Here is a 144,179-nt window from a genome sequence, read left to right on the forward strand (position 1 = left end):
CTTCTACGACACGCAGGAAATAGAAAATGAAGGGTAGATGTCTCGTACAGTGCAGAGTAGATGGCGAGAGCAAAGTTGGCGGCCGGTACCTGAAAATGAAGCTTTGCAGAATGGCAAAAGTGTGTGACCCCGATGTGAGTACGGAGTGAGCTAACCACCCCATTGCAGGCAGGGAGAGGTTTAAAGGGCTCAGTGACTTCGCACACCGCCTTACACAATCACGTACAGGCCCCTGAAGTAAATTAAAAATTTCGTCATAATCATCATAATCAGCCTGACCACGCCCACTGCAGGTCAAAGGCCTCTACTATGTCTCTCGTGGTTCCTGATCGTGGTTCCAACGGCGCTCCGCACTGACGTTTTGCAGGCATTCCACGACGAGCTTCCTTCCGGCCACCTCGGATTTTCTCGAACGATGGCACGAGTTCGTCACCGTTATTACTGGCCCAGGCTTTCTGCGGCTGTCAAGCCTTATGTGCGCAGTTGCCGCTGGCTCTCTCCAACCCATTGCTCCGGCGAGAATTCCATTCCACCAAGTCGGCATGGACTTACTGGGCCCATTTGCCAAATCATCATTGGGTCACCGGTATCGTGGGGTTGCCACCGACTACCTCACCCGGTATTGCGAGACGAAAGCCCTTCCCCGCGGCACTGCTGCTGAAATTGCTGACTTTTTCATCATCAGCAATCTCCTCTGCCATGGCGCCCCTTATGTTGTTTTAACTGACCGAGGCACAGCGCTCACGACCACGCTTACTCAGGACGTTATGCGGCTCAGTGGCACAAGTCATCTTAAGACCACAGCTTACCATCCTCAAACCAACGGCCTAACCGAGCGCCTCAATAAGTCTATCGCTGATATGATTTCAATGAACGTCGACGATGACCATAAGAACTGGGACGAAATACTTCCGTACGTCACGTTTGCCTACAATACTGTCCTCCAAGAGACGACGGGGTTCACGCCATTTCGTTTGGTGCACGGTCGTGAAGTCTTGGCTATTCTGGACACGATGTTGTTGCCCGATATTGCGCAGAGATTCACCTTTTCGGATTGAGTTAACAGTTCCATCCGTTACCGACGGCTGCCCGCAGGCTGGCTCGGTAACGAACCTGCGGGGGGGAAGAAATCGATGCTCACCGCTACAACCTTCGTCATCGCGAAGTCATTTTTCAGCCTGGCAATCAAGTCTGGGTTGGAGCCCTATCCGTCTGCGCGGTCGCTTTCAGAAGCTTTTGCAGCGTTATACTTCAGCGCGTACGAGGTATTCCGCAAACTCAGCGACGTTACGTACGAAGTGTCGCTCCTCAAGACGCCCGCCGACATCAGAAATTGTGCACGTCGTAAGACTCAAGCCTTTCCCGCGAGGACATCTCTGGCCACGTTCAGTGCCTGGCACCCTGTTATCGCCCACACGTGGCTCCCCCTCATTTTCAGGCATTTTCAGAGGGCAGGGGCAATGCCACACCTATTTTAGATACTCTACCGGCGCCCCCGTGCGGTCTGTCTTCGTCTTTTGTCGCGCGCAGGACTTCGTCCTCTTCTGCTCGGTTCTATCGTCGGTCGGCTGCGCTAGTGTGCTTGCCAAGTACTGCTCTGCCAGGGAGAACGTTCTACCGGTGTCCGGTGACAATATTGTTGCATTAGGCGGTGCATGCACTGATATGCGCATCAGGAAAGACGAAGACGTAGCTCGTGAGTTTTTGAAGAAGACGACGGTCGAGCAGTGTCGGCTGGTGCCTGCAGTAAACGCCTGTCGTTTGAAAGCCCTGTCTTTCGTGTCCGCCCTGTCGGCAATCCCAAGCGGAACTACCCCGTAACAATATGTACGAATGCATATATTTTCATGTACAATGTACATAGTCGCCACACTGTTTTCTTTCTTTCGTTGGGCTCCTATACACCAACTCCATACTGACAGGTTGTTCTTGGACACTGTAATAGACACTGATTGGTAGCTTAATTCACTGACTGAAAAAACACAGCTTTACATATTGCACCCTCTACTGACCACCGTCGCCATGCTCGAGGAACATTGTGATACATAGTGGTTTCATGTATTTTTTGTACTCAGAACAGAAGTTCGTTGCAATAAAGTTCCGTCTTTTGTGAATCGAATCCTGGAGAATCTAGAGTTTTGGGTAATAAAAACGATTTTCTCCGATTTGGGCTACTACCTTTGTATTTTTTCTTTCGGATAGCGCCTTACAGTGTACTTAAGATATTCTTCACTGTTCAGTATACTTCCTTGCGCTCTTACCAAAAATAAACACCTTCTTCTTACACGCATGGAATGAATGCAACTGATGGAATTCAAGGACAGCATCCAATTGCGCTAAGTACATCAGGTGGTAGTTCATGTGGTCTTTCTTATGTGCATTATCATGCGAGGCAGCAGGGCAAGACGATAAATTCGACGGTGTCATTAGGAATTTTCATTAAAGTGCTGGAGGACGATCCTATCATGCAAACCATCAGAAATACTTCTTTCTCCGCTAATCCTTTAGTCCGCAAGCCTATCCAAATAAAACCGCAAGCATAATCACAGTTGGCATAAAACACACTCGAACGCATTAACTGTTAACTTATCCGAAAAGGAATCTCTGCGTAAAATTGCACGCACATCTCCAAACAGCGAAAACGGTGTAAACAACAGAACACTGGCTTCCCGTGCTCACGATATGATAAAGTCCCGCATACAGGCCATTGTCAAAAAGGTGCAGTGTCTTTTTACCACTCTTATAATAATACAGTGATGACTATTAGTAAAGGTTTTTCCATGATACATTACTGAAAATTATTGACCTAATGATGCAAAACAATGGCTTCATGCCTGAACCATTATCAGCAAAGTAATTCCCTGCGACAATTCTTTTTTGAACAAAATACTCCACTCTTATTGGCAAATATTTTAAAGTAAAATAGTGGTCTGTAAAGGAATTCAATTTTAGCGGCCTCCGTAATTTTTCATTACTTTAAATTCTAACCGAAGCAACAGTGCACATTTATCTTTAAAAAAAAAGCCGTTGCATTATGATGCGCAGCATGGACTTAAGCACCGTGCTAAGCGAAAAACGTACTGTGTGCATTATGCGTTGAGCTGTTCCGGATGATGTTAAGCAGCCGTGTGCCGTTTTTGTCACCCATCAGGGGTGTTTCCTCGGTGCGTTTCACCGGCGAAGGTATTTCGTTTGATTTGACATTTTGCACTAAAATATTGTGGCGACACCCTTTCAATAATTGTGTCCTTTCACGGCACTGTGATCGCAGCAAGAGTAGAAATACCAGCCGGAGAACGCAAAGAGGAACAGAAAAGTAAGTACATTATATTAGAGGGAGACTGCTAATAAGTAAACATAACTTTTTACAGGACTTGAACGAAGACCGTGGCGTGCATGTGTAATTTACCTGTCTTTTTAAAAAATAATTTGGCACCACCGCTTTCGTTCACGTTTATTTGACGCTATTTGTATATTTTTCTCTCATAACTTTTGTGTTCGCTTTTAATTGACGCTGATAGTGAGTGTTTCAGGATGCAGTAGCAGCCTCCACACCTCAGAATTTGCCCTAAAAAGGACGGTAGACTTTATTTACTTTGCAAACCTTTTGCTCACATCACAATATTTATGTCCTGCGCTTTATATACATGATTCTCCAGTATTTTGTATCATTACCTGATCGATATTTCTAATTAGCAGCATATTTTTGACACTAACAAAAAATTCGTTTTTTCAACAACTCAAATGACGCCGTAAATATTCATGAGTCCACGAATTTGGATTCCCTGGAAGGTAATTTTAATATAGTGGAAAGCCCAAAATTCATTTTAAAAATTTGCTATGTCTGCACGGAATAGTCCAGCGCGGGATCCTCTGAAAGGCAGAAAGAACAAGCAGCGCCAAACCCGCCATTCTGGCGGCCGTAGCCACACATTCGATGGTGTTTCTAATCCTCCATTGCGCTCCACTCTCTCCTTCCATCACTGCATTTTCTTAAGCTTCATAATAATTTCCTACCCTAAAGGAACACAAGCTCTAAGTTACACATGTAGTCCGTATATATTCGCTTTTATTTTCCTGTAAGTTATCATTAATTTATATGACTAGTTAGTTTGATTTTTTGCCTACTGCTTCAGTATGCTGCGTGTTGGCGTAAACGCCATAATAAAAGAAAATTGTCACAATATCAATCATCGCGTGATTTGTTTGTAGTGAAGGAAACAGATTTTTTTATACCTCTGCTTGTTCTACATCCATGTCCTGTGTTCTGTTTCCCTCGTGCAGAGACCGCGATTGTGATGTTCAAGCAGTGAAAAGTTTTGAACATGACAATAGTTTCGCGAGAAGCTGTACTTGTTCTTTCCGATACGCATAAACCTTCATTCGTTTAAATGTCACGCCACTGTCAACCTCCCAGTCAGCCAAGAATGTTAACGGCGAAGACATCGCCAAACAAGTGAGATCGAGGGTTAGGCAACACACGCTCTTGGGGTGGTAGGCTGAAGCGCTCGATTCTCGAATCCGGCTTCGAACATTCGCAGCCTGTTATGGGCGTGATGCGATAACAACAGCTGATATGTCAATTGTACAATCTTCTTGCGAGAGTACTGAAATGTGCAAAAAAATTCAGGGGTACTGGCTCTCAAAGTGCTGCAAGGCGAAAGCGTTTCCTGGCGCACTGTTTGTAATTTAATTATTTTTTATTTGTCATACTTCGTTTTTGTTTATTTTTTATTTTTGCTCTTTTTCTTATGTTTATTGTTTTTAATTTTATTTACATATCTTATTTTTATTTTGTTTTTATTTTTGTTCAATTTCTTATTTTTATTTTTATTTTGCTTTCCTTCACTTTATTCCTTTTATTTTATTTATGAAACCCATGCATTCACTAGATGCGCCTTTATTCATGCTCGAACCTTCAGCCTTCGTGGCGGAGTGGTAGCGTCGCCGCTTCAAATGCCAAAGGCTCTGGTTCGATTCGCAGCCTCGGCGCAGTTTCTTTTCAAGCAGTGACGCCGAAAGGCGGACAAACCTGCCGACGCTTCTGTCGACACCACTGCCGATGCGTCGGTCGACACGGCTGCCAACGCGTCTGCTAAAGACAGTATGAGGCATTAAAGGCTTTCGCCTTAATATTTGCCGGTTTCGGAACTCTCTCTCAAAAGCGTTCTGGATTTGAATGTTTTTTGGTAGATAGTCTTTTTTTTGTTCGGACGAGGTGAAAAACTTTCCGATGTGAATGGTGGTCTTAATTTTGTTCAGCAGTACCAGTGAAAAAATATTTATGAAGGCTGATAGCCTAACTAGGATATATCGGTGCTTAGTGATAACTAAAGATAATTTTCCGAATAGTGACACGATTATTATCATTGTGCTCGAATATTGCATTTGGAGATGTTCAAGCCCCTGGTATTTTTTATTGTTCCGCAGTGTACTGCCCCGCCTCTATGGTCAGCTATGTGCTTGCCGGTACCGCGTTTCACCACCATCCGTGAAATATATGACGTCATTGTGTAACGAAATCATTAGGTTTGTGCAAAAAAAGAAATAACCGTGCTTCTCAGAACAGAAAACTGGGCGAGTTGGTGAAGGTTCAACGTTATGTACAGCGCGAAAAACTAAGACAGGGGAAGAAACACGCAAACAAACAAGCGCTGACTATCAACTGAAAATTTTATTAGGAAACTCGTGGATATAAAGGCTTCAACCCTGCACGCGCAGGCGCACAAAGCCTGAAACAACAAAACAACAAAAACAGCAAAACCGAAACAGCAAACCAAACCACACGTGTGCATTAGCCTCATTGCACTGCCGCAGTACTATCAATATATTCCAGTTCTACCTGGTGTAACGCCACCGAAGGTTTTGCAACGCATGGAATGCCCGATGTGGCGATCAGATACGCCTCTACTATTTCCCGGCACTTCTGATCCCTGTGCCTGAAAACAACGTCAGCACGCCCCAAGTCAGGAGTACACACGCTGTCATTTTCCTTACTGCAGTCACGGCAGTGCAGAGCGAGATTAGAAGAAGCGGCAGACGTCCCCAGCGACCTCTCGTGTTCTCTCAGGCGAACGTTGAGGCACCTTCCAGTCTGCCCATAATAAATTTTCCCACATGATACGGGTATTCTGTACACAACGCCCATGTTGCACGGCACGTATCTGTTGGCGTGTCTGGCAGCGCATGCTCCTGCAATGGGCCTCGACTCTTCCATCCTTTTCCTGACCGCGGCACAAATCTTGCCAACCTTATTTTCAGCAGTAAAAACCACTTGTACGCCAAACCTGCCTGCGACTTTCTTCAGACGATGGGAGACCCCATGCAGATATGGAATGGGAACAACCTTTCTGTGGTCGGAACTTTCCTGGGCTTTTTGGCAACCCCCTTTGGTCTTCACCAATAGCCTCTCCTGAGGACAACGATGAGGTTGCGTTTGTGAATGCCAGTGGTGTCGCTGTTGACAGTTTTCTTGAAATGCTTTCCTTTTATCTGGCTTCGACCTTCGTGAAGTGGGACGATCGGTGCTTCGTTCAACGGTCGGGGGTGTGTATAGTCTCCAGAGTTGCCCCAATCCTCAGCGACATATTCCTTGGGATGGTGGACAGGGCCCTCGAAGAAGATATCAAGCTTCTAGCAACCAAAGTGTTCCGGTATGTGGACGACTACCTGGTGTTCATTAGAGAAGGGAGTGACATGAGAACCTCGGTAGACGTGTTAAAGTTTTTTAAGGAAAAGGGACAAGGCTTGAAATGTACCTTTGAGTTGCCAGACAGTCGACATATACAGTTTCTAGACATCAATATGTTCTTTACGGAAGATCACGTGTGTTGGAAATATGCACCACGATCTCAGAAACCCCTTCTCAGCCAGGAGTCTGGTCATTCGAAGCTTGTTAAAGATGGCATAGCAATGTCATGCCTTGGGTCATCGTTGAAGAAGTCCTGCCCACACTTGGTAGAGGAAAGCTTCTACGCACAGGTTTCTAGGCTCAAAGAGGCTGGCTTTCCGGTACAGAGCCTCGCGCGTCTGGCGGAGAGGCTCTTGGTGAAGATCAAAGGGGGTTGCCAAAAAGCCCAGGAAAGTTCCGACCACAGAAAGGTTGTTCCCATTCCATATCTGCATGGGGTCTCCCATCGTCTGAAGAAAGTCGCAGGCAGGTTTGGCGTACAAGTGGTTTTTACTGCTGAAAATAAGGTTGGCAAGATTTGTGCCGCGGTCAGGAGAAGGATGGAAGAGTCGAGGCCCATTGCAGGAGCATGCGCTGTCAGACACGCCAACAGATACGTGCCGTGCAACATGGGCGTTGTGTACAGAATACCCGTATCATGTGGGGAAATTTATTATGGGCAGACTGGAAGGTGCCTCAACGTTCGCCTGAGAGAACACGAGAGGTCGCTGGGGACGTCTGCCGCTTCTTCTAATCTCGCTCTGCACTGCCGTGACTGCAGTAAGGAAAATGACAGCGTGTGTACTCCTGACTTGGGGCGTGCTGACGTTGTCTTCAGGCACAGGGATCAGAAGTGCCGGGAAATAGTAGAGGCGTATCTGATCGCCACATCGGGCATTCCATGCGTTGCAAAACCTTCGGTGGCGTTACACCAGGTAGAACTGGAATATATTGATAGTACTGCGGCAGTGCAATGAGGCTAATGCACACGTGTGGTTTGGTTTGCTGTTTCGGTTTTGCTGTTTTTGTTGTTTTGTTGTTTCAGGCTTTGTGCGCCTGCGCGTGCAGGGTTGAAGTCTTTATATCCACGAGTTTCCTAATAAAATTTTCAGTTGATAGTCAGCGCTTGTTTGTTTGCGTGTTTCTTCCCCTGTCTTAGTTTTTCGCGCTGTACATAATGTTGAACCTTCTCAGAACCTAAGTTTCTGACAAGAAAACTGGCAACTTATTGTCCACAAATATATGTTTCCAAAAACATCGAGTATTGAACATGCAAAGCTCGGAGGAGAGACGTGAACTGCAATGGAGTCGCTTATAAACACCGAATGAAATGGAAAATTTATGCCATAAAAGCGCCGATTTTTTAACTTGTCAAGGATGTGTGTATATATATATACATATATACACACACACACACACACACACACACATATATATATATATATATATATATATTGCGGGGCTCTGACGTCCGAAATTCACTCAGACTATGAACGACGCGGTAGTGAAGGGTTTCGGAATAATTTCGACCACTTGAGGTTCCTTAACGTCCACTGACATCACACCGTACACGGGCGTCAAGCATTTCACCTCGATCGAAGTTTGATGGTCGCAGCCGAGATCTCACCCGCGTCTTATGGGTTAGCAGCCGAGTGCCATAACCACTGAGCGGCCTCTGAGGGTTTTTCTTATCCCTTTTTTTGCGTTTAGTTAGCTTGACGTGCTACTTACACTGAAAGGTTTTCCATTCAAGTAATACTGCACCCAGCTGTAGCTTTGAACACGGTGTGCAGTAAGCAAACTAAATACCGCCTTAGTTTTTTTTTCCGGCTTTCAAGAGTTGACAGAAATTCTTACGTTTAACCTTTACACGAGTTTATAAGTTGATAATTTAGAGAAAGAATTCAAGTTTTACCTTTGGTCTAACAAAGGTATGTAGAGCATACCCAGTCGAGTTTCCCGTGGGAGGGATTTATATGAAACTCTTCACCTGGAATCGTTAATCACAGCGAAAGCTTTGGCTAACATTTCAAGACGTTACTTTGCTATGAAGTCGGGCCAGTATTTCAATAAACTATTATTGTGTTTTGTTTTTTCAGATTACGACGTTTCGCATGTACTGCAAAAGAGCATGCAATTATTGTCACGCAAATTGAAAAAAAAAAACCTGTTTTTCGGGAATATCAGGGAAGAAAACACAAAGAAATTTTATTCCGACTTGATTGAACTTTGCGTTTTCTTGCCATTCAACATAACTTGAAAGAATTAGAAAAACGGCGTCGGGTGATAGGAAAATATATCAAACCCTTTTGAAATACAATATTTTTCTTAGCACTTTCTGCGACCGAATCGAGAAGCATTCGGAGAGAGAAACGAACAGCCAACTTTACTTGGGCAGGAAACATTGTATAAATCTCGTACTGTGTTTTTCTTCACCTTTCACGACCACTATAGCATGTTCTATGGCATTGTACGTGTTAAGCTTTTGTTTGTATTTCTGCTTTACATAGTTGAACTCACGACTTAAAGGCATTCAATAAGCTAATTTATTTATAGCCGCCAGGAAAATAGAGCTCTTGCAATAGTGTTTAAACACCGCTATAGATCTCGCCGTGACTAAATCGACAAGAGATTTGTTCAATGAAATATTTCGTTCTCTCTAGATGCTATAGGCTCAACTTGAGAAAGCTAAACTAATTCTCTGCTTTATAGCACGAACCTGGGTATAAAATATTGTCACGTATCATTTTAGTGCCCGTTCGTTCGCGCTAAAGGCCGCAGGAAAGGGGTGTTATCATTTTTGTTTGTGACGCGAGAAGCGACCGAACTAATCTCGATTGATCACAGCCATGAAGAGCTGAATCGACGTTTTTCTAGATTACTGTAGATGATCTTTACGTGTTATCTCGAAGTTTCCTTGGTGGCTTTAAATTGAGCGATGCCGCGAGCGGCGGGAATTCGTAGTTCGACGACTGACGAGCAGGTTTGTTGCTTATGCTGCCGCCGAGTGATTCAGTTCATTTGCGGACGCAAGTCAGCCAAAATAAAGAGCTTTGTTTCCAAGCCTGGGGCGCTATGCTGGAAGGCCCGAGTTTGCTGAAACTCGGAATCTTCCCGAGCTCTGGCGACGCCCTCAGATGAGTACAATAACGGTAGCAAGATGAAATCCCACCCTCGTCACGCCTCCAACATTATTGGGTTATCTGGATATATTCCGTGCTTTATCATCACATCGTCGCCACCTTTTGGGCTTCTTGGGCGGTCTACAAAGAACGGGTCACGTGAGCCAACCGCCGGTGCACTTTTCATTTGTGTGTCGCTCCACCAAGTGCATTGCGTGTGCAATTAGACAAACGAGGTTAGTTGAATTTTATAATGCACTTAATATACTTTTATAAGCATTTTATAGTGTGCAAGATTTGGATTTAGAACGCTTTGGAGTGATTCATGCATTATTAATTTTTGCGAGGGAACGCTACCAACGCTACGGTCCCGTCATGAGCTGACTGCCAATGGCGACGAGGTAGATAGCGTAAACGGCGCGGCGTAGGGCGTCAACAAACAGTCACTGCATTACTTAGACATGAAACCAAAGGTCGCCAGTTTTCCTCGGGTTCTTACGTTTTTAAGGTGAGATTCGTAATGACGGTCTTTGAGAAGGCGTTTATAGACACATGTCTCAAGTGAGCCCGCGAAACTTTGAAATAGACCGCGAAAATTTAAACGCGTTAGTTCGTGCTTAGAAGCAAAGCCACGCCTCCACCGTGGGAAATTGCTGTAGTAGTAGCATGGCAGGAAGCAGCTCCACACCACCTCCGGCGAAAAAGGCTAGGTCGGGACGGCATGCTTCTGTTCGCTAGAAATTACAGCTGCTTCACTTTCTTGAGCAGCATCCCCGTTTAGCAAGACCGAGCAGCGACTTATCGTCATCTTTTACGGGGTGCGAAAGAGAGCGGTTGTGGCGAGAAGTTTCAGAGCTCCTCAATGAATTGGGGCCCGCAGTAAAAGATACAGCAGGTTGGCGACGGTTTTGATCACAACTCGTCGCACAAACTAAGAAAGACTTGAGCGTCGTGTCGGCCGCTACCAGGTAAGTTAGACTGCTGTTGTTATTTGTAAACAAAAAACGACAGTTTCTTTGCCATTCTGCGTTATGTGCGCAATGAAATTCACTTCATTCGTTGTACTCCTTAACTGTGCCATCATACAGTCGCGAGGCCGCGCTATCACATTTATTTTTAGCAACTTTTGTTCACTTTAAACGCACTGGAGTAAATGGGTAGGTAGATAGGAAGGAATAGTAGCAGTGGTGGTCGTGTAATAATTTTGCACGGGTAACTTTTCATCTGGGGATTGCTTTTGCATGACGTCCACTCATACGCGTTTTGTTCTCAATTTCAGTGCGGGTGGTGGAAAGCTGCCCAATATTGGGGGAAGGGTGCTTGCATTGGTTGACCTTGACTGTGTGGTGGGTTGCGGGCCTTCACTGCTCTTGAAGGACCCTACACTGGTGAGTGCAGAACAGTGTGTGCAGCAAATTTAATGTGAAGTGGTCTTGCCCAGTGCACAGTGGTTTTCTTTGCCAGGCATCTAGGCACTTTCATGAAGCAGCCAGTAAAGAGAAATCCAACTTTTGAATATCAGCGTAGACCAGTTCTGCCCGAATGAAATTAAAAAGGTAGTCAACATGCATCTTGAGAAGCTACTTTGTATCAGATGCTGGGAAACCTTGCTGCATATTTGAGGTTATACTCGATGGCATTCAATAAGGCACCTTTAGCATGGTGTGTGTGCCCATCACGCACACGTGAGGTTTTCTGTATCTCCTCTTTGGGTTTGCCCATTTATTTGGCCCCTATCCTGTTCAACCGCATTATTTGGGCCAGGCATTGCACTAAATTCCATCAATCTACAAGCATGAGACTGACGCTAAGTCGTGATTACAACGTAATGAAAATGGCTTGACGAGGACGACGTGATGGTTATGATGTGACAGCACCAGTGTGAGGGCAGCAGTGCAATGCTTGAAAGCATGGTGAGGACAGCATGCAAAGTAATGATTGGCTGTTGCCACTTGTCCTTGCCATTTCTGTCATTGTTGTCTTTCCTGAAACAAGAATGCTTTCCATCACGCAGGCTTCAGCTGAAGTTGTGTCGCCCCCTAACGGTTACATATGTGTAAGCTCACCATGCAGGCACAGTGCATAGAGAGCATAAACTCTTCCATTTTCACTGACCTACTAAATGGCATATATAGGGATGAGAAAGCAATTAACGCATCGCTGCACAGCTTGCACTCAACAGAAAAGTATGATCAAATAAGCGCTTTAACACACTTTAAACAGATTGCTACATTTGCTTTTCCTTATGCATCTTATGCACTTCTTTTCACAATGTTTTGCAGGAGCCACAGCCCTCGACCAGCCAGTCGAACACCCAAGCAGTCTCATTGCAGCACTCAATATCAGGCATGTCATGAGAGTTTTGTATGAAACTTGTGCGCAAGATTTGAGAGTCGGTCAATCACAACTCACTGCTCTCTGTTAATTGCCAGCTAGTAGACGCATTCACCTTGTTCTCTGTGATGCCGCTGCGCAGAAGAAAACGCTCCTTAACAAAGGCACGCTCGGCCGCAGTCATGGGGAAAGCGAGCCACCACTTATGCCCAGCCGCGTCAATAAGCGCGTCGGAGACGTCCCTAACACAGCGGCTCACAGTGGTTTGGTGGCGTCCAATAAAGCGGTCTGCGCCGACGCTCCCCTGGAAGCTCCCGGTCACGAAGAACCGGAGGGTGCAGAGGATTTGCTCTTCAACCGAAAGCGAATGAGGCCCCGTACGCACTCTCCGCAGGCGTGGGTCGTCGCCTAACTCTTTACACAAGCATCATACCGATGTTTTGGAGAGGCGAAAATATCGCTGGAATTCGTCCTCGGCCATGGCAGTAAACGGGTCCAGTCGGCCGTACTGACATTTGCCGTCAGAGGAAGCGATGACCCAGGCTGCTGCTGCTGCCGCCATGACAGTCCCGAGATGAATTCGGGGCACTTCACCGTTCACGAGTTTAGCTCCGAGTTCACCTGTCAATCAAAACCATTGGTCACGCCCCCGGCGTGCCGTACATAAATTATAGGCGTACGCGCTATGGGTGGGCCACTCCCAACATCCTTGCCGGCTACAGGTATGCTGCGCGGCTGTGCTGATTGCTGACAGACATCGACGATGTTGACCATCGAAATATAACCGGAAACACGGACGTCATCGCTGATTAATCTAAGCACCTCTGCGAAGGACACGAAAAGTGGCGACAGCCGCCGATTTCTTCGCTCGCATACCAAGATTGCACAACACTATAGCCCGTTGCAACCACGTAAGACACAGCACAACGCTGATGGCGCGTCACACCTGCTTGCAAGTCGTCAAACACGGAGCACGATGACGAAACGGTGCTTGGCCGTCCTTTCATCGGTGATAAAGCTCAGCATCAATGTGTCAAACAAATCCGGGATCGACAAACGGTCGCTGCTCTAGACCCAGTGCAATAAAGGGTTTGTAATTTCCAGCACGGAAGCACTGCGACGCATACTTCACAACCGTAACACCTTTCTTTGTTATAAGTCCGATTCCATCATTACAAACAGGATCCCACATCTGCCCGAACGATATTATTGCGATGTCACTGCGGTATACAACGGCGATCGACGTTAGTGACAAAACCAGTCCGCAAAACCTTGAAGTGCGCGACTTTAACAAATACTACTCAGATACGCGCGCCACCATCTTCACAGCTTTTAGTGAGCGTCTGATGACATAGAATGAGTTGTGTCGCTGGGTAGCACGCTCTTCGCATCCGCAGTGCCCTAAAGAGGCGTCACAGACAACAGGCATACGTAATGAATCATTGAATACAGCAAAGAGCAATTCTTTTCTCACACCGCATTACATCCGCTCGCACGGCCAATTTCTACCGCTGAGACTCGCCAAGAGCGTACTAAAAGCTATGGTTGGCCATAGCGGGGTGCGGCAGCGGCCGTAGCAGCGGAGAACTCCACCTGAGGTCGCTGCAGAGAGCAGCAATGACGCGGGGGGTACAGTGCAGTTCAATTTTTTGCTTTTGTGTATTATGCAAGCCAGAAGATGCATGGCTGTTATATTTTGATATACGACACAATAAAAAATATTATCACAATGGCCGAAAAATAAGACAGATTCAGCGTGTAGTAGTTGCCTAGTCTCTCCAGTCGAAGGCAGCGCTACCGGCGGCGTGTCAGCGCAGGAGCTCTCTCTTTTTCGGCACAGTGGGCTGCCGCTCTAGTTCGTATGCAAGCCACGCTGCAAGCTATGGCCTCACTATCGCCACTAGTGGCAGAAAAGGTCAAATCTTTGTTAATTGCCTAAAGCTGTGCTTTTCAACAACGCTTCACTGGATTCAGATTTCAAAATGCATTTGGAAATGAACAAAACGTTCATAATATTATCTGTTGCCTTTTAACGTATTCGAGAGAAAAGAAAGAGTTGCTATAAGAGTGCACCTAGTGCGCACTGTTCATCTTCGGAAATGGAGAGACAGATAGAGCCTGAAAGAGAAGACACGCCTTCGAAGCGCCCGAAAAGGCGTGTCAGACAGCTAGCGGCGAGTGTGCCGATAGATAGCAGAGAAGTCACGGTTTCACGATTGCTGATATGGCGCTGATAACTTCAGGTAGCGCTGCGGCCTGGTATTGCGCAGTGTATTGTGTTTGAAGAGTGAAACAGGCGCGCAGGGTGCGCTTGTATCGCTTTTAGGTGGCTTTATCTCTACATTTTATTGTCCGCTGCCTGCGCACGTTCCGCGCTATCTTCGTTCACTCACTGCCGTCATCGCAAACTCGGATGAAACTCGGGCGAGCGCCAAACTCGGGCCTTCCGGCATAGCGCCCCTGGTTGGTGTCTTCCTGACCGCTGGACTGCCGTCACTACAACGTAACATCAGGTGGAGGTGCTGGGTAGCCATCCATGTTCCGGACACCCCCTACAAGTCGTGACGCCAGCCCTATGAGTCATTCACCGCAGGACCTGAGTCCAGTCCACCGCGCAAGCCGACGTCTGCTAGGGGAAGCACCTGAGTTCGGGATTTTGCCGGACCCTACAAGGAAGCGAAAGCCAGTAGCAACGTCCACCATGAGCTTGCCCCAGACGATGACACCAGTCATTCTTCAGCATCCCCGGGCCATTCTTCGGCAGCCGACCCCGAAGAATGGCTAGAACAGTTCGACCGTGTGGCTATTTTTAACCAATGAGACGATGCCACGAAATTAAGGTACGTCTTCTTCGCCTTGGACGGACTAGCAAGAATCTGGTTTGAAAATGAGGAAGCTAGTCTCACGAACTGGGAAACCTTCAAGGAGCAGCTTCTGAAGACCTTCACAAACGTCGTGCGAAAGGAGAGAGCCCAGCAGCTGCTACAGTCTCGCATACAACACCCAAACGAGACCGTTGCAGTGTACACTGAGGATATGAAGCGTCTCTTCCGGCGTGCCGAAACTAACATGAAGGAAGAAGAGAAGGTGAAGTTGCTTATGCGAGGAGTTAAAGAGCAACTCTTTGCCGGCCTCGTCCGAAACCCACCGAAAACCATCGCGGAATTCGTAGAAGAGGCATCCACGATGGAAAGAACTGTTGATGCCCGAGCCCGCCAGTATGACCGCTAGCAGCGCGTTTTTTGAGCAAGCTGCCTGGACACCGCTAACAACAATGACCTGCGGGAGGTTATACGTCAAGTTGTGCGCGAAGAGCTCCGATGATTGCTGCCAACGGAAACGCAACCGCAGCTTACATCACTCACTGACGTCATCCGGGGCGAAATTCAACAGGCCTTGGGTGTGACGCCGACCACCACGCAGCCTGTGATGCCCCCAGCCATGACTTACGCCGCAGCAGTGCGCCGTCCTGCGCCTCGACGACGGGACCCAAACTCCAATCGCCCTCAGCAGCTGCGCTGGACCGCCGCCCTCTCGCCCCAACCCGCCCGTCCTACGAGCGTCGCACAGGGCCGAGGAAATGCGTCGAGTGGAAAACACCCGACAAGCGTCGCCCACTACGCTTTCACTGCGGCGAAGCCGGTCACATTCTCCGGTACTGCCAATACAGGAGAATGGGCACCCGAAGGTTTTCTTACGACGCCCCACGACCCCGACCCGGCCAGCGACCAGCCGAAATCGAGGAGTTTTTGCGTCGGGAAGGATGCTCATCGCCGAGCCGCCTATCACGTTCCCTGTCGCCATCTTCACCGCGCTTTGTATCTCGTAGCCGAGGTTACACGATGCGTGGACGCTGCCCAGCCCCCGTAGGTTAAACTGAATAAAGCAGCCTCTGGAGGTGAGGTTGCTTCTGAGCGCAAGATCAAAAATCCTCCATCGACGAAAACGCAAGACCATGCCTCAACTACGACGACAACACCGACGACGACGACAACGACGCGGCCAGAGTCGAAGCTTTTCCCACTGCGCAGAGAAGTAACGTTGGAGTACGACCCTCGCACCCTCACTGCACGACGAAGCCGATATTGTACACCCAAGACCACGTGTAATACGAAAACGCGAACAAGTGACCTTGAAGTTACGGTCGACGTTCACGCGGTTACTGCCTTGGTCGACACGGGAGCTGACTACTCCGTCATGAGCGGGCCACTCGCTGTCCGACTCAGGAAAGTGACAACAACTTGGGATGGCCCGCTGATCCGCACCGCAGGTGGTAACCTTATTACGCCGTCAGGACGCTGCACCGCGAGAGTTACAGTAAATGGGCGAACCTATGCTGCAACCTTCCTGGGCTTATAGAAATGCTCGCGAGATTTGATTTTGGGAATCGACTTCCTGAATGAACATCGGGCAATCGACCTTCGATCGAAGTCGATCAAGCTTTCCACGGACAAAGCCATATCTGCAGCGACGACAGCGAGATATCACGTCGCCTTAAACGTCCTCGACGAAGCATTGAGCGTGCCGCCCCGATCAAGTGTAGTCGCCTGCATAGGTACTGGAGACATCGAAACTGCTGAAGGTGTCGTCGAGGGGAACACCCAGTTACTCCTGGATCGAGGACTGGGCGTCGCAAGGGGAGTCGCCCAAATCCGGAATGGCCAAGCCCAAGTTCTCCTAATGAATTTCACCGAAGAACACCGGCACCTAAACAAAGGATACCATTGCTTTTCTCGACGGGCTGGCAGACATCGGAGACATATTTGCCCTCCCCGACCAACCCGTAGAACCATCTGACCAAGGCCAGCAACTCAAGTTTGATATCAACCCAGCATTACCCCGGAGCATAGAAGACCAAATACGCAGTCTTCTTCAAAGATACAGCGATTGCTTCTCATCGGCATCGAATGTGCGACGAACCCGGCTTGCCAATCACCGCATTGTCACAGACGAACACGCCCGACCACTCCGGCAGAGCCCTTACCACGTATCGCCGTTGGAAAGCCAAGCCATCCGCAAGCAAGTAGAGGAAATGCTACGTGTGGACGTCATCCAGCCATCGAGGAGCCCCTGGGCAGCACCAGTCGTTCTAGTGAAAAACAAAGACGACACCCTTCGCTTCTGCGTCGATTACCGCCACCTGAACAGCATTACGAAGAAGGATGTCTATTCCCTCCCTCGCATCGATGACACATTGAATCGGCTGTGCAACGCTAAGTACTTCTCATCGATGGACCTGAAGTGCGGCTACTCGCAAATTGAAGGCGACGAAAAAAATCGCGAGAAGGCTGCGTTCATCACGCCAGACGGACTCTTCGAGTTCAAGGTGATGCCTTTCGGCCTCTGCTCTGCCCCAGCGACGTTGCAGCGAGTAATGGATACGATGCTCGCAGGCTTGATGTGGCAAATTTGACTAGTCTACTCAGATGACGTTGTTGTCTTCTCCTCAAGCTTTGAAGACCATCTCAGAAGGCTTCGGACAGTGCCGGAAACAATCAAGTCTTCAGGACTAACACTAAAAGCAGAGAAGTGCCACTTCGCCTACGAGGAGCTGCTCTTCCTTGGTCACGTCGTAAGCAAGGATGGAGTCGCCCACACCCTCAGAACACGGCTGCGATCGCAGAGTTTCCGCAGCTTAATGACAAGAACGCTATACGCAGATTCCTTGGATTGTGTGCTTATTACTGGCGATTCGTCAAGAACTTTTCGCGCATCGCTGAACATTTGACCCAACTCACCAAGGCGGACGTGCCTTTTAAATTGGAAAGGCCGCAAGTGGAAGCTTTGAAAGAGCTGAAGCACTGCATACAGTCCCCTCCTGTGCTCGGGCACTTTGATGAAAACGCCGAAACCGAAATTCATACTGATGCAAGCAGTGTGGGCTTAGGAGCGGTCCTCGTTCAGAAAAATGGCTGTGGCTCAACTTGGTTAAGCCGGGAAATCGCGAAAGCAATACCCATGGCTACGCCCTCGCTCATATGATAGTCGTGCTGTTGTGTTGCTTGTGTGAAACTTGTTGTATACCTTGGTGCTGCTGTGGTGATCACTTGGCTATTCTATGTACTATCGGGGACAAAAGTGGTATACTCCTCGCGGCGGGAGCCGGAGCAACGGATGGATGGATGGATGGATGGATGGATGGATGGATGGATGGATGGATGGATGGATGGATGGATGGATGGATGGATGGATGGATGGATGGATGGATGGATGGATGGATGGATGGATGGATGGATGGATGGATGGATGGATGGATGGATGGATGGGTGGGTGGGTGGGTGGGTGGGTGGATGGGTGGGTGGGTGGATGGATGGATGGGTGGATGGATGGATGGATGGATGGATGGATGGATGGATGGATGGATGGATGGATGGATGGATGGATGGATGGATGGATGGATGGATGGATGGATGGATAGGAGCGCCCCCTTTGAAACGGGGTGGTGGCAATTGCCACCATGCTCAGCTTTTCTTTATTATTTTTTTTGTTTACTGTGTTGGCAATTCTCATTAAGATTCTCCATCACCTTTTCCTACGGTTTCCTACAATTCTAACCTTATGCCACATCTCTGCTTTTCAGCCACCAATCCTCCAATCGCTTTTTGCTGACTTCCACTGCAGATTTATTTACATGACCATTGTTATCTTTAAACCCTAGGGCCTCAGAAAGAGTGACTGTGCCCAACGTTTTTAGATCCCTTTCAGTTTGAAAGCTTCGGTGCGCGGATTGTCGCCTTTCCGTTTCCTTCCGTGCGGTGGCGCTCGCCACGCTGTTTGCCCGACCAGCGTGGCCCTTCGCGTCTACGCCATGGTCACCGCCGCCTGATTTGGAGCAGCCAGCAGATATCAGCATGGAAGATATCAGCTGTCCTGTGCCAGTTGTTGGCAGTGATGCTTATCTCACAGTATACAAAAGCTTCAAGCAAGGGTGCTTAAAGCATCCCACCAAAAAGATGCTAGAGTTTACCAACATTGTAAACAAAGCAATCCTGATTTCTTTGAAGGAAGGTCCCGTTTTTGAAAGGGACGCTTTTTGGGAGCTGCTAGACGAGCTTGAATTGCAAAACCTTGTTCGGCTTGGATGTGCAGAGCATATGGCCACTTTTACATGCCAAGTGCTGCATTTTGTCATAGTGACACGCATCCACTTCTAGGCGAGAGACGTGAACCGTCGGCTAGAGAACACAGAAATATTGTCATTGCAAATAAAAAAGCTCGCCTTCAAGTAGCCATTCCCTCCGTGCTTCCGACTTAGTGTGTCTGCATTTAATGCTTGTCTGTGTAAAATGAAATTAACATTCTAAAAATGAAAGTGCAGTACGCTGCTCCTGTCTGTGCTATCATTGCAAATAAAAAGCTCTTCTATAGTTATTCCCTCCCTGCATCCAGCTAAATGTGCCGCCGCGGTGGCTCAGCGGTTATGGTGCTCGGCTGCTGACCCAAAAGACGCGGGTTCGATCCCGGCAGCGGCGGCTAGAATTTCTTTGGAGGAGAAATTCTAGAGGCCCGTGTACTGTGCGATGTCAGTGCACGTTAAAGAACCCCAGGTGGTGGAAATTTCTGGAGCCCTCCACTACGGCGTCTCTCATAGCCTTAGTCGCTTTGGGCCGTTAAACCCCATAACCAAACCAAACAAAACCAGCTAAGTGTGTCTGCATTTATACTTGTGTTCTCTGGAATTGGAATTCTAAAGAACGTGCAAAATGCTGCTCGCATGTGCGGTGCTTCGTTGATAATATAGCGCGGAATTTCGTGACTGATCTAGAAGCGGAACATCGCTAGTTTTATCCTTTCATTAATGTTTCGTGCATTCTCCCGAAGAAATATTGATAGCTCTACTCCAACATACGCATATCATAAGCGCTAAACGTCGCAAACGTGATGCGATAAAGCGCAATGCAAACGATTGGTTTTTTGCGAACTGGCATCAGCCTGCTCTGTATCTCACCCTTACTAGCCAGGTGAAACATTTCTTTAACCATGAGGCTGAAGTTTCAACGTGACAGCTCCAAAAGTACAGCAAATTTGAGTTCGACGTGTTCGCTCCCAATGTTATCGCGGATGAGAACAGGCTGTCACAGCAACTGCCAAGCGCGAGCGCTCCGGCGCCTCCGGGCCGACAGCGACAGCAGCGCAGCGTGGTGAGTGGAAGCGGACGGGGGCCGCTTTCTCGGGCGCGGCGCGGGGGAGCTTGCAAACTGAAAGGGATCTAAAAACGTTGACTGTGCCTGCATCGACATCCGGATGGATACCATCACATTTGATTATGAGGTGTTCAATTGTTTCCACAGATCTACCACACACTGCACATGTGTCATCTTCTTCGTTAAATTTCTTTTTGTAGCGGCGCGTTCTAAGAAACCCTGAGCTAGCTTCAAAAAGTAGGGCACTGCCTCTTGAGTTATCATTATTGCAACGGAAAACTGCGTTGCAACGCCATCTACAGGCGCCATCTCGGACCCAGATAGCCAATCTGTGACCTTTATTATCAGCAGGCATGCCGCTTGGCTCGTTTCAATGTTTCAAAAATGTGCTGCTTCCACGACAAGTTAGCCACGCGTGCGCGGGCATTTTATCGCATCATGACGATGCGAGCGCCGGCTCTCAAGCCATATCTCGAACGCGCGTTGAAAAAAAGAAGACACAAAATGAAAAGAGGGCTACTGCTGCAGCGCCGCTCAGAATTTTGGCGAGCAAAAGCACGAAACATTGAAACGAGTCAAACGACATGCCTACTGATAATAAGGGTCACAAATTGGCTGTCTGGGTCCGAGATGCCGCCTGCAGAGTGCGTTGAAACGCAGTTTTCCGTTGCTCCGTCTCCGCTCGCGTGGAGTATACCACTTTTGTCCCCGATAGTACAACTAGTAGTGAAAGTATAATCGCTGCGCTGCGAGGATATACTTGGTTGCTGGTGATGTTAATGCAGACTGTGGAACTGCTGTTCCTGCACTGGCTACAACGGCACGCTTGGCCCTCATGGTAAGTGTCCTTTTAAATCCAAGTTGAAAGGCGAAAGCCTGAGTGCTGCATTCTGCTACGCGATTGTTCACTGCACATTTTGTTGGTACATTAATTAACTGCCAATTAATGACGCTTAAACTTCGCATTTAGGAGTGGAACGCGACAGCGTGTTGTAGCGCTGCCACGGAGTCCAAAGAACGCCACCACCTGTTCGGCGCGGTGCGTTGCCCTTCGAACGCAACGCTTTTTGGGGAAAGGGAATGGTCTGTAATTCTCTGTCATCTCGGTGGACACCTGAGCCGCACCGTACAGGAAGGGAGGAAGTGTGAGTGAAAGAAGAAAGAGGGGCCGTAATGAACGAAATTAAAATTGTATTTGAGGAAAGGAAATTACTCATTAACTGTCTCACATATCTCAGTAGACACTAGTCGAAAATTGTATTTGAGGAAAGCAAGTTGCGCAGTAACTGTCTCACATATTTCGGTGTACACCCGTCAAATTTCGCGCGTGGTGACGTCACGACAACTTGGGTCAATCTGAAACGCGGACAAATACGCCTTGCTCGTCGGTGAATTGGTTTTTGAGGAAAGGAAATGTATCTGTTTCTCATATCTCGGTGGACACCTAAACCTCGCCGTAACGGGAAGGGGGGAAGATTGGAGTGAACGAAGACACCGTATTCACTAGACGCACCTTTGTTCATTCCAAACCATCGAGCTGGCATGGCGGAGTGGTAGCGTGCTTGACTCGCACTCCGTAGACCGGGGTTCGATTCCCAAGCTCGGCAGATTTCTTACTGTGTTTTATTTATTTATCTGATCTGACTAGAAAGGTTTGACTAATTGGTTATGCAGGCAATTAATTAAACTCAGTCAAACTTACTTGGAGCATCACTAAACGATCCCTTTATTTGGTTGCATGGTTAGTAGCCAACGTGCAATTGGCCCCGTTTGAAATTCGCGCACTGTGACGTCACGACCGTTTCGACCAATTGAAAAGCGTGACATTTCTGTCGACAGCTCTTGCTTACAACGATGAGGCATTAAAGGCTTCCGCCTTAAAAGCGCGCTTCGATCGCTGAATTACGCACCCTGCGAGGGCTGGCTATCTGTTCTCGCTTCGGCGAGCGCGGCTTCGGCCGCTTATCTGTTTTTTGAGCAGCGTCCGCTCCGGCGGACGCAGTTGTTGCTGCGACGCGCGTCTTTTCTTTCCTTTTTCTCTTTCCTCTGATCTTTTAACTCTCCTCTATCTGCACGTGGCAGCGGTGGTGGCTTGGCTCGAGCCAGTAGCAGGCCCGTGCAATTTCCTTTTCATCCTTCTCTCAGTCACAACAACCACAACAACAACAAGGCCACGCCGTAGTGGCACCGCCGCGGCTTGCGACGGCGCAAGTCGGTCGCCCTTCTCCATGGCGTGACGTCACAAAGCACCTGTTGCGCTGCTGGCGGAGAGCGCAGACGTTAGGCGCCGGTGGTGGTGGCACCCCCGCGCCACGCCAAAGGCTGAAAGTGCAAGTAGTAAAGCTTTCGCTTTAAAAATGGCAGACAGGAGAAAGTTATCGCGTACGCTAGCCGTTCAATGTCGAAAGCCGAAGCCAACTATTCAACTACCGAGAAAGAATGTCTCGCCATTTTTTGGGCTAAATCCAAATTTCGCCCCTACCTATACAGACGACCATTCAAGGTTGTGAGCGATCACCATGCTTTGTGCTGGCTGGCCAATTTGAAAGATCCCTCCGGCCGCCTTGCTCGTTGGAGCCTGCGTCTTCAAGTATTCGACATAACTGTAGTCTACAAATCTGTCCGCAAGCATTCCTATAAAGACTGCTTATAGCGAGCCCCCGTAGACGCAGCACCGGAAGAGGAAGATGCTGTCTTAGGACCGGTAAGCGCCAGAATTTTCGCGCAGCAGCAGCGCTCGGATCATGACTTGCGAAGACTAGTTGATTATTTGAAAGGCAAGACCGCATCGCCTCCCCGAGGGTTCTAGCGCCAACTGGCGTCCTTTGTCTTTCAGAATAATGTCCTCCTGAAGATGAACTTTGCGCCCAACAGGACAGTGCATCTTCTTCTCGTGCCCAAAAATCTCAGGCAAGAAATTATACAGGCATGTCATGATGAGCCGACTGCAGGGCATCTCGGCATTGCTCGCACATTGCCGCGCATCCAGGAGAAGTACTATTGGCCGCGGCTAGCTGCCGACGTTTCCCATTACATGAAAACGTGCCGTGAGTGTCAGCGACGTAAAACGCCTCCGATTAGACCAGCCGCACTCCTGGGACCCCATACCACCTCCAACTAAGCCCTTCCAGCAAATAGGGATAGACCTCCTCGGCCCCTTTCCGACTTCATCATCAGGTAACAAGTGGATCATGGTGGGCACCGACTACATGACCCGCTACGCCGAAGTAAAAGCATTGCCTAATGGTACCGCAACATAAGTCGCAAAATTTTTGGTCGAACGAATTTTCCTGCGAAACGGCGCCCCCGAAGTGCTCATCACAGTCAGAAGAACGGCGTTCACAGCGGAGCTAACACAAGTCATCTTACACTACAGTCAGACAAGCCCTCGGAGGACAACTACCTATCATCCGCAAACCAACGGACTCACAGAGCGTCTGAACAAAACCATCGCAGACATGCTTTCCATGTACATCGACGACGAACACAAGACGTGGGACACCATTCTGCCCTACGTGATCTTCGCCTATAACACTGCCGTCCAGGAGACAACCAGGTCTACCCCATTCGAGCTTGTATACGGCAGGAAGCCCACGACAAAACCCGACGCAATGCTCCCGCACGTTTCAGACGAAGACAACCACGACGTCGCCGCGTACCTTCATCGCGCCGAGGAAGCCCGAAGACTTGCGCGACTTTGCATTAAAGACCAGCAGGACACCGACGCCTGACGCTACAATCTGCGCCGACGAGACACGCAGTACAAGCCAGGTGATCGTGTTTGGATATGGACACCAATGCGCCGCTATGGATTGAGTGAAAACTTGCTGCGACGCTACTTTGGCCCGTATAGGGTTGTCCGCCGCATTGGTGACCTAGACTATGAAGTCATCCCCGACGGCACGACAGCATCTCAGCGACGACTCACACGCCGGGAAGTCGGACATGTAGTACGCCTTAAGCCCTATTATGAAGGCTAAAGCACTCGAAGATTACATTCTCCGTGTTTATTTTTATTTTAAAGCATCGAGGCGATGCTTCTTTGAGAGGGGGGTAATGCCACGTATTATTTTAGTGTCCGTTCGTTCGCTATCAAGGCCGCAGGAAAGGGATGTTATCATTTTTGTTTGTGACGCGAGAAGCGACCGGACTAATCTCGATTGATCACGTTTTTCTAGATTTCTGTAGATGATCTTCACCTGTTATCTCGAAGTTTCCTTGGTGGCTTTAAATTGAGCGATGCCGTGAGTGGCGGGCATTCGTAGTTCGACGACTGACGAGCACGTTTGTGCTTACGCTGCCGCTGAGTGATCCAGTTCTTTTGCGGGCGCAAGTCAGCCCAAATAAAGAACTTTGTTTCCAAGACTGGTTGCTGTCTTCCTGACCGCTGGACTGCCGTCACTACAACGTGACAATATATCAAAGACCTAAATCTGCCCGTTATATGCTTGCCTGTTCCTAAAATTTTTTTACCCTTCCAAGACCCCATTGTTACGCATGTAATAGTCTTTTCCACTTCACAACCTTCCACTACGTCCTCTAAATGAATCTACTTCAAATCTCGTCGTCTCCTATGGTAACTATTCGCGACTATGACATCAAAGTGCAAAAATTCGCCATTTAACTGCTGATTATTTGTTAGATCTGAAGCACGTACAGTCTTTGTCAAAAATAAACAGCCAAACGGCGTTTTCTTCCAAGCCATGTAGCGCAGCTCTTCCAGCTCTTCCACGAACCAAGATTTCCTCTCTCCCGCAGCTCTTATAAGCACATCTGACAGCCCTAAGATTGGGAGGGCTGAGGACGCATGTTCCTGCCGCCTTCTTGAGATTAACGTTCCTGAGTATACAAGAGGAGCCGCGCTGTAGGGCTCAGAAACAGACCCCTTGGGCTGTATATTTTTGACAAAGACCGTACCTTAATCACATGTCAGTAAAAAAACGCGTCTGACTACTCTTAGCATAACAGTAAAATGTGATAGTGCTTTAGTAGTTAAAAATAGCAGACGTGCGAAGGCATGTGTTTATGCTGGTTGGCTGATCGTTTTTCTTTGCTGGGTCGTCCGCACGTCTGGCATTGATATTATTAAGGCGGAAGCCTTTAATGCCTCATCGTTGTAAGCTGAAGTTGTCGACAGAAGTGTCACGCTTTTCAATTGGTCGAAACGGTCGTGACGTCACAGTGCGCGAATTTCGAACGAGGCGAATTGTACTTTGGCTAGTAACCATGCAACCAATTACAAGGATCGTATAGTGATGCTCCAAGTAAGTGGGAATGAGTTAATCGCTTAATTACCTTATTATGCTGATTAGCCTAGGTAACCTTTCTAGTCAGGCGAGATAAATAAATAAAACCGAGTAGGAAACTGGTTGAGCTCGGGAATCGAACCCCGATCTCCGGAGAGCAAAACAAGCACGCTACCACTCCGCCATGCCAGCTCTATGGTTTGGAATGAACAAAGGCGCGTCTGGTGAATACGGTGTCTTCGTTCACTCCCATCTTCCTCCCTTCCCGTTACGGCGAGGTTCAGGTGTCCACCTAGGTATGCGAGACAGATACATTCCCTTTCCTCAAAAACCAATTTACCGACGAGCAAGGCGTAAACCGAACGGGCGATGGCGTTCTGAGGACTCCCTGGCAGCGTTGCAAGACGCTCTCGCGTTCCACTCTTAGAGGCGAAGCTTAACATCTTAACCACACATCAGTGACACAAGCAGTAACACTGCATTTAAGGCTTTCGCCTCACCGCACTTTAGGTCAACAAAGTGCCCCCTGAACTTTTTCGATTGTAGTGTTAGTTTCAGTAGTGTTTGTATTAGGACGCTGTAGCAGTATCAGTGGCCAGCGAAGCTGATCTCTTCGCGCCGCCACGGCTTCAAAACCCAGTCTCTACAATACTAGCTTCATTTCTGGTTGGTTTGGTTTGGTTTATGGGGTTTAACGTCCCAAAGCGACTAAGGCTATGAGAGACGCCGTAGTGGAGGGCTCCTGAAATTTCGACCATCTGGGCTTCTTTAACGTGCACTGACATCGCACAGTACACGGGCCTCTAGAATTTCTCCTGCAAAGAAATTCAACCGCCGCAGCCGGGATCGAACCCGCGTCTTTCGGGTCAGCAGCCGAACACCATAACCACTGAGCCACCGCGGCGGCTAGCTTCATTTCTATATTGGCTATTCCTATGCTAGGTTTGGCTAAGTTCGCACTCAAGGTCTAGCTGTCGACGCGGTTAGACCTGTTAGAACTCTTGAAGCCGCACTAAAAATATTGCGATTTAAAGGACACATAGACACCGTGATTCCTCACGACGAAGGCAATTGCTAATTCGGTGAGGCTAATACAGATGCTCACCTTATTTCAGCCGTCTTGACACTTGACGTCCCAATTCCGGAAATCACCAAGAAAGCTTAGAATATACAGCCAATCGCAACGCCTGGTAAAGCAAGAAGTTTAGCGAGTGTGTGCTATGACCAGTAAAGCACAATCAAGCACCGAGACACATGCATCACAATAATCAGCAAAAAGAAGGAAGCTGCGGAACGCGTCGTGAAAACAAATAAAGAAAGCTGCTGACTCTCAGGTCGTGAAGATTAGAACAAAGCACGAAATGTTTGTCAGTAGAGCTGTAGCACTCTGCCTCCTTCTGAGCGCGACCATGTGCTTGAAATCAGTTTCGTCTAAATTATGCCGCACCGAACTACCCACAACGCACTTGTGCAACGAACATTCAGGACGTGAAAAATCAGTCAGGGACAGCAGCTCTTGCGATGGCGCCACCAGCATTTAATGACGACGGTGTTTAAGATTACCTTGCCTCAAGACAAGCTGAAATTTGCCCTAATATATTGTCCGTTCCCAACATTTGCAGGACGTCTTCGGGTCGGTCGGGAGTGAAAACACGCACCCCAGTCCACAATCTATACGCCCCACAAAGCGGCATTCGTAACAACATACCTCGCGGGAAATGGATGCCACGATGTAAGAAAACGCGACCTCCTGAAGAAGTAGTCGTGTTTGTTACTACAGGTCTCCGTTTTCTCGTTTTCACTATTTCGGAAAAAAAATTTGTCTCTGTTCAGCCGCCTCTGACGTTCAGCCCTGTAGAAAACGATTTTTTCGATGCTGTGTTCAACCCTACCTGGAACGCCATACTTAAATCAGGTAGCGTCCCCATCATTAAATAAATTGGCGAAACCCGATGCTTGGATATATGAGTACACAGCAGTGTGCATTGAATTTTAGTGACATTCTGTTCCGATTTTATCGGAAATGTACCCTTTTTCAGATACCTGCCAGTGACAGTGGCCTAAAATCGTGACTGGTGATTTCACTTATTTATTATTATCTGCTTAAAGGTTCAAACAGGTGCTGTATGTATAAAAAAACACAGGGTGGCGAAAGTGACCAACACTTCGAACTGATTCCCCTCGACCACAGTGCGCGATCATTCCTATAACTTGTTTTCATCGTATAAATCCCACAGTAAAATTAGGTTTTCATACTAATAAATAAAGAAATAAACTACCTTTAACAAATATTACCGCGTCTTCTGCACTATATAAATATATGGGATTCAGAAAAAGTGGGAAGTGGTGAGAAAAAAAAGATTCACTTTATTTTCTCTTTTAAAGAAAACAATACAGGCTGTGAGCAAATCCAGCTTAACCGCTCCTCACGGAAGACCACAGCACGGTAAAAGAGCTTCCACGAGCACATGTGCACCAATATTCATCTCTTTCTTGACGGCATTGCAACGTAAAACGAGTCGCTAAATAACGTAGTAAAGACTCGCTCCAAAATTTTTGTAATTACGTGCAGTTATGAGATGGAATGGAAGCCGCCGCTGTGGCACAGTGGTTATGGCGGTCGGTTGATGGGTCGACAGACCAGGGTTTGATCCCGACGACAGAGGTAGAATTTCGATGAAGGCGAAATTTTACAGGTTATTATAGTACATATCTATTTTCATCCATTCTAAATATATATAAAATGTATATCTCCAGCAGCCACACTGCTTCTTTGTAGAGTAATAACATGCTTACATTTATTTTCATTTAGCATCCTGCACTCACATTTCCAACCACCATACAGGCCGCTCAAGGGTATTGCAATTCGTTTTAGTCACTGTTGCTCCTGGTTGTTTACGTTCTCGTGGAATCCAGCCTGTCACCCTAAGGGCCAGCAGTTCCCTGCTGAAAAAAGTTGTATGATGCAATAAACTCATACAGTTTGTCATAGAAATATCATAGATTATCATACAAATCGTACAAAATTATCATACCAACGTCATAAATTTCTGTAGAATCATACAGTCATAATAGAGATGTCTTAGAATATCATACGAATTCTATAATATTCTATGATGAAGCCTCTATGAGGTTATTGCATCATGGAACTTATTGCATCATAGAACCCACAAGTGGGTTCTGAGCAGTAGATTCGAAAAAAAACGTTTTCGAGATGACCTTTAGTCCAGAAAAATGCCTTTCTGGACGGTCAGGCCAAGCAGATCATTACAATCTGAAGAGTGTCGCTGGAAGAAATACCTGCTTTCTCGCTAGCAATGAAAGATGGAAGTTTTTTCGACAATTCACATGCTGAAGACTTTCGTCTCTCACAGTAAAGTTCTTGTACCTACGGTACCTTCTAGCCAGTTTTATTTCAAATAATTTTAAAATACATTAATGACAGCAAACTCTCATTGCATCTCCTCAATATATAGTAACCTTTCAAAGCCTGAATTTATCTTTTTCCGACCATCACTGTCATAAGAGCAATAAATGCAAGGGGTGCAGAAAATATTAATCAATACCAGAAGAGGGTGGAGATCTTTCCGACGTTTTTAATTTCTGCACTTGACAATTTCGTGTTCACTTTGTGCTTAGTCCAAGTAAATATCTATAGTGAACAGCGTTCCGGCTTTTTTTTCTCATTCCACATTGATTATGCTACACGCCTTTGCGTATAAGCTAACCATCGGTAATTGCAACATAGTAGTCAGAATTTCATATAGAAATTTGTGCCTGATCTATGAACATTTGCAAATGTCACTCTAGCTGTAAACAAGGAGACGTTTCTTTCTGGGGCATAGTGGGAATCGCCGCACAAAGAAGCAAAACATTTAATACATTAAACCTTATGGTGGTGTATCAGCGCTTGCAAATCTAGGCGGGGATGAGGAAGATGCTCAGAAGCATTTTGCAGTGCTGTTGATAAGAGAGAGCAACAAGCGATGGAAAGTTTCGGATTCAGATCAAATTTTTCTTGCTCGGAGCCAGCGCTATGCACCAGCATGTACACACGTTTTCGGCTGTGTTTCTGCAGCAGCAAGCCTACAAAAAGCCAACGGAGCTTAAACATTTTTCCGCTCCGTATTATAAAACTCGTGAATATCACGACACTCGCGCAAAAACTGAATGGAATTTTCCATTGTCATGTCATACGGGAGACCAGTTATGGTTTTATTTATCAAGAAGTGTTGAACATGTCAACCCACCAGCGCCTTTTGTCTCGTATGTGGCGAAAATACGGAGCAATAAGCACCGTTAAAACCACGCGCTTCTTTTAGGGTACGCCAGGATATGAACACCATTTTAACCGCACTTGAAATCCGAATAATTATAAGTTCATTTTTTATTAGCTCGGTAAATGGCTCAGCACAGCAGATATACAGACAAGGATGTCGAAGCAGTCATTTCTTTGTGACGATTTTATGATACTCCTAAATATTAAGTTTAAACTTCGTTTATTCGGGTGCATTGATGTGATGGTCGTTTTGAAGGGCTGAGTGCTCTTGCTTTAGCTACGGCGCCCGTGTTTAACAGCGGCACTTTTTTCTAATTTAGGCATTTTATTGTTTGTTAGCAAATGGGCACAGTTCTTTTACCAAGAAACGATCGCCATTAAAATGTAGATGAAAACGGCATTTGGCAGAGTGTTTGTAATTGCCATGGAAAAATTTGTTGAAGTACTGTATGGCAACCATCATTTTGCTCTTTGTATGAGTATTTGTAGATTCAGTTATTGAGAGGCGTTGAACTATTATATAACGTATTAGAACGTATAACTTCGCCATGCTGGCCATCAGCTGCGAAGCTAAGAAGGACGCCAAACGCAGTCCATTGTTAAGCGCAATTTTGGGCGTGTCTGCGTTCTTGCAAACACGCATTGTGTTATATTAAGTGTTATGGGTCTTTGTTTAGATCATTTTGTAACCAACCTCAACTGTCACTTACAGTGTTACTTGTATGTTCTTATTGCTGTGCATATTTTTGCTTGTTTATTCATTGCAACCCACTCCCCTCTGTAATGTTTATACCCTGAGGGTAATAATAAATAAATAATAAATAAATAAATAAATAAATAAATAAATAAATAAATAAATAAATAAATAAATAAATAAATAAATAAATAAATAAATAAATAAATAAATAAATAAATAAATAAATAAATAAATAAATAAATAAATAAATAAATAAACTAGCGCAAGCTCGAACAGTACGAGACGTTGCGGACTGTTGAGTACAAAGCAGGGATGGTGTTAAACGCCGGGCGCTGCTACAAAATGAGAACCGTTGTCGGTCTGGTCGTAAATAGCGCACCTAAGCACGAATTTTTTGGCAGTACTGGTGCTGCACTTGGCACTTTGTAAGCGACGCCGATTTCATGACATCGATCTCGTCCAAATTATGCCACACAGGCCGAGACCACCAAGGAGTTCTGCGACCGACCAACTTCAAGCGGGACAAGAGGCAGAGACGCCACCGCTTGCGATCACGCCCTCACGAGACTTAGGAGGGTAGATGTGTAGGCCAGTTGGTGAGACATGAAGGAGCTAGACACCGCAGCGGACACGGGACAGAGAAAGAACCCTGACCGCCCTGTGTCGTCTTCTTTCTCTGTCCCGTGTCCGCTGCGGTGTCTAGCTCATTCATGCCTCACGAGACAAATAGTGACATGTAAGGTTGCTCAGTGTGGAGGCAAAATGAACCTCTTCTGAATTCCATCTCCGTGCCCAGCATTCAAATAAAGTCCGCGACATAGTTTTGGCGTGCAACGTGCAACGAACACCGCTATACAGCGTGTTTCACCTAAGACTTTCTGCAAGTTTTAAAAATAAGCTATTTTTAAAAATTTTTAAAATCGCCTACATCGCGCTAAAATACATGCGGTTTGAGAAGCTTCCAGGCAAAGCAACCTCTCCAGTGAACCTAACTCGTCGAGATAGCCAAAATTTGTTGGGCCACAGCGCCGAGGATAATCGCGTTCTCAAAATTCTAAAAATGGATATGGACATTACTTACGGTGGGCTAAATGCCTCTCAATAATTAAGTAGCCCAACGGTAATAGTTTAAAAGCTAGTTATTAAATACTGGTTAACAAGCCCGCTAGTTAGCACGTCTTAGCTGAATTATGATTTACTACCCCACTGACAGTGCTATGCCAGAAAAAGCGCGCATCTAATTCAAATAGCTTATTTTTCAAAATTGCAGAAAGTCTTAGGTAAAACACCCTGTATATATGCAATGCTCGATGATATCGATGATATGCGATGTACATGAGTACTTTCAACCTTAGCGGGAGTCCCGCATTGCGAGCGATAAACAAAATGTAATCAGCCTAACGCAGTCTGTGCTTTACCCCAACAACACAATTTCCGCCGTGACGTTTCTCTTTACTGCGGAGCTTCAGTAAGGGCAAGGAGCCTCCTTTTGCGTACCTAAGCTGCATAGCATTCCGCCGGAAAAATGTTTCGACATTTTTCCGCTTCATGTTCGCTCTCTCCTTCGATGTCACGCTGAGCCCAACGTTCTTTGCTCTCCACGAACGATGTTCGCCGGAGCTGGCCACAAGATAGATTCACGGTTTAAGCATGAAATTGCACGGATTAGTTAGCATGAAGCATTTCAATAATGTTTTGGGCGGTAAAAGCATTGCACAAAGTCGCCTGCTCAATCCGCTGTTGCGCAAATGAAGTGGCGAGAGATATTATGTGCAATCTTTGAAAAACGCTGGTTCTCTTACATGACAAAAAGCACCGTTTTACTCCTTCTGGAATTCTTACCCCCGTATTCGCAAACTGGCCTCACCTTTACCTTAGTTTAACTCAAAGGGCGACTCTCAGAAAGGGTACTGAAAGTGAAAAGTGAGGGAAAGGTCAAGAAGCGTTTCAGAAATCCACCTTTCGGCTGCTTTAGGGAAAGCGCACATACCCGCAGAAGTGAAAGGTTTGGTTTCGTTTGGATTATCGGAGTTTAACAAGCTAAAGCAACTCAGGCTATGAGGGACGCCGCAGTGAAGGGCTCCGGATAATTTCGACCACCTGGGGTTCTTTAACGTGCACTGACATCGCTCAGTACACGGGCCTCTAGAACTTCGCCTTCATCGAAATTTATCCGCTGCAGCCGGGATCGAACCCGCGTCTTTCAGGCCAGCAGCCGAGACGCCGCAACCACTGAGCCACCGCGGCGGGCGGAAGTGAAAGTGAAAGGTATGGCGCGAGGCTAAAGAAAAATTAATGCTTCCCTCATCCGCGCATATACTGATAACTTGTTTCTATGCTGTAGAATGCAGTTAAGCATATAGTGGAGCTGTCACAATCATTGAATAGACAAACTTAACTAGCCTGGCTCAAATATGACGCACGTTTCCTCTTGGTCTAGCCATATTGATATGCAGCCTTCGCTACAAGCAGCTTTCTTGCGTCGACGTCGCTTTTTGTTTACTTTTGTGTGATTCGTGATGTGCTTTGCGCGTTTGCGCTTTTTATTTGTTGTTGTTTTGCGAGGAACGTCAAAAATTTATGTATTCTGAGAATCGGTGGCCAATATCGAGTCGCTGGTAGAAATGACAACTGCGATACAAGGAAATTTCCTCCCATAGCCGCTTTGCTTCGGCTGCCTGGTGTGGCTGGCCTGGCTTCTGTTAGATACTGTGCTGAAGTCATCGCGGAAATCGAGCATAGCTTTATTTTATTATGGGACGGGTTCATTATAGGGGTGACGTGAGTAGTGTTTTTATTACAGCGCTGGCCAGTTCCGTAGCGCCCCCGGCTGCGACATCGATGCGAAACCAGCTAGGCTTAGCGGCGACCAGGCCAGCCAGGGAACAGCGGAGTTCGTCGCTCGGCGCGCCCGCGGGCGGCGTCGCTGCCGAAAGCTCAGTTCTCGCGCAGGCATGCTGTCGTTGCTCATATATAGCAGGTAGCCTTTCTGATAGCACGGCTATTTTGTCTTTTCTAGTGCGAACGTGAAGTACAACAAGCCAGCAGTCCGTCCGGCCAGCCTGAATCCCGCGCGCTGGGGTCATAAAAATGAGCTAAAGATTGTTGTTGACGTAAATAAGAAACCCTGGGATAGGGAAATGTGAAAATATATAAATTTTCTGGGTCACTGGTTAATACCGAGATTCTGGTAAAAGTGACATCTGTGCAACGAGCAAATTTGTTGCGAGAGCTGCCTCGTAGCTGTCTCTGCCCGACGTTGGAGTCCGGCTCGCTTGGCGTCCGCCAGGTCCGCTGCCGAAGGCGTTGCGCAGATTGCCCATATTTTACTTTATCGTAAGGTGATGCTTTTAACAATAAAGGGATATGAAGATTGAGATTTTAATTTTGCGCAGGCGACTTCCGAAGCGCCGTCCGCTGCGGCATCTATGCGAAACAGGCTATAGGCCTAGCGGCGGCCAGTTCAGCCAGGCGCAATTTGTCGCTCGGCGGGCCCGCGGGCGGTGCGAAGCCGCAAGCTGAATACTTGAGCAGGCATGCTTTGTCGCTGCTCGAATGCAGCAGGCAGTCTTTCTAATAACAGGGCCGTTTTGTCTTTTCTGGTGCGAACTTAAAGTACACCAAGCCAAGCAGCGTTCAGGTACTGCTGCACGGTGGCAAAGCTTGAATCGGCTGTGGGCGCAGCTTGAGTCGAGCGGCGCATCATGCTTGCCGCTCGATGTGTCCCTGCTTGCAACGGGGCGGCAGTTCGGAAGCGGCGTGCGCGCCGGCGAAGTTTTCACACCCGTGTCTCATGCTTACGTTTGTGCCTCTTTTCGGCTTAGGGAAACTTGACCAGTACCGGAAACAATGTTGCTGCGATTATGGCAGATACGCTTGATCGGACCCGGGAGACCGTGGGCTAGGATACACTGACAAGGTAGCAATTGACAACTTGGAAGGCCCTCGCACCGTAAAAGCGAAGGGAGGCAAGCAGTCGCAGCAGCAGTAAAACAGCTGCAGAGACAATAGTTCCAGCACGGCAGGTTTCGAAAAGCGGTACCTCGCGAGAAACTCGTCGTCGAACAGTTCTATCGGGTTAAGGGGATTCCTGAGAACTCGCCGCTCCGGCTTCGCTGGATTTTTTCTATTTATTCCTTGAACTTGAGAAATCGGAAAAGCGGTCGCGTTTTTCGGTTGCCATGTTGAATTGACGAAAGATGCTGTTGAGGTAGACCAGTGGCCATCTTCGCGAACAAACCCTTTCCGAGACCGAAAGGGCGGCTAAAGGTGCAGTTTAAAGGTAAGGTTGGTTTCTGAAACACGGAAAGGAGCCGCAAAGGTAAAGACCTCGAAAGGAAAAGTAAAGGTTGGTTTGTGAATACGGTGGTTCCTATTCCAGAAAAAAATTCTCGCCGCTGCTCAGACGCCTCTGAAGTTCAACCTCAGAACAGGCCTCTGTGTATTAATTGTTTGTTTTTAAGCCACTATTGCCACTCTGTACTAAGTTTCCTCAATGGTTAAGTGAAGTGTGCAAAATATTTGTCTAAACTCGACGCTTGCATGCGTAAGTACAGGGCAGTTGGTGTATAAATCTCTAGTTAGCTACTGTTCAGAAACTATCGAAAATATATTTTGTTTCTGACACATCGCCGTTACAGGGGGCTAATAATATATATTGGTCATTTCACTTTATTATTGTGGAATTAAAACTTAACAGCTGCTGGATTTTAAAAAAAGGCATCCTCGTTATGAAGAATTGGAAGTGTTTCTCCTTCAACCAATAGCGCGATCTTTTCTGGAACATTTCGTAATATGGAGAGAGCCTATTGCTATGTACTTCGGAATTAATATAAGTATTAGCAAGATTTGTGTACCGCAAATATTTTAACGTAAAATTGTTTACTCAAATGAGATAACAACTACAAGTTCCAATCGTAGAGGAAGACGACAAAAAGCCATACTCATTTTATTTATTTTGTCGGACGTTGGAACGCGTATTTCACATTACAATGAAACATACCAGGAATGCAAGCTGCAACGCGCTCACGGCAGGGTAACAACTTCCACGGCAGGGTAAAACATCAAACACAAACAGATGTGCACTGGCATTCTTTTTCTCTCATGGTATTGCAAGGCAAAAACAACTGCCGAATAATATACTGGAGGAAGACTCGCGAATAGAAATTCATTTATTTTTCTTTGCATGTATGGGCATTTAGAAGACGCAATCAGACAAAAATACATTGCCGTCAGCCACTGCACTCTTTGAAATACTGAAGCGTGCCATTAACCTGCTATTAGATTCCTGAAGTCCGATTTGCGCCCACCTTGAGCTTTTTGACACTTTCATTATTTGCCATATTTAGTCTGTATCGCTCCTGCGGCGTTTACCTTTTAATGGTACCCAGACCGTTAGCCGAAGGGACCAGAGTTATGGTTTCTGTGCAGTGCAGTCAGGGACAAACGTTTTTGAGAAGATTCATCATCATCATCATTTATTAGACCCTTAAAGGCCCCTGGGAGGGGGTATTACATAAGGGGGGGGGGAGTAGTACATTCATCATGACTCACATTGGTGGGGAAAAAAAGAATTAAAAAAAAGAAGAAGAACAAACAAGAAAACACACACACAACAAAAGCATAAAGAGAAATAAAGTCACGAAAGGGAAATGAAACCATTTATACAGCAAGATAACACATCAGACGTTCTTTAAACCTTTCTGGAGCGCTTTCAATGACAACCGATTCTGGAAGCCGATTCCAGTCTTGAATAGCGGCTGGCAAAAAAGATTTGTTAAAGGCATTAGTTGATCCGTGTAAACGTTGGATGCTCATGGAGTTGAATAAACGGGATGACGTGCGCACAGGAGGGACTAGAGGGGACTCGCGTAGGTTAGGAAAATTGTGATATAATTTGTGCAATAAACATAAGCGAGAAACTTTGCGTCTAAGGGCTAGTGGGCTGATAGCGATGGATGACTTGATAGCGGTAATGCTGTGGTGAAAATCGTAATCTGAAGTAATGAAGCGTGCCGCACGATTCTGAATGGATTCAATGGTGTTAATTAAGTAAGCCTGGTGAGGAGACCAAATTGCTGATGCGTACTCAAGTTTAGTGCGAATGAATGTCTCGTATGCTAGTTTACGGATTGATTGAGGAGACAGTGAAAGTGACCTTCTAAAAAAACCCAGTGTTTTTGATGTATCAGCAACGAGTTGAGTGATGTGTTTTTCCCACGTCAGTTTGCTGCTGATTGTGACACCTAAGTACTTATATGATTCAACCTGCGAAAGGATAGTTGATTGAAGAGAATAAGGATACGTAATATTGGAATGCTTGCGTGAAACTTGCATAAATTTGCATTTAGTGATGTTCAGCTCCATCAACCATTCGGAACACCAATTATCTATTTTTTGTAGGTCATTTTGTAGGATAAGCTGGTCGTCGTGAGAGGAAATGCGACGATATAACACACAGTCGTCAGCGAAAAGACGAATGGACGAAGTTATGCCGGATGGGAGATCATTGATAAATATGAGAAAGAGCAGGGGCCCAAGCACAGAACCATGCGGCACGCCTGAAATCAAGGCGTGCCGCATTATTGTTATAGAATAATTTATTCTTGGGTTGTCAAGCAAAGTAGAGCAGTGAAGAATGTAGAAACCCCAAACATGCATGCTCAATCCGCTGGAGCAAATACCAGCTGACCATCCAGGGAGGCAACACAGAAAACATTTTTTGCAAAACCCCCAACCTGAAAGTTTTCATCCTTTACTGCAGGCTTTCTGCCCCTAATCACTTCCTCCACCTTCTGTAGGTATGAAACATTATATCCTACATATCTACAAAATTTTCACAGGTAATACAGTTTTTCATAGAACAGCCGCCTTCTATGTTCTCCTGATATATATACCTTACCGCCTAATTATCAGCTAATTCATTAGCATTACGCATATGCTACAAATTTGTCTTGACCATAACGATTAGAGTCAGCGGTGACTAATAATCACTGCCATAAGTTGGTTTATATATTTTGGCACTCTTTCTTTGAAGTTTAACTACTTGTAATTAGTGCAGATGTCTTGCCTTATAGTCCAAGTAAAATTTTCAACTCAGCAGGTACGTTCAGTTGTAACTTCATTCCGTATAGTTTATTTGTAATCTCTGCTTCTGTTCATTACGCTGCCTATTTATTGGTTACCCTCAATAAATACGCGAAAATGCAGTGTACCAAATTTCTGTTCATCGAGCAAGATTACCTCAACGACATTATATCTGCAAATAAGGGGACCTTTAGTGTTGACCCGAAGGCGGGTGCAGCATCGAATTTAGTCGGCACATTTTATGCACTAAATTTCTGATTATTGCTCTGTGCGCGGAATTCTAGGCGAGCGTTAGGAAAAATCTCGAAAAACAGTCTAGAATGTCACTTCTAAGAAAGAGTCGAAAAACAGTCTACAATGTCACTTCTAAGAAAGAGTCGAAAAACAGTCTGGAATGTAACTTCTAAGAAACAGAATGAGATTTCCTTAAAGATGGATAAAAAACTTTCCGATTATCCTCAAGTATTTAATGCACGGAGCGTGCGTCAGGCAGCAGCATGTACACGTGTTGACTGCTGCGGCTTGTGAAGGCTGCAACAAAACTGAACAAACACAACCTTCACGGCTGCTTGGGACGCGAGTTCTTGTAAACACGTTTTGTTGTAGCTGCATCTCGCTACTGAGTCGCCTGATATTGTTCTCTAAAGGAGGAGAATTTAGGCCTTTAACACTTTCATACAATAAAGGCGACTGGGCAGAGAAATGGAGGTATAATAAACATCTTCCAAAGAGATCACGTGCCGCTAACTTCTCAGGATTTTGTTACTTAATACGTAAGGCCAGTCTAGATTTTTATCATGAACAAGGAATGAACGTCAGTGATTACAATAATCACATTTCTGTTATGTACGGCAAAGTCAACAAGAAAAAACACCGTTATCATCACGTGCTTCACGTAGGTGGCGTAGTACAAGCATATTTGAAATTATTGTGTACGCAATTAGCCAAGCTGACACACAGATGGATACTTTGATTTGCTCTACAATTCACGCACGTTTAACCACTTGGCTTCACCTGTATTTTCGAGCATGTTTAGCTACCTGGCCCTGGCCTGTCTGCTTCGAACACGTTTAGGCACTTGGCTTGGCCGCCATGTTTCGAACTCATTCGGCCACCGGGCTTCCCAGCCTTATCAGCCAACACTATCACTAACGGTGCGGTCTTGTACGTTGAGCTCTCATATCAACTCGCTTTCGGCATACCCCTAAACAAGGGCAATCTGTTAGCACTCACGCCGCACACTTTTCGTTAACATGCAACTGTCGTGGCTCCATTTCTTCGCACCCCGTCAACGTAGCGTTGAACTCTTCAGCTAGGTATTTTCGACAACGGAAATGGTACAGTAAGTGCCTCATATAGCAATGGACACTTTACCCACATCACAGCTGGCTTGGGAGGAGTACGGCGAGGAAAGGAAAGAAATGACAATACAAAAATGCAAGTTCACTGCTCTTCGTATGACAGTAACAAACAGTGGGAACGATAGAGACACAAAAAACTGCGGCCCCTCGACACGAAAACAATTTCTCATTCCGTGAAGCGAAAACAGATTCTCACAGTTTTTATTTCTACCGCTATGATATTTTTTTTTATTTTCAGAGCATGGCGTGCCCTGTATAACGGCTCCATGCTTGACATCAGCTGCGAAGCTAAGAAGGCCGCCAAACAAAACCCATCGTTAAAGGCAATGTTGAGCTGTTCTGTGTGTTGTCAAATAAAGCGATGTTAAGCAGTACGGGGCGCTGCGGTCTGTTCACTACAAAACTGGAATCCTGATAAACGCAGGGGCCTGCTCCAAAATAAAAAATGGCCTGGCTTAGCTTATGGTTAAGCCAAGGATGCGAAGCATAGTTTTGCGGTCTGGCGAGCCACCCTCTCCCTGGCCGACATCTCGCTGCTCAACTGACTCAACGAGTGCGTCGCCTTTTGCGTGACGTCAGTATCTCCTAGCGGTAGGAGCGGGAGTTGGGCCGCCGGCGGAGGCTGCGCGTCCGCAAGCGAGCGCACGAGGCCCCAGCTTTCACAGCTGTTGTGACGTCATATCACGTGGTGCGCCGATGAAGGTCAAGTGGTAGCTACGCGGCCGTGCGCGGCGCAGCAAGGAAGAGCTCGGTTGTGCGAGTAATATGCTTCGCATAAAACTGTGTCTCTCTGGTACGCACCGCGGTGGCTCAGTGGTAAAGGTGCTCCTCTACCGAGCCGGAGTACCCCGGTTCGAGAGAAAGAGAGAAAGGAACAACTGTATCGATATAGAATGGTGGGATTTAGGCAGGTGTGGCTCGCCGGTGGGGGCGACTTGCTGGGCACATGAAACAAGTGCCAATTAGATGCTCTTGTCTGGCCTTCTGAGGAGTTGGTTCCATCTATCCTCAGAGGGAGCTGGCAGTAAGGTTCGAGGGGGCGGATTTCCCGTGCCACCCCAGAGGATGTGAGCCTGGGTGGCGATTTCTCCCTGATTACAATTTTGGCAGACGGGATCGTATTCCCCGTCTGTCATGAGTGAAAGTCTAGAATGGTTAATGAACCCGACCGCGGAGGCCGCGTTTCGATGGAGGCGAAACGCAAGAGGCGCCCGTGTGCTTTGCAATGTCAGTGCACGTTAAAGATCCGCAGGTGGTCGAAATTATTCCGGAGACCTCCACTTTGGCACCTAGCCCTTATTTTCTTCTTTCACTCCCACCTTTCTCTCTTCGCTTACGGCGCGGTTGAGGTGTTCACCGAGGTATGTGCGGCAGATACTGCGCCGTTTCCTTCCCTTAAAAACAAATGTGCCAAATTATCTGCCTACTCGCAAAAGGAGACCTAAGCACGCATTTTTTAGCAGTACCGGCGTTTCACATGCCGCATTTTAAGCGACTCCGTTTTCTTGACATCGATGCATGACATCGAGAGCATGCATACTGTACGCTTCGCACTGTTCAGTGCAAAACAGGGATGGAACAAAATGCGGGCCGCTGATACAAAATGAGAGCTAGTGTCTGTCTGTCGTAAAACGTTTACCTGAGCACGAATTTTTTAGCACATCGGTGTTTCATTTGACACTTCCCAAGCGACGCCGTTCCCTTGGCATCGATCTGGCCCAAATTATGCCACACAGGACCACACCACAAAGTAGTTCTGCGACCACCGAACTTCGAGAGAGAAATGAGCCAGAGGGCGCCACCGCTAGCGATCATGCCCTCACGAGTCAAATAGAGGCGTGTAATGTTACTGAGTGTGGAGGCAAAATGAACTTCGTTTCAGTTCCATCTCCGTGCCCAACATTTAAACTTTGGCGTGAAACGCGCAACGAGCATCGCTATATATATGCAGCAGGAACTATCGTTCTTTGTACCATACCACACGTCTATGCTAATTGCAGATCTCAATGCTCAATGCTTTGTATTATTGTGCATTGGTATCGGGTACCACGACACGTAAAAATCTTGAAAGAATACACATACTGCAAAAAAAATTGTTCAAGCACTTTTTAATGTACCGTATCATTCCCATACTTCAGAGCTATTTTCGAAAGCAAACATAATACGCGCGTTTAATCTTTATAACTATCAGTTAAGTCTAGCTTTCAAACGGAAGGTGAAAGAAAATCTCAAGTTTTTTGGTTGGTTGTGGTTTATGGGGTTTAACGTCCCAAAGCGACTAAGGCTATGAGAGACGCCGTAGTGGAGGCCTCCGGAAATTTCGACCACCTGGGGTTCTTTAACGTGCACTGACATCGCACAGTACACGGGCCTCTAGAATTTCTCCTCCAAAGAAATTCTAGCCGCCGCGGCCGGGATCGAACCCGCGTCTTTTGGGTCAGCAGCCGAGCACCATTCAAGTTTTTTCATGAATTATCAGATCTCAATAAAAACACACATTCCTAGACCACCCGCTACACAAAACCAAGGAAGGTGGTCACTGCGCGGGAAATTATTCCAGGCAAATAGTGTAGTAGACACTGCCAACCCTTTTAAATTCATTCCACAAATCAGGTATAGATTTGCATAAAATTTCTGTACGAACCCTACGCAAACATTTCGTTAACAATCCATGCTTACAATAACACCTTAAAGTGTTATCTTGCCTTTTGTTATTTACCTCTTGTGACTATCAAGTGCGCGTGCAGTAATGTTGAATATTATGCTTTCTGCGAGTTTTTTTTTTCTTGTTGTTGTTCTATCGCTCCTGCTTTGTAGGGAGGCTGCGGGATTCAGTCAAGTCGCTTGTTGTCAAGCGACTTTTATGCGCAGTCTCCCCCATCACTGATGGAAATAAACAAGTTATTATTATTAAGTTATTATGGAGCACACATAACCAAGCCTGCGTTGTTGAATACTCTCCACCTTGGCGGGCGTCGCGCATTGCAAGCGATAAACAAAATGAAATCAGTGTAACCCACCGTGGGCCGTGGATCACCCCGAGAACACAGTTTGCGCCGTAACATTTGAATTTGCTTTGAAAGTGCACACGGCTCGCTTCAGTAACGACACGCAGCCTCCTTTAGCGTACCGAAGCTGCACATAATTGTGCCGGAAGAATGTCGAAAAGCCCGCTTCATGCTCGCTCTCTGGTTCGACGTCACGTTGAGCATATGTTCTTTGCCCGCAACGAACGATGTGCGCCTGAGCTGGTCACAACATAGATTGACGGTTTAGGCATGAAATTCCACTGAGCAGCTAGTATGAAGTATTTCATTAATGTCTTGGGCAGTGAAAACATTACATAGGGTCGCCTGCTGAAGCCGCAGTCACACCAACGAAGTGGTAAATGATATTATGTGCAATGTTTGCAAAACGGGGTTCTCTTGAGTGCCAGAGAGATACGTTTTACATCTGCTCGAGATCTTATGATTCCAGAAAAAAATTCTCGGTGCTGTTGAGACGCCTCTGAACCTCGACCTCGTAACAGACCTCTGTTTATTGAATGTTTGTTTTAGCTAAATTTGGCACACTGTACCAATTTCTTCAGGCTTTAAGTAAAGTGCGCAAAATAATTGTCTAAACTCGACCCTAGCGTGCGTAAGTGCAGGGCAGTGGTCAACAAATCTCTAATAAATTACTGTGCACAATCAATCGAAAATATATACTGTTTCACGTACACGAATGCGACAATTGGGCTAACAATATTTATTGGTTATTCACTTTATTACTGTCGACTTAAAAATTAACAGCTGCTGGATTAAAAAAAGGTGGGCTCATTACGAATAATTGGACCTCTGTCTCCTTAAGCCCACAACGCGATTATTTCTGGAACACTTTCTATTGTGGAGAGTCAACAGTGCAAAAAAAAGCAATTTACATCTGAGTAATAATACAAATATCAACACGCTTTGTGTGCCTCAAATATTTTAACGTTCAAATGGTCACTTAGACGTGGCAATAATTACAATTTGGAAGTGTAGATAAAGACAACATATACTTTTTGTTTACTTTCCGGACGTTGGAACACATATTTCACATTACAGTGAAACATATTCAGTACCCAACCTTAACATTGCTGAGAGCAGTCCATGGCAGGGTAAAACATCCAGCACAAAAAGATGTGCACTGGCATTCTTTTACTCAGGCAAAAAGAAATGCTGAATAATATTGCCACGTCTCATTGTAGTGTTTGTTCGTTCGCGCTCAAGGCTGCAGGAAAGGGTTGTTATCATTTTTGTTCGTGACGCGAGAAGCGACCAGTCTAATCTCGATTGATCGCAGCCATGAAAGGCTGCATCTAGGTTTTTCCAGATTAGTGTAGATGATCTTGTCCTGCTATCTGGAAGTTTCCTTGCCGGCTTTAAATTGAGCGATGCCGCGAGCGGCGGACATTCATTCGTAGTTCGACGACCGACGAGCACGTTTGTTGCTTACGCCGCCGAGTGATTCAGTTATTTTGCGGGCGCAAGTCAGTCCAAATAAAGAGCTTCGTTTCCAAGACTGGCTGGTGTCTTCCTGACCACTGGACTGCCGTCACTACAACGTGACATCTGGTGGAGGTGCTGGGTAGCCTTCCATGTACTGGACACCCCCAGCAAGTCGCTACGCCAGCCCTTCGAGTCATTCACCAGAGGACTTGACTCCAGTCTACCACGCAGCCTCTTGGAGCCTCCAGCCATGACTTACGCAGCAGCAGTGCGCCGTCGTGCACCTCGACGACGGCACCTAAGCCCCTAGCGCCATTAGCCTGCTGCGCTGGAGCGCCGCCCTCTCGCCCCAACTCGCCCGTCCTACGAGCGTCGCACACGGCCTAGGAAATGCGACGAGTGGAGAACACCCGACCAGCGCCGCCAACTATGCTTCCACTGCGGAGAAGCCGGTGACATTCTCCGGTACTGCCCATACAGGAGAATGGGCATCCGAGGATTTTCTTACGACGTCCCACGACCCCGACCTGGCCTGCGACCAGCCGCAATCGAAGAGTTCTTGCGTCGGGAAGAATACTCATCGCCGAGCCACCTATCTCGTTCTCCGTCGCCATCGTCACCTCGCTAAGTATCTCCTAGCCGAGGCTACGCAGTGCGTGGACGCTTCCCCAGCCCCCGAAGGTTAAACTGAATAAAGCAGCCTCTGGAGGTGAGGTTGCTTCTGAGCGCAAGAACTAAGATCCATCGACGAAAACAGAAGACCATTCCCCCTACGACGACGACGAACCCTACGACGACGACGACCCCTACGACGACGACGACCCCTACGACGACGACGACCCCTACGACGACGACGACCCCTACGAAGACGACGACCCCTACGAAGACGACGACCCCTACGAAGACGACGACCCCTACGACGACTACGATCCCTACGACGATGACTACTACGACGACAAATACGACGACAAAAACTACGACAACACCGACAACACCGACGACAACACCGACGACGACGACGACACGGCCAGACTTGAAGCTTTTACCGCTGCCCTTGCACCAAGTTCTCGAAGCATTCTCCGTGTTCATTTTCATTTTAAAGCATCGAGACGATACTTCTTTGGAAAAGGGGGGGGGGGGGGTAATGCCACGTCTCATTGTAGTGTTTGTTCGTTCGCGCTCAAGGCTGCAGGAAAGGGCTGTTATCATTTTTGTTCGTGACGCGAGAAGCGACCAGTCTAATCTCGATTGATCGCAGCCATGAAAGGCTGCATCTAGGTTTTTCCAGATTACTGTAGATGATCTTGTCCTGCTATCTGGAAGTTTCCTTGCCGGCTTTAAATTGAGCGATGCCGCGAGCGGCGGACATTCATTCGTAGTTCGACGACCGACGAGCACGTTTGTTGCTTACGCCGCCGCCGAGTGATTCAGTTATTTTGCGGGCGCAAGTCAGCCCAAATAAAGAGCTTCGTTTCCAAGACTGGCTGGTGTCTTCCTGACCACTGGACTGCCGTCACTACAACGTGACAATATACTGGGGAAAGACTATCGACTAAAAATTCATTTCTTTTTCATTGCGTTTATGAGCACTTAGATGACGCAGTGAGTCAAAAAACATTGTCGTAAGCCCCACTGTCTTTGCAATATTGACGTCTGTCATTGACCTGCTATTAGCATCCTGCGGGCCGATTTGCGCCAACTTTGAGTGCTTGGACAGCCCCAATTTTTTTGCCATCTTTATTCTCTATTGCTCCTGCGTCGTTTACCGATTATTAATATCCAGACCGTTACCAGAGTTATGGTTTCTCTGCAGTGCAGTCAGGGACGAAGCTTTTGAGATGATGATTCTTGTAGAAAAATTTCTATTGCGCAAATCAGTGAAGTCTGTAGAAACACCACACATGCATGCTCAATCCGCTGAAGCAAATACCGGCTGGCTAGCCAGGCAGGCAACACAGCAAACACTTCTTCGAAAACCTCCATCATGACCACTTTTATTCTTTACTGTACGGTTCCTGCCCCTATTCACTTCCTCTACCTTCTGTAGATAAGAAACATTTTATCCTACATACATAATTTTTTTTCACGTATAATAGAGCTTTTCGTACAAAAGCAATCTCCAATCTTTTCCTGATATATAAACCTTACCGCCTAATTTCCAGGAATGCCTTCATTAGTATTTCGCATCTGCTACAAATTTGTCCTGACCAACACGATCCCAAAAAGCAGTGAATTCGGGGCCAGCGGTGACTAATTATCAATACCACAAGCTGGTTTCTACATTTTTGGAAATTTTTATTTCATGTTTTAAAAACTTCTAATTCGCCTAAATGCCTCGTCTTATAGCCCAAGTAAAATTTTTTAGCTGAGCAGGTTCGTTCAGTTGCAACTTCACTCCGTATAGTTTATTTGTAATCTCTGCTTCTATGTATTGCGCTGCCTATCTATTGGTAACGCTCCATAAATACGCAGAAATGCAGCGTGCAAAATTTTTGTCCATCGAGCAAGATTACCTGAACGGCATTATGTCTGTACAGAAGGGTGCCTTTACTCTTGCTCTCGCCGGCGGGAGCATCACGGAATTTAGTCAGAACATTTTATGCACTAAAGTTTCTGGTTATTGCTCTGCGCGCGGAGTTCTCGAAGAGGGTTAGAAAAATCTCGAAAAACATTCGAGAAAAACACTTCTAAGAAAAAGTCGAAAAACAGTCTAGAATGCCACTTCTAAGAAAGAGAATGAGATTTCCATAAATATGGATGGCAAATTTCCCATTAGCATCAAGTATATTTGCACGGAGCGTGTATCATGCAGCAGCATGTACACGCGTTGTCTGCTACGGCCCGACAGTGCCTGCAAGAAAACACAACAAACATAACCTCAGCGGTTGCTTTGCTCGGACTAGTAATAATAAACAACTCATCAATTAACGTTGAAGACATCTCTAGTCGGGACTATTCGATTTCAACTGTTTGAAAATGATAAATGTAGATTAGAGACATTCAGGATATATTTTTTCTCGTTTGAACCTAACTGACGCCACTCGATGGAGCTTAAGCATTTTCTGCTCGCGCACGCAAAGAATCCCGAACGAAATGCGCTGAAACACCGTACTGTGGGGGACAAATGTTTGCGGGACGCGAGTTCTTGTAAACACGTTTTGTTATCCATTCACCTCGCTGCCCAGTCGCCTAATATTGTTACCAGAGGGAGGCAAATTTAGGCCTTTAACACTTTCATACAATATCAGGCGATTGGGTAGCGAAACGGAGCTATAATAAACATCTTTCAAAGAACTCACGTCCCGCAAACCTGTGCCTGCGATAGTACTTCTCAGGATTTGGTTATTTAATACTTAAGACCACTCAAGATATTTATCATAAACAAGGGTTGAACGTCAGCGATTACATTAATAAAATTTCTGCTATATACGGCAAAGAAGAAAAATGCACCGTTATAATCACGTGATTCACGTAGGTGGCGCTAGTATATGCATGCCATTTATAAATAAGAATCATCCCCGAGTAGTATATACGTGCTCTCCATATTAACACGGTAGCAGATGCAGGAGAAGAAATAAACAAAATGATGTTCTGGAAGCCGTGCCCATTATTTACGAGTATTTCTAAATCCGCAGATTGAAGCTATCTTGATCGCGTGCGTTCAATTGTTGCTAATTTCTATATGCGACCTAATTTGCGTTAGCTATTAGGTTCCTCTTCAAGAAAACCACCTTTCTTTTTTTAACTCGCTCTTAATATTTTGAGCAAATCTACAGAGATCTTGTGAGAGATCAGTAATATAAACACTACATGTAGTCATTACCATGAAAAAAAGCGTGAATGGTGTGCGACAATCGCAATTTTATTCCTTGTATCTTTATCTGCCCTCCGTGACTAGGGGCAAACAAATGAATTTTATATATCATCTCGAGTCGGCTAAGATTGTCATACTGGAAACAAGTGTTTCAAAAGATTATGCCATACTAGAAACTGGTCCGGAGACTTGCACTACGGTATCTCTTCCTTCTTTTCTTCTTTCACTCCCACCTTCCTCCTTTCCCTTATGGCGCGGTTCAGGTGTTCACGGAGATATTTGAGTGAGATACTGCACCATTTCCTTTGCTCACAAACCAATTTCCCAATTTATCTGTCTGACCGCAAAAAGGGAACCTGAGCAGAAATTTTTTAGCAGTGCCGGCGTTTCACATACCACATTCTAAGCGACTCCGTTTTCTTGAAATCGATGTCGTCCAAGTATGCCACACAGGACCACACCACAAAGAAATTCTGCGACCGACCAACTTCAAGTGGGATAAGTGCCAGAGGCGTCACCTCTTGCGATCGCGGCCTGACGTGTCAGACAAAGGCGAGTAATGTTACTGTTGGTGGTGGAAAAGGTTTATTGCCAGAGATGTAAATAGTGCGGCGAAGCCCCCTGCATGGAACTTGTATGCCCCCTCAATGTGAGGAGGCACCCTTACAACGCGAAGGATAGCCCTGGAGCGCAATCCTTCTGTGAGAGCTGGAGATGATCCGGCGCTGGTCTTGAGTGGATGAGCTGGTCAGAAGATGGTTGGTTGGTTTATGGGGTTTAACGTCCCAAAGCGACTAAGGCTAGGAGAGACGCCGTAGTGGAGGGCTCCAGAAATTTCGACCACCTAGGGATCTTTAACGTGCACTGACATCGCACAGTACACGGGCCTCTAGAATTTCTCCTCCAAAGAAATTCAACCGCCGCGGCCGGGATCGAACCCGCGTCTTTCGGGTCAGCAGCCGAGCACTATAACCACTGAGCCAGCGCGGCGGCTCAGTGGTTATAGAAGAGACTCCCAGTTGGTGATGGGGGATGAGGGAAGGTGGAGCATGTGAGGAGGGTGTGTAAGAAGTCTCCTGGTTTGCCGCAAAGTTGGCATCATGACGGGAATTGGTCTGGGTATCGGGCATGCAGCAGTATTTGGTATGCAGAAGTCCGGGTTTGTAGTTGTCACCAATGTGCAGCCTGCGCTATGGTGAGGGATGGAGCTTGGGGTGCGTATTTCCTTCGTTTGTCTCGGTAGTACACAAGAATATCACGGAACGAGAGCTGGCGCTCCGAGGCCTGTAGAGGGGGCCCGACTCCTCCTGCCCTGTATGTGAGACCTCTAGCTAGGGAATGAGCCTCCTCGTTGCCAGGGAGGCCAGCATGTGCTGGCGTCTAAATGAGGGTGATGAGGCACCGGGGCGGCCAGAAGCGCAGTAAACTAGTAAACGAGCAGTTGTGCTGGATATGTAGCCCTTGGAATAATTTAAAATGGCAGATTTGGAATCAGAGATAATTTTTGTGGCAGATGTAGAAATGAGAGCAACCGCGATGGCTGCCTCTTCTGCCTCTGTGGTCGAATTGGTAATGATTGAGCCGGAGGTTAGATGCCTTGCATTATTGTCGACAACCACCAGGGTCATACAAGAGCAAGTCGTATATTCCGCTGCGTCCACGTAGATCACCTCACGCTCCCCGCTTTACTATTTGTACAGGGTCCGACCCCTTGCTACTCTCGGTCCCTGTCTCGCTCAGGGTGCATGCTCTTGGGGAGGGGAAACCTTGAGGTTGGAGCGGAGGTTACCAGAGAGGGGGACCACCTCAGTAGGCTCTGTAAATGGGGTCGGGCTTAACTGGGACAATAAACTACGACCAACCTCTGTGTTGGTTAGACGGGATATTTGTGTCGTAAAGGAAGGTGCCTTGAGCTCCTCAAAGGTGTGATATACACCGAGCTTGAGGAGTCGGTCGTTGGATGTGCTGGGGGGAGACGTAAAGCCATTCTCGTGCAACTAGGTAGGGGCGCATTTACCCGGTCTCTCTCCTCCTGTTCGAGGGGTAGGTATGGAAGGTCATAAGTGGTGCGGCTTATGATGTAAGCCTAGGTGAGGCGAGTCGTGTTTCGCTCGCGTAGGCCAGACCTACGGTTCGCTATGCGGCGAATCAGTTGAGTGGTCAGTTGAGTGTGTGTTTCAGGTGTCACGTTACTGAGTACGAAGGCAAAATTAACCTTGTCTCACTTACTTCTCCGTGCCCAGCATTCAAATAAAGTCCGCGTCGGAGCTGTGGCGTAAAAGGCGCAATGAGCATCGCTATATATATGCAGTAAAACGTATCGGTCTTTGTACCACACCACGCGTCTGTTTTAATTGCTTATCTAATTGCTATGGAGCACACATATCCACACCTGCGTATTTGAGTCCTTTCGACGTTGGCGGGCGTCACCAATTGCGAGCGATACACAAAATGGAATGAGTCTAACGCAGAGTGGGCTGTGCTTCGTGCCGGCAACACAATTTCCTCTGTGATAATTGCCTTTACTGCGCAGCTGTCGAAAGCGCGTGGTGTCGAAAGGCGTGGTGAACCATTAACAAGAGATGATTTCAATGGCCGCTGGCCTAGCGCGAGCGCTCCGTCTCGCGCCACTGCCAGCTTCGTCTTCGTCACAATATTTGCCGCTACTGCGCAGCTGTCGAAAGCGCTCACGGGGCGCTTCAGTAAGGGCACAGATCTTCGTTTATCGTACGGAAGCTGCATAACATTCTGCCGGAAAAATGACGAAAAGCCCGCTTCATGTTCCCTCTCTGACTCGACGTCACATTGAGCCTATGTTCTGTGTCCTCTAAGAACGATGTTGACCTGAGTTGGCCACAAGGTAGACACACGGTGGAAGCATGAAATTGCACTGGGTTGTTAACATGACGGATTTCATTAATGTCTTGAGAGGTAGAAGCATCGCATAGCGTCGCCTGCTCAAGCCGCTGTTGCGCAAATCAAGTGGTAATAGATATTATGTGCAATCTTTCAAAAACGGTGGTTCCCTTACATGCCAAAGAGCTCCGTTTTACTCCTTCTGGAATTCTTTCTATTCCAGAAAAAAATTTTCGACGCTGTTGAGACGCCCCTGAAGTTCAACCTCCTAAACCGCCTCTGTTTATCTAATGTTTCTTTTAAGCCACAACTGCCGCACTGTGCTCAGAGTCCTAAGTCGTTAAGTGAAGTGTGCAAAATAATTGTCTGAACTCGACGCCCACTTGCGTAGGTACAGGACAGCGGTGTATAAATCTCTAGTGAGCTGCTGTTTATAATCCAAAATGTATTCTGTTTCAGACGCATGGCCGTGACAATGGGCTAATAATCTTTATTGGTGATTTTTTGGGGGCTCTCAGGCAAACGAGATGAGTGAATTATGTAGAAACACCAAACATGCAAGGTGCATGCGTAGGCGCAAATACCGGCTGGAGAGCCAGTGAGGTACCACAGAACACATATTTTCGAAAATCCTCGCCCTGAACACTTTTCTCTCTTATTGTACACTTCCTGCCCATATTCACTTCCTTTACCTCCTTTAAATATGATATATTTTTTCTACGTATACACAAAATGTTCAGACATAATGAAGTTTTTCATACAAAATCCACCTTCTATCTTCTCCTGATATATAAACCTTACCGCCTAACAGACAGGAATGTCTTCATTAGTATTTCGCATCTGCTACAAATTTGTCCTGACCACCACGATCACAAAAACAATGAATCCGAGGCTCGGGGTGACTAATGACTACTGCCCTAAGTTGGTTTATATATTTTGAGCACTTTTTCTTTGAAGTTCTGACAACTTCTAATTCGCCCAAATGTCTCGCCTTGTACTCCAAGTAAAAGTTTGAACTCAGTAGGTTCGTTCAGTTGAAACTTCATTCCGTAGAGTTTATATGTAATCTCTGCTCCTATGCATTGCGCTGCCTATTTATTGGTAACGCTCAATGAATACGCAGCAATGCAGACTACCAAAGTTTTGTTCATCGAACAAGACTACCTGAACAGCTTTACATCTGTAATGAACGGGAACTTTGCTGTTGCACCCACAGGCGGGTGCTGCATGGAATTTAGTTGGCACATTTTATGCATTAAACTTTCTTGTTATTTCTCTGCGCATGCAATGCTAGGTGAGAGTTAGAAAATATCTCGAAAAATAATCTAGGATGCTACTTCTAAGAAAGAGAATGAGATTTACGTAAATATGGATGGAAAATTTCCTATTAGCATCAGGTATATTTTTTTGCACGTAGCGTTTGTCAGGCAACAGCATGTGTAGCCCTTTTCTCACTTAGAGGGACAATGGAATAGCGTCACCACCGTGTTTTGCGAAACGCTACTGCCGGCAGCTGGTGAGAACTGACGCTAAATTAGGATGAGCAATATGTCATGCAAGCTACTTTATCCGCGCATGTGCCTACAGCCATCCATTGTCTCCTGTTGTCGGCAGTAGCTCTTCTCGAAGTGCGGTCGTCAGGCGCTTATAGCTTCCCTGTAAGTGCAAAAGGGGATGTACATGTGTTGTCTGCTACGGCCCGACTCTGCCTGCGACTAAACACAACAAATATAACCCTAGCGGCTGCTTTGTTCGGACTCGTTATAATAAACATCCAATGAATTACCGTTGAAGACATCTCTAATCGTGACTAGTCGATTTAAACTGTTTGAAAATTATGAATGTAGATTCCAGAACGTCGGGATATATTTTTGTCTTTTAAACCATACTGACGCCAGATCATAATACTGTCGCACATCAAGAATTTCAAACCAAATGCTCTGAAACACCGCCTGCGGGGGAAAAGTGTTTGCGGGACCCGAGTTGTTGTAAACACGTTTTGTTGTAGCTCTATCTCGCTACGAAGTCGCCTGATATTGTTGCCTAAAGGATGTGTTTTTATGCCTTTAACATCCTCATATAATATAAGGCGTCTGGATAGCAAAATGGAGCCATAATAAACATCTTTAAAAGAACTTACGTCCCGCAAACTTTTGCCACCGATAGTACATCTCTGGGTGTTGTTATTTAATATGTAAGACCACTCAAGATTTTTGCCATAAACTAGCAATGAACGTCAGTGATTACATTAATGACGTTTCTCTTATATACGGCAAAGTCCAGAACAAAAAAGCACCGTTATAATGACGTGGTTCAAGTAGGGGGCGATAGTATCTGCAAACCATTTATAAATCAGAATCATCTCCATATTAACACGGTAGCAGATCCAGGAGAAGAAATAAATAAAAAATACTCCTCAAGCGATTGGTGGCCATTATTTATGAGAATTTCTAAATCTGCATGTTAAAATTTTCTTAATGGTGTGCGTACAACTGTTGTGGAATTCCATATGCGACATAAGTTGTATCACCTATTATGTTCGTCTTTAAAGAAGCCACCTTTCTGCTTTTAACACAGTCTTATTGTTTTGTGCGAATATTTATTGATCTTGTAAAAGCGGATCAGCAACGTAAACAACAGCATGTAGAAATTGCCATGAAAAAACAGTTCAAATGGTTAGCGGTAATCGTAGTTTTTTCTTCGTATGTACATATTTAGCTGCCGTCCGTGACTAGGAGCTACGGAAATGAATTTTATATAAGCTCTCGAGTATTATAAAAATTATGTCAACCGCGCGAACCACAAGGGATGACGAAGGGGACAAACGGAACGGTACCCTCCGTCTTGCCTGTTTCCTTGTTCGTCCCGTGTCGTTCGCGCGGTTACAAGATGCCTTTAAGAACAAGAGTGGCCGGGAGGGGGCAGCGACAGGCACGCCTGGTGGATCCGTACCTGCTTTCTCATCGCCAGTCAGTGTTTTAAGTGTACACATATTCGTTTATTTAGTTCTGTCAAAACTGCTAGGCTATAGAAAATATAACAATAAGTGCATCGTCTGTCTCAGCATCACTGAGGACCGCAAAAATCTTGTCCTGTAGTTTAAAACAGTTTCTCGATCCGTTCATATCGAGAGAGAGAGAGAGAAACAGAAAGACGGGAAGACAGGGATGCTAACCAGGCAGCGCGCAGGGGAACAAGGAGGAAAAAAAAGGAAAAAGAGCGAAATGAGTCTTTCCAGTGTCCATTGGCCACTATGACAAGGGGACAGAGGGCGCGCACTTAAAGCATAAAGTTTAGATATGAGATCACAACCACGAGTCTTTTAAAAACCTCACAGCGCTTTCACCGCTTTCGTTTGTGACGAAGGTTGTGTCCAGGGCCCCTGAGCCTTGAACTCTGTTAGAGGACGCGAGTCCAAGTGACGGAGAGTAGCAGCCTGGAAGGCGCGCTCTCGCTCGAAACGAGGGCAGTCACAGAGGAGGTGCCCGATCGTTTCATTGGAACCGCACTGCTCACATGCGGGACAGCCTGCCATTGCGATGAGATTGGAGTAGGCGTTTGTAAAAGTCACTTCCAACACAGGCGTCACAACAGCCTAGTGTCAAAGAGGGGGGGGAGGGGGTGGCGAGGCCAATTGGTATTTCAAGTTGAAGGAAAGGGTTGAAGTGATGCGAGCCGTGTATAAAACCTCCAGAGTTAAACCACAACTGTAGGGTCACGTTTCAGGCACGGAGTTGAAGGTGCCTTGCTGCATCAGCATTGGATAGTCATATGCGGACAATGTTCGTCACCTAAGGCGTTGCCAGAAATGCCACTAGGCAATGCCTTGTGGCATTTATCTGATTTCTTTGCGTCGCTGGAGTAGCAAGGCGCGAAAAAATCGTTCTCTCCATGACCTTTCCACGGCAACTCGGCAAGGCTGTTGGCCTGTACAATGTTAGCTCGAGTGGAGACATCTCTGGTTTTTAGTAGGGGTATCAGTCGACTCGATTTCCATTCGTGAAGAACAACACCGTCGAGCCAGGAGTAGTTATAACGTTTGAGGAGCTCTTCTTGCTCCACGTGGCCGAAGTGGCACAACGCGGCATATATGATTCCACCTGGCGCTGGTGAAGACAACCGCCGACATCCAGCAAGAGCAGCGCCGAGTATCTCACGAGAAAAAAGGACATCCATAGCTGACCCCCGTGAGGCAAGACTAACACGCCGGGAACTCGAAGCAGTCGTTACACTCACAAATATCTTGCTGATGTCCGTTGCTACCTCAAGCTGCTGTCGATGTTGATAGCACAAAAGGGACTAAGGGGAAGGAGTCCTTGTCGGTACCATGTAGGCAACCGATACGAGAGAAATGTTCCTTCTGCAACTGAGCGCCACTTCGGACCAGTCGGAGTCGCAAACAAGGTCGACCATCTGTAGGTCATATTTCGAATCTATGTTCACAGCGCATGACCGCTGCAGGTTTAGCGTCAAACGCGCAACGAGCATCGCTATAGTATATATGCAGCAAAACGTATCGGTCTTTCTACCACACCACGCGTCTGTCTTAGTTGCTTATCTCAATGCTATGGAGCACACATAACCAAACCTGCGTATTTGAGTCCTTTGCACGTTGGCGGGCGTCACGCATTGAGAGCGATACACAAAATGGAATGAGTCTAACAAAGAGTGGGCTATGCTCCGTCCCGGCAACACAATTTCCTCAGTGATATTGCAACGTGGCGGCCAGCCGAAGAATGAGGCGTGGTGAACCATGAACAAGAGATGATTTTAATGGCCGCTGGCCTAGCGCGAGCGCTCTGTCCCGCGCCACTGCCAGCTTCGTCTTCGTCACACTACCCGGGGCCTCCGAGCGATCGCCCCGTTCGGTGACGAACAGACGCGCGAAATGGCGATGGTCTTGAGTGGAGGGTTGAACAGTATATACAAGATGGTGCAGTGCTGGCCGCCACAGTGGATGACATGATCGAAGGATGAGTCCTGGTGCACGGAGCATCCGGGCCGGAGGGTGCCAGGGGCTGACGGCCGAGGTCCTTAGACGCACCGGACGGCAGGGGCAGCGGGGCGGTGTCGTCACGTGTGGGTCTCGCGTCGGTCGGGTCTCGCGTCGGTCGGGTCTCGTGTCGGTCGGGTCTCGGGTCGGTCGGGTCTTGGGTCGGTCGGGTCTTGGGTCGTCGTGTCTTGTGGTCCGGGCGGGGGACGGGGCTGGGGTGAGCGGCGAGGTCGGTTCAGGTCGGGCGGGCTGGGGCATGGCCGGGCGGCGCGGACCAGGCATTCAACACCGACGCCCACGGCAGGCGCAGGACACCGAAGCTCCGGGACCAGGATGGCGATGAAGGGTACCCAGCACCTCACACCAAATGTAACGTGCCGGCCAGCCGAAGAATGAGACGTGGTGAACCATGAACAAGGGATGATTTTAATGGCCGCTGGCTTAGCGCGAGCACCCCGTCCCGCGCCACTGCCAGCTTCGTCTTCGTCACAATATTTGCGGCTACAGCGCAGCTGTCGAAAGCGCAGACGGAGCGCTTCAGTAAGGGCACAGATCTTCGTTTAGCGTACGGAAGCTGCATAAAATTCTGCCGGAAAAAATGAAGAAAAGCCCGTTTCATGTTCGCTCTCTGGCTCGACGTCACATTGAGCATATGTTCTGTGCCCTCGAAGAACGATGTTCGCCTGAGTTGGCCACAAGGTAGACACACGGTGTATGCATGAAATTGCACTGAGTTGTTAACATGACGGATTTCATTATTCTCTTGAGAGGTAAAAGCATTGCATAGCGTCGCCTGCTCAAGCCGCTGTTGCGCAAATCAAGTGGTAATAGATATTATGTGCAATCTTTCAAAAACGGTGCTTCTCTTACATGCCAAAGAGCTCCGTTTTACTCCTTCTGGAAGTCTTTCTATTCCAGAAAAAAAATTTCTCCGCTGTTGAGACGCGTCTGAAGTTCAAGCTCCTCAACCGCCTCTGTTTATTTATTGTTTACTTCAAGCCACAACTGCCACACTGTGCTAAGAGTCCTCAGTCTGTAAGTGAAGAGTGCAAAATAATTGTCTGAACTCGACGCCCACTTTGGTAATTACAGGACAGCGGTGTATAAATCTCTAGTGAGCTACTGTTCATAATCTAATATATATTCTGTTTCAGACGCATGGCCGTGGCAATGGGCTAATAATTTTTATTGGTGATTTCATTTTATTATTGTCGGCTTAAAAGTTGATAGCTGCTGCTGGATTAAAAAAAAGGCGGCCTTATTACGAATAACTGAACCTGTGTCTCCCTCAACCCACAACGCAATCATTTCTGGAACACTTCCTATTATGGAGAGCCTACAGCACAAAACATAGCAATGTACATCTCACTACTGATATAAATATTAGCGAACTTGCGTCCTTGAATGTTTTTAATGTCCAATCGGTTACTGAAACGGGATAACAATTACAGTTCGCAGCTGTAGAGAGAGATGACAGAAAGCCATATTCTTTTTATTTATTTTTCAGACGTTGGGACACGTATTTCACATTACAATGAAATATACCAGGTATGCAAGCTCAACATTGCTCAGGACTGCCTACAGCAGGGTAAAACATATAACATGAACAGTTATGCACTGGCATTCTTTTTCTCTCACGGTATTGCCAGGGAAAAAGAACTGCCGAATAATATACTGCAGAAAGACGCGCGTCTAAAAATTCATTTGTTTTTTTTTTTGCATTTATAAGCATTTTGAAGACGCAATGAGACAAAAATACATTGACCTAAGCCACACTGCACTCTTTGCAGCATTGAGATCTATCATTAACCTGCTATTAGCTTACTGCAGTCCAATTTGCTTCAACCTAGAGCGCTAGGACGCTTCCTATAGTTACTTTGCCATCTTTATTCTCTTGCGCCCTGCGGCGTTTTCCTATTAATAATATCCCGACCGTTAGCCATAGGGACCACAGTTATGGTTTCGCTGCAGTGCCGTTAAAGGCGAAGTTTTTCGAGATGATTTTTACAGAAAACATTTTTGGGGGTGTCAGGCAAACGAGATGAGTGAATTATGTAGAAACACCAAACATACAAGGTGCGTGCGTTGGCGCAAATACCGGCTGGAGAGCCAGTGAGGTACCACAGAACACTTTAATTTCGAAAATCCTCACCCTGAACACTTTTCTCTTTTATTGTACGCTCCCTGTCCATATTCACTTCCTTTTCCTTCTTTAAATATGATATATTTTTTTCTACGTATACACAAAATTTTCAGACATAATGAAGTTTTTCATACAAAATCCACCTTCTATCTTCTCCTGATATATAAACCTTACCGCCTAACGGACAGGAATGTCTTCATTAGTATTTCGCATCTGCTACAAATTTGTCCTGACCATTACGATCACAAAAACAATGAATTCGAGGCTCGGGGTGACTAATGATTACTGCCATAAGTTGGTTTATATATTTTGAGCACTTTTTCTTTGAAGTTCTGACAACTTCTAATTCGCCCAAATGCCTTGTCTTATACTCCAAGTAAAATTTTGAACTGAGTAGGTTCATTCAGTTGAAACTTCCTTGAGTATAGTTTATATGTAATCTCTGCTTCAATGAATTGTGCTGCCTATTTTTTGGTAACGCTCAATGAATACGCAGCAATGCAGAGTACCAAAGTTTTGTTCATCGAACAAGACTACCTGAACAGCTTTTCATCTGTAATGAACGGCACATTTGCTGTTGCACCCGCAGGCGGGTGCTGCATGGAATTAAGTTGGCACATTTTATGCACTAAACTTTCTGGTTATTGCTCTGCGCATGCAATGCTAGGTGAGAGTTAGAAAATATCTCAAAAAAACAATCTAGAATGCCACTTCTAAGAAAGAGAATGAGATTTAGTTAAATATGGATGGAAAATTTTCTATTGGCATCAAGTATATTTTTTTGCACGGAGCGCTTGACAGGCAACAGCATGTGTAGCCCTTTTCACGCTTAGAGGGAAACTGGAATAGCGTCACCACCGTGTTTTGCGAAATGCTACTGCCGGCAGCCGGTGAGAACTGACGCTAAAGGAGGATGAGCAATATGTCAAGCAAGCTACTTTATCCGGGCATGTGCCTTGAGCCACCCATTGTCTCCTGTTGTCGGCAGTAGCTCTTCTCGAAGTGCGGTCGTTAGGCGCTTATAGTTTCCCTGTAAGTGCGAAAGGGGCTGTACATGTGTTGTCTGCTACGGCCCGACTCTGCCTGCGACTAAACACAACAAATGTAACCCTTGCGGCTGCTTTGTTCGGACTAGTTATAGTAAACATCCCATGAATTACCGTTGAAGACATCTCTAATTGTGACTAGTCAATTTAAACTGTTTGAAAATGATAAATGTAGATTCCAGAACGTTGGGATATATTTTTGTCTTTTAAACCATACTGACGCCAATCGATGGAGCTTAAGCATTTTTCTGCTCTCGATCATAATACTGTCGCACATCAAGAATTTCAAACGAAAGGCGCTGAAACACAGCACTGCGGGGGAAAAATGTTTGCGGGACGCGAGTTGTTGTAAACACGTTTTGTTGTAGCTCTATCTCGCTACGCATTCGCCTGATATTCTTGCCTAAAGGAGGAGTTTTTATGCCTTTAACATCCTCATGTAATATAAAGCGTCTGGATAGCAAAATGGAGCCATAATAAACATCTTTAAAAGAACTTACGTCCCGCAAACTTTGCCACCGATAGTACATCTCTGGGTGTTGTTATTTAATATGTAAGACCACTCAAGATTTTTTCCATAAACAAGCAATGAACGTCAGTGATTACATTAGTGACGTTTCTTTTATATACGGCAAAGTTCAGAGGAAAAAAGCACCGTTATAATGATGTGGTTCAAGTAGGGGGCGATAGTATCTGCAAACCATTTATAAATAAGAATCATCTCCGAATAGTCTATACGTGCTCTCCATTATAACACTGTAGCAGATGCAGGAGAATAAATAAACAAAAAAATGTTCCTCAAGCGATTGGTGGCCATTATTTATGAGTATTTCTAAATCTGAATGTTAAAATTTTCTTAATGGTGTGCGTACAACTGTTGTGGAATTCCATATGCGACATAAGTTGCATGACCTATTAGGTTCGTCTTTAAAGAAGCCACCTTTCTGCTTTTAACCCAGTCTTATTATTTGGTGCAAATATTTATTGATCTTATAAAAGCGGATCAGCAACGTAAACAACAGCATGTAGAAATTGCCATCAAAAAAAGTTCAAATGGTTCGCGGTAATCGTAAGTTTTTCTTCGTATGTACTATCGGGGAGAAAAGTGGTATACTCCACGCGGCGGGAGCCGGAGCCGCGGAAAACTGCGTTGCAACGCCATCTACAGGCGCAATCTCGGACCCAGAAAACCCATCTGTGACCTTTATTATCAGCAGGCATGTCGCTTGGCTCGTTTCTGTCTCAAAAATGCGCTGCTTCCACGACAAGTTAGCCACGCGCGCGCGGGCATTTGATCGCATCATGACGGTGCGAACGCCGGCTCAGAAGCCATATCTCGAACGCGCGTTGTTAAAAAGAAGACACAAAATGAAAAGACGGCCACCAGATTGCTGCTGCTGCGGCGCCGCTCGGCATTTTGGCGAGCAAAAGCACGAAACATTCAAACGAGTCAAAAAACATGCCTGCTGATAATACAGGTCACAGATTGGCTGTCTGGGTCCGAGATGCCGCCTGCAGATGGCGTTGAAACGCAGTTTTCCGTGCTCTGGCTCCGGTCGAGTGGAGTATACCACTTTTGTCCCCGATAGTACATATTGAGCTGCCGTCCGTGACTAGGGGCTAGGGAAATGAATTTTATATAAGCTCTCGAGTATTATAAAAATTATGTCAACCGCGCGAACCATAAGGGATGACGAAGGGAACAAACGGAACGGTACCCTCCATCTTGCCTGTTTCCTTGTTCGTCCCTTGTCGTTCTTGCGGTTACAAGATGCATTCAAGAACAAGAGCGGCTGGGAGGGGGCAGCGACAGGCATCCCTGGTGGATCCGTCCCTTCTTTCTCATCGCAAGTCAGTATTTTAAGTATACACATATTACTTTATTTAGTTCTGTCAAAACTGCTAGGCAATAGAAAATCAAACAAGAAGGCATCGTCTGTCTCAGCATCACTGAGTATCGCAACAATCTTATCCTGCAGTTTAAAATAATTTCTCGACCCGTTCATAGCGAGAGAGAGAGAAAGAAACAGAAATACGGGAAGGCAGGAATGCTAACCAGGCAGCGCCCAGAGGAACAAGGAGGAAAAAAAAGGAAAAAGAGCGAAATGAGTCTTTCCAGTGTGCATTGCCCACTATGACAAGGGGACAGAGGGCGCACACTTAAAGCATAAAGTTTAGAGATGAGATCTCAACCACGAGTCTTTTAAGAACCTCAGAGCGCTTTCACCGCTTTCGTTTGTGACGAAGGTTGTGTCCAGGGCCCCTGAGCCTTCAACTCTGTTAGAGGACGCGAGTCCAAGTGACGGAGAGTAGCAGCCTGGAAGGTTCGCTCACGCTCGAAACGAGGGCAGTCACAGAGGAGGTGCCCGATCGTTTCATTGCAACCGCACTGCTCACACGCTGGACAGCCTGCCATTGCGATGAGATTGGAGTAGACGTTTGTAAAAGCCACTTCCAACACAGGCGTCACAACAGCCTAGTGTCACAGGAGGGGGGGGGGGGTGGCGAGGCCAATTGGTATTTCAAGTTGAAGCCAAGGGTTGAAGTGATGCGAGCCGTGTATCCAACCTCCAGGGTTAGACCACGACTGTAGAGTCACCTTTCAGGCACGGAGTTGAAGGCGCCTTGCTGCATCAGCATTGGATGGTCATATGCGGACAATGTTCGTCACCTAAGGCGTTGCCAGAAATGCCACAAGGCAATGCCTTGTGGCATTTACCTGATTTCTTTGCGTCCCCAGAGTAGCAAGGCGCGAAAGAATCATTCTCTCCATGACCTTTCCGAGGCTACTCGGCAAGGCTGTTGGCCTGTACAATGTTAGCTCGAGTGGAGACAGCTCTGGTTTTTAGTAGGGACGTATCAGTCGACTCGATTTCCCTTCGTGAAGAACAACACCGTCGAGCCAGGAGAAGTTATAACATTTGAGGAGCTCTTCTTGCGCCACGTGGCCGAAGTGACACAACGCGGCTAATATGATTCCACCTGGCGCTGGTGAAGACAACTGCCGACATCCCGCAAGAGCAGCGCCGAGTATCTCACGAGAAAAAAAGGACATCCTTAGCTGACTCCCGTGAGGCAAGACTAACACGCCGGGAACTCGAAGCAGTCGTTACACGCACAAATATCTTGCTGATGTCCGTTGCTACCTCAAGCTGCTGTCGATGTTGTTACCACAAAAGGGACTAACGGGAAGGAGTCCTTGTCGGTACGTGTAGGCAGCCGATACGAGAGAAATGTTCTTTCTGCAACTGAGCTCCACTTCGGGCCAGTCGGAGTCGCAAACAAGGTCGACCGTCTGTAGGTCACAGTTCGGATATATGTTCACAGCGCATGACCGCTGCAGGTTTGGCTTCAAACGCGCAACGAGCATCGCTATATATATGCAGCAAAACGTATCGGTCTTTCTGCCACACCACGCGTCTGTCATAGTTGCTTATCTCAATGCTATGGAGCACACATAACCAAACCTGCGCATTTTTGTCCTTTGGACGTTGGCGGGCGTCACGCATTGAGAGCGATACACAGAATGGAATGCGTCTAACGGAGAGTGAGCTATGCTTCGTCCCGGCAACACAATTTCCTCTGTGATATTGTAACGTGGCGGCCAGCCGAAGAATGAGGCGTGGTGAACCATGAACAAGAGATGATTGTAATGGCCGCTGGCCTAGCGCGAGCGCTCCGTCCCGCGCCACTGCCAGCTTCGTCTTCGTCGCACTACCCGGGGCCTCCGAGCGATCCTCCCGATCGGTGACGAACAGACGCGCGAAATGGCGATGGTCTTGAGTGGAGGGTTGAACAGTATATACAAGATGGTGCAGTGCTGGCCGCCACAGTGGATGACATGATCGAAGGATGAGACCCGGTCCACAAAGCATCCGGGCCGGAGGGTGCCAGGAGCTGACGGCCGAGGTCCTTGGACGCACCGGAAGGCAGGGGCAGGGGGGGCGGCGTCTTCACGTGTGGGTCTCGGGTCGGTCGGGTCTCGATTCGGTCGGGTCTCGGGTCGGTCGGGTCTTGGTTCGTTCGGGTCTCAGGTCGGTCGGGTCTTCGGTCGTCGTGTCTTGTGGTCCGGGCGGGGGACGGGGCTGGGGTGAGCGGCGAGGTCGGTTCAAGTCGGGCGGGCTGGGGCATGGCCGGTCGGCGCGGACCAGGCACTCACGACCGACGCCCACGGCAGGAGCAGGACACCGAAGCTCCGGGACCAGGATGGCGATGAAGAGCACCCAGCACCTCACACCAAATGTAACGTGGCGGCCAGCCGAAGAATGAGGTGTGGTTAACCATGAAAAAGAGTTGATTTTAATGGCCGCTGGCCTAGCGCGAGCGCTCCGTCCCGCGCCACTGCCAGCTTCGTCTTCGTCACAATATTTGCCGCTACTGATTTCATAAATGTCTTCTGAAATAAAAGCATTGCATAGCGTCTCCTGCTCAAGCCGCTGTTGCGCAAACCAAGTAGTAATAGATATTCTGTGCAATCTTTCAAAAACGGTTGTTCTTTTACATGCCAAAGAGCTCCGTTTTACTCCTTCTGGAAGTCTTTCTATTCCAGAAAAAAATTCTCGCAGCTGTTGAGACGCCTCTGAAGTTCAACCTCCTAAACCGCCTCTGTTTATTTAATGTTTCTTTTTAGCCACAACTGTCACACTCTGCTAGGAGTCCTCAGTCGTTAAGTGAAGTGTGCAAAATAATCGTCTGAACTCGACGCCCACTTGCGTAAGTACAGGACAGCGGTGTATAAATCTCTAGTGAGCTACTGTTCATAATCTAAAATATATTTTGTTTCAGACGCATGGCCGTGACAATGGGCTAATAAATTTTATTGGTGATTTCACTTTATTATTGTCGGCCTAAAAGTTGATAGCTGCTGCTGGATTAAAAAAAAGGCGGCCTTATTACAAATAACTGGACCTTTGTCTCCCTCAACCCACAACGCAATCATTTCTGGAACACTTCGTATTATGGAGAGCCTACAGCACAAAACATAGCAATGTACATCTCACTAGTGATATAAATATTTGCGAACTTTGCGTCCCTGTATGTTTTTAATATCCAATCGGCTACATAAACGGGATAACAATTACAGTTCGCAGCTGTACAGAGATATGACAGAAATCCATATTCTCTTTATTTATTTTTCAGACGTTGGGCCACGTATTTCACATTAGAATGGAACATACCAGGTATCCAAGCTCAACGTTGCTCAGGACTGCCCACAGCAGGGTAAAACATATGACATGAACAGTTATGCACTGGCATTCTTTTTCTCTCACGGTATTGCAAAGGAAAAAGAACTGCCGAATAATATACTGGAGAAAGACGCGCATCTAAAAATTCATTTGTTTTTTTTTTTGCATTTATAAGAATTTTGAAGACGCAGTGAGACAAAAATACATTGACCTAAGCCACACTGCACTTTTTGCAACATTGAGATCTGTCATTAACCTGCTATTAGCTTCCTGCAGTCCAATTTGCCTCAACCTTGAGCGCTAGGACGCTTCCTATAGTTACTTTGCCATCTTTATTATCTTGCGCCCTGCGGCGTTTTCCTATCAATAATATCCCGACCGTTAGCCATAGGGACCACAGTTATGGTTTCGCTGCAGTGCCGTTAAAGGCGAAGTTTTTCGAGATGATTTTTACAGAAAACATTTTTGGGGGTGTCAGGCAAACGAGATGAGTGAATTATGTAGAAACACCAAACATACAAGGTGCGTGCGTTGGCGCAAATACCGGCTGGAGAGCCAGTGAGGTACCACAGAACACTTTAATTTCGAAAATCCTCACCCTGAACACTTTTCTCTTTTATTGTACGCTCCCTGTCCATATTCACTTCCTTTTCCTTCTTTAAATATGATATATTTTTTTCTACGTATACACAAAATTTTCAGACATAATGAAGTTTTTCATACAAAATCCACCTTCTATCTTCTCCTGATATATAAACCTTACCGCCTAACGGACAGGAATGTCTTCATTAGTATTTCGCATCTGCTACAAATTTGTCCTGACCATTACGATCACAAAAACAATGAATTCGAGGCTCGGGGTGACTAATGATTACTGCCATAAGTTGGTTTATATATTTTGAGCACTTTTTCTTTGAAGTTCTGACAACTTCTAATTCGCCCAAATGCCTTGTCTTATACTCCAAGTAAAATTTTGAACTGAGCAGGTTCGTTCAATGGAAACTTCATTCCGTACAGTTTATATGTAATCTCTGCTCCTATGCATTGCCCTGCCTATTTATTGGTAACGCTCAGTGAATGCGCAGCAATGCAGAGTACGAAAGTTTTGTTCATTGAACAAGACTACCTGAACAGCTTTACATCTGTAATGAACGGCACATTTGCTGTTGCACCCGCAGGCGGGTGCTGCATGGAATTTAGTTTGCACATTTTATGCACTAAACATTCAGGTTATTGCTCTGCGCGAGGAATGCTAGGTGATGGTTAGAAATACTCTCGAAAAACAATCTAGAATGGCACTTCTAAGAAAGAGAAGCAGATTTCTTTAAATGTGGATGGAAACATTCCTTGTAGCATCAAGTATTTTTTGCACGGAGTGTTTGTCAGGCAACAGCATGTGTAGCCCTTTTCACACTTAGGGGGACACTGGAATAGCGTCACCACTGTGTTTTGCGAAACGCTACTGCCGGCAGCCGGCGAGAACTGACGCTAAATTAGGATGAGCAATATGTCAAGCAAGCAAGCTACTTTATCCGATCATGTGCCTCGAGCCACCCATTGTCTCCGGTTGCCGGCAGTAGCTCTTCTCGAAGTGCGGTCGTCAGGCGCTTATAGTTTTCCTGTGAGTGTGAAAGTGGCTGTACATGTGTTGTGTGCTACGGCCCGACTCTGCATGCGACTAAACACAACAAATATAACCCTAGCTGCTGCTTTGTTCGGACTAGTTATAATAAACATCCCATGAATTACCGTTGAAGACATCTCTAATCGTGACTATTCGATTTAAACTGTGTGAAAATGATGAATGTAGTTTCCAGAACGTCGGGATATATTTTTGTCTTTTAAACCATACTGACGCCAATTGATGGAGCTTAAGCATTTTTCTGCTCTCGATTATATTACTGTCGCACGTCAAGAATTTCAAACGAAATGCGCTGAAACACCGCACTGCGGGGGAAAAATGTTTGCCGGACGCGAGTTGTTGTAAACACGTTTTGTTGTAGCTCTATCTCGCTACGCATTCGCCTGATATTCTTGCCTAAAGGAGGAGTTTTTATGTCTTTAACATCCTCATGTAATATAAAGCGTCTGAATAGCAAAATGGAGCCATAATAAACATCTTTAAAAGAACTTACGTCCCGCAAACTGTTGCCACCGATAGTACATCTCTGGGTGTTGTTATTTAATATGTAAGACCACTCAAGATTTTTGCCATAAACAAACAATGAACGTCAGTGATTACGTAAATGATTTTTCTGTTTTATACGCCAAAGTCCAGAAGTAAAAAGCACCGTTATAATGAAGTGGTTCAAGGAGGGGCGATAGTATCTGCAAACCATTTATAAATAAGAATAATCTCCGAATAGTCTATACGTGCTCTCTATATTAACATGGTAGCAGATGCACGAGGAAAAATAAACAAAAAATGTTCCAGACGCCGTTCGTGGCCATTATTTATGAGTATTTCCAAATCTGCATGTTAAAATTTTATTAATGGTATGTGTTCAACTTTTGATTTCTATATGCGACCTAAGTTTGCATGAGCTATTAGGTTCGTCTTTAACAAAGCCACCTTTCTGACTTTAACTCAGTCTTATTATTTTGCGCAAATGTTTGGGGATCATGTAAGAGCGGATCAGCAACAAGAAAAACTGCGTGCAGAAATTACCATGAAAAAAAAGTTGAAATGGTTCGCGGTAATCGTCATTTATTCTTTGTATGTGCATATGCAGCTGCCGTCCGTGACTACTAGCTACTGGCGGCACAACAGCGTAGTGTCATGGGATGGTGGGGGGGGGGGGGTGCAGGTCAGTAGGTATTTGAAGTTGAAGCAAGAGGGTTTAATGGGAGCTGTGTACCCAACCTCCAGGGTTAGACCACGACTGTACAGTCACGTTTCACGCGCGGAGTTTAAGGTGCCTTGCTTCATCAGCTTTGGATAGTGATATGCGGACAATACTGGTTGTGTCGTGAGCCGATCGAGCCGCATCGTCAGCTAAGGCGTTGCCAAAAATGCCACTATGGCCGGGTACCCACTGTAAGATGATTTCGTGATCCTGTTCGATTGCCTGGTGTTGCAGATGTCGTGCCTTCGCTACAAGTTGCTCATGGTCGCTATGGCTCAAGGCAGATTGAAGACATTATAGGGCACCTTTGGAATCACAGAAAACAACCCATTTTTGAGGTGACTGTTGAGAGGTGTACTTTACCGCCGCAAAAAGTGCGTCCATTTCAGTTCCTCTAGAGGTCTGATGCAAAATTTGTTTGTGAATTTTGGTCTACCTCGCAGGAACGACCCCGGCTCAACAAGAACTAGTATAGGTTACCGAGCCATCCCTATAGACGCAAGTATGGTCCCAATATTCATAGTGTAACATGAACAGTACCATGTTTTGATGGTTGGCGTTGATAAATCAAATTTCTTTGCTTCAACGAGGTAACAAGGAATGACAAAATTTTTCTCTCCATGACCTTTCCCACGCAACTCGCCAAGGTTGTTGGCCTGTACAATACGAGCTCTAGTGAGACATCTATGGTTTTTAGTAGGGGTATCAATCGACTCGATTTCCATTCGTGAAGAACAACACCGTCGAGCCAGTAGTAGTTTTAACGTTTGAGGAGCTCTTCTTGCGCCACGTGGCCGAAGTGCCATAACGCGGCATATATGATTCCACCTGGCACAGGTGAAGACCACCGCCGACATCCCGCAAGAGCAGCGCCGAGTATCTCACGAGAAAAAAAGGACACCCATAGCTGACTCCCGTGAGGCAAGACTAACATGCCGGGAACTCGAAGCAGTCGTTACACTCACAAATATCTTGGTGATGCCCGTAGCTACCTCAAGCTAATGTCGATGTTGATAGCACAAAAGGGACTAAGGGGCAGGAGTCCTTGTCAGTACCATGTAGCCAACCAATACGAGAGAAATGTTCCTTCTGCAACTGAGCGCCACTTCGGACCAGTCGGAGTCGCAAACAAGGTCATATGTAGGTCATAGTTCGGATCTATACTCACAGCGTATGGCCGCTGAAGGTTTGGCGTCAAACGCGCAACGAGCATCGCTATAGTATATATGCAGCAAAACGTATCGGTCTTTCTACCACACCACGCGTCTGTCTTAGTTGCTTATCTCAATGCTATGGAGCACACATAACCAAACCTGCGTATTTGAGTCCTTTGCACGTTGGCGGGCGTCACGCATTGAGAGCGATACACAAAATGGAATGTGTAATGGAGTGTGGGCTATGCTTCGTCCCGGCAACACGATTTCCTCGTTGATATTGTAACGTGGCGGCCAGCCGAAGAATGAGGCGTGGTGAACCATGAACAAGAGATGATTTTAATGGCCGCTGGCCTAGCGCGAGCGCTCCGTCCAGCGCCACTGCCAGCTTCATCTTCGTCACACTACCCGGGGCCTCCGAGCGATCGTCCCGATAGGTGACGAACAGACGCGCGAAATGGCGATGATCTTGAGTGGAGGGTTGAACAGTATATACAGGATGGTGCAGTGCTGGCCGCCACAGTGGATGAGATAATCGAAGGATGAGTCCCGGTCCACGAAGCATCCGGGCCGGAGGGTGCCAGGAGCTGACGGCCGAGGTCCTTGGACGCACCGGACGGCAGGGTCAGGGAGGCGGTGTCTTCACGTGTGGGTCTCGGGTCGGTCGGGTCTTGCGTCGGTCGGGTGTTGGGTCGTCGTGTCTTATGGTCCGGGCGGGGGACGGGGCTGGGGTGAGCGGCGAGGTCGATTCAGGGCGGCGGGGCTGGGGCATGGCCGGGCGGCGCGGACCAGCCACTCACGACCGACGCCCACGGCAGGCGCAGGACACCGAAGCTCCGGGACCACGATGGCGATGAAGGGTACCCAGCTCCTCACACCAAATGTAACGTGGCGGCCAGCCGAAGAATGAGGCGTGGTGAACCATGAACAAGAGATGATTTTCATGGCCGCTGGCCTAGCGGGAGCGCTCCGTCCCGCGCCACTGCCAGCTTCGTCTTCGTCACAATATTTTCCGTTACTGCGCAGCTGTCGAAAGCGCACACGGGGCGCTTCAGTAAGGGCACAGCTCTTCGTTTAGCGTACGGAAGCTGCATAACATTCTGCCGGAAATAATGACGAAAAGCCCGCGTCATGTTCGCTCTCTGGCTCGACGTCACATTGAGCCTATGTTCTGTGCCCTCGAAGAACGATGTTCACCTCAGTTGGCCACAAGGTATACACACGGTGTAAGCATGAAATTGCACTCAGTTGTTAACATAACGGATTTCATTAATGTCTTGAGAGGTAAAAGCATTGCATAGCGTCGCCAGCTCAAGCCGCTGTTTCGCAAATCAAGTGGTAATAGATATTATGTGCAATCTTTCAAAAACGGTGGTTCTCTTACATGCCAAAGAGCTCCGTTTTAGTCCTTCTAGAAGTCTTTCTATTCCAGAAAAAAATTCCCGTCGCTGTTGAGACGCCTCTGAAGTTCAGCCTCCTAAACCACCTTTGTTTATTTAATGTTTATTTTAAGCCACAACTGCCACACTGTGCTAAGAGTCCTCAGTCGTTAAGTGAAGTGTGCAAAATAATTGTCTGAACTAGACGCCCACTTGCGTAAGTACAGGACGGCGGTGTATAAATCTCTTGTGAGCTACTGTTCATAATCTAAAACATATTCTGTCTCACACGCATGCCCGTGACAATGGGCTATAATTTTATGCGAAGCATATTAACGTAGGTTTCGGGCCTTCGCGCGACGCCCGGCGGTGGGCACCATTGACCCCGAAGTGGGGTCACGTGACATGACGTCACGTGGTGACGTCACACCGGCTGCAGATGGGGCCTTATATCGCGCCGTCGGTCGCCTCCCGGTGGTGGCCGCCACGCTTCGGTTCGCGCCGTCGCGCGCGACGCGGCGGCGGCGCCACCATCGCTGCATCACGTGATATGTGACGTCACGCCAGGGATGAAGCGGCTACTTAGCCGCATCCACACTGAGGCAGCTTCTTAACATGCTTCGCATCCACTGGGCTTAACCTTGATAAGCCTCCAATTTTTATTGGTGATTTCACTTTATAATTGTCGGCCTAAAAGTTGATAGCTGCTGCTGGATTAAAAAAAAGGCGGCCTTATTACAAATAACTGGACCTGTGTGTCCCTCAACCCACAACGCAATCATTTCTGGAACACTTCCTATTACGGAGAGCCTACAGAACAAAAAAATAGCAATGTACATCTCACTACTGATATAATTATTAGCGAACTTTGCGTCCCTGAATATTTTTAATGTCCAATCGGTTACTGAAACGGGATAACAATTACAGTTCGCTGCTGTACACTCTAAGAAAAAAAGGTGTGATCTTAGTCTTTTTGAGGGGTAAAACACTTGTCGCTGAGCTGACACCTTTTTGGGGGTAAGGTTACGCTGTATCTTGGAGACTAAGTATTTATGCTCTCGCACATAGAGTAATGTTACGCTCTAATAGCCTAAACTTGCACTGACATAAGAAGAGTAACTTTAAACCAGTTAGGTATAACATTACGCCGTTCTAAAAGGGGTAAATGTTAGCCTGAGGAAAGCATAAACATATCCTAGCATGCAAGGTGCAAGTTTGCACCTTTAGCAGGTAAATTTATGCTACGTATAGAAGTGCAAAGTTACTTTGTCAAAGACTAAACTTATACCGTCATAAACAGAGCAAAGTTTGCACCCCTGTGGTGCAAGCTTATACCCTTACATGATGGATAAAGTTACCCTTCTAGTGGTACAAAGTAATGCCCTACTGCAAGGGGTATCTATGCACTACTCGGTGGTGTATTTATACTGTCCACACGAGAGCATTATTACCCTTCTGTAGCGTAAACCTGCCCACTGAATGCAGAACTAAAGTTGACCCATATGGTAGAAGCCCGAGTCTTTCTGGAAGTGCAGGCAGTGTCAAAATGTTGCGACGAATCTTTCATGTGAGATGGTCTGTGTCATTGTGTGTTCAGGTGCAGGTACTACTGCAGAATGTACACAAAGAATTCATAAACGAATGGGAGAAAGAAACATACCGTCATATTTATTTTGCCACATGCTACACCATATTACAGCAATGACCCTGGCAGTCTTCTTCATACAGGTGGAGGCAGTATGTACCATGTATTTGACCTGCACAGAGAAGAAAACATATAATGAATTTTGCAACCACAAAGCTCAGACGACGTGACCATGGGCTTAGTTAATTCAGGTCTAAAAGTGTAAACCACACAAAAGGCAGGGATAAATGGAAATGCATGAAAACAATGCCACAAGTGCAGGCTTCTGTTTATTATTGAGAACCAAAATCAGAAAAGATATGCAGGAAAAACAAAACATGTCCTAAATGGCAGCTACTTAATCACTCACATATGCTGACATTATCACAAGCACACTGGCTTCTCAGGAAAAATCCAGACTATTGTGCCCAGCTGCACGGTCAGGCTGTAGGCATTCCGGATGCCAGACTAAGAAGAGGGTCATATCGAGAAACAGAAAAACATGTGCATGAAATGGAAGCTACTAAAAGGTGATACTAAAATGAAATGCCGTTTAACAAACCCTTCCCTCCATTCTCGTGTTTTTATTTCTCCGTATCTAGAGTGGTTAAGGTTTCATGCAGCCCTTGCTATTAGCAACAATATGTCTCTGGTCTCTGATGCCATTATATGCTTTGTTGCCCATACAGTGAATTTTCTTCCTAAAAGGGAAGTGTAGGTGATTATCTGAGCATCAATGAGTGATACTTCCAACTGTAATTTTCCCTGCATATATTACCTGTGAATTCATTTCCCATTAGCAAACAGCAGGAAGCTTGTCCCTGTGATGGCATTTTTGGGTGCATTCCATTGTCACAGCTTTTCGATACAGTTTAAATACCTGGTGAAAGGCCTATGCACAAAGGCTATGCACTATAAATGTTAGTGTACCACTCCTGGAAAACAAAGAAAAGCTTTCGGCTAAATGTGAAATAATAGCAAGGGCAACTTACACATCTAAAGAATTGTCTCCATGCATGAGGTAACGTCATACCCAAAAAATTATTTGGACCACATTATAATACAGATACTTTTTATTCACGTTCATAGCCTGTTTCATACTACTACACCTCTACATTATGCCTGTGCAAGAAGCTTTGGTTATGGACTGGCCTTCACTGACAGACTACATTAACTACACAAGCAGCATAGAACAGTCTCCTTCTAAAGCACTATTTTTGCTTGAGGAAATTACAAATCTCGTCTTTTTATTTAGACAGTGCTGCTTCATCCAATGCTTGCAGCATATGCAGCAGCAGTAATTCTCATGAATTACATTTTGCTGGCACAATAGAATGTTACCTTTACACATCTTTTCAGATGCTTAGCATAATGAAATTGTAAACACTGACTGACAGCATTCAAGAATGGCTATTAAAACAGTTGCCTTCCATATCTGCTGTCACATGCAGGGAACGTGAGCTTAATTAAATTTTAAGTTCACTCTGATGTGAAATAAAACTAATATGGATTCATGTGAGTAGTTGGAAATTATTCACATCAGTGAACAGCACCTTCCTACTCAAAAAGAAAGTGTGAACAGTGCAAAGAAGATTAACAGCCTCACGTAGCTGCATATCACATTAAGCTTCACATGCATAAACGGTGCTAGTCATATTAGCTTGGTAGCATGCCACCCTGCCAAGCATTACCATAATTGTTTCATTTTTTTCTGACGTCAGCAACATGGATTGTAGGCAGCGCCTCTCAAACTAATTCAATATGAAATCTTTGCTGAAGTCCAGCCTACTTTTGCAGAAAAAAAACTGCATTTATACTTCATGCCATAAAAAGTGGTCACAATTAATCAAACCATTATTCAGAAATTCTTCCAGAACTAAGTCCTCGAAAACATTGAAAAGCTCTAAAATCTCTGTAATAGAATGGCTGCAGCTGTGCAACATAGCATACTATGTTCACGGATGGACATCAAGTGATGATGAACTTGCAACAATGTCCCAATTACATAAAAAACATACATACCACACACATCTAGTCCCGGCCACTTGTACGGTTTTGAAGAATCCAGGCTGAACTTCGGTGCTAGGAGTGACAATGGTTGTGCACCTTTGCATCCCTCCTTCTCCCAGGTGCACTGCAATAGAGGCGTCATTTATAGCGTTAGTGTAATGGTTAGTGATAACTTATATGTTCATTAAACCACGTAATGGCAGCACACATGCTCAAAAAACTACAGGAATATTTTGAAAATAACAAACCACTTTTTATTCCAAATTTTATCCATTACAGCACTTGCCACATATTTATAAGAGGCATAATTGATGCAATGCACTGGCACAGTAAGCCTACACAAACTTCCACAGCACAATGGCCTATTACCAGTGAATTGCCACTAAGTGCCTAACATAATTAACATATTTTCTAACAGCCACTGCAGAAAAAAGAAAGAACTATACTGCTACTGCTTACGAGATTGACAGTATTCATTACAGAATTTTTTTTTCGTTGACAGATTACAGCAGTGCAACCAAAATCCTTATTGTTCTAAACAGAAAAGCTTAGATACTAGCGTATTCTTCTATTCAACCTCTTAGAGCGACATCAAACCTAAAGTCTCCCTCTTTCACAAGAGAATACAAGAGCACAAAAAGAGGTGACATATACTGTACGCTTTTGTGAGCTAATGTTTGGCCACCAACTAACCCCGACCTTTTCACTAGTAAAAAGAACTAAACAAGTTCACTTTTCTCTATTAGTTCTCAGCCTGAGTCAAGAGCCAGTTACATATCAACTTAACACCATTAGCAAGCGCATCTTGCCATTCGAATGCAGTAAAACTGCTGGCATGATAAGTCACATTCTGGGTTAGCAAAAATATTGCAAGGTGTAAGCGAAAACGGCCGCATGCCAGGAAGCGCAGAGCACAAATGAGCTGCTAATTTCGTGCCTATGCATAAATAAATTTCACGTTTACTGTTTTATCGTTTGCTTGCTAGTCCGTGATAAAGAAAAAAAAATTGACGCCGTCCATTCGCAAAAAAAAAAAGCGGCCTGGCAGAAGGAGTTGCCTTGCAGCGCTAAAATTATAAAGGGATTATGGTCCAATAAGAATCACATATACAGTGCTGCAGTAGATGTGAGCACTGCGCGCAGTACGTGCCACAGAAGCGCGCACCCTAATTTACTCGCCCCTTTCTGAACGGAGACTGCGGCTTGGACTTACTGAATGGTCGTGAGCAGGGACAAATACTTGGCGTTGAAGAGACGACCGGCAATGTTCTTTCGCACGGCAGACGAAGGATCAGGGCCTGCAGCGAAAGAAAGCATGAGAAAGACGCCGGCAGATTGCGCCGCTGCGATCGTGTGTTGTACAGACAGATTGCGCCGCTGCGATCGTGTGTTGTACACGATAGGCTCCCTCCGGCCGCACGCGACCGGCTCAAAACAAGAAAATAGCAACAAGCAGCGGCTCGCGCACACAATCCATGATAAAAAAATCTGTACTGAACACACCATAACTTGATGGCAGGAAACAACCCGTATGACCAAACGAAAATGTCACTTACTTGTACGGTTGAAATTGGGCGCAAAGAATCCGTACGATGAGGGCGCCGCGACGATCTGGCGTGCGCTGTTTCTTTCAGACGTTGACTCATTCGCGAAGATGTCGCCCACTGCAGCGTCACACATCGATGAAGCTTGCACGATGAAGTAATCGCTGAACAGAACCTAAACGCACACAGGCCCGTACTACAAGATGAAAAGAGGAATGCGCGTCGCGACTTGCACGACGGCACCCAGGCGCGGTAAACAGCGGCTTCGTCTTCGACTCTACGCGAGCGGCCATTCCAAATAGACAGGCACGTGACCTGAAGAGAGAGAAGGGAGAAACCACGAGAAACTACAACCCATCGCCAGCCATCGCTTCCAAAGCTTGCTTCGCACCATAGAGGAATTACAGAGGAGGTTTTCCTTCCTCCATGCTTCGTGCCTGCCTTTCATTCCGCCGGACCCGCGCTTCCCCTCTTTTCCTTTTCTCCGCTGACTGAAAGAACGTCTGCGTTCCCAGTAGTGTCCCAAGGTCAAGCCGCCCGCACGCGGGCGGCAACCTTTGGTCGTTGCAATGTGCTGGTAGCTTATTATTTTTGCATGCGCCTCTCTGCCCTTGTGGCATGTATTTTTCCGCGCTTTCGGCGTGCGCACAACTCTTCTGTTATCGGAGACAACGAGCGCGGCGAGACTCGTCTTGTCATTCCTTGCAGTATCCCTTTGAAGCTTTTAATGCAGCCAGCTATTACGCAGTATGAATTACGCAGATGCTGCCGTAAATGTGTGGCGTATGCAACAGAATAGTTTTCAGAGCAGCTGCAGCTTAAAGTTACGAGCATCATTCGGAAGTTCTCGTCAGCTCTCATTTACTACCGCGTACAGAAGGCACTGCGAAATATATATCAATAAACTGCCCTTCCTGTACTTCTAAATCAGTCATAGAACCAGCTAAAAAAGCGATGTAAATGCTGCAGCATTATTGATTCAATGTCAGGCACAGTAACAGTTTTAAATACTGATATTGCCGCGTGATATTGCTGCGAGAAATTTCAACTTTCTTTTGTGCTTATGGGGCCGCACGTGTGAGGAGAATCCGAAGAAAGAAAAACCGCTCTGTTCAAAAATAGTTTAACTCAATCGAAATAGATACAGCTGTAGAAATATTGATTTAATAAAGCCGCATCGAGTGATCAGAAGCGTCAGGCAAACAAAGGGGATTCACAACATTTGAACATTTGAGGAAGATGGCGCAGAAGAGGGCTTCAAACGACAGTCGACAACTGCTGATGCAGCAGTCCTCACCTCTCATCGTTCCAGTGTTCGCGAAGTTCTCAAAATATTTTCAAAATGGGTCAGCAGAGCAGAAATGGAGCACTGCCAGCGCTATGCCAGCAAGCACTATTATACGCGCTTTCATTTTATTCAATATAGGCAGTTGCCACCGCTGGATTTATGCTTTTGTTAAAGATTGGTTCGTCAGTGCGATACAATGTGTCCTTTAGCTCAGTTTTATTTGTGCGTACAAGACAAAAGTCTCAGTCATCCGAAGCAACTTACGATGATGAAGGAAAACCTGCCAGTTTATACACCGTAGTTTCATTTATTTTCGAGCTTGGGTCTTCGGGCTGCGTCTATCTAGTGCAATGTACTGTTTAGTGCTTATCATTAGCCTCTAAAAGAAAGAGTTATTTCCTGACGCATGAACCATTCCATAAGAATTCACAATGCACTGCCTCAATATAAGCGCCTTGATTACTGTTTCCTCTGGCACCCGGTTTGTTGCGGAATTCGATGCTTCCATAGCGCTACAGTTCGAAAAAAAAAATTGGAGGCAGTCAACTTCATTTCTGAATATCAGTACTATACTTGACTGCATTAAAGCTGCGCGGAACAACCTAAAAGCTAAAAGTTACGCACACGTACACTGAGTTTAAGCTAATTTCTGCTCTTGTAGGCGTGCAGCACAATTTCATACGCAAGAGAAGTTCGAATAGACTTAAATCGCGTTGGTCACCTCGCTCCCTGTTTATCAATTTAAAATAAGCTGAAATTGAATTGCTTCTATGTGAAACACTTGTACGCGCCAAAACATGATCAGGAAATGCAGCTATCTCGAAAACTGATTACTATGGGCTTCGCTATCTTGTGCCGAGAGAAAGGATCCGTACACTTGTTGGAAAGGAAACGCAGAAATGTCTTTTACACTGCGTTGAGGAGTTTCCGAGCAGATGTACAAATGCTGGTGATCTCATAGTAGACCAGCAAAAGTGCGACTCTGAGGCCTGGCTCGTGTCTTGGTAAAAGTGCTCTAAACAAAAATGTACCTATATATATGGAATGGTCAGGCCACGTTCACAACTCAGTTCAGATGCAGAATTATTCCTTCCCTAGTTTCTTGCATTTTTGTTTTTCAGCGTTGTCAGTATTAGTGGTGAAGATCACGCGTTTATCAGTGAGTAGGGCTCTTTTTTGTTGTTGAAATGGAGCAGAAATATGAGAGTACAATTTATTCGGGATTTGCGTTACATTGCATCTTCAGCTAACATAAAATTACAGCGTCAACAATCTCGCTCGTTCGTCTGATTTTGATTTATTAACTTGTATGCATGTTAACCTGAACCCTTTCTGTTATTCGCCTGTTATTTGCTCAGGAACATGTGCCACAACGAGGGGTTATTCGAAAAGCAGTGCACGTTATTCGAAATTGTACGGAGGGAATTAACCGCCCTGGTACTTATCGTACGCTATTAGAAAATGAAGCGCGGACTAATAGAGCTTACGCTGGCTGTGAAGCAAAACTGTTCCTTTTAAAGCTTTTATTACCTCTTTAATAAAAGCTTAACCACAAGCCGAAATTATAAGTGCAATAATTTTCATGCCTCTGGTGTGTTGAAGCGCTAAACTGTTGATTTCGTTCAGAGCTGCGATTGGTCAGAGGAGTAACACAGCACCGATCATGCCGTCTGTCTTTGCTGACTTACTTCTTTTTTAAAATGATATCCAATCATGAGTATGAAAGCACATGCACCGAATATTAGTGAATATTTTGGTCGTTAGCAACCAAGAGCATGTTTGCATGCGTGATGGTTGTCGTGGCCGATCGCGGCCAATGCACCTTTTTTCAGTAACGTTCTGTGCATCCGCCAAGCCGCTTCGTCCGCCATTATTGCCGACCATGTCAGGCGGAGATGGGCAGAAGATCGCTGTACGTGTTCTTCGAAGAAATAGCTTCTGGTCCCTTGAAGAAGCGAGGAGGCGCGGTCAGTGTCGCCAGCGCGGGTGAAAGGATCAATGCAGTGGGGGAGCGTGAGCCAGCGTAGGTTTTAACTATTGTCCTCAAAATAACCCCGCCACCCCGCTTTCGGGAGAGGGCCATCTTCGAGAGGGAGGGGAGGCGGTGAGGGCTGCATACTTTGCTGTACAGCGTCTTCGCGCAGAGGGAACACAGCTGGTTTGAAGAGTAAAAAAGGGGGTAAGTTTTCTGAAAGAGACTAACGGCCTCCACCACCTCCACACGGGTGTAACGATGCACTCTGCAAAGTGCTTCTTTAGTCCATGCGCCTTCAGATAGCATAAGTCGTGAAGATGCACCCTTCTTACACCCTTTTTTCTTAGAGTGTAGAGAGAGATGACAGAAAGAAAAATATCATTGTACATCTCACTACTGATATAATTATTAGCGAACTTTGCGTCCCTGAATGTTTTTAATGTCCAATCGGTTACTGAAACGGGATAACAATTACAGTTCGCTGCTGTAGAGAGAGATGACAGAAAGCCATATTCTTTTTATTTATTTTTCAGACGTTGGGACACGTATTTCACATTACAATGAAACATACCAGGTATCCAAGCTCAACGTTGCTCAGGAGTGCCCACAGCAGGGTAAAACATATAACATGGACAGTTATGCACTGGCATTCTTTTTCTCTCACGGTATTGCATTTGAAAAAGAACTGCCGAATAATATACTGGAGAAAGACGCGCGGTTAAAAATTCATTTGTTTTTTTTTCATTTATAAGCATTTTGAAGACGCAATGAGACAAAAATACATTGACCTAAGCCACACTGCACTCTTTGCAACATTGAGATCTGTTATTAACCTGCTATTAGCTTCCTGCAGTTCAATTTGCTTCAACCTTGAGCGCTAGGACGCTTCCTATAGTTTTTTCCCATCTTTATTCTCTTGCGCCCTGCGGCGTTTTCCTATCAATAATATCCCAACCGTTACCCATAGGGACCACAGTTATGGTTCCGCTGCAGCGCCGTTAGAGGCGAAATTTTTCGAGATGATGATTTTTACAGAAAACTTTTTTTTGGGCTGTCAGGCAAACGAGATGAGTGAATTATGTAGAAACACCAAACATGCAAGGTGCATTCGTTGGCGCAAATACCGGCTGCAGAGCCAGTGAGGTACCACAGAACACATATTTTCGAAAATCCTCACCCTGAACACTTTTCTCTTTTATTGTACGCTTCCTGCCCATATTCGCTTCCTTTATCTTTATTAAATATGAAATATTTTTTCCTACATATGTACAAAATTTTCAGATATAATAAAATTTTTCATACAAAATCCACTTTCTATCTTCTTCTGACGTATAAACCTTACCGCCTAAATGATAGGAATGCCTTCATTAGTATTTCGCATCTGCTACAAATTTGTCCTGAACATCACGATCACAAAAACAATGAATTCGAGGCTCGCGGTGACTAATGATTACTGCCATAAGTTGGTTTGTATATTTTGAGCACTTTTCCTTTGAAGTTCTGACAACTTCTAATTCGCCCAAATGCCTTGCCTTATACTCCAAGCAAAATTTTGAACTGAGCAGGTTCGTTTCGTTGGAACTTCATTCCGTATAGTATATTTGTAATCTCTGCTCCTAAGCATTGCGGTGCCAATTTATTGGTAACGCTCAATGAATACGCAGAAATGCAGTGTACCAAATTTTTGTTCATCGAACAAGACTACCTGAACAGCATTATATCTGTAATGAAGGGGTCCTTTACAGCTGAACCCGCAGGCGGGGGCTGCATGGAATTTAGTTGGCGCATTTTATGCACTAAACTTTCTGGTTATTGCTCTGCGCGAGGAATGCTAGGCGAGAGTTAGAAAATATCTCGAAAAACAATCTAGAATGCCACTTCTAAGAAAGAGAATGAGTTTTACTTAAATATTTATGGAAAATTTCCTATTCGCATCAAGTATATTTTTTTACACGGAGCGTTTGTCAGGGAACAGTATGTGTCGCCCTTTTCACACTTAGAGGGACAGCGGAATAGCGTCACCACCGTGTTTTGCGAAACGCTACTGCCGGCAGCCGGTGAGAACTGACGGTAAAGGAGGATGAGCAGTATGTCAAGCAAGCTACTTTATCCGCGCATGTGCCTTAAGCCACCCGTTGTCTCCTGTTGTCGGCAGTAGCTCTTCTCGAAGTGCGGTCGTCAGGCTCTTATAGTTTCCCTGTAAGTGCGAAAGGGGCTGTACATGTGTTGTCTGCTACGGCCCGACTCTGCCTGCGACTAAACACAACAAATATAACTCTAGCGGCTGCTTTGTGCGGACTAGTCATAAGAAACATCCTATCAATTAACGTTTAAGACATGTCTAGTCGTGTCTATTCGATTTCTACTGTTTGAAAATGGTGAATGTAGGTTCTAGAAAGTCAGGATATATTTTTGTCTTTTAAACCATACTGACGCCAATCGATGGAGCTTAAACATTCTTCTGCTCTCTGATCATAATACTGTCGCACGTCGAGAATTCCAAACGAAATGCGCTGAAACACAGCACTGCGGGGGAGAAATTTTTGCTGGACGCGAGTTGTTGTAAACACGTTTTGTTGTAGCTCTATCTCGCTACGCAGTCGCCTGATATTGTTGCCTAAAGGAGGAGCTTTTATGCCTTTAACCCTTTCGGCCCTGGATTTTTTATTTCGGCCGTAGATTTTTTTGCTCCGCGTTTTTACAATGCCTAAGGCCCCATAACCACGCAGTAAAAATTTAAACCTTGTGGTGCGAGTGTTAATCGATTTATGGTGTCAAAATCGGACATCAGGGCTCAATGGGTGTAAAACGCTAGTGGGACCGTTTTGGTAACCGCAACTGACAAGAAAGAAATTTAACGAAAAAATTTCTTATTTTGCAGTGTGGAGACCTATAAAGAAGCTTTCTTTACTTTGTAAGGGATAGATAATCTCGAAGTTTCCACAAAAAACATCGCTCGCTCCTGTTTACCTTGCGTTTTGCATCATACCTCCGCCTTCTTTTTCCTGCCAGGTTTGTGTTTCAGCTTGTGTACATCACGTCACAGCTCACATGTTCAAAACTTGCGTAGCCTTCCTGGAAGGCGACTGTGGTCAAGGTAAAGGCTTTCCTCTAATCTGTAACGCCCTCCTCTATCGAGCTTCACGAAGCACTTCCGTAGCGCGCGGCGCGAAGGTCGGCAAATCTAAGTTCTAAGCTTGCGCGCGGCACACTGCATCTCGCTTGCGCTTGTTTTCAAACCAGCTGTTTGCTATAGAAGAATTCATAAAGTGGAACATAATCTCGTCGTGCCTGTGTCTTGACCGAATGCTATTCCGTACAGGTGACAGGAAATTCCCTCTCATTCCATAGGCTTATGAGTTCGGGATATCTCTCGGCCGGGGAGAAAGCAGAAGCTGATTATAAGCACACCAAATACTCTTTCTCATGAAAACACAGCCAAACACGCTGCATTGATCCGAGCGTCGAGGGCTCGCCACACGTGCTGCACGAGCGGCGGAGCGCGAGTTTCAGTGTAAATACCCCGGTCGCTTCTTGCAGCTCAGTGTCGATGCTCACAGCTCATAGGAGGAGGAGAGAGGTAAAAAAAAGGAATAAAAGCGCAAGGTCAGGCGTGCATTTCTTCTTGCTATTTCCGGTTGCTGTTCGCCGACATCCGCATGGTCATTTCCAGGCTCAATCCGAAACTTCACCATGTATGATAACAAAAATTTTCATTTTCCAATTCATCAGAATGCAAATTTTAAGATTTTGTCCATTTTCTGTAATGAACATTCATGTCAGCAGTCCAAAAAGGCCGTTAGTATAGGTGCATCTGCTAAAATACTAGCAGATTCTATTCTACAAACATGACCTATCATCACTGAATGGCCACCGCTGGCAACCGTTGAGCCCTGATGGTGTCAAAATCACACATGTCAAAAATGTGTTCAAACGCAGCGTCTACGCATTCAGTAATACTAACGACGGGAATGTGAGCTTGGATAGGCGTTTCACAAAACATATAAAAATCTGAGAGCAGAAGAACGAATGGTTAGTGAGATAAAAATGCACAAATTTGCAACACCTCGGCTTCTTCACTCCATGCCTCCCATGCTGCTACTTCTTCTTCCTTATACCGCAGCTCAATGGAAGTCCGTGAACCGCGATGTCGATAGCAGCAGGGATCCCCAAGGAACTATTGTATTAAAAATTGATAGTATTTTCTTCTGTTACTGAGGGGTGAGCGTAATATTTGTGCTGTGGTGTCAACTGACACCGCCAGGGCCGAAAGGGTTAAAACCTTCATATAATATCGAGCTATAATAAACATCTTTAAAAGAACTTACGTCCCGCAAACTTTTGCCAGCGATAGTGCATCTCTGGGTGTTGTTATTTAATATGTAGGAGCACTTAAGATTTTTGCCATAAACAAGCAATGAACGTCAGTGATTACATTAATAACATTTCTGTTAGATACGGCAAAATCAAGAAGAAAGAAGCACCGTTTTAATGACGTTCTTCTCGTAGGTGGCGCTAGTATATGCATACCATTTATAAATAAGAATAATCTCCGAATAGTCTATACGTGCTCTCTATATTAACATGGTAGCAGATGCACGAGAGGAAATAAACAAAAAATGTTCCAGACGTCATTCGTGGCCATTATTTATGAGTATTTCCAAATTTGCATGTTAGAAGTTTCTTAATGGTATGCGTTCAACTCTTGATTTCTATATGCGACCTAAGTTTGCATGAGCTATTAGGTTCGTCTTTAACAAAGTCCCCTTTGTGATTTTAACTCAGTCTTATTATTTTGTGCAAATGTTTGGGGATCATGAAAGAGCGGATCTGCAACGTGAAAAACTGCATGTAGAAATTACCATGAAAAAAAAGTTCAAATGGTTCGCGGTACTCGTAATTTATTCTTTGTATGTGTATATTCAGCTGCCGTCCGTGACCCCCAGCCACAGGCGGCACAATAGCGTAGTGTAAAGGTATGGGGTGGGGGGTGTGGAGGGGCGGGGGGGTGGGGGCAGGTCAATTGGTATTTGAAGTTGAAGCAAGAGGGTTTAATGAGAGCCGTGTACCCAACCTCCAGAGCTAGACCACGACAGTACAGTCACGTTTCACGCGCGGAGTTTAAGGTGCCTTGCTTCATCAGCTTTGGATAGTGATATGCGGACAAGGCACGACAAAAAGGCAAGGCACGACAAAATTATTCTCTCCATGACCTTTCCCACGCAACTCGCCAAGGCTGCTGGCCATTACAACGTGAGCTCGAGTGGAGACATCTATGCTTTTTAGTAGGGGTATCAGTCGACTCGATTTCCATTCGTGTCGAACAACACCGTTGAGCCAGGAGTGGCTATAGAGGAGCTCTTCTTGCGCCTCGTGGCCGGAGTGGCACAGCGCAGCATATATGATTCCACCTGGCGATAGTGAAGACAACCGCCGACATGCCGCAAGAGCAGCGCTGAGTTTCTTACGAGAACAAAGGAGATCCATAGCTGCCTGCCGTGCATGCCGGGAAATCGAAGCACTCGTTACACTCACAAATTTCTTGGAGATGTCCGTTGCTACCTCAAGCTGCTGTCGATCCTGATAGCACTAAAGGACCTAAGGGGCCGGAGTCCTTGTCGGTACGTGTAGGCAGCCGATACGAGAGAAATGTTCCTTCTGCAACAGAGCACCAGTTCGGACCAGTCGGGGTTGCAAACAAGGTCATCTGTAGGTCATAGTTCAGAACTATGTTCACAGTGCATGAGCGCTGCTGGGTGAGCAAATACGCGTTTAATGCCCTCTGCCCGCCAAGCCGACTCCTTGCCTTACCAGTCCCGCACTGCGCTAATGCAGGTACGGTACGAGGGCAACCACCGGTTTTACATGTGGGTCTGTCCATCGAAATCTGACGCAAGCCCGTTTTCGGCATGCCCACGCATTCCCAAAAGGACTGAAGAACTTAGTTTCGACATTTCTCAGCCCCACGGGGGTCCCACAGGGGCCCATCATCGTGGGCCACCTCAAAATGCACTGAGCGGGCACTATGTTGAATTCCAACAGGACATTTTATTCAGAAGAGGTAAACTAAAAGAAGGCTGCAATTTTCAATAAAACCACTAATTTGAGCATTCAAAAAGGTTTTGCGGCCTACTCCAACAACAGGCACTCTGCAAAGTTATTTCACACATTCACATTTTGTTAATGCCTGCGGAGTTTGCAGTTTTCCCTTCAAATTACACTTATCTGAAACACTAGAGGGAAGCGGTGGCACTCTAAGACCCTATCGGAGAATTGCGCAAGCTACCAGGGAGTGAAGAAATAGTCTTTAGTACTGTAGCATGCTGGGAGTCGTGCTGAAAATATGTGATGAGACAAGAAAATTTTCTAATGTTCTCTGCATAACTGACATGTTTCTAGCGGGAATTGTTCTGGACATGACGAATGAGCAAACATTTGCGAAGGAACCATGTTATGGGTGATTCATACTGGCTTCCCACTGCGCTATCTAAAACTATGCGGGAACACCTGTCTAGAAAACATGACGCTCTAAAAAAACGAAAACCCAAAAAAACTTCGGCAGTGCACACCTTCAAGAAACCTGTATAAATACCAGCGCTCCTACGAACACAACACTGCTCTCAGAGTACCGAGGCTACCACTTCTTACTCAAGAAGAATGAGAGGTTTCTTTGCAGCTCTACTTCTGGCACTGGCCGCTGCTAACGTTGCAGCCCATCCTTCAAAGACGGACCTGTTCAACGTGAGAAATTTATGTCCACCTATATGTCGTGCTTTTTTAATTGGTAACAATACTCAATGGAAGGCTCTTACCATAACTTAAGCGTGTAGAATGGTATTTTTATTATTGTCAGATAGTTATTGAGACATGCGCCAAGGAATTAAATTGCAGGATCGACATCAAGAACCTTAGACGTGGGGGCTTTAGCAGTGGTGATTATTCATGGTTCGTATGTGGCACGATGAAGAGGAAAAATTGTCGGCAGATTGGTACACATTGGTTAATGAAAGATTCAGATAGCGGTCAACGTTTATATATATATATATATATATATATATATATATATATATATATATATATATATATATATATATATATATATATATATATATATATATATATATATATATATAGTAAGAACGTAGACCAACGTTTGAAACGCTTGAAACAATTTATTGACGTTTCGACCGTGGCTTTCGTTTTTCCCGAATAAAAACGGCCACGCTAAGTCTATCCCGTTGGAAGTGCCTGGGTTGGACGATATTTGTGGAGCTCCACAACTTTCCCATTGACGCCTAAACGTCTCAAGCTATATCTAAAAGGTTAATTTATTTATCTCGACTAATTATTCAAACTGGGGGAGCGAAAAAATGGTACTGTAACTCTAGATAAACCTTAACAACATCCACGCGATTTCAGTTCTGAAAAACGCTTAGTTCTTTTGTAAATCTTGGTCCAAGTTAGCTAGGACACCCTATATATATATATATATATATATATATATATATATATATATATATATATATATATATATATAGTAGTTGCAGGAGGTCTTGTCGTTCAAAGGGCCAGGAAGACTTGTCGAAAAAGGGGTCACAACCTTGCAATTATCTTAATTTAATACCGACAGTTTCAGACGGAGGACCGTCCTTCCTCAGGGTATACACAAGAATAGGGTATACACAGGGTATACCCTGAGGAAGGACGGTCCTCCGTCCGAAACTGTCGGTATTAAATTAAGATAATTGCAAGGTTGTGACCCCTTCTTCTATATATATATATATATATATATATATATATATATATATATATATATATATATATATATATATATATATATATATATTACGACGTGTTGTCATGGAGAATATGAGAGAGCTTATCTCACATCTGAGCAGTTTGAGGGCCCCCGTTTTAGTTTTCCAGTAGTACTCTTTTTTCGTCGTCGTCTCCGTTCCAGTCCACTGCTCTAGATGCGCAGCGCCGCCTATGATCCTCTCCTCACGCGGCCCGTTTTCAAGCAGCTGTCGCATATAGACAGCGCTATATTGCTCCGCTACGCCCGCCACGCCCTCTTTTCTCTTTCCACACTAACCACGTTCAGGATGGCTACAACACTTCGTCTTCCTAGTCTCTCGCCATACCATCCTCAAATGGTAATCATACTTTGGTTCGAGATTTATCCGCTCCGGCTACACCCTCTCTCTTTCATAATAGCTTCATTCCGTAGGGTTACTCTTATGACTACCCTCTGATAACTCCTTCCCTAGTTCTCGTCATATCCTCCTCCTTCCGTTGTAACCCTTCTCGTCACTCCAATGTACCTACCATACGGGTGTTTTCCATGGCAACCGCCGACCGGCTGCTCCTATTTATGTTTTTATGGTCTCGCCATACCCTCTTCTATCCAGAGTAACCTTCCTCCAGTTGGAGATTCCTTCAATCTTGACACCCCGTCCCCTTTCCACGGTAACCACTTTCCTACTTGATCAGGCTAGTCGTAGAATTTTCAAATACATCAAGAGTCGTTAAACGAGCACAAGAGATAATACATTTCCCCTTATTTCAGGGGAAAATGCCTCCTAAATTAATCACTAGTAAAAATCATAAAATAAATGGAGAAAAATCATAATCATAAGAAAATAACTGATAGCACAGCATTATTTCGAGTGGCTGTGTTATCAAAAGAAGCACCTCGTTTTGCTCGCTAAAGTATCTTCATAAGGGCCCGGTTAAATCCGCCATTGTTAGGTACCAGACTGCGCGGTATTTTCTTTAGATATCTGCAAGTAATGAAAAGCAAGCCTTCCGGGTTCTCTTAGTTAGGACGAGGGGCGGGAAAAGCGTAAAAAAGTTTTCGAAATAATTTATCGACCAGTGCACATGTAGACTTACTTATGCGACGAGATGTGGCTTCTACAAGCGCAGCAGCAGCAGGCTATCTGTTCAGCTGTTATCGCTGACAGGTCCTAGTAACTCTCTCATTTCGAACTAATATTTCGATCACCGATTTCTTCAAAAATCCGAAGATACCATGGAACTTCCTTAGTACTGACATAGAACTCGAAGTAATGAAAGGGGGCCCAGCGATGAGTGCGCTGCTCGTAAGGACACCTCTATTCGAGGGTCTTTTTTCATTTTTTATCTTAAGAACAACTTGACGTTCTGGAAGCTGTATTGGTTCATATACAGCTTACATACCTATAATATACATACCTATAATATTGGATCCGCTAATCCCTCAAATTTCCGAGAATGCTGGTACCTGGGAGTATAAATTTATTCTGCCGCATTGGAACCGGGTTCCACAAAGGCGCTGAAGTCACCAACCTTTTCGGTAGATTTTTCTTCTTCTAGCCGTCAACACGTCTGCTTAAGCATTATCCACTTAGGCAAGTGTACAGTATGTGTTAAATGAGAAAGTCCTCCCAGGATTCACAAAGAAAACGGCGCCAAATACGGGGACATAAGAGAAACAGGCACGACAGGACCAGCGCTGGTCCTGTCGTGTATGTTTCTCTTTTGTCCCCGTATTTCGCAGGTTTTCTTTGTGAATCACGAACCAACTAGCCCAAACTAGAGTTTCCCTCCCAGTGGTCTGATTCTGAGGAAAAGAGGTATATTATTTATGCAGGCAGGAACGTATTCTTCTCGTAAGCATGGTACTGATCCCTGCTTGCAAGGGGCAAGAAGCTGCTGGTTTTTGGTTCTCTGCAGCAATAGTTGCCATTAGGTGAGAGGCGAGGTGGTAAAAAGAAGCAAAGCTTTTCGAAAGGCCTTCTGGAGCGTTGTTAGCATTTGTAGAAGCATTTTAATAGTTCACCAAGGCGCTACTGCGGTGTGTCCAATCCCAAGCAGGAAAGATATTCGGCCCAATATTGGACATCAATGGTTTCACTCTGGTCCTTGTAGGATCGGCCTTCGCCAATGCACTTCCAATATTGAGCCAATTAGTTGTGCTCCTGGTTGATGTAGCTGCTCACCTGGCATACCTGGAAAGAAAGCGATTAGGGAAATTTTCTCTGTCATGGTATTTTCTGACTGCAGTTCGAGATAGAAATTACATGTATTATTCATTACAATTACATTCATTACATTCATTAATATTCATTACATGTACTGAATATATATTTATTCGTTTTTTTTCTTGTTTGCTTTCTTTATTCTCGTTATGATCTCCGTGGTGAAAGTTTATCCTAATCTGTTCGGCCAGGTTACTCTGTTGTCAGTTTGTTTTATTTTATTGCATCTGGAACATTCCATGACGCACTTCTCAGCGTGACTAAGTGTCAGCACTCAAAACCCAGCATGCGCGAAGGCACAATAGCGCATTCTAGCCACACTATAAACTGATATATACCTATAAGGGAGTCAAAAAAGGGGTAAGCTGCCCCCAAGTGCACTCCCTTTTAGGGGAAGTGGATGCTGCCCAAGTTCCGGAGAAGAGCTTGATCGCTAAATATATTGAATAATTGCTGATGGTTGTTGGGGGATATTCCCGCCGAAGAGCATAGTAACTGGACCTGGTAAGCACTGCAAGGAGGATTTTGTACGCGAAATCGGATGTTTTGAGGTTACCAAGTAAAGGAGGTTGAATGTTCGGCTAAAATCTTTGTAACTGCAAGAATTTGGGATGTTTTGAAGGCGGAATCTATTACCGTTGCAAGCCATAAGTATTCGGCGTTTTCAGCTATTGAAATCTAGCCTGGAACTTGGGCCGCATACCATGCCCCTAATAGGGAGTACGCTTAAGGGAAGCTTATTCCCTTAATATCCCTATATATTTATTTATTTATTTATTCATTTTTTAGGCAATACAAGTATTGCCCACGAGGCAAGACAAAAGGAGACTATTGGTCTCCTGACTAGGTCTTGGCCTCGCCGGGCGCAGCAGAGGCAGTAGTACATAACATATCGCAATAATCATACATCCTAATCACGATCAGATCAGATGATTATATAATTCTACATGCAATATACATATGCACAAGCTGCGAGAAATAAATGGCACTTTGCTTAATAGCGACATGAAGAAACATAGGAATATTTAACAAAAACAAGACAAAAAAGAAAAACCAGAACATCAATGACACAATAAGGCACGTGCTCTTTGCCTAAACTGATGTACAGATGTAACATTTTTTGCAGTAGCTATTATATCTGGATAGGAATTGCAGAACTTTTAAATTTGATGTTCGATAGTTTGAGTACCATAATTTGTTCTTGGCCTTTCTGTCAGTAAGGTAGTATGGCGCAATTAATAACCGGTATCTCTATCAAGGTACTGACTACAAAACGCCGCAGAATTTGTTGATATCTCTTTATATATATACAGGCTCAGTTTCAAGTGATATGAATACATGAAAGATGGTAGATTGTGGCGGATCATAAGCTCAGAAGCACTAGCTTGTCCATTTGCTGGCTGAAATAAACGTGCAGCTTTCCGAATGAGCACACATGGGATCCTAGATCTAGTTATCTATGTTTCTAGTGCTCTATAGAATTAAAAAGCCACAAAGTCATGCCACAATGCGCTAGTCCTTCAGTTCGATACGAGTAGGGCAGCTCTCCTCTTTTTACCCGTCACACTCATTTTTGTTGACGAGTTTCTTCGACGCAGCAGAGGCGGGGGAGGTGTTCTAGCAGATCTCGCTTCTCAAAAGTATTTGATAAAGTTTGCCACTACTTTCTTCTTCATTACTTACGTCCCCTAAATAATGACACTAGCTCGTTCAAATGGATTGAATGATTTCTGATTAATCGTTCCCAATTTGTCGCTGCTAATCCTTACAATTATCCCTTTGTTAATGTACTTTCTGCTGTTCCACAGGGTTCGGTTTTCAGACCATTACTGTTCCTAATTTGTCAATGATCGTTGTTCTCATGTCTCATCTAATATACATTTATTTGCCGATGACTGTGTGATTTTTCGCGAGATTATAAGCGATAATGATATTAACATCCTACAGTGCGACTTTATGGCTATAGTTAATTGGCGCAGTCCCTGGATAATGGAACTAAACTTTAACAAATTCAAGGTCTTCCGTGTATCTCGTACTGCTAATCCGTCTCCCGTATTCTATTTGAATGACATTCCACTAGAAAGCGTCACTTCTTACATATACCTAGGCATTCACATTACATCTAACCTAACCATGAGGTGTCACATAGATTACATAATTAATAACGCTTACAAAACTTTAGGTTATCTGCGACATAATGTTTCTCGCGCACCATATTCTTTGAAATCAGTTGCTTATCATACGTCCGAATTTAGAGCACTCAAAAGCAATCTGGGATCCTAGACATGACTACTTAATTACTTCACAGGAGCGTGTTCAAATAACTCCGCTATTTTCATTCTTTTTAACTATAACCGAGGAGCTTACATAACAGAAATGAAAGCGAGTCTTAGTCTTCAGCCATTGGCTTCGGGACGAAACGTTTGTCGGCTAACCCTATTTCACAAGTTATATTATCACTCCAGCCTACAATAAATTATTTCATAGACCCTATTACTTCTCGTGGCGCATTGATCCTCCCCAACAAAGCTGCCATCCTCTTATGCAAGATAGTTTCTTTTCTGGGCTCGTTTGTTCCGTAGTTCTAAGGAATGGAACGATCTTCCTAATGAAATTGTATCTATTACTGACATAAAGAACCTAATCAAGTATTTGGCTGGGGATGTATAAACTCTGAGAATTCTGTTCTGCACTAATGTATTTTTGTCTTAGCGAACATTGTATACACAGGATTAATCTTTTATGTACCAGTTTATTCATTTTCCATTGTTCGCTCTATGTTTTCTGCCCACTCCCCTCTGCAATGACTGCAAAGACATGAGGGCAAAATAAAATAAATAAATAAATAAATAAATAAATAAATAAATAAATAAATAAATAAATAAAAGAGATCAAGGATTCGCTAACTCAACTAAAAAATTCAGCATGTTGACCGACACACTAAAACTTTACAAAAAGAATGCAGGCCAACATAGTGCAAATCTTTATCACGGCCCGTGCACGCCTACACGTCCGTGGACTGGTCAGCATATTCATTTCGTGATATTCGCAATCTTGAAACCATTCAGAAAAAAATAAAACCGATTCATATGCCAGAGGTATGAACGTCAGTTTTGCCTTCATGAGATGCTGGAGACTTATCACTCAGATCATTCATGCACAGACGCATCTGTGACAGCATCATAGCCCTTGACAATATAGCACATTCCAAAACCATGCGAGTATGTTTTTGCAGGCTAGTTGGTGCCTAAGCATTGTGGGTTTTTTGCGCAAAAGACACGACACAAAGAAACGAGGTAGACAGGACAAGCGCTTTCTGCGACATACCATAATCGCCGCACCGTGCTCGTTTATTTCCTCTACCGCGCGCAGTACCCGGCTCACTCAGCCGCCAAAAATAGCCCAACTGAACCAACACGGGAACTGTTTCAAACATTTTTTTTTCCTTCAACAACTGGGCAGTGAAATTAGTTAGCTCGAGCCATCTACCAGCAAATCAACTTGCTCACCAACTGTATAATCATGAGACCAGCTAAAATTTCTGCTTTTTATTTATTGTTTAGCGTTGCCGTGTATACCTTGTCAGTGGTGTGTGCTTGTATTTCTGCTTGCTTGCTATTCACCGTGCCCACGCTTAATTCTGTGCATTGGTAAATAAAATACGTAATCGCTCTCACCGGATTGCCGGACTAAAGTAGGAAACTAAGCGCAGTTCTTTGTTGGCATCCACGCTTTTCGACAGTTTGGTGCAAGATGTCTCCGCACGCCTTTAGTCAATCAGCAGACTTCAACAGAGCGAAGACATGGTGATTTTGTTTATGACAGGGAACACTAAGTACCTCACATACCACACAAATTCCAGTACAGTAATTTTGAGCTAATATCAAGATAGATCGTAATTTTGCATATGGATGTTTCGGGAGAGCTACACATAAAGTTCTCTAATGGGTTCAAGGTTTTTGATCTTTGTAAATATACTGTCCTAAACGCTTTATTCGAAAAAAACTTGATTACTAGATTTACTCAGAGTGTTCCATTTAGGCATAAAATACTCAGGTCGTGAGTTGTCCTCTGTCTACAGCAGAGTTAACTAGTGTACAACTCAAAATGGGGTTTTTATTCACTACGTTAACCTTTCCTTTCCAGGGATAGTTTCTTGGTGATGTTAATTTCTCAAAAAAAAAATTGCCTGCAACTCCGCATAATTTTTTCTCCAGCTAATAAATACCGAGGAGAAGATATGGATTTATCTGCGGAGTTCTGACCTCTTTTATTCCGAAGGAAGAAAACACACATGTGTTTACGCACTGAAACAATATCTCCAAGGTGATGAATACGAATTTTGGCAGTATTTTAAGGAAAATGGCACATGGTAAGTCTCTTCGCATGACACAATCAATGAGATGTGAGGTAAAAAGTCAGGAACTGTTGTTTCAAGAAAGAACAGCAATATAATGCTTGCAATTAGCTTGGTAAGCAATTTTTTAGTAATTTATTTCACCATGACACTGCAACATCAGCTCGTTAATTCCTCCATGAGGAATGTATCGCCATTTTGTAACCATTCCTCCACTTGAACGCTTCCATCGTCTTTTCGCGGCTTTGGCAATATTTACAAAGAAACAAACAGTTTATTGTAAATGCTACAAGACCACATTAAATATGGCATCGATGTAAAAACATGAGTGCTTATGCTTATGCCCGTGTGCCAAATCGCCTGCATGAAGATGACCGTTTCCAAAGGGCGTAGCGGCGGCGACATCCTTAAAAGGCACTACTACACATAATCCAAGTATGGCTGAGGTCTAACAGAATTTCTAAGCGCACAAAATGAAAGGAAATAACAGCCCTCGCAGCACTTTCTGCACAATTGTAGATGTTTCGTGTTTCTCTGTTATGCCTTCCGCGGTGTAAAATTCGTAATTTTCTCCTTGTTTTCCTTTTACCTGAGATAATGGCCTTTTTTATTTTTCGGTAGCTCACAAAAAGCCGAACGTAATGGCGAGAGATTTGCTGTCATCTACAAAAAAAGTTAGTTGTCAGATATGCACTAGATTGCACCGATTTAAGTGCCAAGCTATTGAGGCTGCACCTGTTAAAACACTTATCGGGCGATTTGGTAACCTCTTCCAAAATTAACCTTTTTTAGTGCACTTCCGGACATAGGAACCAAAAAACACTTTACTGTAGCCCCGCCGCGGTGGCTCAGTGGCTACGGCGCTCGGCTGCTGGCCCAAAAGACGCGTGTTCGATCCCAGCCGCGGCGGCCGAATTTCGCTGGAGGCGAAATTCTAGAGGTCCATGTACTGTGCGATGTCAGTGCACATTAAAGAACCCCATGTGGTCGAAATTTCTGGAGCCCTTCACTACAGCGTCCCTCATAGCCTGAGTGGCTTTGGGACGTTAAACCTCCATAAACCTGTAAACACTTTACTACACTCTTCACTGGTTTAAATAGTTTTATAAGGTTTAAGGTCCCAGAGGGGTTCAGGCTGTGAGGGACGCCGTAGTGAAAGGCTCCGTGAAATTTCTATCACCTTGGGTCCGTTAACGTGAACTGACATCCCACAGTACAAAGGCCTCTAAATTTCGCATCCATTGAAATGCGACGACTGCGGCCGATACCGAACCAGCGTCTTTCGGGTAAGTAGTACAGCTGCATAGCTCGACTGCAGCTTTGCTTGGCAAGGACTCAGATTTCTGAGCACGTTCATATCACGATGAGCATTTTGTCGCGGCAGCCATTCGTCAAAACGTACCCGACAAGGCTATCCCACATGTTATTCTCTAATGATATTGCTGCTCCATAGCACTTGTGCTTTCCTCCACAGTGTTCCTTATGTGAGCGGATCATTATTTACTAATGGGAATATGTGCTGTATTATTCCCCGATAAGAAGCACTGTGGCTCTTATAAGCATGCAGTTCTTTCTATGCACGGAAACTTCGGTAGCAGCATTTCTGGTAAATAAAATTGATGAACATGGATCGTTTCCAACATCGGTGACACTCTGATGCATACAGCCAAAGCTATACTTCACGACCAAAGCTGCGAGAGACAGGCCATCGCCGAAGCCTTGATATAACACTTGAATAAGTAAATACAATAAATACTGCCACGAATGGAACTTGAAGCCACGGCGTCGCAAACTGACCAGCTTCACTGGCCATTGCACGAGTGCGCTATGCCATCGCCGCAGCCGATCACACCTCTTGTTAAACCGTAAAACATATTGGATGTTGATGATGATGAGGAGGATGTCCTCAGGCTTAATGGCACATACCCATGGCGGCGGATTGCCCAGGGTGCATAGAGGACACATTCTGGAGCTGTGCTGTGCACATTGTCGTCTTCACCAACCGCCATCTGCGGCAGGAACAGATTACATCAGATCAGCTTAACGTCAATCAGCTTATTCTGAGTCTAATAGCGTGGCCAGGCCTGCCGCCCACTGAACAAAGCAAACCTATCAGCCAATCATGCTGAGCACATGCTTTCGCACTGTATTCGGTTTAACTACGTTAAAACCTTACCATCTTTTTATTTCCCTTTGCAAGTGATACAAAAAACTTCTTATTCCCTGGTCAAAGGTAGTCGTTCTAAAATGCTTTCTTCCATAATCACCAATATGAAGCAGTCCTTCAAATTTAGGTATTGGCTTGTTGAAAAATACCAACTGCACGCTGCTAACAAACCTTCCGCCATGAGTTCGTCAATAAATATGAAAGAGCATAAATAATCAGAAAAAACCACATTAATCACAGAACCTTCAACCGCGATAGCATTTATATTTAGTGCTACTGTATTGCATCGGCGAACTGCAAGACCTAATCCTGCTGTAATGCAGGCACAATCAGTACCTGTATGGACGACTCAGCCAAGGACCGATGCCGTACGACGAGCCAGTGCTAACTGTCAGCAGAGTAAGAGGTGAGAAATAAGAATTACAAGTTCTTCTTTCTTTCTTTGCAAAGCAGATAAAACCGTTGTCGCACTCTAGCGAAATCTGGAAAACTATTTTTTTTTTTAAGTAAACATCTTCACTGTGACAAGCTCTGTTCCCTGAGAGGACAAATTGACTCATAACGTTTATTGTGATATCACTATTGCAAAATTTTCCCCTACCGGGAAAGAGTGTATCTTTGACCCAAGTTATTGATGGTATAATTCATCGCTGTAAAGTGGCACGCTGGCTACTAGCCAGCCATGCTTCCTTTATGGAAATTCGGGGAACGAGAAATAAACACAAATAAATATAGAAACTGTAAATCAGTGAAAGTAACAGAGCAGTAAGAATTTGGCGTGAATTACAGCATACATTAATTATATTCTCATAAGTACGCGCTACCTTATAGACCTAGGTGTTTCTTTTATTTTTGGTTGTGCCCCTTTTAGTGTGACTCCCCTTTGGGTTCGCATGATAAACCTCGATGTAATTTTTCCGCTTTTAGAGCCTTTCTATAAAGTGTAGCGTTAGAGGCGGAAGCAAGTCGCTTGATATTAAAAAGGATACTGGTACCTTTTGGAATATTCCTGGCGGCAAACACAGGGACTAAAAATTCCAAAATGCAACGTAACTACAGTTAACACTACTGAATTACTAAACACTGAATGTGGTACCAGTTTCTTCCGTTGTCTGAGCCCATACTTTGATTGCCTCATGTTAATGTCTGCTGCAAATATCGTGGCACAATCCGTAGGCAGCTCCGCAGTCCGCCAAGGGGCCATCAATAAATATATTACAATTCCAACTAAATGTTTCATAAACGTGAGCAGACCTAACAAGTGGAGGATGACCAAATGATCAGTTATGCAATGGCTCTATTAACAATAAAAGAGCGTATTTTGTAAAACATAGAAAATAATATGTTCACATTTGCGGTTTCTGTTGATTTTAGCAAAGCATTTTACTGCCTGAACCACCAAATGATAATAAGTAAACTGCACTATTATGAAATTCGCGAAAAGTGCTTAAATTTGCTTGAAACATACGTTAAAAACAGAGCTCAGTTTGTGCACTTAAGCAACTGCAATTCAGTGATTCTACCAATTAGATATTGCGTCCCGCAGGCAATGTCCTTGGTCCGGTATTGTTCGACACCTATAAAAATGATATTGAAGACAGAAAAAGTTCAACAAATTTTATCATCTACAGCAAACACCTTCAGATCATTTGAAATACTTCGTGTTGAGGACATTTATGAATTCCGTCTATTGCAAACATTTTACTTTTCCTCCCTTACAACAATCAACCAACTAATATCATTAGCATCTCTGCAGCGCTGTGACCCTAACGTAGCCACAAGAAATAGAGATTTGTGGGAAAAACAAAGGTAACGAACATTATATAAATATCAAGCCCTGTCACATAACCTCCCATTTATAGTCAACAAAATTATACACACTTAAGGATTGAGTATAAGAGGTTAGAGATCTGTTTTTTCTTGTAATTCCTATGTTCCAGTAATACTGTTGTATTTTTACACTTTATTATGTTTTCTTTTTTCTTTCTTTCTTTGCTTGTACTTCATTTCTACTAATTGATTGTACAATGTTGCCACGTTCTTAAACTGTGTTTTCTGACATCTGTTGTTTCACTTATGTTGTTTACCTGCTATAACTTCAATGCTCAGGATCTTGTATCTTATCTATAATTATTGTTGCAAATTAGAGGTAACATGTCTGTTTTAAATATATTATGATGTCACTGATACTGATATGTAACGATCTTCTCGGCCTTAGTCAAGCTGCATGAGCGCCTTTAGCCAACAAGACCCTCAGGCACTTTCTGGAAAATAAACATTGAGTTGAATTCAAGAAAGAGTGGAAAAAGTAACGCACTTTGAAAACTAGTTCTAAACAAACAGCCTATATTTTTTTCAGGCCGGTAGCCTATTTGTTGACCACGTTTTTACCAATTTTCAGTCATTTCCCAGTTTATTCTTCATTTAGCTCAACCGGAGACATGCACACTGATTTTTTTATTAGATAATCTGCAAAACCTCGCTGTTTGCTTTCGTGTCACTGATTCCTCAAAACTTTTTTTTCAGCATAGATTGGGCAGACAAAGTTTTTGATTACAAAATCCTCAGATGAGTGAAAAAGCCTCGACTGTTGCGCTAACTAGAGAACACCAGTCTTTTGTGCCGACTTACAAACTGTTATAGGAAAACATACTTCGGTTGCCACATTAAGTATGAACTATGTTTCGACTGAGGACTGTTTTTAGCATACCTTTTCTCTTGCTAAGTGACATGGCTTTTCATTTTTAACTCTCCGGTGATAACACGCGCAGATAACAAAGTAAATCGCGGTGCTCAGTTGTCCGCTATAACAACCTAAATGTCGTACCGGGTAGTTCCGCGGCTGTGACACTTGGCTGCAAAGTGTAACATCACAAACTAGGGAGGATTTTGTTTGCGTCGTATATTTTATGAAGACAAAAAAAACGCAAGACTGTCATAATGACAATAGCTTGCTAGAAAAATGAACTCAAAACATGTTTACACATACCTTATGACAGAGTTGCTGCGGTGTCACCATCTTACCAGGTGTTAATTAAAACGGAACCATTTAACTGTTTGTCGAATGGAACAATAAACATGTCGCAAGCACAGTTGGCGCTCTTGACATCATGCCTTCTGAAAATATTACACTTACCTTTGTGTAGCCAATGTAGTTGTAAAAGTGTCCGCTCTCGTAGAGATGAACCTGGTAAATGCTAAGCAGCTGTCGTGAACGTTTTTTTTCCGAGAAGGCTTCTAAATTATTTCCTGGGCGAACAGCCCTTCTTCGCAGTACAGGTCATAATACAGTACAGCTCATAAGTTCGTTTATTGTAAACCAGTTTTTGGTGCTTTGTCATTCTAGATCAAAGTCTGGCATTAAATAAATAAATAGCGTTGATGGCGTACTTCTGCAGTTGAGCGGCCAGCAGGACTGATCTCTTAGCGCCTGCGTGGGTTCGAATAGCGTTAGGGCTGTGCGGCTTGTATTTTTTTTCTCTTCCTTTGAGGTCAAACTTTCAGGAGCAATCAACAGTGTGTATGTCTAAACGACACCGACAGGCTTTTTCTCCTATGATCCCTTTAATGACGGGCATTAGCGCAGAGCCGGCGGTGCTTTTCTCGGAACACACACTCCAAAGCTCTCTAGGAGACACTCCTGAGAATGTGTACAATAAAGATTTTTGCGCTTTGCACGCAGGACAAGGAGGGGTTCCACTCACACTCCGATACTGGGATGATCGCAGCAAGTGCGGTGTTATAACTTTTATATCTACAGAGGGTAAGTGACGAACATTCAAAATATGAAATTCTGCGGAGATAGTATGCCTCTAATTCAGCAGCAGAGAGCGAATAAAATTGATTTAGAGGAAAGGCCGAGAGGTCGGTCAGCAGTAACATCACCTTGGCTTGCTACTCTACAAAAAGGAAATCGGAATAGAAAGAAAGGCAGCGGTAGAGTGAGAATAATCAGATGTCCACGCACAAAGCGGCCGGCACTCGGCTGCTGCGTAGCATTTAATGCACAGCACACGCGCTTCCTTGAACACAGCTTTGCTGTAGTACGTATCGGCATGAAGTTTGCGAAGTGGTAGTGCTGAAGTTAATGTGCCGCTGTTCACGCTGGCTGTAGGTACACACATCTGGTTGCCCCGGTTTACACACACTTACGCTGATCTTTGGTCTGCGGTGTAAATTTCGTTGGATATGCATATCACTAAGGTATGCGTCAAAAATTGCAGTGTAGGATTTTTTCCTTAAAACTTCACAGCGTCATTCCTCGCGCACAACCTATTAGGCCGGCTATCTTAGGTGCCTAGAGAGCTAAGAAACTTTCCCAAAATAGTGATTAAGAATTCAGTCGTCAGACGGTATCTTCCAGTGTTCTCCTCACTTCAGTGCAGTGAGGGCACTTCCAAAGAACAGGACCAGTTTCCTCTGTGGAACCAACGAAGGCTTGCTGAAACTTCATTCTTTTCGGTCCAGCGTTCGGTTGAATGGAAGATGGAATCGTAAGCAGGCATCCCCATCTTTCAGCAGAATAGTATTTTGCTACCTTGGTGTAGAACGTTCCACATCTCGCTTATACAGTAGATGATATTGTAGGTAATAGATAGATAATACAAGAAATAATTCTCTTTCACCGAAAGTGACGACCTTTGCGTTCAAGCAATGAATTGTACCCTCCAAATCTTAATGAACTTGAAAACACTGCTAACACGCGGCTATTAAATCTTAGTGTATGGCTAAACTTAAATAGTCTTGAACTCAACGAGAAAAAAACTAAATTTATGCTTTTTTTGTGCAAAAAAACAAGCCAATAGATTACGATTATAAGCTTCGCTACGGCTCTTGCTACCTTGAACGTGTTAGCTCCCATTCCTTTCTAGGAGTTAAATTCCATGACAACCTAGGCTAGAGCGACCACATAGACCACACCCGTGTCAAGATAGCGAGAGCTATTGGTATGCTTTCCCGGCTTCGAGATCTTATACCTTGCTCGCTGAAAAGACAGTTGTATTTCTCTCTTATCCATTCTCGCATCAGTTATTGTCTTCTGATCTGGGGTACTTGTAACAAAACTGACTTAGAAAAAATATCAGCCCTGCTGTCGCGTGCAGCTCGGTTACTTTTACCTGCAGGAAACAACAGAAATGGTTGCTCGGCAAATACACAGTCTCGAATGATCCCTGTGAAAACCATGTATGAACTCAAAATATGTGTGTTTATTTATAACGAAATAAAAATTCAGGGGGCACTTTGACTGTCTAAAGTGGGTAGAGGCGGAAGCGTTTTCCGCACCACCTTAGCTGTTTCTGTGGCACCGGTGGCGTCACATATAATTGAGTACTAATTACTAAGTGATGACAAATCACTAATTAATGGTTAATTACTGATTAATGCCTGAATACTAACTAACCGTTAATTAATGACGCTTAAACTTCGCCTTTAGGAGTGGAACACGACAGCGCGTTGTAGCGCTGCCAGGGAGTCCACGGAACACCACCCGTTCAGCGCGATGCCTTGCCCTTTGAACGCAACGCTTTCTGAGGAAAGGAAATGGCGCAGTAATTCTCTGTCATCTCGGTGGACAACTGAACCGCACCGTAGAGGAAGGGAGGAAGTGGGAGTGAAAGAAGATAGATAAAGAGGAGCCCTAATGAAGAAAATGAAAATTGTGTTTGAGGAAAGGAAATTACGCAGTAACTGTCTCACAAAATTCAGGGGGCACTTTTTTGACCTAAAGTGTGGTCACTAATGCCCCTAAGAGTGGAACACGACAGCGTCTTGCAACGCTGCCAAGGAGTCCATAGAACGCCATCGCCCATTCGGTTCTACGCCTCACTCGTCAGTAAATTGTTTTTTGAGGAAAGGAAATGTATCTGTCTCTCATTTGTCGGTGGACACCTAAACCTCGCGGGAAGGGAATGGAGGAGGATGAGAGTGAGTGAAGACACCGTATTCACTAGACGCGCCTTTGTTCATTGCAAACTATCGAGCTGGCATGGCACAGCTGATCGTGCCGGTCCTGATACACCCAGGGACAGGAGCGGTGAATTTTTGTCTGTTGTTACGGAAGATGCAGGGCTCATTGATACCGGAAGTTCATGTCCTGGTTTCCGCTTATTCACACGCATTCAGGGCCATTCTCACGCTCGCCTAGATCGAATTTATGCATCTTTTTCACTTGTCTCCAGAGGATTGGTCTGTGAGACTGTACCAGTTTCGTTCTCTGATCACTGCATGGTGGTTGCTCGCCTCGGAGGCAGTGTTTGTTCAAAATTTAGGCCGAAATGGGCGCTTTGGAAGCTGAACTCTTCAGTAATTAATGATGAAGAGTTTGTAATTTGTGTCCGCTCGCAACTGGAATCCTGTCTCTCGAGCAAGATGCCGTTGTTCGCCGCTTGGGAAATGTTTAAGCAAGACGTGCGTGCTACAGCTATAGAAATTGGTTCCGTGCGGTCCTTTCACAGGAAACATCAGGAGCAGACACTCAGGAAAAATTTGTACAATCTGTATGAAATGGAATGCGAAGCACCTGGTTTATATACGGATGAATTAGCTAGTATCAAAAGTGAGTTACAACGATTTGATGCAGAACGTTACCGGGGTGCCCGTGTTCGATCTCGTACCAAGCGTGATCTGCAATGTGAGCACCCGACACGACAGGCTTTGCTTGATGAGCGCCGTCATGCGACTGCGAAGTTTATTTCGGGGATGATGTCCAATGGCAGACTAGTGTCCAGTACAAATGAGGTGATGACCGTATTTGTAGATTATTACACAGACTTGTTTAGTGCTTCACCTGATGTGCATAATTCGGAAATTTTGGCGTATTTCAGCACCTTAGTGAGCCCTTTATCAGAAGATGATTGTTCTGTTATTAGCGGCTCTTTCACGCAGGAAGAGGTGGAACATGCAATTGATCAGTTACCTGTCTCAAAAACGCCTGGTCCTGACGGCATTTCAAGCGAATTTTACAAGGCTTTTAAATCTATTCTCACTCCTGTCCTGCTGCGGGTCTTCACAGTGGGGCTGGATATAGGAGCCCTTCCTCAGTCTTTTACAAAAAGCCACACAGTCCTAATTCCGAAAACTACTGATGAAGGAAAACTGCGCTCCGTAGAAGGTTATCGGCCCATTACATTGGCAAATGTGGATTACAAAATTTTTGCTAAAGTCTTGTCAAATCGCCTGCAATTTGCAATGTCGGTACTCATTGGATCTCACCAGACTTGCGGTTTGAGAGGCCGCTCCATTCAAAGTAATGTGCACATTGCGCGGACAATACTTGAATTTTCCTCCAGCTGTCATGAGCAGCTTGCCCTCCTTCAGATTGACCTTGCGAAAGCATTTGACCGCGTTCGCCATTCATTTCTGTTTTCACTTCTAGAGCGAGCGAACGTGGGTTCTACTGTACTTAAAGGGGTGCAGCTTTGCTACAGCAACTGTTCAACACGATTGATCATTAATGGCCAGCTCTCGAACCCTGTGCCAATCCGCTCTTCTGTGAAGCAAGGCTGTCCGATGTCTCCTCTGCTTTTTGCTCTTTACCTGGAACCGCTTTGTTTGAGTGTTTTGCGTAACAGTAATATCCATGGGTTCCCTATTTTGGGTAATGAAGTCAAATTGCTGGCATATGCTGACGACCTTGCATTTTTCTGCGTTGACAAGCCCAGCATTGATAATGTGTTGTCCACAATAGATCAATTCGGCATCGTTTCTGGTGCTCAAATGAATCGCTCCAAAAGTTCTGGCCTATGGTTTGGTTCATGGGGCACAACTCCACCTCTGTACGCTGGCATAGAATGGTCTTGTGTGCCTCCTAAATATCTTGGCGTTCCACTTCATGCCTACAAATCCAGTGCCCATTACTGAAGAGAGCGAGTTCCGGCTGTTGAGCGTTATGCTCAGACATTTGTACCGCATCGCCTCTCAATTTTTGGTCGAGCCCAGGCTTGCAACACCTTTCTGGCAACAAGAATTTATTACGTACTCCAGGTCCTTCACTGCGCCAGACATTACATACAGCGTTTCCATCGTATATTTGCGACGTTTATTTGGTCCTCCAAATTTGAGCCCATGCGGCGTGATAACCTTTTCAGGCCTGTTTGCGCAGGAGGCCTGGGCCTAGAGCACCTGTATGTGAGACAGTTGGTTGCCCGTTTCTTCTTTTTTCGTGCTTGTTCCCTTCCGATTATTAGAGCATTCTTGCAGGTTAACTTCATGACTTTACTTCCGAACTTAGTAGTTTCTTCCAATTTTACTGAACGACCCCGTTTACTAGGCTTTATGCAGGAAGTTTATGCCTCCGTGCGTTTTTTGACAGTTCGGTTTTCAAATGAGTACTTATATTCTGTTTCGCGCAAAAATCTGTACAGGGATTTGATATCCATGCTCTTCCCGCCCCCACTGTATCGTTCCGTCTACGTTGGGCTCATGGGTCATGATGTTTTAAAGCGAGTGCGTAAAATGCCAATTTCTCCTTGCACCAAAACATTTTTCTATAAATTACACACTGAAACTCTACCTGTCAAGACGTGGCTCGATAAGAAAAACATTTTTGTGTCTTCTGTAAACTGTCGCTTGTGCAATGTGCCTGAAACAATTGAACATTGTTTTATAGACTGCAAAGACGCGATTTTGTTTTGGGATGTGTTGCAAAGGACGCTACAGAAAGATTTTCTCCTAAATTCCTACAGTGTGCGCTACCTTGTTGTTTCCCAACCTGACTCGAATCCTTGTGATATGATTCTTCTGATTGGACTTCATAGTCTTTGGAAAACACGCATGCAAGATCGCAACGTTGAACCTGTTGTTTCGCCCAGAATTCACTTTAGCCGAATGTTGCTGCAGGTAACGGACATTTACAAAAAATCGGACTTTGTACCGGATTGGTTTCCTCTCCTGATGCGCTGTATATCTTTACCAGCCTTTTAGTTATAATATGTTACTATTATGTTTCTGCCACCTAGCGCCTACCTAGGTGCTCTGTAAATAGTTGTTTTTGTGTGTGTATATGCACACACACATATGTATATATATGCTTTGTATACAAAACCATGTAAATAAATACCATGAAAGAAAAAAAAAAAAAAAGAGCTGGCATGGCGGAGTGAATAGCATGCTCGTCTCTCACGCCGAAGACCGGGGTTCGATTCCTGAGCTCGGCCAATTTCTTAATCGGTTTTATTTATTTATATGGCCTGACTAGTAAAGCTAATTAGGCTAATTGGGTAATTAAGCAATTAACTAAGCTCAGTCCCACTTAATTGCAGCATCACTATACGATCCCTTCAATCGGTTGCATGGTTACTAGCCAAAGCACAATTGGCCCCGTTTGAAATTCGCGCACTGTGACGTCACGACCGTTTCCACCAATTGAAAAGCGTGACATTTTCTGTCGACAACTGCTGCTTACAACGATGAGACATTAAAGGCTTCCGCCTTAAAAACAAAGTACATTAATTTTTTTAACACGTACCTAAAGAGACCTACTGGTTACAGCTTGCGTCAGACTTTTGTTGTGGTAAATAGGCCTCGTACTAACTACGGAACACAATCAATTGAGCACCAAATCATGTTGATGTGTAATTCTCATCCATTTGTAATAGATGCAGCTAAAAATAGTTCCACGCCCAGGGGTTTTAAACGCATCTGTTCGTCTTTCTTTTTGTTTAACATTGTGTCCTAGACGACAAATTGCTTACTTCTGGTACCGTTTGATGTAATATTATGTCGGTTCGAACAACCCTAATGTATTGCATTTCTGTACTATTTTGTATATGATTTATTTTGTATTATTAATTTATTATCTGTATATATTTACAAGAACTATGGCAAAGACAGCCTTTTTTGTGGTATAATGCAATACCGCTCCTGCTGCTGTACCCAGGCGAGGACAAGACCCAGTCAGGAGGTTTAGCACCTCCTTTTGTCTTGCCTCGTGGGCAATACCTGTATGTTGCCAGAAGGAGAAATAAACAAAACAAATACCATCACCGAGTGTTTATTACAGGCAAGGGTACTGTGCTGAAGAAGATACTAGTATGGTATCTCAGGAGGTGAAAAATATTGCCAAAATATTGACCCAGTCATATCAGAAGCCATAAAGGTGCGAAACTAAAGCGCGAAGTTAAGGAACAGCTGTTCGCTGGCCTCGTGCGCAACCCCCTAGTACTATAACGGAGTTTTGACGAAGGCGGTTACAATGGAGCAGATCCTTCAGCAGCGTTCCATCCTGTACGACAAGCCACGACGTGCCACTTCAGCTACGGATTTCTCGGCATTCAGAATCAACCCTGACCTCCTGCCGGACATTATCCGCTCCAATATGCGTGAAGGGCTCCAATACCTTTGCGGTTACAAATGACGTTCATCGCGAAACATACGTTGACACTATGAGACGCCCTGCCCCAGCTTCTGCGTCATTTATTCCCGACCATCACGTCCCGCTACCTTCCCTGCAGCCGGCGAGATACCTACCGAATGATCGACCACCTCTGCGTAAGGCGGACGTATGGCGTGGCCCCGACCGAAGGCGGTTGTGCTTCCAGTGTGGAGAGCCCGGTGATTCCTTCCGCCAGTGCCATTTCGCGAGCTGGGCCTGCAGGGCTTCCCCGTCGATGCACTTAGACCACCCTTTTTTCAATGACCCTGCGAAATGGAAGAATATGTGGCCCTGCAGCGCTCGACATCCTCAGAGCGACGGCAGTCAAGATTGCAGCCGGCGAGATACCTGCCGAATGATCGACCACCTCTGCATAAGGCGGACGTACGGTGTGGCCCTGACGGAAGGAGTTCGTGCTTCCAGTGTGGAGAGCCCGGCGATTCCTTCCGCCAATACCATTTCGCGAGCTGGGCCTGCAGGGCTTCCCCGTCGATGCACCTAGACCACCATTTTTTCAATGACCCTGCGAAATGGAAGAATATGTGGCCCTGCAGCGTTCGACATCCTCAGAGCGACGGCAGTCAAGATTGCTGTCACCTCGCCGACCATCGCCATCACCGGCAAGCCACCACTTCTCACGACAAGTGCAAGAACGGTGGCCGAGGCATAGCCGGGAAAACTAAAGACAGCGACCTCCGGGGACGGGGTCGCTGGAACTCGGCACACTAAAGTCTCCCCCACAGCGCGGACATATTCTGAAAAAAATTTGACGACATCGACGACCGCAGCATCTTAACCTGAAGACCGGTTTTCATTCGACATACCTGTGCTAATCGATGGTCACAGCATTATCGCGTTGCTGGACACCGGAGTCAATTTTTCACTTTTAAGGGGCAAATTGGCGGCCCTTCTAAAAACATTTACGGTCTGGTGCAGAGATCCGCACGGCTAGCGGACACATCGTCCCTCAGCCTGAACACTGTACAGCTCGGCTACAAATGCGCGAATCTACGTTCGTTATCACCTCCCTGATTCTGCGTGATTGTTTTCGTGACCTTATGCTCGGTGTTGACTTCCTCCGAAAGAATGGGCCCAGTATCAATCTCCTGCAGAGCACACTTACTTTTTCTACAGAAAAGCGTACTCCTGATGGTCCCGTATGCAGCTCCGCCATTGGAGTTTCCTCCAAGGGTGTTTTGATTCCGCTACGCGTCAGTGTTTTTGTGATCGTCGACTGCGATGGGCTTCGTGACGAAACAGTAGTCACCAAGGGTAATCGTTCACTGCTGCTGACGCGTGGCATTTGTTCGTCCCGAAGCCTCGCCCGCCTGTGCAATGGGAAGTCACAACAAATTATTACGAATGTTGTAAACGAGCCTTGGCAGCTCTTCCGCATCACATCGGTCGCGTATGCCGACCAGTTGGCAGAAGTTTCTGGATGATTTACGTGCGAAGGAGTGGGATTTCAGAACATGTCTCTTGATCGCATTGACATCAGCTCAGGGCTATCACAGGCTCAACAAAGAGGTCTACGTGCCTGACTATGTCAATGCGTAGACAGCTTCGCGTCTTCGAACTTTCCTCACAGATGACCATTAGGAAACACCACATCATCACCTGCGACAATGCCCGCCCCATACAATAACAGCCTTACCGTATTTCACCTGGGCAACGCGAGGCCATCCAAACGCAAGTGAAGGAGATAATCACGGTACTATTCGACCATCTCACAGCCCGTGGTCCTCGCCTGTCGTTCTAGTTAAGAAAGAGGGGACACTGCCTTTTCGCACACGTTACAGGAATTTCAACACCATAAGTAAAAAGGACGTGCACCGACTGGCCCGCATAGAAGGTTCGCTCGACAGACTTCGCCGCGCCAAATATTTTCGCTCGATAGATTTAAAACGCGTGCACTCACAGATAGAGGGACCGGGAAAAAGTGCCTTCCTCACCTCCGATGGCCTATATAAATTTAAGGTGTTGCCCTTCGGTATCTCTTCAACGCCGATGATGTTTCAGCGAATAGTGGATACTGTCCTCACTGGCCTCAAATGGCAAGCCTGTTTAGTTGACCTGGATGATATGGTAGTGTTCTTTGAAACCTTTGAGGAACATCTGGCACGCCTACGGACTGTATTAGATGCTCTGCGGTCGGCCAGTTTAACGCTAGAAACTGAAAAGTGTCACTTCGTACGAACACGCAAATTTCTCGGCCACGTTGTGAGCGCCTAAGGTGTCCAACTCGATCCCGACGAAACTGACGCAGGAGCCCAATTTTTGGTTCTTACTACAAAGAAAATCCTCAAGCGCTTCATTGGTCTGTGTTTCTATTACCGTCGCTTTATCGCCGACTCCTTCCATATTGCCGAACCCCTGAGGCATTTAAAACGCGAAGATACCCCGCTATTCTGGACTACCAAGCAGCAGCAGTCCTACACACAGCTACGGCGACGCCAGCACACAAGCCCTGTTCTTACTCACTTTGATGAGGACGCTGCAACCCAGATCCACATCGACGCCAGCGTCATCGGCCTGGGTGCTGTACTGGTCCAACACCGAGATGGCGAGGAAAGAGTGACTTCATTTGCGAGTCGCGTCCAGTCTCACGCCGAAATCAGTTACTCTACCTCGGAAAAAGAGTGCCTCGCGATTGTGTGGGAAGCGAAAAAATTGCGGCCTTACCTCTGCGGCTGCCATTTCAGCGTCAGGCCGCCTAGCAAGGTGGAACTAAGGCTTCCAGGAGTTTGATAATACGATTGCGAACAAATATAGACGTAAGCACGATGATGGCGAAATGCTCTCGCGCGCACCCGTCGAGCTAACTTGATGACACCACGCATGAGTAGAGTTAGAAATCTGGCCAATAGCGCTGTACACTCGTGCCCCGTTAGTACAAAAATTCATTTCTGCAGAAAATTTAATTCCAAGACAAAATGTTCTTAAACTTCGTCACTCATAAAAACGAAAATGCAAGGAAAACACCAAATTCAAGGCGGAATGAGGTGGGTGGTCGGCGCTTCCCTCCTTCAAGAGAAGGCTATGATAGCAGGGGTGGCAGAAAGTTAGGTGGGCGAATGAGATAGAGAAGTTTGCGGGAACACGGCGGCCGCAGCTGGCAAAGGACAGGCTGATGATAATAGACAGGGGCAATATTGTTCGTATAAGGAACAGGTGAACTACATTAAGTATGCTTTGTCACTCCCCATGGTTCGAAAAATCTGACGCTCTCTGCACGCTTCACTAGCCATTGAGGTAGGTTTCTATAACCAGATCTCGTCCCAGTTTTCTGGTTCCCTGTTATGGGCTCTAAATGCGCCGTTGCAAGTTCATCGTGCGATCTTAGGCCATTTCGACTAACAGATTAGAGAGGATTTTTTTTTATTTTGGGGTTTTGAGGAAACAAAATGGCGCAGCATCTGTGTCACATCACGGTGGGCACCTGAACCGCGCCGTAAGGAAAGTGAGGAAGATGAAAGCTAGAGGAAAGAGAGAACGAGGTGTTGTAGTGGAGGGCACCGGATTACATTTTAACAGCAGATTTTTAGATTTCTTCAAGTCAAGCATCGGCAAGCTCGGCCGATGCTTGAGGAAGTGGGAAGCGGTGATGGGTGGAGGTGATGGCCGAGTTACCGATGCAGTCTTTCTCTTTGCGTTTTGTAACTTGAAATTTCTCTCCGGCATTGAACCTTGCGAGCCATCCTGGACAGTAAAAGAAGTAGGTAACACTTTCATACAACGAAACAGAAGCACGAAGCGCTCGCGGCCTATTTTCGTAATTATCGTATAAAAACAAAGAGCATTAGTAAAAGGCCTTGCCTAAATGCTTCCATGACGCTACGCCTTTTTTGTAGCATCGCAGCATTGTCGATATCTCCACACAACGGGAAGAGGGCTGCTTTGAGATTATCGATGGCGCTAGGCGATTTCGAAGACTCGTTGAGTGCACTGGGGCGATGCCGATCCCATTTTCACTATTTCGGAGAATGAAAACTTGCAAAGGCTCACACCAAGAATGCGTTAAGTCTATCTTTGCTCGATTCACACAGATTCAGACACTCAGTGAGCCATGTACTCGCAGATCTGACGCTTCACACCACCGTCTATTTCCGGCAATTAGCGCTTAATGCTGGTCATTTCAGGACAACCCACGCACTTCGTATCACCCTTACAATATTAAAGAAGTTGCAAATGATTTTCAGTACATTCATGCGCAGCCTGCTAGTTGTGATGTGCGGCGCTACGGCTGTTCGGAAAAGCTCTCAGATAGTTTACTGACAACTTTGAAATGCATGCGATGTGAAGCTTTGACTATGCCAATGGTTTGATACTTTTCCCGGTGATGCATGTCGTGAGAGCTTATTGCTTCGTTGGTGCCGGAAGTGGCTTCAGCGGGGTATTCACGTCGTGCTCGTTGTCGGAGAGCCCCCGCGCTATGGCGTGAACAGGCGCTGGGTATACGCAGCCACGGCAGCACCTCTGAGCGCGCTTTCATACCTTCGAGTTGACCTCATCTACGTGCTCTCGGCCTTCTCGGTTGGCCTAATGTCCGAGCCCATCAGCATATCCTGAGAGGAATTTGGAGCCAGTGGAGCAATTTTCTGCTTCCAGCCATTCATCTCCTTATATCGCGGTACGCTGCTTTAACAGCCCAGGTTCTGACGTGACGTCTTTCAGTGCTAACGGCCATGCATTCTTTCCTGCCCTCCGCTCTTTACGCAGCGAAGAAAGTACACTGTGCTCTCAGCGTCCATACTCTAATGTGCTAAACGTTGTCTGGAAAACGAGTTTCGATTTTACCGAGATGTAGACACATTAAAAAAACTTGATTCTGTTATAAACTCTGCGTGATTCGGTTTGTGCACAATAACCTGTCACGACCTCGAGCGAACAGGAATAATAATGCTATTATTAATAATAAGATTCTATTTCCATCGTGGATGGGGCAGGCAGCTGGTAAAAGCCGCTTGAAATCAAAATGACTTTACTCAAGCCAGAATCCTTGTATGGAAAGTAGGTAGAAGGACTAAAAAATGCACACTAACTTGAAATTTCATCAGATATCGCGAAGAACAAATAAAAACGCAAGAACCAGGGCACTACAGAGTTCATTTGTGAAATTGATTTATCTTCATATAACCAAACAGTTATGACGCCATATCGCTGTTTCACCAATTTGACTATTCTGTACCCAATTTGTTATGCTGCATACGAAGGAAGAAAAGCTATATAAGACAAGATTAACAGCGACCAGGACCAATAGAGATATCTAGTGATTCTGACTCTATTTCAGCATATTTAAACCCGAAACACAGACAGCAATATAATGCAGTTCCGATATGTTTAACTGAATATGCACAAAAATTACCTTTAGTATGGAATTAAATGCGACTGCTGCGCATACAAGACCTCAGAAAGTGCGACCATACATACTACGTCCCTAAATCAAGGCTTACATTCCCCGCTAGAGATATGGGCGTAGCGATTTGAGAACGCAATCTTTTTCTTAACTTTTTCGCCATGAGCTTGACGGCATATTGCCGACCGGAGAAAATAAAAAGTTTAGTATAAATTTTGGCAGTAATAGTATGATTACTGACCTCATTCCGGATAAAATGTCGATCGTGTAATAGAGGTCGCCTGCACTTATGGCCCCGACTTGCCTTTCATAGTTATAAAAAACAATTACATTATACAATGACAAAGAAAATCACCAGATAAAACGTATATGTGCGAAATAAATATTCATATGGTATACTCCAGAGTACTCCCCCTCATTCAGTTGCCAGTTCCAGTGCTGTATTAAAGAAAATTGTGGCTAACTTCAAAATTTGTAATTGTGTTTTGAACAGACGGCTCTACAGACGTCGCACAACAATGACGTTGCTATAATGCGAAAGCATCCGGATGAGTTCATAGTTTTCCTTTTCGTTTCCCTTAAAGGTTAATAATCTCAACTCAATTTAACACAAAAAGCGGAGATCATTTTTGGAACGAACAATGAGAGATCAGTCGGGTTCGAGATACTGGCCTGGCAGTAAAGTTAAGGCCGCAATTCTTAGTTCTGTTTGTTATACTCTCATAATGTCGAAGTTTTCCGTGTTTCATTTTTTTGTTTAGGAATCAACAAATGCGAATTGCTTGTTTGGGACCAATTCCTTGGCAAGACAGCTGACCTATATAACTGTGAGCAACAACTTGTGAGCCTTTGTGGTGGACACAAGTACCCGATTTCGACGGTTGACTGCAAGCTGCGCAAATAAAACAGGCAGTTTCTGGGCATCGATCACTTTTACGACGCCCATATCACTTCGGTGCATACAATAAAGGAAAAGCATATCAAAATCTCTTTGAGTGAAGTGTTGTCATCTGAACTGAGTGTACAGCCATAAGAAAACACACTACAGTACTGTTGCTTTAAATTTCACTCCTTTGTTTCTTAGAATAACGCTTTGAAGAAAACCTCCTCATCAGAAAGACGGTTCACGCATGCAAATGGTCTGTACTTATGCAGGGTCTGCATGTGTAAGCGTAAGCTTACACATGCTCAAACTGCTTAGTGTAAGCTACCAAGTGTAAGCTTTGGGAACATCCAGTGGACTTTGAAAAGCTATTGAATCTGAGTACTCTTATATTGTGAATATTCTTTCTCCCGCACTAAAAATCACCTACTATCCATGGAGGATGTTCAAAATAAACAATCAAGAACTCAGTTTTTAAGTGTCTTTTTCAAGCGAGAGTATTTTTCAAGAGTCACGACACAGAGCAAAGCATTCCGGCAGACAGAGAAGCTTTGCAATTTGTAATGTATTTAGGGCCGTTAAGTCACCTGAGATGCGGACAGCGGCAGTTTATTGAATGGGTGAACACCATATTGTAGGTACTCGCCCATCCTCAATAGCCCCCTACCTCTGTACCTCGAACAGTAACAAACTGTTGTGTCCTGTCAGCATTCACAAAAGGGGTGGAAGCTTAAAGGCTAACAAAAGGCTTGAACCAGAGCTGAGGACGCCGCAGAGAACTATACGAAAAAAAAAATGATTGGTATATCGTTAGGGAAGAGGTAGAATGTAGGGAGCGTCGGAGAAGAAAACAACAATAATGATATCTTGCTTGAAATCAAGAAAAGGAAATTGGCATGGTCAGGGCATGCAATGCGAAGGGAAGCTAAAGGCAATGCAGTGAATTTCAAGAGAGAGGGAGTAGCAGGGTGCGGCCGATAGTCAGTTAAGTGGATTAGACCAAGAATTTAGCATTAAAATGCTGCGAGCACCTGGGCCGACGCAGTGTGCCATTTGAGAGATACTGATCGCCTGTTTGTCCTCCAGTAGGCATAGCCAAGTGGATGATGATGATGCCTTATTCTTTATCCGACTGTCATAGCCTGCGGCGCTCGCGCGTGTGGAGGAGAGAGCTGGTGCTTGTTGCGGCGATGCTTGTAAGCGCGGCCTCTAGCAGGCCCCTATACACAGAAGTGTGTTCCTGCAAAATGATTATATGAAAGTGTAACATAACCGCGGACGATAGGCCACGGCAGGAACGGAATGAGCGTACACGCCTGGGAACGAGACAGGCGAAAAACCAACGTTTATTGCAACAGAGGGTGATTATATAGTATTCCAGGGGAGAGAGGGAATGGAAAGGGGGGACACGGCGAAGTAGAAAGAAAACTTCACGCTTGCGCAGTGACAAAGCCCGCACAATGACACAGCGGCCGATACAACACTTCCTCCAAAAATCTGTCAACTGGTTTCCTCGTCCTCGTCGAGCGTCGTAAGACTTGAGCGGGTTCGCTTGGCACTACTGCTCCGGATGACGGAAGTGCCGGGAAGGCGCCGTCAGCATGATGATCCCAAACTGCAGGCGGCAAAGTAGAAGCTTCCAGCCTCATATCGAGCTGTGATGCGGATTCCTCTGGCCTAAATGTAGCGCCGTCCGGGCGCGTGTCTTCCGCAGTGTCGGGTGACTGTTTTTGTAGCGCCGTCCGGCCGTGCGTCTTCCGCAGTGTCGAATGACTGCGTTTCTGTAGGCCGAAGACGTACCTCGTCCACGTACCGCCGGACAATTGCTCCAGGGGTTTCTACTGCAATCGTTCTGGTCCCAGAAGTAGATGTCACATGTCCTGGTATGCATTTGTCTCGTGTCCCATAGTTGCGAACGTGCATACGACTCTTTAGTTGTGGCAGCCACTCCTGGCTGTCCAACGGTGCGTCTCCACTACCCTTCGGGAAACACGTATCCAGGCGCGATATAATCTCGTATCCTAGAAGCATCTCTGATGGCGACTTACCGCTCTTCTGGGGCGTCCTTCTGTAATTGAGCAGTACACGCATAAGTTTGTGCTCAATTTGTCTGCCCTCAACTTTCGGAGACCATCTTTCACCATTCGGACTGCTCTTTCGGAAGCCCCACTAAATTGCGGGTGGAAGGGGGGGGGGGGGGGGGGTCCTAACGTAGGATATGTTGTTCTCGACAAATGTTGCAAATTCACAACTAGTGAATTGTGTTCCGTTATCGGAAACTATCGCGATTTCTTGGCACGCCAAATCAGCTGAATATGTCCCGCAAACAGTGGATTGTAGCTGTCATGGTAGCGTGCTTAAGAGGGAGTGCTTCTATCCACTTGGTGTGCGAATCGATTAGCACAAGCACCATCTTGCCTCCTATCGGTCCGGCAAAATCCACATGGATGCGCGACCACTTCTGAAACGTTTGTGGCCAGCTTGGAGGTGGAGCGGCTGGCCGCATGGGCAAATTGTCGATGCGATTCTTGCACTGAGCCGACATTTCCTCAGTCTCTCGGTCTAGGCCTGATCACCAAAACAACGATCACGCAATGGATTTCATCGGCGAAGACCCTTGGTGGGTTTCATGTAGCACCTGCAGCAATCGTTTTCGTGCACCGGCAGGTATAACCACTCGATGGCCCCAATAAATTAATCCATGTGCCAGGGATCAGTCGAGTCGACGGTCAAAAAATACCGCCAGGCACGGTTCAAGGCCTTTAGAGCTTCTCGGCCAACCATGTAGCACGTAATGCTTGACACGATCTAGTGTCTAGTCGACAGCTGTGAGTTCCTTCAGCTCTCGTGTCGTAACGGTGCCTTCTCCAGGCTTTACAAAGAACAAAAACGTACTCTTGCGGCCGTTGGGGCTCCATACTAGGACCGGATGATTGCAGAGGAAGCCTGCTGAGGGCGTCCGAGTTCAGCAGTTGCCTTCCGGGAGTGTACTGAAGTTTGTAACGATATCCTCCGAGATAGAGTGCCCAACGTTGAATGCGGGCTGCAACCATAGAGGGTGTCGGGCGGTCGGGCCTAAGCAATCCGAGGGGAGGCTGGTGGTCTATAACCAAGGTGAATTCACGACCCAACAGATAGTCTCGGAATCTCGTGGCCCCAAAAACTAGTGCCAGCGCCTCACGCTCCAGTTGCGAGTAATTCCGCTCCGCTTTAGTAAGAGTCCTTGAATAGAATCCGACAGGTCTGTGGACGCTGCCTACTGCGTGAAACAGTACTGTGCCCATGCCGTGTGGCGAAGCGTCGCACTATAGCTACAGCTCCTTTAACGGATCAAAATGGGCAAGCACTTCGGCATCCCTGAGACACTGTTTCGCCTTGACAAACGCAGTTTCCTGGGGGTGGTTCCACTGCCATCGCGCATTCATTTCATGTAACTGGTATAAAGGGGACAATACTGTTGACATGTTCGGCAGAAACCTTGAATAAAATGTTACCATTCCGACGAACGAACGCAGCTCGCTCACGTTACGAGGGCTTGGTGCTTTCATGATAGCTTCCACATTTTTTTCGGTCGGGTGAAGACAGAGACGATCGATACGGTGTCCCAGTAAGTAAGCGATGGCTGGATGAAATTGCAATTTTCGTATCGCAGCTTTACGCCGTTCTCTCGAAAGCGCTGCAACACAGTTTTCAGCCGAGCTCCGTTGTCTGCCGCCTTTTAAGACACAAGCTCGTCATCTAAGTATGCCTGAACTCCAGGCAGGCCCGCTGAATGGTGTCGATCTTCCTCTGAAATATAGCAGGAGCTGAGGAAATGCCGAACGGCAGCCTGTTGTAACAGAAGAGCCCTTGGTGCGTATTAATCACGCACAGCTTGCGTGAAGCTTCTTCTTGTGGCACCTGGTTGTAGGCGTATTTCAGGTCGAGTGTACTAAAAACTTCACCACCGCTTAACGACGTGAACATATCTTCAATCACCGGAAGGGGATACTGCTGAAGTGCACTAGCCTAATTCAAGGTGGCTATAAAATCCCCGCAGATCTGCACTGTGCCATCTTTTTTAAGCACTGGTACTATGGGGGTCGCCAAGTCCGAATATTTTATGGGCGATATTCTGCCTAGCGACACTGGCCGATCCAACTCTTTTCCACTTTGTCGCGGAGCGCGTATGGAAGCGGTCTTTCCTTGCAAAACTTGCTAACCGCACAGTCCCTCAGCACCAAGCTGGGGGTCCTTTCATCAGGCCCAATTCCTCCGAGAAGACATCCTCGCAGTTGCTCCTTAAGTCATTGATGTGGCTGATCGCTTCTCCCGCCACTGGCACTTCACCTTTACTACCTTGCAATACGGGAACCCCACCTTATCCAGCAGGGTTAACAGGTCTCGCCCGGACAGGCTTGGTCCGGCGCAGTCTAGTACTATGAGTGTGCATTGAAGTGGCACACCTTCGTGCCCAAAACTAGCTGAAGCTCGCCTAACACAGGTAGCCTTCCAGCGTAGCACGAAAGTTTCAGGCGTGAAGGCTTCAATTTTGGCCAGTGTTTGCAATGCTTATCGAAAACCTGTCGCGCTATGACGCATACTGGTGATCCTGTGTCTACTTCCTTGGCCAGTTCTACACCGCCCCAATTGAATGTGCTGCGAATTGGCGGCTCGAGACACTTCGTTCGCGCCGACAGCAAAGTCCAGATATGAGCATTTTCATAGCAATCTTCCGATGTGGTCTCTTGCACTGTTAATGTTTGGCCATGAGGCCCAGGTGCAGCAGCCTCAAGTTGCTTGTCACGGCGATTGGAACATATTTTTGCGAGATGTCCACGTTAAACACAGTGATAACAGCGCGATTTGGCCCAGCTGCAGCTGTTAGCGTCATGCTTCAAGCTTCCACATCTGCCGCATTGCCGACACGCTGCATTTTCGGCGCTTTCTCTCGGTGTTAGCCGGCGTCGGGTTTGCATTTTCAGTGGTGGAGTTACTTGTGGAGAAATTTTTTGCGCATCGTTTTCCGCGGCTTCAGCAGCTATGGCTATCGCTTCGGCTTCGTCTAGTTTTAACTCTTTCTTTGCCAGGAGTTGTTTCCGTGCTACACCTGAGCGTACACCACAGACAATTCTTTCTCGGATCATCCTGTCAAGGCAACTGCCGAAGTTGCAGTTGTCTCCGACGCGGCGGATCTCGACGAGGAAAGCCTGAATAGATTCTCCCTCCAGCTGGCAACGACTGAAGAATTTGTAGCTCTCCGAAATTACGTTCCCTTTTGGGTCATAGTATTCATTCAAGGCTTTGATAACTTCGTCGTAACTAAAAGAGTTCAGCGCCTGAGGAGCCACCCTTCCAGCAAGGATTTGAATAGTCTGCGTGCTCAGTGCAGCAACAAGACGTGCACTCTTCTTACTTGACTCAGCGATGCCATTTGCTTCGAAATACGCCTCCACTTTGATCAAGTACGGCTTCCACTTATCTGCGCTTTCGTCGAAGCTCGGGACCATCTGGAAGGCCATGGAAGTCGCTGGTAGGGCTGCTTCAGGGCCGGAGAATCTGGGTCTCCCTTTACAGCGTGGGTGTCGTTTTGACTCGTCGCCACTGTAACATAACCGCGGCCGATAGGCCACGGCAAGAACGGAACGAGCGTACAGTAGTGAGCAGTCTTGTCTAGAGCGCTCGGGCGGTGCACTTCCTCGCAAACAAATCCAGATTTTGTGACAGCCTCTAGGGTCCAGCTGCAACGCTTGCACGGAAGTAGCGCCAGATAGCCTCGTAAACAAAGCAGGCACGAAAACTTTGCCCTGTAATGAGGGGCTGCTCTCTAATTTCGGTTTTTGTTACCAACTGCGCACTGCTCAAGCGCTCTAGACAAGGCTGCTCACCACTGTACACGCCTGGGAACGAGACAGGCGAAAAACCAACGTTTATTGCAACAGAGGGTGATTACATAGTATTCCAGGGGAGAGAGGGAATAGGAAGGGGGGACACGGCGAGGTAGAAAGAAAACTTCACGCTTGCTCAGTGTGTAGCCCGCACAATGACACAGCGGCCAATACAACAGAAAGCGAGGGCTAAAGTAGAATAACCTGGAAGGAAAGTCAAATGCTTCTACACAAGGACTCTCTTTGCTAATCTTTCTCGCACTAAGACCTAGCATAAAAGCCGCCGCGGTGGCTCAGTGGTTACGGCGCTCGGTTGCTCACCCGAAAAACGCAAGTTCGATCTCGACCACGGCCGTCGAATTTTGATGGAGGCGAGATTCTAGAGGCTCATGTACTATGCGATGTCCGCGCACGTTAATGAACCCCGGTTGGTCGAAATTTCTGGTGCCCTTCACTACGCTGTTCCAATTAGCTTTAGTCATTTTGCGACAATAAACTCATGTAAATCTTAAACCAGAACTAGCGCACAACCTATTGACACGAGCACGTTAAATAGAAATCAAGATGTGTCACAATGCTCGGTGCGTTAGCAGAGTGGCTAAGCTGTTCTGCTGCGGAGAAAGGGTAGGCCACAGGAAATTCAGGCCAAAGTCGCTGCGTTTGTTGGAGGAGAAACTTCATAAAAAGTGAGGCTAAGCAAAGCTTATGGCCTTGCTTAATTTACGTTCAGCGAGCGCCAAACTGCTAAAGCGGGCTTGTGAAAAAAACGAGCGGGCTTGTGAGAATCTGAGCCGGGAAGTGGTCAGTCAGGCGGCCAAACGCACCTGTGAGTCGCCCAATCATGCAGTAAGGTTTTAGGCGCTCAAGCGGGCCTGTGAGACTGCCAGCCAGACTGCGAATCTGCCCCCAATCATAGGCTCTGGGTGGCGTCACTCCTACCGGCCATATGCTCGGAAGTACGGTCACCTGATTACAAGCCAAGTTCACATAGCACTCCGCACGGCAGCAGCAATATAGTCCTTGTGACGCGACTCCTTCTTTTGTGAAGATTTAACCGTAACCACTTCCTAGAGGAGTGCTAGTACGACATAACTCACGATGGCCTTTCGGATCCAACCACCTAGGAGATGGTATTTTGCCGGCCTGCAACCTTCCTTCTCTGAGAAGCAGTTTATGGCGGCGTTGCCCTGAGGACCGCTCATTCGCAGGCGATGCCTGTCAGGACGTGCACTATTGTCTCAGGTACTATCAGCGGGTTAGCCAATGTAACCAATCACACAAGAACGCACATGGCAGAAACGGGTTGGCCCGATGGTTATTGATAACCACAAACGGAACGAGGGAAAAGAAAGTTTCAGGGTACTTTCCAACTTTTGTCTTCTCTTCGTCTGAGCTGTCGTCTTGCGAAAGACAAGACGAAGACGTCGTAGACGAAGTAAAGACTTCTTGTCGATACTTTAGCAAGTCACCTGAAGTTTTCCCCTCCCTTGTTCAGAAGAATGCTTAGCATACCAACGTGGTTAGCTGTGCATATCTGGTACGAGAACCACGTAGATGTCTCCACATCCTGTGCGCGCTTTGAGCGCGAACCGACGAAGTGCTTCGGAGACTCGGTTGCAAACAAGCGAGCCGAACAGATAATAACTCATAGGGAAGAGCTCACTGGAGTGACTTGAGACAGGTATATCCAGAAGTTCCTTAAGCTTTGTAATGTTGTCAGTCCTCGCATGTCCACCGAGGCCAAAGTCGGCTATTTCATCAATGATTTTATCGACGAAATTTGGAGATTCCTGAATAGTGAAGAGAATCGGTTACTCCTTAAAATATCAACGACCACTGCGGCATATTTCAGAATTTAAAGATGCGTTGAATAAAATAGAATAGAATCGGTTACTCCTTAAAATATCAACGACCACTGCGGCATATTTTAGAATTTAAAGATGCGTTGAATAAAATAGAAGTTTGCTCGCCTGGCTAGAGTTGTTAAGGTAACAGGCACCGTTGCCACTTCTTCCGGTGATCTTGCCGCCACTTTGGATAGATTGGCCGGGAAGAATTATTTAGGTTCCAAGATTGAACATTTTGCACCTCTGAGCTCTTGCCAACGTTCTCGCTGGTTCGGCCAGTCTGTATTTGTGAGCGCAGCCGAGTTTGAGGGAAGTTCGCGCCCCAGCTATGGCGACCCGGCTCGCTCAAGCTATTCCGCGTACGCTACATTGAGCGGCCACCGACCATTTACAAAGCAGGCGCATAACGTAATGCCTTTCCTGACAGTCCAAGAATGATGACGATCTGAGAACGAAGTGTTTTGTTCCCTCGCCTGTGGTTTGCCGCCAATGTAGGATCCCTGGCCACATCTCATGGTTTTAACATCGCTGCCAAACGTGCCGCTACGGTTCACAAGGTTTTCTACGCGGGCAGCCTACCAAACACTCCCCACCCGACGATCTTCTTCACTACGCCGCTGCAGCGGACCCTTGGTACACACCAGCTATCGCACATCGTCTTCGGTCTTGGATCACACCTTGACTGCGGCACGGTGCGGCACAGTTCACGAGCCAGTCCACGCCAGAACTCCGGCCCTCCTCGTCACCTAATCCGGAAAACTAGTCAGCGTGACCGCGGTGGCGATGTTTGTTTATTTCGTCAAAACAATTATTTTTGGGCTGTGTTGGGTTGGGTTTAATGGCGCATAGACAACTCGGGCCATCATGCGCCAAACTCAAGGTATAGGAAAAGTATTCTGTAGCTTTGAATAAAAATGTGGAAAATGATTAGTGCTGTAGAGGGCCTAAAAAGTTTTAACTACCTAGTAATAATACAGGAAAAGAAATTTAGGAATGCTGAAGGTAAAAGCTTTAAAGATGTCGGGTAACCAATTGTTTTTGTTGCAGCGTGGCAGCCAAGCTCTAGTTTCGGTGGTGAAAAAACACGACCACTCTGAAATCTGAAGCTCGCTTGCTGACCAAACCCTCGGCCATGATTGTTGTCGGACGGCGCACATGACCCGGACGCGATTGAGCCAAAACCCGCTGTACATTTGATGGAGGCTGCTGCACCTTCTACCTCTCATCCCGGAACTGCCTGCTACCCCAACCTCTCGTCTTGGACACCTGCCTGTGATGCCGCCTTCTCCACGCTTTGCCGCCTTCTGGGGTCTTCTCCGATCCTTCGCCATTTTTACCTAAGTCAACGCACGGAAATTCACACTGATGCCAGTGGCGTGGTCCTTGGCTCTGTTCTTGCCCAACGGAAAACCGGCTTCCCCGTACACGTTGCGTATGCTAGCCCCATTTACGGAAGCCCAAAATAATTATTCCTAAATAGCGAAAGAGTGCTCGGCGATAATCAGCTCTATAAGAAAGTTCTCTACTAATAACTCTCCCCTATGGTTCCTAGAACCTAACAACTCTCCCCTAGGTTCTAGGAACAGCAGGGGAGAGTTATTAGTAGAGTTTGTAGATAGAAATAATTAACGGATTATGAATACCTTCTTCCGCGAACGAGAGAAAAGGAAGTGGACTTGGAAGAGCCCCAATGGTGACACTAAAAATGAAATAGACTTCATACTGTGTGGTCGCCCTAGCATTCTAGAGGATGTGGAGGTCTTCGGTAAGGTCCGTTGTAGCGACCACAGAATGGTTAGGTCTCGTGTTAGCATAGATTTGAAGAGGGAACGGAGGAAACTGGTGAAGCGAAAGGCTATTAACGGGTTAGCATTAAGAGGGAAGGTAGAGGAATTCAGAATGTCGCTGCAGTATAGATTTTTCATTTTAACTCAAGAAGATGACCGTAGTGTTGAAACAATGAATGATAATCTTACAGCTATCGTTACAGAGTCCGCCGCAGAAGTAGGTGGTAGGATGGTTCGACAGCATACCAGCAAGCTATCTCAGGAGACTAAATATCTGATTAACAAACGCCAAAGCATGAGGACGTCTAACTCTAGACAGGATAGAACGAGCAGAGCTATCGAAGTTAATAAATAAGCGCAAGGTAGCCGACATAAAAAAGTTTAACATGGAGAAAATCGAGCATGCTCTAAGGAACGGAGGTAGCCTAAAATCAGTGAGGATAAAACTGGGCATAGGTAAAAACCAGATGTATGCGCTAAAAGACAAACAGGGCAATGTCATCAGCAATATGGATAAGATAGTTCAATTAGCCGAAGAGTTCTACACAAATCTATACACTAGCGGATCTAATCACCAAGTTACTGATGAAGGCAGTCGAGCACAGCAATGGGACACCCCGCGAGTAAAGAAGGAGGAAGTAAAGAAAGCCTTAGGAGCAATGCAAAGAGGCAAAGCAGCTGGTGAGGATCAGGTAACAGCAGATTTGTTGAAGGACGGAGGCGAGATTGTGCTACAAAAACTAGCCACCCTGTATACGGAATGCCTTTTGACATCGAGAGTACCAGAAGCTTGGAAGAACGCTAACATTATCTTAATTCATAAGAAAGGATACGTCAAGGACTTGAAGAATTACAGACCGATCAGCTTTTTCTTCGTTGCCTACAAGGTATTTACTAAGGTAAACGCTAATAGAGTCAGGACAACCTTGGACTTCACTCAACCAAATGGTCGGGCAGGCTTTCGCAAAGGAGACTCGACAAGAGACTACATTCACACTATCAATCAGGTGATAGAGAAATGCGTAGAATATAACCAACCCCTATATATAGCCTTCATTGATTACGAGAAAGCATTTGACTCAGTGGAAACTTCAGGTGTCATGCAGGCATTGCGGAATCAGGGTGTGGAAGAGTGTTATGTGAAAATACTGGACGATATTTATAACGATTGCTTAGCTACTATAGTTCTCCATAAAGTCAGCAATAAAATTCCAAGACGGAATGGTGTCAGGCAGGGAGACACTATCTCGCCAATGCTCTTCACTGCCTGCTTACAGGAGGTATTCCGGGGGCTGGAATGGGAACAGTTGGAAATAAGAGTTAATGGAGAATACCTGAGTAATTTGCGATTCGCTGATGACATTGCCTTGCTAAGCCACTCAGGTCAAGAACTGCAAAGCATGATCAATCAGTTAGACAGGCGGAGCCGAAAGGTGGGGCTAAGAATTAACATGCAGAAAGGCAAAGTAATGTTCAACAGCCTAGCAAGGGAACAGCATTTCGCAATTAATAGCGAGGTGCTGGATGTATTAATAGGATATGTCTACTTAGGGCAGGTAGTGACCGCAGATCCGGATCATGAGAGGGAAATAACTAGAAGAATAAGAATGGGGTGGAGCGCATATGCCAGGTTCTCTCAGATCATGAATGGTAGCTTACCAATATCCCTGAAGAGAAAAGTACACAACAGCTGTATCCTACCGGTACTCACCTATGGGGAAGAAACGTGGAGGCTAACAAAGAGGGTTCAGCTTAAGTTAAGAACAACGCAGCGAGCTATGGAAAGTAAAATGATAGGTGTAACGTTAAGAGATCGGAAGAGGGCAGAGTGGGTGAGGGAACGAACGCGGGTTAATGACATCTTAGTTGAAATCAAGAGGAAGAAATGGGCTTGGGCAGGGCATGTAATGCGAAGGCAGGATAACCGCTGGTCCTTAAGGGTAACGGAGTGGATTCCAAGAGAAAGCAAACGTAGCAGGGGACGGCAGAAAGTTAGGTGGGCGGATGAGATTAAGAAGTTTGCGGGGATACAGTGGCGGCAACTGACAAAAGACAGGGTTAATTGGAGAGACATGGTAGAGGCCTTTGCCCTGCAGTGGGTGTAGTCAGGCTGCTGCTGATAATGATGATAGGAAAGTTCCGGCCTTACATATATCGTCGCCCATTCTCCCTTGTTACTGATCAGCATGCCCGGTTTTCTTCCATTAAGATCCCTCTGGTCGTCTTGCTCCTTGCGCGCTGCGTTTACGAGAATATTACATTAAAGTCGCCTATCACTCTTTCCGCGAGCAATCCAATGCCGACGGCCTTATATGGTGCAGTGAGCAGCTACGCTTGCCTTGCAAAGAGGACACTATATTTTCTTGCACAAGAATGGACGCCTAAAGATGGCGTTTACATGCATTGGGTGCGAACGGCTCCCGCAAACGCAACAATATACCCCTCACGGCGCGAAGAACGATCAAAACGCTGCAATAACAACCCGAAGAACTGAAGACTTCCGAACAGACTTTCCAAGGCCGTCTTTAACATCACTCAGGATTTTGAGAAACGAACGGACTGTCTTCGACGTGCAGACTTGGTGATCGGCCGTGGTGCAGTGTAACTGCGATGACGGCGCTTGCTGGCTGGTTCGGTAAAGAGGCAGGATATATGTGAGTCGCCTCTGCTTCCCCCTGTTGGGCCATCATGGGGAACGGCCCCAGCGTCATTCCCTCTTCTAGGATGTTGGCCAGGTGAACGCAGAGGTGATGCTGCTGGGATTCGGCACAGATGATTAATAAAAGCACCGTACGCTTGCACAGATAACATGATAGGACGATCTCCTCCTTAAGGATAGTCTGGAGGGGGTGCGTCCGAAGCAGCTCGTTCAGCGTCCTGCCTCTGAACTCTGCAGGTTCTGCTAGCTAGCCCTTAAATTGGCCGCTGATGGAACTCCGAAGCGGCCACCGTTGGCAACGAGGCCTAGGAGCCGCCGTCCACAAGGCGCCAAACTGTGGTTCCCCGGCTTAACTGTGTAGAGGGACGAGTATACCTGCGATACCATGATTGAAAATACCGAGGATATAGGCGTGTGTCATGGTTCCTACGCCCTCTCTGCTCCCAATGGCTCCTTGCTGGAGCTGCTGCCAGCCCGTGGTACCTGAGCGTCAACCGCTGGCTCTCCACCGTCCTAGGTTGGTAGCGGCAACGTAGGCTTTCCTGACGGGTGGACGGTAAAACGCACCACACCACACCGCTCCCTTCATTCTTTATTAAACATCCTAGCAACAAGGAAAAACTCTTAAAAAGCAAGAAATCAAAAAGGAATCCAAAACGTTGTGAAGGCTCGCAGAGCTGCATATGAGGTTGCCTCACAGCTCAGCGTTCGTCCGGATCGTGATCAGTAGCCTGTGCTGGCACCAAGTCCACCATCCCCGTCGTAGGGTGCGCCGACTGATCTGAGCATGTGTTCTTGACGTCCCCTCTGAATGGCGGCCTTCGGGGTGTTTCATGGCCGCGTGACTCTGTGCACTGCCTCTGTTGCAGGCATATTTGAGGCCTCTCTCTTAGAGGTTGCATCACAGAGCAAGATCGAACATGAAAGCTCGACAACGCCTCGACAGCAATTTTTGCATTGTGTAGGGGGGGGGGGGGGGGGGGGGGGGGGAGGAGGCACAGCGGCACTTCGACAGCCACGTTTCCGTTCCAAAATGCAGGGCGAATACATGGCGGCGCCTCTACAGCCAAACACCTCGGGGTAGTGACTGGCCTCAAGTGGTGCAAGCGTTAAGAATCCTGATCGGATAGTGATGCGGCACTTCCTAGAATTTTGCTGGCGGTCGGCCTGGCCCACACGCCCCTCCAGAGAGCCCACATGCTTGCTCTCGGTCGTAACGAAATACTTTATACTTTTTAAAATTGTTTTTGTGTTGAGGGCCTGAACTGGTCTCTTGTAAACAAAAAAAAACGATTGTGGAAAGTGAATTTAAAAGATCTGTTACATAACTGTAGTTTTTTATGAGTTCTTTACAGTTACATTAGATTAAAAATGCCGTTTTCTTTGTTTTTCATACGTTTTTTTTTTAAACGCAAAGCTAAAACCTAAGTTTCTGGCTTTCTTAGTCCCGTTAGTCTGGCCCTTCCTTTGCTTCGACATTCGACTGAGCTGCACCGCCCGAGCGAGACGAATGTCATCCATCACCTCGCATCCATCACCTCGGAGGAGGTGCTGTAAGCGTGCGAGGAAACCCCGCGTGTGCGGGTTTCAGGCCTCCCACATTGGGGAGTAGCCAGGTTGTGTGCCGACTCGAGGGACGGCCTGACCTTCCCCGCCTGGGTGTGGATGGCCCTGTCTGTGCCTGTAAACGGGCCTTGGGCAGGCGCCGAATTGCGGTGTGATGCACCACCCCTGCTCGCCACATCCGCGAAGGTTATCCTGGTTGTGAAGGCAAGTGGACTAGACAGTGAGAATTGTTTACGTTCGTCTTTGAATGAAATCTGTTCCATTGTTTTCAATGTTATTATTTCCATCGTGCATGACGGCCAAGACCTGAAATACGCTGGGTGTTCGCCTTTGCAGTTTGTGCAGTGTGGTGCTGCTTTACAGTGCTATGACTTTTGTGCTATTGAGGCGCATTATGCGCTTGTTTGGTGGCCGCGGGAACTCTGGCAGCCAAGGCCGAACCTCTGCAATTAAAACACCGACAGGAGTTTGGAATGTTGGCGCGGACGCGGATTTTTTCATAGCCAACTTCAAACGCGAAAGAGCGCACTAGATATTTGGTTACTATTTCTCTGTCACCCTTTATGATTTTTATTCCGTACACGTTTATGAAGTTTTGGCCAGTCAGTCCTTCCAACATCTCTTTTTTGGTGAGCAGGAGAAAATGCTTTCAGAGTTACACATCTCAGTGTATTCAAGGATAGAGACTGCGATTTCCCCGAAAGTCACAACGTTTGGCAGTTCATGTTGCGTGCTATCTTTGATTTCGAGCAGTAGGTCACACGTGAAAGTTTTGTTAAACTGTAGCCGAGCCCGAGGCATCTGTGAACCTCTTAGCAACTATAAATGGAGATATCTTTCCAGATGGTTCCGTCGTTATTTCACTATAAATCACACGGTATTTTGGGCATGTTTATTTTCTGGTGAGGAGCTGAGGTGTTACGTCGGTCCGCCCTCTTTTCTGAGAGCTATCGTTAGGTGGGAAGGGGGAGCCATAAGAAATATGTATTGTTCGGCTGTGATGCCAGCCTCCCGCCAAAGAGTCCAACCAGGAGGACACGCCCAGTAGGACACACGAACTCACAAGATGGCTGACTCGCTGACCGAACCACACACACCCTTCGTCTTCGTCGACCGACACACGCACACTTCATCTTATTCGTCGGCGCGCACCCATGAGCACGAGCCATTATAAACGTTTTGCATCTTTTGCTCGGATATGCGGATATATAATAGAATGACTGCGTTTGTCCCTAATCGAATTTGCATTTTCTTCAAATCCCAACTGAAATTTTAACACTGTAATGGGTCAGTGGCTTTCGAGATCAGCTGCTATGACTGAACACGCAGTCAACGTTTGTATTTCACAGAGTTCAGCTTCACGCAGAATTAGATGCTATAGAAGGATGTGGAACTAGGGGACGTCTACGTCACTGGATAGCAAGCAATCTGAGAAAAAGGCTATTGGTAGCTCGTGAGGTCCACCAACGAGGATTTCTTTGCCCTAAACTCCTTAACCTAGTGCTTAAAACAGGGCATAGTTCGTCACCACCGAAGTTTCTAAAGTTTCATTTTTGGGTAAAAAAAATTGTTCTCACGCAAGCGATGTGTTAAATCCTTTTCATGAAAGAGCGGAATTATCATATCAACGAAAACAATACTCACTTTTTTCTATTTTCAGTCTACCTTGTTCCCTTCAGTAACGTGTTCCAAACGGCAAAGGAGAAATCTGTATGTGCACAGCGTCTGTGTGAAAAATACAGATTTGGTTCCGGTAGTCATCATTCCCTTGCTAGGCATGATTCACGTGCACTGATGTTCTGTGTGTGAGCTTTGCGGTACAGTTAATTCTATCATTTCTACTATGTTGGGTGCTCCCAATTTTATTTTTTTTTTGGGGGGGGGGGATGAGGGATGGGGCAGAAAGTTAAATTCGCAGCTATTGTACAAAATTTTAAGCGCACAAAATAACGGCTTGTGTCACTCTTAGGATGGACAAATGCAATAGCCAAGTCGAAGTAATGAAGGAATGTTTCATGCCGGTTGTAAGCTGCGCACAAGCTTGCACGCGTGTGAAGATGGCTGAGGCCGGAGACCGAGGGGACGAATACGTGGGCATACCATGGCCACGCGAAGCGAACGCAGGGAGAAGACAGCGTTGCGACTGCCTCCCGCGCTTGCAGCGCACTTTACTGTAGTTTAATGGGCTAGCGGAGTGCACATAGACTCTATGCGCCGCCTCACGGAACACGAGGCAACAGCTGTGCAGGTTCACACCGTGATCGTGAGATGGCGGCATGTGGCTAAACATCGTACCGCGTCATCCGCGCACCACGTCAACTGGAAACTCGCACTTCTGGACTAGCAAATCCTCCCAGTGCTGGCGACCGCAGAAATCTCCACCAGCAGCCTAATCCGCTGTCTCAAAACTACTACGTGTTTCGAAGCCACAGCGTAGAATATAGTTTAGTTTAGTTTAGTTTATGGGGTTTAACGTCCCAAAGCGACTAAGGCTATGAGAGACGCCGTAGTGGAGGGCTAGAATTTCGCCTCCAAAGAAATTCTAGCCGCCGCGGCCGGGATCGAACCCGCGTCTTTTGGGTCAGCAGCCGAGCACCATAGCCGCTGAGCCACCGCGGCGGCTGCGTAGAATATAGTGATAGCTAACAGAATCTGTGCGCACGGTGCCGGTGTAGCACGGCCTTCGGCATGTGTTTCGTGCATGTTGGTACCATATCACTCGCAGAAATATTACGATTATGTGAGGTATATTGAACAAACGAATCTGATAACACCTCAGAAGTTTTTTCTTGCCATTTTCCTAGATAATGAGCCCTTCAGAACGGGATCGACAATGACGATCGAATTCCTCTCAGCGATAAATATTCATATTTGTTAAACAGTCTCTTTTGAGCATATTCTCTCGAAAAGATCATAATTGCTGTTGCTGTTGTGGCTGAGTAGGAATATCGCTTCAAGAAACTAGTGACGGCTCCCGCACAAATTGGTGCGCAACTTCCCTGTGAGCGTAAAGTGTCCACTTCTCCAGTTATTGGTAACATAAATACTGAGGTAAGAAAAATATCTATTCAAAGCCAAATTTCGCTCCATGATTTCGGCAGGACGTTGTAGATAGGTAAGATGCGTGCTGAAAGGAGGTTGAGACTTTTCCCTTATTTAAATACTGTAAATAACTTATCTGAGGATAATGCTGCGTGCTTCATTGAACGAATCTGAAGTAGAAATTCATGTATATCACAAATTGTACGAATGACCACCGTTGAATGGTGAGGCAGGCGCAGCTCTTTGGTCCCATATATCCTATTTATAAGGATGCACGCTGGCCTAGGTACCCGTGTCGGCGCGGAAGTCAGGCCGGAATGGTTATCCAGAACCAATGAAATGAACCCGGGTTGAAGGGCGAGGTCCCAAGTAAGCCTAAGCGCCCCCACGTCGCGTTTCCTGACCAGCTGCGTAGAGAAGCGCACTTGCGGCCGCCGTGTGTACAAGCAGATGGGCGAGCTTCGAGGACTGCGCGTGCAGGTGCTGCTGGAAAAACAGGAACGGCGGATAGGACGCGGAGAGCGTCCGCTCTGGCCATTAGAGGACGTCGGAGGGGCGTCCACAGAAGCGGCGAGCTGCTCGATTCGAGCCTCTAACCAGGATATACCAGACGACCCGGTCGTCAACGACAGGATCCCCACTGGAGTAGAAGTCACGTCGTAGACCCTATCTGCTAGCTCGGCAAGGCAGTCGAGAGTTATGTCCCCTGAAGCAACCAACAGGGGGCAGACTGACTGCTGCAAACGTTGCAAGAACAACATCCTCAAGAACGCATATTGCGAGTTGTCGTCGCTCTCCCCTGGGATCTACCACTTTCTAGCAGTTGGGAGAGACAGTCATCACCCTCGTGAAACGTTGACAGACGGGATTATGTGGTCCAGAATAATCTGCTTAGGCGCTGGTATGGGGGTAATCGCACGAGGAGCCAGCGAATACGTCTGCCACCTCGCTAGCCACTCAACAAGACGGATTAGAAATGCAGGAGTTGATTCGAGAGGTCCAGATGTGACACGGTGGAGGTTCAAGGTGACTTTGACCTGGCCGAACCATACCTGCGGGTTCTCTCGGCATTATGAAGGTAGGCGGGGCAAGATAGCTGCGTTATCCTGACGGCGCAAGGCAGTGTGAGACGGAACGCCGCATGAGGGCCGTAGGTTGCCGGAGTCGATCATTTCTTAGGACGGAGTCTTCAAAGTCAAGAATCGCAAGGTAGCAGTGCACTGATCTTGCAACGCTTGCGAACACAGCACGCGCCGCTCATCTATCTTCTTCGCTTTCAGACGACAACCAGCACTAAAGCGCAGCCTGTGAGTTCCCATTTTAGTGTCTCCGCGGTGCGGAATAGAGGTGCGCTACAACGTAATCCCTGTTAATAAGCTTGTTTCGGAAAGAATTAGGCAGAAAGGTTTCAATGCGTTCACCCCTCTTGCTTTTCCTCCAGGCCTCACAGGCCTCCCTTTGCAATTCACGGCCAAAGTCAGTGTGAATTCCTGTTCGAAGCTTCAAATCCGACAGGAAAGGGCTACATAATCAAACGTGCCAAGAGAATGTCTTTCGTCCCGACCGATATGAACGAAGACTTAGACACGTGGTTGACTAAATTGGCAATCGCCTTTTATATAACGCCAGCAAGAGTTCTTAGGATCTCTGAAATAAATAAACGCTCTGTGGGTATCTCAGCTACTCAACTGAGCTTTGGGAACGAGATTGCTTTTGTTCAAGAAATTTCCGGCTGGACGCGGATGAGCGTGCTCCTCATCAGCTTTCGCAGTACGCGGCAAGATTCCGCGAGCGTTTGATCAAGCGCAGCGCATGGCTTGTGAAAACCTCCAAGTCATGTACCCGTTGCACCATTGTTCGGGGCCTCGGGTACTGAGCCAGAGTGGCCGGTTTCGAACAGGGCCGTGACGGTCACTTTCCGATGAGACGAAACGCAAGACGCGCTGCTGTGCTGTGCGATGTCGGTGCCCGGTTGGTCGAAATTGTTCCGGAGCCCTCTACCAATGCATTACTTTAAGTGTTTTCTCTTCCGCCCAATCTTACCTATTCTTCCTGAAGGCGTTGTTCAGCATTGTACAAACGTTTTATCTTTCTTTCTTCACCATGAAGTGAGGAAGTTCCTGCTAATTTTCTTAAAAACCAATTTTTGGTATCTCCTGCACATATCTGGCGGATCAGTAAAACAGGAGCAGCGGTCACGTCGCTCTTAATGCGAAAGACCTGCTACTGAAGAGAAAGCGTCCTCTCAATAATGCAGTTACTTCTTTCGCCGCGTCTTTAACAAAGAAGTGAGTGCGACCGTACAAAAGTTATCTGATGGACTCCGTCGCTTGCGTCTTGGGTGTACCCGCCTCGTGTTGATCATGTGAAGGACTGCGTACGGAAGGCCTAGGCATGGCCCAAAAGAACCCTCCATCGACTAACACCAGAGACACTGTGTCTGGCTCAAAATTATCGCCCTGCTCCGTCAGCGAAGGCGGTTGTGTAGAATGCAGCGGGCGCAACACAAAGACGTGCGAAATAGCCAGAGGGCAAAAGAGGAGAGGCCGCGCGCGGAGCCCTGCGCGACCACACGCATCCCTGCGGCCCGTTTTGCAGCGCGTCCCCAACTCCCCCCCCCTTTGGCACAGAGACAGGCACGTTTGTGCGTTTGTGTGTGCGCGCATGCACGCCTGCAGACGGCCTTGTTGCGAGGGACGGTCTGTGGACTCGGAGGAGGCTGGGAGTTGGGTCTTTATTAAGGGAAGTTAACCCAAAAGAAAAGAGGGCCCCATGCCCTTGGAAAACAGACTGTCTCCCCGGGCAGCTGCTCTCTTCCGCTACTGAAGGAGGACTCCCTTTGTCCGTTGACGGCCAAGTTTTCGAATGCCCTGATCACGTGTCCAAGCCGCGGTTCTTGGAAGAGACCACCCCGGGTTCCGATGCGAGAAGAGAGAGGACAGCCGTGACCCTCATAAATATGTCAACTTCGAGAGGAGTGCGTCTTCGGCTGAGCAATGAGCCCCGCGTTCGCGAAGAGGCCGGCACCCTGCGGCGCCGAGGGTAGGCCGGGACGCTCGCGGCAAAAACAGTTTCCCGGAATTCGCGGGCCCACTGGCCTGCATTGTCTTGCAGCGCGACGGCCTTACTAATGGCTCGAGGTGGCGGGGGAGGCCGGCAAGTTAGCACCAAGAGGGCTCCCAGCAGAGGAGGCGAGGAGGACACCGAAGTAAAGAAAGGGAGTCCTCAGAGAGAGGCGTTGGAGACAGATGAGAGAACGAAGGGGAGAACGGGCAGTGACGGGCGAAGTGGACGGAGGCAGATCGCGCTGGTCTGGAGTCGGTGAGGCCGGACCCGAGGGCATCCGTTGCAAACTGACCGCCAGCCGAGACGCCCAAGAAGCCGGACGCCACAACCCGTCAGAGTACCGCCAGCCGAGACGCCCAAGAAGCCTGACGCCACAACCCGTCACAGTCACCGAAACGTGGGACCGCCACCAGGCAGAGCGCCACCCCCGCCAGAGCAGCCGAGAGCGAGGCAGCGGTGACAGCGATGAGCGGAAGACAGCGGTGAGCGGAACTCCCAGTTTCACCTTCAGGCAGAGTGAGAATAAATTAGGTTGATTCGGAGGCGTTGTGTGTTGGCTCATTTCTCCTCGCTTCAGCAGAACCCGTAGATGGCAACAAACAACGGTGTTGCATTGTGACTGACCCCCGACAGGCGGGAACGTCACAATCACGCCTCGTGCTAATTAAAATGCAACACACTCTCGCGCCGTGAATTGCACATCACAGTCTTCTTCTACTATACTGCTACCGAGCTAGTATGCCAATTATCGCGCGCTGTGCACTGTGCATCATCGTCTTCATCAACTGATACTATGAACTATCTAAATAATATTGTTGCTACCTGCCAACCCCCCGTAAAGACAAATAATAATCCTACGGCGCCTTAGATACCAAGAGGTCAGCGGTCAAATTTCGCATGAGGGGGTACCGTAACCACCCTTATTTATTTTATTTCTTTAAGGCTTTTCGCTGTTTTCATGCACTGAAATTTTATGGGACGGTCAGAAAACGATCGAAACGCATTTTAGACCCCTACTTCTGAGACATCGGAGAAAGAGGGGATATATTTGCAACGAGTGGTTGAAATTTTGCTGTTAATTTCAAATCTTTCTTGCACCGAGAGTGTGTTACTCATTGTGCACAATGCTTAATGGTACGGGATTACACCATCGCCTATAAAAAAAGACAAGTTTGACGCTCACGCTGCTATGGTACCACTACCGGCTTTAAATCTCGAGTGGAATCAATTTGAGGAAAATACCTCCGAGCTCGACATTTATATATGAACTATTTGAATATATTTCCTCTCCTTCAAACCAACCTGACGACAACTTATGAAGCTTGAACCTTCTTCTCTCGATCGTGACAGTCGCGTGTATCGCAAATCCCGACTTATGGCCGTTGAATCACCATACATGCATTGGCGATTCCCGTTTCACTTGTCATACGGTAGACCCTTTAGGCATTCCTTACCAAGAACCCATGAAGGCCATTAAATGCATCAACATCATCTCCCTCGCAGATTTTGCCATATATGACAAATAAGCACCGAAGTAAGCACTACCTCCAATCAGGTGACGCTAGAGTACGCATACCTGTTATAACTGCTTTTCATGCCTGAATATTCTATAAGTGCAGTTCCCAATAACAGGGTAGTAGGTAAGGAGAAGAAAGGTACAAAGATGGAGGTTCCACGAGCCTTTGGTGTTCGTTTATTTATCAATACTTCTCAATTTGTACTTTAAGATTATCTTAATCGTATGCGTTCATATGTTGCTCCTCTTTAAATTCAGCCTAGCTTCACATTAACGGTAGTGTTCATCTATAAACAGCGCCACCTGTCCGCTATTCAGGTATTAAATTTGTTTTGAGCAAATGGGGAGCGACCTTCTGTTAGCATATCAGCAGCATCTACAACTACAAGAAAAGAGAATTCGTCAGATTTTCGTAAATTTAGTTGAAAAGATGTTTCTAAACATTTTGGCCACCATCATTTTATAGTCTGTATGTATTTGTAGTTCTACTTGATGAGACGGGGAAGAAAGAATAAATTTTATTTCACTTTACGAGGCGCTTAAATATTAGCTCACATTAGAAAGTGGCATTTGATTATGCTCAGAATGAAATACGGGGAAAGCTAGACAAATTCACCACTGTTGCACCGCCTATTGCTGAATGTTCGCCAGATAAGGTCTTCATTTGTGTTTTGCACAAGAGTTAAATTATATTTATTATTTCGCGCCATACTACAGGTAAAACAAAACTTGCATTGAGAACTTGTGGTCATATGATAGCACATATAACTCGCGTCGCCTTTACCGTCAAGCGCTGGAATGGCTCACGCCCCAGGGGAAAAATGAATGCCCTTGCATACTGCTAGCACGTCCCAAAAGAGAATGCGAACGTGAAATGAGAGCCACCATCATCATCATTATCAGCCCGGCTGCTTCCAATACAGGGGAAAGACTTTCTCATATTGTTTGCTTCCAGATGGCTTCTCACCGTCTCCTTTCCTCCTCAGCCTTAAATGAGCTAGCCTGCAATACTGACCCGGGTTGCACCAAAGTTTTTCATTTGAATTGTTGTTCTGCAAATAACAAAAGTGAAATAACAAAACTGACAAGAGTCTTTTGATTTTTCTTTTGATGTGATCATACTCACGGAAACGTGGTACCACGAAGAATTCAATTATCTAAACCTAAATGATTATAGTCAATTTGTTCTCAACAGATGGGGTCGCAGGGGCGGCGGTGTTTCAATACAGGCTCTGAAATCCCGCAATGTCGATGTAAATAGCAGTTTTACAGAATCTACGCCAGAGAACGAGAATTTAACAGTAGAAAGCGGGAAATACATGTATAGTGTGCTGTATCGTCCACCCAATGGAATTTTTGATACATTGATACGTGCCCTAGAAATTCTTCTTGACCATGTGTCATTGAACGAGAATTCGTTATTTATCGGTGGTGATATCAATGTTGATATGATAACTGTTTCTGCGTCACAAGAAGAGCTCCTTACAATGCTCGACAGTTACGGCTTTTGCAATCTTATTGATGTGCAAACGCGTATCACCTGTACGACTGACGTCAATTGACCTCATCATCACTAACATCGATAAAACAAACACGCGTGCTGGAACAATTCTGTCCGACGTCAGCGACCACCTTCCTGTGTTTGCCTTCATTCCAGACCACTGTTCTTCTCCGATACCAGAAAGTACTGCGTCATACTATAGAAGAATAGACAACAGCACTCTTGAGCGTTTTTATATGGGCGTTGGTGAGATAAAATGGGAGGATGTTGAATGTCTCCAGGAAGTTAACAAATCATATGATACTCTGTTAACTAAACTAAAGGCAGTTTACGACAGGTGTTTCCCACTAGTATGTAGCCGTAAACGTAGAGCAAAAAAGCCATGGGTCACCGAAGAGTTACTGCGCAAAATAAAGCAAAAACAGAGGCTGTACGGGCAATTTCTGAAGTGTAGGGATGTCGCAAAACTGAAACAGTATAAAAAATTTCCGCAACCTCCTCAACAAGGAGCTACGCAACGCAAAGCTTGCATACTTTACTCATACTCTTGCATACTCATAAGCTTGCATACTCAACAGCAGGTACAGTCAGATCGTTGAACAAAGTTTCGATCAACATAAAAGGAACACATTAATACAGCATAGCATACAGGGCTAAGTCATACTGCGAGGAAACAAACAGCCAAAATAAATCGCATGCAGTAATAGGCAGAGAAAATAAACAAGCGGGAACAATAAAACATTCACAACAAAAACCATCTGGTGTCTACTTATTAAGGGCGAAGAGCTTTCAAATGAACTAAACAGTTGTTTTGTTAATTTCACAAAGGACCTTTGCGGTCCTTTTACTGGTGCCACAGGGTATGATTATCAAACGCCAAGTGTTCCTGAGTCGATGTTTTTTGAGCCTGTAACAGAGCACGAAATAATAACGGTATTCACAAACCTAAAAGCTAGTAAAGCAGAGGACAAAGACGGCTTTCAAATCAGGCCTTTTAATTATGTGATTAACTTACTCGCACCGGTACTGGTAGGCATTTACAATCTTGCTCTTTCCGCCGGAACTTTTCCAGACCAAATGAAAATCGCTAAGGTTGTGGCTATATAACGGTGGTGCGAAAACAGAACTGTCCAATTATAGACCCATTTCAGTTCTTCCTGTACTGTCCAAGGGCTTAGAAAAAATTATTTATACCAGAATAAACAAAATTTTAGGAAAACACTCCGTGCTTTCTGACTGTCAATACGGATTCAGGCAAGGGAGGTCAACCGAAATCGCGCTTAATAAACAAAAGGAACTGATCATAGATTCTTTTGAGGACCGAAAAATTGTTCTTGGAATTTATATTGATTTTACAAAGGCGTTTGACTTAGTCCACCATCGTCTGCTACTGCATAAGCTACTCCATTATGGAATCAGAGGAATAGATTTATCCTTAATAGAATCCTACCTAGAAAACCGCATGCAAATGGTTGTCAATGACCGCACATAGTCAACAATAAAACCTATTTTTTCTGGAGTCCCACAGGGCAGCATTTTAGGCCCCTTACTCTTCAATATCTATATTAATGATATATTTTACATGCCCTTACCTGTGACTTTAATAGCTTACGCCGATGATCTCACAATGTTTTTGCCCGGTGATAATGAAAGAAATCTATTACTGTATGGAAACCAATTTTTGGAATATCTGTGCGAATGGTCGAGAAAGAATTGCTTAAGAGTAAATGCTAAGAAAACTAATGCCATTATCTTCCGTCCAAAGAACAAGCCTACCTCCATGAGTTTTGATCTCATGCTGGATGACACTAGAATTGAAGTTGTAGACACTATAAAATGCCTTCGTGTGGTGCTCACGGAAACCCTGAGTTGGGGCAAACATATGAACACTATCCGCAAGAAAATGAACCGAGTCAATGGTGCCCTGTGTCGACATAGATACACACTTCCAACAAAGATAAAGATTCTTATATATAATGCATACTTACTTCCAATCATTACCTACTGTATAAGTGTCTGGGGTACCACAACGAAACATAACAAACACAAGATCTTAGTTGCACAGAAGCGTGCTGTCAGATTGATTGCAAATGTACCATGGTATTCCCATGCGTTTTCTTACTTTAAGCAATATGGTATTTTGTCTGTTGATATATTGCACCCGTTCGTATTGTTATGTGCATATAAAAATACAGTTAAAACAAACAATCAACTGTTCCTTGCAGCCTTTAATCTACATCAATACACACCACTGTACAATACCCGATGTCTTTTACCTTGGATTCTACCCTTTTGCCGTACTTTATACCGTAAACAGTCCTTATCCTATAACCTAGGAAATTACCTCAACACATTGGCAGCAAATAATGTTTGTATAGAAGACATTTCAAAGAAACAGTTATTATCTGTCATGTGCATTTTCGAATCTATTGTGGCATCAATGTAAATAGGTTTGGTGTATTATATTGTCTATTGTTCCTATTATTTATGTGCATCTCTGTTGTGTACGCGGTCAGGGTTACACTATTGTTGTCCTTTTTCTTTCTTTGTTTTGATGGGGATATTCAGCTCAACTTCAGCCTGATGTTCGCGAAACGCACTGCTGTCTTTGTATTCATGGGGCACTGGGTGCTACTTCAAGCTGCATTATGCAGCTTTTTGCCCAGTGTCCCCTTTTTCCACTGTAATGTGTGTGGAGAAATAAATTTTCAATTTTAATTTCAATATCTCTCCAATTAACACTTTTCTTTGCCAGTTGCGGAAGCCGTATTCCCGGAAACTCCTTAATGTCAACCACCCTCCTAACTTTCTGCCGGCCCCTGCTACGCTTTCCTTCTCTTGGAATCCACTCCGTTACCCTTAAAGACCACAGTAATCTTGCCTTCGCATTACAAGCCCTGCTGAAGCCCATTTCTTCCTCTTGATTTTGACTAGGATGTCATTAACCAGCGTTTGTTCCCTCACCCACTCCGTCCGCTTCCGCTCCTTTAACGTTACAGCTATCATTTTTCTTTCCATAGCTCGCTGCGTTCTCCTTAAATTAAGCTGAACCCTCTTTGTTAGCCTCTACGTTTCTGCCCCATAGGTGAGTACTGGTAAGATACAGCTGTTGTAGACTTCTCTCTTGAGGGATAATGGCAAACTGCCATTCATGATCTGAGAGAACCTGCCATATGCGCTCCATCCCATTCTTATTCTTATACTTATTTCCCTCTCATGATCCGGATCAGCGGTCACTAAGTAGACATATTCTACTAATACTTCCAGCATCTCGCTACCAATTGTGATCTGCTGTTCTCTTGCGAGACTGTTGAGCAATACTTTGGTTTTCTGCATGTTAAATTTTCACCTCACCGTTCTGCTCTGCCTGTCGAACTCATAGGTCATGAAATGACAGCCATCTATACTTAAAAACCAGGATATCACAAGCACCTAGCTAATAGCCTAAGATTCACACTAACTTCTCTTCTCATAGTTTATTGCACACTGTTGGGACTTGGTCAGCGACATCGACGCCTGAGGCGTGCTGTCGGGCCCGAGTCAACAGAGATGCGAACTTGCGGGAAGATGAAGATCTTTATACAAAAGGTTACAAATTGCGGGTTGTCGACAAGAGATAGCTGATATATGGTGGTGCTCTCTATAAGTAGAGTAAAAGTTCCCCCGTCCCCACACATTGTCCCTATGTTTTCACGTCCCGTTACGTAGTCATGGGTGAGGATCAGGAGGACCGCCCATGGGTTCGGAGGACCGCCCATGGGGTGGAAGGGCGGCTTGACGCGGATTTGTTTATGAGCCACGCAAGCGACGGGGTTCGTGGGAGGTTGAATCCGAACTTCTGTAAACAGACCGCGGATTCGGTCGCGTTCTTTCCGCCGCTTGGAACATGGCCGCGGAGTGACGTCTCGGCCTTGGCGCGAACAAAATGGAGCCTAGCAGCCGGAATGCCCGTTGTAAACAAAGTTCTTGTACGACTGTCGCTCACTGCGCAGTCTCTCGTCCTGGTCGGGATCGCGCAGAAGCCATTAAGCCACGAAACGTAGGCTGGAGGGGATCCGCTGTGCGAGAGCTCTTTATTGCTGCCTTGGGCGAAGCACTTAGGTCCATAAGTCAGGTTGAAATCTCCCTCCGGATACAACACTCCGGAACGCTATACACAAGGGGAACTAAAATGCACGTTTCCCTGCACAACAGCAAATTTCAGCTTGTTTTGCATGAGTAATTTTTTAACAGCCTGATTCAAGTACCAAGAAAAAGTCCCTGAACTTTCTTAGAGGTTTGCTCATCACGGGAAAAAAACGCAAGAGCGATGCTATTCCACAAATAATTTGAGACATATCAAGCGTGCAAACTGAGATTTTCTATTGTGGGTAACCGAATGTTCCTCTCATACACTGAATCTTGAGTGCACCTTGGCGTCTATAGATGGCTGGTATGCTAAGTAGGAAATGTGGTTGGAACTTGAAAAATTATAATTCGCATACTTCATACGAAACGCTGCACAAGTAAAGACCCGATAATCATTACATAGGGTCATCTAGCAACAAATGTAGGAATAAAAATACCTTTTCGTTTACTTTTGATCGGATCCTAGGCAGACGATACTCTTTAAATACACAGCCGTTTCGCTTTGGATTAAACACGGTTATACCATAGTGTTGCGCCTCAAAAGAGTCTCAGATATCTCGGCAGAGCCGATTTCTATCAATAAATGCGCCGTCTAGAAGACATAACTTAGTTGCACGCTGCTAAGTACAACACATGAAAAAAAAAGCCTTTCATGTGCGTAATCCGTCTTTGTTTTGTTCTAGTGAGGTAATGTAAACATCTTTTTACTCATACTCATCAACGCGTGACCTATTCTCAGAACGAATCAAAAAGGTACAAACTAACCAATACAAGAAATATTGCACAGAACGAGTTCATTACACGATCTGAGGCATAAATTAAGACCGGCAGTCTAAAATTACCTACATCAAAGTCGCTGTCTTCCACGTCCCCGCGTCTATTCAATGTTATGCTTTGGCTCTAGGGGCAAAAGAGCGGGCCTACCCGTTTTATGTCTTGATTTTTGTTTGTGACTCGAGCTAACACCGAGAACGCAATGATCCGAACTCTGAAAGCGTACGATGCATACTGAAAACGTCTAGATATACTTAACTGTTTTCTATTTGCCTTTTTTGAAAACCCAAACGTACTGTGTAAGCTAAGTTTCCACATTCCTTGATTCGCCGTCCCAGAATCCAGTACTCAGTCCGGACACTGCGAAATAGGTTGATGATGGTATCTAGAGAAAAGCACTTTTATTAATATAGACGTGCAATATATGCCAGGGCTTTACCATTTCCTATATGCTATTCATGCTATTATGGCTCATGTTTTATTTCATGCTCTGTTTAAATCTCATGCCTTTATTATTCGCCAGTTTTGAGTTGCAGTTTTGATGCTATGTGTTGTTGCGTTTTATTCTGCTATGTACTATTTAATGCTTAACATGCTTTACACAATCTATTTAAGACTGCTGTGTGTACTTTTCGCCACTCTTCGGCCGAAAATTTAGACCTTCTCTGCATGCACACTACAGTATAACTAAACTGCTATGCTAAATTTTCAATTATAAATATGTAAAGAAGCATATAATTCGACGTAGTGTAAATAGTCTCCACTCTGTTTTTTCTTTCTGTCCATCGACCCCTATGCAGCAGCTCCAGACTGACATGTTGTTCTTGGACACTCTAAGAGACTCTGATTGGTTGTTGGATTCACTGATTGAGAAAAAAAAACCAACTTTGCATATTTCAGCCGCTATTGACCACCGTCGCAGTGTTCGATTAACATTTTGTCATCCAGAGTTGGTTCCTGTATATTTTATATTGAAAACATTAGTCAGTTGGAATCAAGTTCCATGTGCTATTAATACAATTTCAGAGAAACTGGAATTTTGAAAATAACAATAATTTTATCCGATTCTCGACTACTTCCTTTGTATTATTGCTTTCGATTTACACCCCGCCCTGGTGGCTCTGTGGATATGGCACTCGGCTGCTGTTTCGAAAGACGCGGTTTCGATCCCGGCCGCGGTGGTCGAAATTCGATGGATGCGATGTTCTTGAAGCCCGTGCACTGTGCGATGTCAGTACACGTTAAAGAACACCAGGTGGTCGAAATTTCTGGAGCCCTTTCCTACGGCGTCTCATAGCTTGAGTCGTTTTGGGACGGCAAACCCCCATTCGGGCAAACCCCCACTACGCATTGTGGGTCAATGAGTTGTAGAAGGTCTGTCAATGAGTTGTAGAAGGAACATGGCTCTCGTATCGGTTGCCTGCCTAGCACCGTCAAGGACTCCTGCCTCTTAGCCCCTATTATGCTTCGCGCATTCTCGGTTTGAAGGAATCGTGAAGCTATTTTTCATCACGGCAAGATATCAAATTTTTTGCGGTGTTCCATGATTGTTAAGACCGACGACGTTTTTGTTGTTAGCTCTTCTTTATGTTTGATTCATTGGGGTTTAACGTCCCAAAGCGACTCAGGCTATGAGGGACGCCGTAGTGAAGGGCTCCGGAAATTTCGGCCACCTGGGGTTCTTTACCGTGCACTAACATCGCACAGTATACAAGCGTCTACAATTTCGCCAAAATTCGGCCGCCGCGGCCGGGATCGAACCCGCGTATTTCGGGCCAGCAGCGAAGCGCCGTAACCACTGCGCCACCGCGGCGGGGCTTAGCTTTTCTTTATGCAAGTAGTTGTAATATATTTAAGAAGCGAATATGTGTACACAGAAGACGCTGTCCTCCGATGAGAAAGCAGAGATTAATCGGTGTGCCTGTCTCTGCCCCCTCGCAGTCGCTGTGGTTCGTATAAACATATTGTAACTGCGCGAACGACAAGGGAGGAAGAAGGAATGAGACAAGACCGAGAGTTTCGTCGTGTATGTTTCCTTTTTCATTCCTTGTCGTTCGGACGTTTACAAAATTTCAAAAATGTAAAACACTAGCCCGGCTTCCCTCGTTATATTCTTTTTAATATCCCCCAAAACTTACCATTCACTCCTCGCGTCCACCACTCGCTTTGACCTTCTGGCTAGAGGCTACGACAAAAACCGAATTTCTCGCTCCATCTAAAATTTCTGTGACTGACTGTAATCAGTAAAAGATCGCCACAGAAACAAAAACAATTTGGTGTCTGCTACTTTGTATATATCTGATCCATAACTCTATAGCTCAGAGTCAGGAAAGAAGAACTCTGATGTAAATGTGTTCATCCCCCTTTAATAAACTGTAATATGATGGGTTTGATGGCGTCTCACGGGTGACAAAACAAAAGGGTATTCCCCCGATATATACAGCAGCGCTGCTCAGTCAAAACGCTATGCGTGCCATTCGGCGAGTAGGATTTCTTGGAATGAAGAATATGTAATCGTCACCGGAGGACGGCAGTACATGCGCTGGAACACGCATTTTAAATAATAGGTACAAAATCATTTGAAACTGTGTGAAACTGTAAAGGTTAGCATTTCTTAAATTTTACCCAGCGTATGTAGGTGGCCGGTGCGAAGTACATTTGAGGCAATAGGTTCAGCAAAGCAGCATGAGCGCTATGTGTAAAGCTATTTCTTAGACGTTTTTATGTAGCACCAAAGCAGACGACGCATGCACATGCCGCGATGCACCACGCACAGTGGAAGAAACATTTACAATGAGTTCCAAAACCTTCATCACCCGTTGAGGAGCCCTCGCTATACGGTTGTTCCTCACCAATGTATCTCGCTCGTAGAAGTAGCGTTTGAAAATATGTTGCGAGTTCGAAATGTGTTGCAAGAAGCAAAAAATTGGTTGCGCCAGAAAGGGCGCATTCGCAAGAGAGGGCCGCGATGAGCGCACCGTAGGCTTGTGATTGTTGAATGACACTTGGAATTGCTCAAATTTGTCGCGACAGTGCGGCCAGTGTGCTCGTGTTTAATAAAATTGAAAATTTTAGGGTAGTTGCTAATAACAATCTACAAATTTTGAAATGTAACCAGTTGCCTATTAATAACAGTCATAATGTATAATACAATATCAATAATAAGCATATCTACCATTGTTCACCTCACTTTTATATTCCCCAAACCTGACATAGCGGTACCGCGAAAGCAACCTTCTTACCAAAGAAAGAAATTTTTAAAAAGGAGCAGCGGGCCTTCCTGACACTCCTGGTACGCTTACTTTAACAGTTACCACAATGAAGGGCAACCTTGATCATGTCGTGTGAAGACTCGGCAAATGAAAATCTTTATTATCGGAGGGGGGGAGGGGGGAGGAAGGGGGTCGAGTCTCGTTCAGTGCGCCGATATAGGAAAGTTTTGGGGACTGGTTACAGTCAACATGCACCATTTTCATTGCTTTGAAAAACATCTGCTTGATAATCAGCCAAACCTTCGGAGTAATCGTCGCCGCAGATTCGAGGCAATGATCACTTCAGGCTTCTGATAATCATACCTCAGACCATTTCATGACTTGATATATTTTCTGCATTTCCTCAAATTATTTGAAGCCCTTTTCTCGAGCACCGCAAGGTAGAAAATAAAAAAAAATCTGTTTATATAGCACATGTGTAAAAATTTGTACCTCGTAAGGAAAAAAAATTTCTAGGTCAAGTATTACCTCAAGCCCACAAGTACATCTGGTCGAAATTTTACGCACAAAAAAGATCTAAGTCGGCGGCCTGGCATAGTACTCGTGTTTCAAAAAGCGGCTTAGAGGGTAGATCGCGTAATACCATGCCGAGAATGCTGTGATTTCTTTTAACAGTGGCTGCCTAATCGCTGCCTTTTTTTATAATGTCCCGAATAAAATAACAACCAGTCATTTTTTATACGTCTTTAAATATGCACGTAACGCATCGTGTGAAAGATGGCTTTGTAGCGCATTACCTCAGTCGCGAATAGTTAATTTTTCTGGGCACAACGATCTGCTTACCATTCTTCTCCTTTAAAAAGTTAAAAAAGGTCAATGAGCAGTATGTAGCGCTCCGTGAGCGTGAAGGAAAAAAGTTGTTGATATATGTTTGCTGGACTTTTGAAGCGTGTATAAATCCACAATTGGTCTGAATTATACCATTGAGCCTAAAACAAAAACTTACATCTTCGGCTGCTGACCTGAAAGACACAGGTTCGATCCCAGCCGCAGCAGTCTAATTTCGATGGCGGCAATATTCTAGAGGCCCGTGTACTGTGCGATGTCAGTGTACGTTGAAGAACCCCAGGTGGTAGAAATATCCGGAGCCCTTCACTACGGCGTCTCTCACAGCCTGAGTCGATTTGGGACGTTAAACCCCATAAACCAACCCACTAACCATCCTCCAATCTTCACCGTTTTATTATAAATGAAATATAATGTGTATAGCCACAGAGTTTTGCGTAAATAAACAACAGATCTGAAGCATGACTGGTTGAGAGATGTGACGCTCGTCACGAAGTTTTTATTCGTAAAAACTAATCCAGCCGGCTGACGTTGTACGAGTTCAAGTGTCTCCGACTGATACGCAGGCCTGGTGGGGGAGGGGGAGAGAGGATTACCGGCAACTCCACAGGCCTCTTCTACAACAGGTTTCATGTCAATAAAATACAAGAGGTATACTTTGAGTGTCGATTTCTTGAAACAACCGGTTTCATGTAAAGAAAATACAAGAGGTATACCTTGAGTGTTGATTTCGTGAAAACACATTTTGTGGAATGAAGCGGTCTCCAATACTGCGATGTAAAAGGCCTGACATCAATCGTTTTCATGTTTTATTTTTCCCCCGACTTGTATGCTAAAACCTGGCCGACATTACACATGTAAGAATAGAGAGTCAGTTGACTGGACGGGAACCTTAGCACTGGCGCACACAGGAATGTGTAAAGCCTTGGACAAAGCAGGGCGTTACACAAATGTCTCACCCACTTTCATACATTACCAAAACACTGCCCTTGCCTAAGCGGAAAAGAGGAGCCGCTGACAGGAGCCAATAATGCTATCATGTCATACATAACCTCACAGAGGCGTTAAGGTCTACCCAAAGAATTTTTCCCTATATATTGCAATTACTTTGTTGAGTCCTTCATGACATCCTTCTCAAAACTTTCATAGGCACGCCACAATTCCCTGCCGTTGCTTTTAACCGCCGAAGCATTTATTGAAATGACCGCTGACACATTGAACACCAAACACCACATGAGCTTGACTTCGTTAGCCTGGTACAAAAAAAGGCAAAGAGGCACAGAAGGGAAGAAAAGGGCACATTACACATGCTTGACACGATAAACTGGAAGAAACATCATGGAGTTCTGTAGAGCGCTTGAGTAGTGTGCACAAGACAATTAGAACTAAAATTAGACACCAGCCGAATGTAACGGGTAAACTACTCATGATTTCTTTACTTATAAGTCTAGCCGGCTCTTATTTCGCGCATCAATTACCTCCTGTGGTCGGAAGCTATGGCAGCGTGTCCTTTCTTTCTCAGCGCCAGAAACCGCTCCAGCGCCGTATGGTGAGAGTGACAGTCACTGAACTACTCGGCATGAAAAGCAGTTAAAACGTGTGCACATACTGCCGTCCTCTACGAGAAGTTCGTGGTTTTAACCCTGCTTATTTTTCTATGATTTTGCAATATATGAGCGAAATGGCGCTGACGGTTCACTGAAGTTCAGTGCTTCTTCATAACGACAATCTTCACTTGTGTCATGTATGACATGACAAAGGAAAACGCCCTGCAAAGTTTGCACGAGATTCGTGGTATTCCCGACTTTTATAATACAAAGCAAAAATATGTTATTGTTTCGAGCCTTTTTTTAGCCATGGTGATGTAGTATCGCAGCAGAAAACGTGTGCACATGCTGGTGCATAGCGCGGGCTCCCAGCAGGGAATGTTCAGATTCCGAAACTT

The 144,179-nt window shown here is 45.8% G+C and overlaps 1 protein-coding gene and 2 long non-coding RNA genes across 3 annotated transcripts; 1 reads left to right on the forward strand and 2 right to left on the reverse strand.

Annotated features, from left to right (window-relative positions):
• Positions 1–20,982: 20,982 nt before the first annotated feature.
• Positions 20,983–104,854, forward strand: LOC149366331 (uncharacterized). The gene is made up of 4 exons (XM_089570308.1): positions 20,983–21,108; positions 94,136–94,218; positions 97,495–97,575; positions 104,739–104,854. The coding sequence occupies exons 1-4, from the start codon at positions 21,044–21,046 to the stop codon at positions 104,852–104,854; spliced, it is 345 nt and encodes a 114-aa protein (XP_089426434.1). The 5' UTR covers positions 20,983–21,043.
• Positions 70,468–72,684, reverse strand: LOC149366332 (uncharacterized). The gene is made up of 2 exons (XR_016285151.1): positions 72,472–72,684; positions 70,468–70,582 (listed from the first exon to the last, which is right to left on the reverse strand). It is a non-coding gene; the product is annotated as an uncharacterized LOC149366332 (long non-coding RNA).
• LOC149366333 (uncharacterized) lies at positions 73,669–74,265 on the reverse strand. Its single transcript, XR_016285170.1, has 2 exons — positions 74,016–74,265; positions 73,669–73,757 (listed from the first exon to the last, which is right to left on the reverse strand). It is a non-coding gene; the product is annotated as an uncharacterized LOC149366333 (long non-coding RNA).
• Positions 104,855–144,179: the final 39,325 nt, after the last annotated feature.

Source organism: Amblyomma mixtum, chromosome 1 (genome assembly GCF_055824585.1).
Source record: "Amblyomma mixtum isolate Tamu chromosome 1, ASM5582458v1, whole genome shotgun sequence".
Taxonomy (NCBI): Eukaryota; Metazoa; Arthropoda; class Arachnida; order Ixodida; family Ixodidae; genus Amblyomma; species Amblyomma mixtum.

Excerpts from the sequence above, each read along its gene's own strand:
- LOC149366331 (XM_089570308.1), top strand. The coding sequence starts at position 21,044 with ATGTTAATGCAGACTGTGGAACTGCTGTTCCTGCACTGGCTACAACGG. Across the intron at positions 94,219-97,494 it reads AACTGTCAGCAGAGTAAGAG|GACAAGGAGGGGTTCCACTC; the intron begins GTGAGAAATAAG and ends CTTTGCACGCAG. Across the intron at positions 97,576-104,738 it reads AACTTTTATATCTACAGAGG|CGTTCGACATCCTCAGAGCG; the intron begins GTAAGTGACGAA and ends GTGGCCCTGCAG.